Genomic DNA, 144179 nt, shown 5'->3' on the forward strand with positions numbered 1-144179 from the left:
TTTATGGCTGGGAACCCTGGGCTTATGAAATTAGCTTCTTATGCATAAACATAAAATGTGAGATATATGTAATTCCTACTTATGCAAAAAGTGAAAGCTTTTGTTTAATTGTTATACTTACAGTCGTAAATACGTATTTGCTAAATTAAATACTTTACTGTGCCTCTCTCAAGCATGCTGGCTAGAGTTGCTTCAGACTTCAAAATGAAAATACATGTTATTTTACATTCTTAGAGTGTTCCAGTAAAATTTAATATAAATCTGGACAGTTATTCTCTAGCTCTAATACAATCATCACTGAAAAAGCCAAATAGTCTCAAGTCCTCACTATTGCAAGAAAGGGAAACAACTAATGAGAAATTCTGACACTGTGGGTTCTGGGAGATGTGTTGAGCAATCCAAGAGAGAACAATACAGCTGTCTGCGCACTGAGATTGCCAAGAACGTGTGCCTCTGATTTCACCTGACCTTAACTGGCTGTAAGAGCCACCCGTGTCCATAGGTCACTCTGAGTCTTGGAGGACTTACTCATTCAAGAACAACCTCAGACCTGAGTTCAGTCTGTGCATTTGTGTTGTTCCTAAATCTTCCCAGTTCTGGGAACCATAGGCAGAAATAAGCCAAATATTAGTCAGGAAGACAGAGGTTTGCCCCTGTCAAAGAGAAACTACGGCGCTGTGCAGCAGTGTGGGAGCATGTGAATGGCCACTGACTCAGAGCAAGATTCAAGAAACAGGGGCTAAATTCCCCTTGGCCTCCATCAAATGCTTTCCTCAAAACATCAGTGACTGATGGAGGTCCAGGGTTAAGCAATTTACTCTGTGCCTAGAGCAGTATAAGCACTTTGTGGAAATGAGCTAGCACATCCTGCCATTCAGAATGGTTCTTCATGGAGGCAGAATGCTTCTTCATATCCCTTCATCCACAATTAACCCAAAGGTTAGATAGATCTTCCAGTGTTAACGGCAGATAGGAGCCCCTAGCATGGATCAATACACACTGAACTAAACGCTAAGCAAACAAGAAATATGGTCCTTTCCCCACTGCAAGTCAGAGTAATACCAGTGCAAGGAAAATAATGAAAAACTGGAAATGGCCAGGTAAAATCACTTATTCACATAATTGATCTTTCTCAGAAACCTCAGAGACTACAGCCGAGAAGTACCTGTATATTCAGGTCCATGACCCTCTCCCAGTCTTTGGTATTCTGCAGACTAGAAGCTTTGTGTGCAAAGGAGGTGAGCAAGAAGAGCTGTCCAGCTGGTGTACTGCCCCATCCATAGGGACAGCAGAGCTTCTTTTCATCTCCATATAAAGAACTTGAAGCACTTGCTGTGACAGTTAAAGAATATGCTATAAAAAACAGTTCCTGTACGGGAAAGGCAGAACAGACATGATATAGGTTATTACTGAGCATCCACACCAGAACTGGAACCCTGTGAAAAACATTGTGTTCGCTGTTATGAAAGTCATTCACTGTGGAAATTACATGGGATAATTTCCCTCAACACTCAGGAAAAAGGAACTGAATATTCAGTATGTCACCTGAGCTTATGGAAAATTCTAAGTATGAATACGAAGAATGCAGTATTTTCTAAAATGTTTCAGAAAAGGCTTGTGCCAGTGTTCATGTGCCCAGTAATACCTTAAGGTCAGCTGTATAAGCAGTTACCCAGGGCAAAAAGACATTTGTAATTCTATCAAAAATCCGGGTGAGTCACCGTGAATTCCCTAGATGTTTCTTCATTGCTAGGTCAGTCACACCGTTCTACCCAGCAATTTGCTGAGTCAGAGCCACTTGTTCTAAAACTGGAAATGTCAGTGGATGGCATGCTGACTTGAAGCTACAGGCAATTACATGCCATCCAAGTGGCCACTACCCCGCTGAGCACTGGTGTAGCAACAAGAACATTAGACATTCAGGGAGTGCAAAGTTAGTGCCCTCCTCTCGTTGGCAAGATTGCGCTGTGTCTCTGGGAGGTCCCTGCGATCTCCAGATAAAAGCTTATGCTTGTTGCATCCTTTCAACAACTTATGACTAAGCTACCTATAAAGGAGGCATAACGAAGGTTAATCTCAGATTATAATTATACATGCAATTTATGCATTTCTATCCTGCCTCCAAATCTGTTGGTACACATCCACTAGGGAGGCAGTCCTTGTAGGTGTGTCTGCTTGCAGAAATCAGGTATGAGAGGAAAAAATACCACCAGATTTATGAGAGGAGCCAACAGCTGTACTGGCCATCACTGATGGCTCTCTTTCCTCCCATGCATGCAGTGCACCCTCACAAAACACTGGACAAAGTACCAGAGAAGCAGCTGAGTCTATGCATAAAAATGTTCCTGTACTTAAATACTCTGCTGAATCAGAGCCTTGAGAAACTTCCCCAGACTCCTCCTACCTGTCTCCCAAATGCATCTGTTTACTTTCAGGGATGCAGATGTAATAGAAGCCATATCTGTTTTACTCCACAGTGCCACAGGTACCTTAGTGCCTTAGGCTTAGTAATGCTAAAGGTCTACTATGTACAACTCTGTAACCTTTACCTAAGCCACTGAGGCAGCATTTCCAGAGTCTCTGTGACAGTGTTTTTTCCATAACGTTCTCTTATTGTTGCCCTCATGGCCTCGCTCTTGCAAATCCTGATAGAGTTGTTATGGTGGGTTCTCATGTAAAAGTACCACAGTTACCACTGGCATGAGGATCACTCCTCTCCTGCCCCTTCCTTGTGTCCCATTTTGTAGATTTTAGTTTTTATTGGAGAAAGCCAAAACAGTGCACAACAAAGTAGATGATAGCCATTTAAATACTTTTTAAAATATTATCCAATAAATTATATGCACAGAAGCTTAACAATCAATGCAGAACCCTTGCACCTAACTAGTGAACTCAAATCAGCACTAATAGCATCACAACCAAGAATAATCAATAGAGAGGTTGTGAGGGTCCCAGTGAAAAATATATAGCACTTAGGGGAAAAGCATGGCCAAGAGTCATCAAAATCATCATCTTCATCATCCACACCTGCTGCACTGGAGAGGGGCCCCAGAGGAGGATGCTCCTCTGGGAGCCTGTCACCGCTTTTCCCAGCTGGACGCTGGGGACAGTTTCTCCTTTTGCTTTATTTTCACCCCAAAATAACTTTCACCAGCAAAGCTATCAACTGTGGACCTTGCTCATAAACCTTTGTGATGTGAACCTGCCTTAACGCCCTTTGCGCAACAGGGTCACCTCTGCTATGGAGTTTCAAACAGAGGCAAGTAACAGCTGAAAGGCAGGTTGAGGTGCTCCAAGCCCTTTCTCTGTGCCAGTCACCTATGTTCAACTGACACCAGAGCCCAGAAACAAGGAGATAAAAAGAGTCAAATCAAGCAAGTATTTCACCTGGGTACGTGCTCCACAACAGTGAACACAATGCAGCAGATCAACTTGCTTAACGGACCAAAGCCTAAGGCTCAAAACTGGGCTGAAATCACAGTGAGTAGTCTTCCAGTGTGGAGGCAGTATCAGAAATACGGGGAAGTTTTTAAGGTAATAACAATATTTCTGGCTATCACAGAAGCAATCCTCTATATACACTGTAAAAGGTCATTACTACATCCTACCTACTCTTTTTTTTCTTTCTTTCTTTTTTTTTTTTTGGTCAAATGCTCCTTTAAAATAATTCAGATGTAAATGAATGGGACACGGTTGACCTAAATCCTGGCAATGTCTTCTTGCCAGGCAAGAATTGCCACTTCACTGATTTTGCAGTTCTGCTCTCCCAGGGAGAAAGACGGCTGCTTCTTCTGCTACTCCAGGACAAGCTAAAGCAAAGGTCACGTAAAGCTGGCTGTTTCGTTAAGAAGTCACAGAGGAATTAGCTATCCACAAAAATCTGAAAATTCTGAAAGCTATCTTTCAGAAAAAGATGAACTGAAAAATAGAGGAGGGAATAGGATTTTCACTTGAAAGTCTCTGCTTAACTTATGACTTCCCAAAGTGGTCAGTAAAATGTGTGGAGAATATCAGCTTTATTTTGGATTTTCTATGCAGCCTCTTTGGGGAAAAGAGTATAGACACTTGCTGCAGATAAATGACGTGCTTTACTTTAGATGCTTGTAAAGGAGAGGCGGTTTTAGATTAGATTTCTACAAAATCCCTCTCTGTGGGAAATGCCATATTGTAATGTCCCGTTCCCTGCCCCCTGTAGCATTTCATAAATCCTTCTCTGCAGGAAACTGTTTGTTTCAGCTGTCATGTTGCAAAACCTCTCAACTGCTATAAAATTTAACTCGATCGTGATATACCCAGCCAAAACTATTTCTTTCAATAGAACATGTTTTCTTACCCTCATAGTTATAAATTAAATTTATAAATGTCACATTCTACCAGTAAGAGAAATAACATTAGAATTACAATTGTATTATGCAAATCATTGTGTCATTTTGTTTCCCAAAGGGATAGAAACCCAACTCTGATACCATCATATAGAAGGCAGTCTTACAGAAAAAGCACTCCCCAGACTGTTCATAGTGCCTTATATTGGTTATCAATATATTAAAACTTGCTGATGAACATATTGCTACACAAAAATATTCAGGTATATGTCTACTATAACTAATACTGGAAAATAAGCATCCATGACTTCAAATAGGCCACTGTTTTTCAAAATAGAGGATACACATAAAACTACTTGCACAAGCACAGTTAGCCAGTTTTCTAGAAATTATACTTATGCGAGGTAAATATTTGTTTATTTTCTAAGATAAAGGTAACGAAATAAAATACTGTTTGACAACCTTGGAATTTTCTTTGTAACCCATTGCCTAAACTGCAGTTCACATTTAAGGCCTCATTCCTTTGCATGAATACCAAATATATCAGAAAGGAAGTGAATGGCTACATATCTATATCTAATGATCCCTCTCCTCCCCTTCTCAGCCTCCAGTATAACCTATTCCTGTAAGCCTAACTATTAGGTGAAGAATGTTCCACTTCGAAGTTGACTTAGGTCATGGACACACAGAGGAGGAGTCTGGAGGCGCTGGCTTTGCTGCCGAAAGGAGAGAAGAACAATGCACCATTGATGATACCCACAGAACGATGCACCATTGATGATACCCACCTCCCTTCAGGCTGTGACCTCTGCCCTCAGCTTGCTCATTTTACATCATTCCCAAGTTCACCTGTTCCTGGGTAAGCTGTTCTCTTCCTGGCCCGCCTGGTCATTTGCATTTGGCAGCTCCCGAGACCAGTGACCTGGATACTTCAGTCCAGAAGTTCCTCGTCTTAGAGTTGCTTCATTCACTCCAGTCACAGCTTTAAACAAAACTTGTCCACAACAGAGATGTTTGTGTCCACAAACCGCAGAGGCAGCTGTACTGCAAGGTACCCCATGCTGCTTGCCACGCCGTTTTTGGGGTTGTTGGCAAAAAGTCCTTCTTGAGGTTTCAGTCTCGAAGGAATAACACTTCCTTTGTATCTGAGTTAGGATTCCCACCCCTCGCCCCATGCCACCCCAGCCAATCTTCAGGAAAGAGACAACTGAAGCTGTGTTTTTGTGCAGGGGACATTGACTGTTTATGGGCAGGATAGGCACCATCAGCTCCTCCCCATGTATGCAACAGTTGTCATTTGGCCCCCGTTTTGAACTGGGCTAGCTTCAAACCAGTGACCTAGCAGTGAACCGTATGTGGTTTTTTTCTTGAAATGACAACTCGATACTTTCACCAGATGAACGGTACCTGCCTGAATGCTCCCTGCCATTGAAAATGCCTGGATGTAAGCGACTTTTTAAAAAGTCTTTTTCACTCCTGTTGCATAGTCTGAAATCACACTCATCAAGCTTTTCACTGTCCCAACTTCGTCCCATAAATCAAAGTGAAGGGACATGAAAGATATTCATCTCACAAGTAATGCTCCGAATTGGGCTATGATCCTTGCTTATGCAGAGGTGATGGATTATTGTGCTTTTGATTAAACTATGGTTCAAGAGAGACAGAGTTATTACAAGTTACACTTCCTTTAATGGTATTGAAAGTGCAAAATATGACTCCAGGCTATCCCGAGGGCTGTGAATCTCATTTGAAAACAAACTGGTCATTAAAAATAAAAATAAAAAAAAATCAAATTTAACATCCTGTCAGCTAATAGACATACCAATGCATCTTTCGTAACAATGTTCCTCTCATTTAAAAATGCATGGGCGGATAGCTGAGAAAATCCTCTGTGAGAATTTGGCTTTCTAAAACATGTTAAGGAAGTAATATCCTTTTGGTATATTTTAACTTCTTTTTCTTTGTTTTTCCCCAGTCTATACAATTCACATTCATTTAAAAGAGATATCTTTTATACAACTACAGTTTGCATAAAAGTAAAGTCCAGAATGTAGTCCGTGGTGCATTTTCACCTGTGTTTTCAGGTTCCATAACCTGTCTTTAGGACTCTCTCCTGAATTCAGCAAACTCAAAGGACTTCTCTATGGTATCTCTAGTTATAATTTACCTCAGAACATAAATTGTTTTTGTCTCGGGAGTGGAGAACAGTTTATTTCCCATCTTGATTCTTAGCACATTGACTTAATTTGCTGAGGCAAATCAGCCAAGTGTAAAATCAAATTATTTAAGGAAGATTATAGGATAATAAGGTAGTCAGCATTATTACACTAATCATTGTAATGTGCAGAATATTGCATACTCTACCTTTTATTACAGAAAATATGACCATGTGCTAGTAAGTAAACTGACTAGAATTTTCCAGTGGCAGAAATATACTGGTCATACATTTCTCTTTCTTAAGGAAGTCTCCCTTCTAAGCCTCATACAGAGAAGGAAAGTTCTAACATGGGATTGCATCAAAAGGCATTGATTTACAGGACAAAGCTTAAGTGACTCTCTCTCATGAGTCATTCAGAGCCCAGTAGAAATAAACACAAGTCAATGAAGTGTTTCTCATTGGTTTTTTTGTATGCCTTAGATCGTTCATTATCTGTAGATCCCAATAAGTCTAGAGTCTGATCTTGGAGTAACCTTTCAAAGCATCAGTAAGTCATCATCATCACAATGAAGTCAAATGTTAATTTTTGAAACTTTGCTCCAGTGGAATATTCAGACTGAGGTCATTTATAGTATAAAATAGAATTTTCTTAACTGATATCAGTCGCATATGACAGTAAACCACTAAGGAATGAGTGAGGACAATATTATAGAAACAAGATTAGCTACATAAATCATGGAGCTGCATTGGGTCTCTCTGTGGGATTGTCTCACTTCAAAGACCAACTATAAAAACGTCATGAAAAAAGAATTAATAAAATTAAATATATGTGAGGGTTCAAAAAAACAACCCTTACCCAGGTTGACCTTGTTCAGTTGAATGCATGCAAGATAACCCTGCATGAGAGTTAGACGTTCTGTTCTCGCACAGATTTATTGCTTTGCCACTGATCGATGTGGCATTTTCAATATTTCTGTCTTAAAAGGAGGCAAAGAAGCACACAAAAATGCAAAAATTGCCACTGACCATGTCAATACAAAAGCTCCCATTCCAGCCATTGGTTCCCCTAGAGATATCAAGTGATGTCTCTTTTTATGGCTTGCAGAAATGTTTCAGGATATACACATTCACTTGGTTTCAGTTAGGAGATTTCAGTACGAAGGAACTTTCAGATAGATTTGAAAGTTGTGTAAAGTTACTTTATCTTACAGAGCCCTCACAAAGGGTCAGTTTTCAGCCAGGGATGCATTTGTTAGTGGAATTAGCCAGACTGAACTGTTCACCTTCCTACCTGCTCCTTTTCTTGTACTAAACAGAAAACTTCTGCGTACACATGACATCCTTCTATTTTTAGCTAATTGATTCCTGTGTTCATACAGATATGCCCACACTGATGTGCTGTCCATCTTTTTACTATCTATCACTGGCTTAATTTTCAACAGAAAAGTGAAGCAAATGCTAGAATTTTTTTTGCAGTATGTGTTAAGGCTTCAGGACATGCTATTGAATAACTATGTTTTAGTTAGTGGTGCTTTTAAAAAGTAAGATTCTTTACTGTTTCTGATACTTCTTTAAATATTATATTTCAGTTAGGAAGCCCACATTCCATAGCATAGCACTGAATTTCATTGTATTTATTCTGTACTATAATATAAACAGAAATAACATCAGTATTATCAGACAAATCTCATCAACTTCAGTGGGACCTAGACACACAATTAAGACTTTCCTAAAAGGGATAGAATTACTTGTGCAAAAATACTTTGTTCGTTTGTGCTCATGATTTACCTACCTGACCTCCAGATGGAAAGATCTATACCCACTATTTTATCCTAGTATCCTGACCTACATTGTCTCCTCCTTTTGGAAAATTTTGAGAACCTGAGGAACATTTAACCTTGATAAGATTAAAAACAAAATGGAGAATATCTGAGGCAATCCTCTTTATTTTTATCCCTTATTGAAAATAATTTATAAATATAAATATATTACATATGCACAGACACACACATATTAATTTTATACATGCATGTATTTTCTATGTGTAGTTTGCATATATGTATAAATATGTACATACACCCATTTTCCAAGCCCTTAAATCTGACCCATCTGCATACCTGGAGTTTTCTTTCACATATTTACGTGCCTTCATTGGTGAGCAATTTCACTCTTTTTCCTCCAACTACTGAAAGAAAAGTCTCTGCTGCAGTAGATAGAACAATACCTTCAACATCACGCCCCTTTGATTTCAGAGTACTGGCCTCCTCTGCCTTTTCTGAGCCATGTGCAAAACATATGAGAAGGCTGTGCTCCAAGTTTCCTTGTCTTCTGTAGAAAATACATCAACAAATCAGGGCTTGATGCATTGTAACAGCAACATAAAGGCTATTTAAGCCTATCAGAAGCAACAAACCTGCCACATAGTACAGAGCAAGTGCGAGATCAGAGATGGTTAGAGCCAACGCCTATATTTAATAACATGCTATGATTCATTGGGCTACAGATGAAATAAAGTACATTGCTTGGACAGTCAGTAAGCAGAGTCAGGCAAATCACTGCAGAAAGCTAATTCCTAAATAGAATTTTAAGTAATCACTGCTTATCATTTTGCCAGCCACAGACTAATATCTTTGGGGCTTGTCTGGAACAAACAAAGAAATCAATCAACAGCTATCCATTACAAATTATTTGCTTTTTATTTGTAAATAAAATTTGTGTAGATGATTCACGAGTCACAGAAAAGCAGTAAATATCATGAAATTAGGTGCTATCCCTGCCACATGCCAGATCTGACCAAATAACAGACTCGCTCTTTCTTGTCTTCTTATGCTTCCTCTTATACTTTTAAGGTTATACCCTCAAGGTTTGACCTCTGGACAAACATAAACCAAGCCAGTAGGGAGACCCTGCTAACAGGAAGCTTGAATCCTTCAAGATACGGATCAATTCAATCTCTTTCTAAGTCAATAAATAGGTTACCTTTGATTTTAGAAAGAATTAGATCAGTCCAAGAAGTCACAATCCCCATCCAAGCACTCCTCCTCCTTTACACTCAAGTCTTACAGCAGTTAAACCCTATCTTTCCTCACCAATCATCCAAGCACACTCCCAAGTTTTGATACCTCTTATTGAATCATTCAGTGATTCATTTTTCAAAGTCTTTCTTTCAGTCAGCAGGAAACATAATTTTGGTTCACAAAAAATCCAAGAGAGATTACATTACACGTGTTTTAGTGACTCTGATATGGAAGGGAGATGCCTAACTGAAAATTCTTTGCAGAAGGAAAAAATAATTTAAAAAATCTCCAGTAATATACACTAAAAACACCTCTTTCGTAATAAATAATGCAACATAACATTACTATGCTCCCAACTGTGTAATTCATTGAACTGGAAAAAAAAAGACCATGAATGTTACCCAGAAGTATGCTTCAGATGTACACAACTGTTTCTACTGAAACTCCTGCTTAGTCCAACACCAGGAACTATACTGGTAGAGGGAAACTAAAGGAGTGTATATAAAAAGGGCATCCCTCCTGAAACAAGAAACAGCATCATCCCACTGAGACTATTGCAATACTACCTATATTGGGAAACAATGCACTACATCAACTAAAATTAGATCCTCTGGTTTTTTGAGTATAACCTAAACACTTAGAGGATTTTTGTACTTGATTTTTAGCTAAATCATAGTGCTAGGAAATAAAAAAGAAATCACTTGAAATTGCTAACGCCATCACTGGCAGATAGAGGTTTTGGGTCATTCCTCTTGCATAACATTAAATATCCTTTTGTGGAAAAAAAAATATTGCCCCTAAAAGCAAGGTAGGCAGGCTGCTATCATCAGTATTTCTCCATATACTGCACATCTGGTCCTTGTACACTGCTAAAGCACCAAACTACTGACATTGAACTTTAGATCAAAGTGTGGATGCTGGCATGGAGAACTGTTGCCTCAGAGATTACATACATCAAAAGATATCACAATGTTTCAGAAAGCCTTACTGATCATACAGGATCGCATGTATTTTATACTGAACCAGGAATAGTTTACCCATCAAAAGGCAAACCAAAAGTCATTACTACTTTTATAAAGCAAAACAAACAAACAAGCTTCCCTTTTTCTCCTCCATAATGAATCAGAAAAACATCTGTTAGCATCACAGCATGTACCCATGTCTCAGCCTGCAAAAAACTAAATCTTTTAGTGTAATGATGGAGCCATGACACACACAAGCAGGTCCAGTGAGCTGTGGCAAAATAAGCAGCTTACAGCAAAACATAAAGGGCCAATTCAGAAGTGTGTCAGAGAGGCTGTTCCCCTTCTCTCACAGATAGGCAACTGTGTGCCCCGACTGAGGAATAAAGCTCTGCAGTACTAAGAGGAAACAAAAGTACTCTAAAAGAATAGCAAAAGAACAAACAGAGGAAAAACAGTTAGCTGTACACAAGCATAATGACAACCACACTGATATTTTGGTAAATGTGCATTTCAGATTTCAGCATTGCATTTTGTATCATTACTGCCTCCAAAAAGACATCATTCAAGCATTTGAACAGAAGTATTGCAGAAGACAGGCATGAAAAAAATGCATTTCATCCTTCCATTTGCCTATACTGTCCATGGAGTTTTCTCCAAAGAGTTTGTTTGTTTGTCTTCAAAATTACTTACCATTTCAGCCTCTGACCCGGTCAGATAATATAGTCAAACAATAGTGTTAACTGCTATTTGGAAACACCAGAATACCACATATGTGGAACTGGCAATCTACCTTCTAATGTCATGAGCTAGCATTAGTACATCTTGTGGTCTTTCAGGATAGTGACAGCATACCTTGTGCCAATAAAGGATTTCAGTGCAATTTTTGCAGGAGTAGATGTGCTTTGCACGCATGTTTTGTCCAAATTTCTTCTCTGAAAATTATTTTTCTTTAGTCTTTCTAGAGGTTTCAGTCTTTGCTCTAAAACCTTCTGTAGCCCAACAAGTGCACCCCTCAGAAGAAGAAGAAACTTCAATTTATGGGTAGAAGTAGTGCCTTTTTCTAATGTTCTATCTTCCTTCTACATCAAAGATGCAACACAAAGGCAAAATGTTTCTACTGTAACCAAGATGGTCCCATCTGATGCTCAAAGACAAACACCCGCAATTCTTTAACAAGCCATTACCACAAGGTTATTACCATCATTGTTTAATTTAATCCCCATGAGAATGTGGAAAGAACTTGGTAATATTCTTGTTCATTCTATCTATTTTATTCTCCTCTTACAAGCAGCACACAGAAAGGTGTGGAAAGATGGATTTCTATTCTAGCCTGACTAAGCAGAATGGGAGAAGAAAAGGTACAATTATTTAAAAATGAGATGTTTTGAAAGTTCATTTAAAAATCGAGGTAATTTCCTAAAGATATAAGAGTCTGAAAGGGTTATCACCATCCCTCGAATAAAGGAAGCAATGGAGCAAGAATTTGCTGGGGTTTTTCTGAAATTAAATTTGTTTTGTCAAAAAAAAAACCTGAAAAATATCCATTTTGGTGCAAGCCAAATACATTTTTCACTAATTTTCTTAGTATGGCCATTGTGCCAAAAAAGTTGTTATTCCCCCAACTCTAGCCATCCTGCTTCTAAAAATAGCCTTTTTAGAGACCAACAAAGTAACATTGCTGATAGTTTGAAAATGATCCCTAAATTTAAAAAATGTATTATAATCAAAGTGATTCTCTAAAACCCTGTACAAAAGGCCAGTCTAAAGTATCCTCATTTATGAGTATTTAGAAGCCTTCAGAGAACTTCATGGTATCCTAGTAGCTCATTCCAGAGATGTTGCCATCTGAAGCCCTGGTCTGTTTAAGCCACATACACAGTTGAAGTTGGATGACTCAGCATTAAGACTGGATTACTATCTTTATTAACAATTTGGAAGATGTGTTAAACTGCCTGTTAATTTAACCCACAGAACTGGAATGTATTTCATATGCTGGGAAATGTAAATGAATAACACAAAGCCATCCTTTCAAGTCTCAGGCACTGGCACTGCTACCTCTTGTTTCTCTCCAGCAATAACATAGGCTGCTCCCTCCTCCTCAGGCTGCCTTCTTGAATCATGCAATGTGCAAAGCACCAAAGCCCATTCCCATCCTGTGGCCAAACGTGTACCATATATCAGGATTGCAGTGTCACAACAGAATCATTCAAAATGACTGTGATGGACTATTACAGAGAAAAACAGCAACAAAATAAAAAAAATAGCAATTAGCAAAAATTAGCAAAACACAGGAAAGGGTGTAATGATGTCAATCTGAAATCAGTGGGAAATGACTGCTTAGAAAGCAGCTGATGCTTAGAAAGTGTTGATGCAGGAATGCGACCTGTAGTAAATAAATGACAATAGCGAGAGGCAAGAGATGCAAGTTCACTTTTCAGCTTAGCTACAGACTTTACAGCTTTGGATAACTCACATAGACTGATATTTTTGAATTGTATGTCCATACTTACTCATTAAATTTCACAGCTCCGAAGTTAATACTTCTGCATGTCTAATATTCACCGCATTTTGACACCTCAAATACACATTTAGAAATCTAAAGTTTAAGCAATTTCACTGGAAAAGGAGTGTCTCAGCTTTCATGCTGAATATCATGTAGTAGAGGCTAAAAGATCTGTTATGTTGGCTGAAAACTGATGGATTAATGATGATAATGATGGCAATGATGACAAAAAGATAAAAATGTTAAAAGGAAATAATGTACCAAAATGTCAGTATTATAGCAAGCATCACACTGAGACCCTGAAGAAAGATCATTCTATTTGACGTAGCATTAATGTGGCCATTAGAATGGTAATTTAAATTGTGTTTGCAGTACAATATTTTCTGCTGAGAATATTTGAAAGTGGAAAAAATACACCAACAGATGCAATATTTGTTTAAATGAACAACTTCCTTCTAGTTTCATCTAGAAAGAAACAAAAAAGATGTACATACATGCATGCATACACAAATTCACATGCAAACACAAAATGAAGGGTGAACACTTAGTACCCTAGAATCGCCTACATGTAATTTATGAGTGGTCTGTAGGACCTAGGCTGTATCCTCATGCTATCCTACCACACTCTAGCATAGCAGAACATGCCTAATAGAAAATGATATCATTGAGGTAACATATAAAACAAGCTTATTTCCTCATTTCACCATCCTCTATGGTGCACTTTGCAGTCTCACTTGGGTTGTTCAGGAGGTGCCTTATCCACATCCAGTACATACACAGCAAGGATTGTGCAGGCTTCATGGCTGTTGTGACAGTGGATCTTTAGGGCAACATAAAAAAATAGCATAAGCATAGCAACAGTTTTGCCAATAAACTTCAGACTAATTTTTTATGCCAGTTCTTATCTAAAGAGCTATTTCAGGTTTTCATGTGTCATTTCAACTTACTGCTGATGTCTGAAGTTTAAACAGCCTTGATGACTATAGCGAAGATCACAAACTGAAATATACCTTCACCAGGAGTAACTGGATAGAAGATGCCAAATAATGTAATGCTACAACTGAATATCATTTATTTGTTTAGTGCTTGGATATGTTATATGGAAAGAAAGAGTGTACATAAAAAATAAGACTTCTCCCTTACTGACAGATCAATATGCTCCAGTTTCTTCTACTTCACTGTTACTTCTATAATTACATTTATTGTGCCTATTTCCCCATGCCCACTTGCCTCCTTACATAATGCTAGATACTGTACTAATAGAATTACAGGCAGCTGCAGCCCAAATCTAAATAGATAAGAGTCAGGGAGTGGGGGCAGGTGTAGAATTCAGTGTGATGAAAACAAATGTTATGCTTGATAAGATCAGTGTATTACCTAAGACAGCGTGAGCAAAACAGGAGCTGGATGAATGGGATAGCCCAAGTATACTCCAAAGCCGATGTGAATAGACTGCAGAGAAAAGAAGGGTTGGAATAAAGTGGCAGTCCACACAAAGCAGAGAAAGTGCAGCCTGAACTGTTGTTTTCTCAATATCTTTTCACAGCTGGTTTCTTCACAGCTCCTTCTGCTCACTAGAGTCTCTAGCAGCCCTGTCCCTGCAGAAATTTCTGCCCACAAAGTTCATTATGGGAGAATTTCTAGGGACTACAAATACCAAATCATACATCATAATAAATGCCTTTTCACTCACTAGGCCAGGAGCACAACTCCTCAGATATTTTCTGATTTTGGACCTAAAGTTTCATAGCATCACCCATGCCCTTCCTCAGGCATCCTGCATTGGTAGTGAAAATACATATACTACAAATCAAAACAGATAACAGGCAGGTTTGAAATGCTGACTAGATAATTGCTAGAAGAAAGATTTAGAAGTAACAGGTTTTCTGCCTACTTTGCATTCATAGTCAGGGAACTAGACATTTGGTTCCTTCTGCCTGCTTCTACCAGAATTTCTCATAAAAGGGGTATTGGAAATCACAGAGATGCTCTGTTCTGACAATTTGCATTTGTAAAAGGACACTGTAATAGGTGTACTGCCATCTGTCTTTTAGAGAAACTCCGAAGACACCTCCAAATTACAGTGGAGGCTGAAACCAGCCTCTTGCAGTGTCAGCAATCATGAACACAAAGGAGAAACTAAAAGTTATCATGTCCAACCTCTTCTTTGGTTATTCCAAGCAAATACCAATTAGGTAGAGCTGACCTTAACAGGTTGTTAAGAAGATACTAAGAAACTCATACACTAGAAGTCAAAGTATCTTCTCTTTTTCATGTAAAGAAATGCTATGGAGAAGTTTCTCTGATCTCCAAGCAATTACGCACAAATACTGCTATCTGGAAAAAAAAAAAAAAAAAAAAAAAAAAAAAAAAGTAATTGATTCATTTCTGGTTTGAAAAGGCGGATACTGGGTAATGCTGACATCCTGGCAGATAACAGAGATACTGTGTGTGCAGGAAACAACATTAAGAAGATAGTGAAGCTATCTTTTCCAAATGCAGCAGGGTTTTTGAATGGGAGCCTGGATGTTTTGAGAAACTTTTATTTCTACTGCCATTAATGTAACAATTGATTTTTAAAAATCAAGAATGTTGACATCAATAGAGCGGTACAGATTTGCACCAGCAAGAAATCCAGTCCTTTCTTTCCCAGACTCTCTGAGTTACATAGGATCTAAGGCAGAATTTGCCTAAACATCTACCTTTTCTGCAATATGCTGCTAACACACATTCAGAATTGCTCCAACGAGTACTGAACTTCTTCCCTGCACCTGTATTTATTGCCACAGCAACATACACCCTTTGAGCCCACGCACCTGTTGAAATCTTTCATTCTTTCCTCTTTTTAAATCCATCAATTTGTGCTTTGCCTTCCTGGCTACTTTTTCCAAACAGCTCCTCTTCAGCCTGCATCCACTTCAAGTCTCCCTTCTGATGCTTTTTGCAGCTTCTCCAGTATGAACTCAAATTTCTTTTTCATATCACTACTCCTCCCATATTTACTTGTCAGACAGGTATATTGCAGAGTGCAGCTAATGTACCTACAGCTTCCTTTTGCTTCCATTTCTGCTTTGAAAACAATTCTAGAAGGTCATGCAGATATTTTATCCTCCCTCTGAACCTGGATTCCAACATCCCCACTCCCAGAAAAACTTAGAGATCCCATACACTGACTCAACACTTATTCATAGGCAACAGTTTTCCCTCTTCCCAACAGCACTTAGGAGTCTAGCGCCTGAAAGAAACATGCTACAGTTATTCCATCTAGACAAATTTTTAACAGGCCTTTCCAAATGTTAGCAAACATTGACTGGGATATAAGCATCAGTGGAGAGTTTGGGTCTCTGCCCAATGCCCTTTATTAGAAGACCTACATCATCTTAACATTTATGTGTAAATCGTATGCATCTGCCTCTCCATCCTTCACAACTCTTCCTCTTTATCCTCCCATGCTAGCAGCTAGTGATCATCCTTTACCTAGGTCCTTCTGGCACATGGACTCTAGGAACATGGGAGAAGCTCTGGTGCTACACAGCAGCCAGAGCTTGTGCCTTTAATGTGAACCTACTCAGAGGGCACATACTGTTCACATTATCCACAACATAGACCACCACACATGACAGTCACTGCTGCAGATGTGCCCATGCCTGTATATGTGTCTTGTCTGACTTCCTTTCACTCTCTAAAGATGGCACCCTATAAAGTTATCATATAATTTCCCTAAGCTTTTCTAGATGAGGTGTAACTTCCAATACAAGGTAATTTCTCTTGCTATTAGAACAAGCAAATTGTTTCTTTTGTACAGCAGATATTTTCTTGGTTGCGTATAGCATCTCTAGGTCCTCTTAGAATTCTTTGCCTTACCTGGTGCATCCTATAAAAATGAGCTAGCCTGTTGTGTCTAAAGCTTGCAATTTCCACCAGAGGAATTCCTCTATATTCTTGATTTCAAAAGCTTGCAGAGATTCTGGTGTTTTAAGGGCAAGTAGGCACACTAGTGGCTTAAAGAACCTCAGTAGAAATTTGTCTTCACTTTTAGAGGACTAAATGCTTTTGAAGATCTGGATGGGGTCATTGTGTTCACAAAAGCAGCGTAACAGGCAGGGTAAGAAGAGGCCTGTCCGGTGCATGTACAGCAGCAAGCATTTCACAAGCACAGTAACTGAACACAGCAAACTGTGTTACTCATGCTTATTATGGACCAAGACATACTCTATGTGCCACAGCTGTCCTCCTGACTCATGTTTTCCAGATACTCTTTGGAGCACTGGGATTTCTTTCTCTTTGCATATGTCTCTAAAAAGTTCTCTGTCGTATTCGTAGATGTGCATACTATACACAAAACATCCTCAGTTTAGTGGAGAGAATATCTGTAGTGTAGAAACACATTCATTTTGCCTATTTTAAGAATTCCAAGTTTGTTACTCATATAATTTTAATTTCCTGTTGTAAATCAGATTAAGCAATGCTGTCTAGAGAAAAGAAGATCGAATAGAAAGCCACCACAAAATTGCTTATAAAATTGTCTGTTCTAGAATGTGAGCTATATATCAGAATAAGAAAAATGTTAGTTTTGAATTTGCTTGTTTGCTTTTATTCTTCAGTTTCGGTTTTATTCTTTCTCCTAGAAGATGTTATGCATGTTAATGGTTTCAAACAGACTGCAGTAAAAATGTTATGAGCATCTGTACAGCAAATGTCACTGAGTGGGCACCCTTCATTAAAGACCAGACTGCATCCCTTAGGAAACCAATCAAGAGCATAAAGGAAGCTTCAGAAATCAAGATTCTGAGTTGTTGCAAAAAAAAAGTCATCATCATTGCAGTCATGGTGAGCTATTGAAATAAAAACACACATTCATCATGAAATCAGAATTTTGTAATCTCAGTTCAGAAAAAGATTTTTCCCTGAGATCAAATGGTTTACTACTTCGGAGGTAAAAATGGAATCGATGAAGAAGAGTGAGTGGAACACCTGGGCTGACCACCCACCCAGTGCTTATCTACTGGAAAATTTGTGATAATTAAGTTCAGGGATAAAAAGAGACTGATTCGCCATCCCTGCCACTGAAAGTCTGGAAAAAAACATTAAGTCAAAGAGAAAGAGAGATCATGATCCTTTTGTTTAGAGGTTAGGATACTCTCTATTACAATCATTGCTCACTAGATTCAATGCATAAACAGGCAATTACCTCAAAGTAGTTGACATGCTCAGTTTATCTCATAGCTTATCTCCCAGTAAAGTATTCATTTTTCACTATTCTGAATTGGTTGTGTTTACCAAGTTTTAAAATACCTTATTTGGATTTTCCTATCAAATTCTGTCTTTTTTAGCCAGCCAAAGCCATCTTTGGTATAGTTACATTTATTGATGGCCAATTGATTTGCTACTCCCCTTATGTCAAACATCTGTTCCATTAAAAGATTTTTTGTGTGTTATGTTTTACTAATGACACTTCTAGGGAGTAGCTGTCAAAACAACTTCATCAGTTTAAATAATTAAGGACTTGAGCAAAGGCAATGCTATTGCATTTCTCCTCACTTATGGGGATCACCCATAACATAGCTGATTGCCAATAAAAAGTGGTAGTTCAGATCTCAATTCAGAGTCCTGTTCTTGAAATGCAAATAAAATGTAAAAATGTGTTAAACTCAGATAGAACAGAGGGAATCTAGCAGCTCCATAGCAACCTTTTTCCTAGGTCCTGTGCAGGGAAGGAGGGCCTGCTTAATGTGAGTCTATCCCCAGGATCAAACTAGTCTTTAGCTGGCTGAAGGAGCTGAAAATCTGCCTGAGATACTTTCCTTATTTTCCAAAAGCAGCAGTTCTAGATGTGCAGTTGGAAGTGACCATGGTCACTTATATTTTTTATTCAACATCTATACTCTGTGTTATATAGGTGGTTAAATTAATTGACATCATGGTCAGTTTTTGTGTTATAATTGAAAACTCTATGCTATATAATAAAGTAGCTTAGAGAAGACAGTTACTAATTTCCTAAAAAGGACAACTAATGGCATAAGATCAAGTCAAAGAGAGGCTGGCATATAGTGGGAATTGTTCTAATTATACTAACAGCAAGTAATCAGGAAATCAAAAAAGAAAGATGTACAGAAGCAAATATTCATTTGCTATCAAGTAAATCTGTTGCACTTACCTCTGTGGAACATAAAATAATTTCCTGAAGAACTACCAACTTTAATTTGAGACTACTACTATTCTCAATATTATCTGAAGTATATTCATGGAACAGTATGGCTTTTTAATTCTTGATTAATTCCTTTTTTATGTACTGATAAAGACCCCATACTTCTTTCACTCCTGCCAAAAGACAATTTTGTTAACTTTTAATTATATGTTAACTTATTATTTATAGTAGCTCTATATCTTTACCAGTTCTGTATAAAGCCAGAAAAAGCTGTAACAGATTTAAACCTGAAATGTAACAATAGATACAAAGTGGGCCATCTCCATCTGTCTGTCTTACTCTTCCAATTCAATCAGTGACAGATATATATGATTAGTTTCACTTTATAGCTCATAATGGTCCAGGATTGGGCAAATATAGCCATTTCCAGACATGGTTATAAAGAAAATATTCAATGAGTTCTGGTCCTGTGAGGACACCTAGTGAGCAATTTCATACAGAAAGAAAATACTAACTTCCTACAACACATACTAACATAACCATTTTCATCAAATCTTTTATTGCAGCAAGAGACTATTATTGCTGCTTGTATTACAGCAGCTTCTAAAGCCAGATACCAGTTGCAACATGCTCTAGATCCTCTCTATGTTTTTTTTGCAAGAAAAAGAAAAAAGAGAAATACATGTCCCAAAAGCTTACAGTCTAAGGGAAAATTAGCTTGCTCACTCTCTCACAACTACTTATACAGTCTCCAGGAATATAATTTCCTCACTCTGTGCTAAAAATTTATCTTGATAGTATTCCTGTGACTAGCATGGCACCATGACAGTAGGCTTCTCTTGAAACAGGAGCCTTCTGGAGGGGCTCCTAGAGTTGGCTAAGCGATTCTGCTTTCCAAAGACTGCCTTTCCATGCTCTCCTACACCAGGTGCAGGAAGCTGGCTGCCAGCCAGGTGCACCTGGCACTGGGAGCACAGAAGAACGGAGGCCATTGACCAGCAGAGCAAACGTGAGATGTAGGCCTAAGGAAGGAGGGAGGAGCAGGTCACATGAGTTTCACGCAAAGTGCACAAGACTTGACAAGTCTGTATTTATAGAGGGGGAAAAAGAATACACTGATGCCCAGAGCTTAATCTAGCAACCATCTGAATTCAGTTAACAATGCATGTTGTAAAGACAAGCTTTTGCTTCCTTGTTTTCTCTTTTTTTTCTGAGCAGTGATTCTGCAGGTCACAGCCATAGTGTAATTTGCTCATCATATTAAACGTGATTTCAATCACTGCTCTATTTATTAGACTGAAAAACAGAGACAGAAAACAACTGTCAAACTTTGAAAAGTTTTGATAAATCACTCTGATGTTTCATTGTCTCTCGCTAAAATATACATAAAGCTTTGTATCAGAAGAACAACTACATCCGTAAATCAACAAATAATCAATCATAAAGTAGCTTAGCTACAGAATATACCATAACAATTTAACAAAATTTAAGAAGGAAAACCACATTTTGAAAAAAGTCTGCTACATTGAGCCTACTTGCAGCAGCTGAGAACTTAAAAGATTTGGAAAAATACCGCATTCAGCTTCTGTAGACAAAATTTCTTATTGTACAATACACATTTTCATTGAATTGTATTTACAGCTGTACTTCCCTAATGTTCTTTTTGTTCTCCACCTGGACTGTGACCATATCGTTGAAATGCTGCCTATGAGAGGACACCTGAGACTCTTCTGAATTAGTAACACCCCAAAGACTCTTTATGGCAGAAGTATTAAGTGATAGGGCCTCCAATTTCCATCTAATTAGTGCACTAGCTGGTTTCCCCAAATCCTCACTAATATTTTAGAAGTTGCCAGATAATGCAACAAGCTTCATGAAAAAGAGAAATTAGCTTGAGAAAGAATTTTTGCCATATCTCATGGCCTGAGCACAGGGAGTCCAAAATACCTGAAAATCCTGTGAAAGCAAGAGCACAAATAGATAAATGCTTTGCCAAATGCTGTGAGATGGGTTAAGGTTTTGTAAGTCTGCCCTTCTTTGAATCATCCAGAGACATTTACACTTTCAAGAAACTAGTAGTCTATTAAGTGGCCACTATCTGCCATTACACTGAAAATCACCTTCTTATAATAGTGAAACTATCAGAGAACAGAGGAATTAATTTTATGCACTTGAAAAAGTTAATCAGGTTTTGCTGAAAAACATGTTTCCTAATATTTTATGAAAGCAATTCATAGAATAAACTATGACGTGTATATGCAAATAAGCAGGCTTTAAATATGGGTATAGAAATTCTGAAAGCATACATTATTTTTTTCCTAGCATCTAGGAATTGAGTATTAAATATTCCCACACACTTCCTTACCAAAATGATTGTTGGAAAACATTTTGAGAAGCTTCAGAAAAAGGGACTTGATGTTGATTTGATTTATGCAATTATGTTAAACGTCTGAATGACAATTGCCATGGTATGTTATTTGATGAGTTATTTTGCAACTAGCAACCTAAAATAAGCTTCTTATCTGGTATTGCTTCTACTCCAAGTCTTTTTAAGATTATCTGCAAACATTCATGGTTACTTGAAGAAACTAACAGTTGGGAAAGGAGAACATTTATGAAAATTGCTGCACACGTACTTTGGGCATGAACTTTCATGCCAGTAGTCATGATCAGTTAGATCACCCAGAAATGGTAAACCAATTACTAGTGTAGAACTATAATTAAATGAAAAGCAAACATTAAAAAGAGTGGCAGAGACAAAATTAAGACACACAGTTCCCATATCAACTTCAACATTCAGTGTCTCCTCTCAGTTTATTAAAGGAAGTAAAATCCCCACTGACCACCAACAAAGCATCCTTGACTCTCACGAAGTCTATTAGCATCTAAAAGAAACCTGACGGATTCAAATTCAAACCTGATCAACTATCTAAGTTAAAAGCTACTCACTTTCATCAAAATCAATATTTCCTAAATGGTTTTGAAAAACTCACCCTTGACAATCATTATATAGAACGCATAAAAAACATAGAGCTGTACATAAAAATGGTAGTACCTGCTTTTGTTCTAAGAGAAATGTTAAAAGATGACTTCTCATATATGAGAATATCATTTTTAAAACTGCTAATTAATTGAAATATTTTACATAACATCACCTGTGTCAAAGTTAGTATATTTTAAATTTACCAGAACAATAAATATGCAAATCAAATTATCTGAATAATGAGGGAGTGCTTTTTGTCCGAATAATCGAACTATCCTTACTGAGTTGGCCGATGTGGCTCAGACTATCTCATTTTCCTTATTGTTTCTGATTTTATTGCATGGCTACACATCTCCATCCAGACCAAGCCAAGCTGGATTAAACCATTACTGCCTTCAGTAACACAGCTCCTCAGCTTTGTTTGAAAAGGGGACATGATGAGCCATCCTTAAGCTGTCCAAGTCAGATTGGTTTGGCTGAAATGGCTATGTCTAAGTGGCAGAGGAAGTGCTCCCACCATCTACCTTCACTAGCAAATCTGTGAGAGCTTCCAATGCAGCTCAGCATGGTGAGGAGGGATGGTAGCCCCATTAGCACTCTCCTAAGTAAATCCACATCTGGTTATAGGAAAATATTTATATTCACTCTCTGTCTGTGTCAGTTTATGAAGCTGCGCACAACAACCATACACACCTTAATACCAACCACTGGAAGTGAAAGCATAAAGTACCCTTCTCACCTTGGTTATTTCCAAAAGCTGAATACATTATCTCCTCATTCAAAATTGTACTAAATTCTGTTGTAAAAAATATGGGATGCAAACAATAACCTTCAATGATACCTTCAATGCTACCTACAATATGCAATAACATTGGTCTCCTTTGTAATCGTCATTTATGAATGTAACGATCTTAGGCTTTCACTAGTTTCGTTAATTTTAATGAAAAAAATCTTGCATTCAAGAAACCAGAGCTACAGAAAAGCCTCAAATTTTTCATTGCCAATGGACTTTATCAAATTTTAATACTTCTTTTGGCCGAAATAAGGCAGGCAAAATTCAATTACCAGGGAAAATAACTGTGCTAGATTTTGAGGCAGCTTTATTTGCTCATGTTCATAAATAAAAGTAAATATTTTCATCAACATAAAAATCTAATATGTTTATCACAATGCAATTAGTTTGTTTTGATACCCCATAGATATTTCTCCCCATGAAGTAAAATTCTTACTGTTTTATTTGTTCTTGTCACTAGGTCTCTTCTCAGATAATTAAGAATATTTTTCTACTCACTACAGTTAATTTTCTTCATTAGCTCAGAGTTTGAGTTCATGCCTGAGTCTGAAGAGAACCATCTGGACCACAAGCCTGAAAATGAGGCATGAGGATAGGAGCAGAAAAAAGAAAGAACTTTCTCAAACTTCAGACTGGGCTTTGCTTTAATATTTTTCCTTCACCATAGCTATGTCCCGATGCAGAAAAACAAAGTGCCCACAAAAAAACAGAAATGGTAAAATCATCTACTCCTAAAAATTACTAATAGAATCCAGATATAACTCAAGGAACTGCCAAAAACACACTCAGGATACAGAGTCAAGAAAAACAAAACATTCTTTGGGAATATGGCATAAAAAAATCATAAGTTTGAGTAAAATTTTCAAAAGAGACTAGTCCCACGGTTGAGGGGAGAACTGGACTTTTTGTTTTTACAGAAAATTAAATGAGTTTAAAAGCTTGCTACAGTTCAGAAAATAAACAGAAAATTTAACCCCACCCATCAGAACTAATAATCCAAATGAAATTTCATTTTTAGTAGACTAACATTTGCTTTTAAACAAATCAAAATATTATGTACCCATTTAGATTCCTTTAAATTTTTTCAATAAAGTTATTTCAATAAAATATTTCAATAAAATATTACATATGAAAACAGAAAAGAATTGTTTCAAAGCAAAGTCAAAGCATCCTGTTTTACAAATATCAGAACAGAATGCAATTGAAATGTTTTATTTTGTTAGGCTTTTTTCCTGAACAAGAGCTCACTGAAATGGGCATGCTTCCACAAAATGTCTTGCTTTTAGCAAAAACAATATTTTTGATAGAAAAACCTTCTGTCAGAAAATTCCTGATTAACACTAATCATATTGTCTTTCAATGAAAGTCAAATTAGTAATTATCTACATAACAGATTTTCAGATTTATGTAGGCATCTAAACATGCAGATAGTCCCCAACTGGGATATTTTAAAGTACATACATTACTTTTGAAAATGAGAATTAGCCTTCTAATCCATTCAGGTACTTTTGAGAATTTAATTAAATCTACTTTTATTATCACATTTTGAACTATCCTTGTTTCCCTCTCTCTCAGAGAATATGCAGCAAATTCTCATTTTAAGCTCACCAGTTTAATTTTTTAATTATATTTTGTCTGAAGAAAAATTGTTTTGGGAAATCCTGGCAACTGTGTCCCAGAACAGAAGGCAGGAAAGCTTCACCATTCATGCTGGACTGCATTTTATCATTCCTACTTGACAACATCAGTTGCTGGACTAATGGATCATTAGGGAATGACTGGGATATCAGCACAGTTGGCTTTGCAATACTCTTGGCTTCCTTGTTTGTTCTAAACAAGTAATCCATCTGTTGTTATTTCCAGAAGTTAGAGGAGGAACTAATAACCAGCCTTTGTGAGCTGCAGTTGCCATGAACCCCCTGGCTGGACTCAGCTGGCTGCTCTGCAAGTCATCCTTACTTCCGGCCATTGACAGAAATTACTGCCAGTGTTTCTAGAATAGCCAGCTCTGCTCATCTATCTAGGTTGCTATGTAGCTTCCCTTTCTGCAATATTTCAGATCACCTCAATAATTTTGAATGCAGTAAGCATATGTTATTCTACACAAAACCATTGCTACAGCATAATGAATAGCAGAAAATTTGGCACAGAATAAAAAAGCTGAGGGAAGAGAGAGTGTGTATGCATGTAAGTATTGTAAGCTCCAGGAAGGAATAGCCACCTGCATCTGGACAGGCCTGTATGTCTGAGTTCATGAGTCAGCCATGTCATTCATACCACTCTAACATTGTCTTCCTCTTCTAGATTCTGCTAGTGTGCTTAGCCCCAGCATTCAGTCTTGGAAATCTTGTTCCAGTCTAATCAGTACACCTATTAACACCTGCACTGGCCAACATAACCCAGCATTTCTGCATACAGCCCACGCAATCTCACTAAGGCAGGTTATCACCTCTTCAAGATGACATGCTGCTGGTGTCCTTCCATTTGCATTCACTTGCCTTTCCCAAAATGAGAGCTCTATGGTCACCAGCAATTGAAAAAAGTCACAAGTTGACTCTGTGCCTCCCTTTTATTTGGCGCAGAATCTTTGAATCACCCTGTGAAGCATGCCATGACAGAAGTGCTTCAGTTTACAGAGCTGATGGGCTAAAAGCACAGAGGCCAGGAATGGGCAGATGTGCTCCCATCATACACTCTGAAATGATCCACAGAAAAGAGCTGCTTAGAGAAGCAGTAAGGACATAGGATTTCAAGCACCTAAACAGTGCCGAACTGCAGTACCATTACGGAGGCAACTACATGGGTAGGTCCTGGCAATGTGGATGCTCACACTCCCAAATCCCAAACAGCAGCAGCAAAGACAGAAAAAAAAGTTGGCAGTTTGTCAGACAAAGGTGGTTAGGCATAATTTGTTTGTTAAAATCAACCAACTGTCAATACCACAGTAACTACAAGAAGCAAGTAAGTGGTGAAGTGTCACCTGGGATCTCTGCAGGGAGAGAGTGTGTCCCATGACTTGCTGCAAGCACCTCCAGCCCTATCTCAGGGCACCAACTACACCAGGACTGGCAGTCCTTGTAGGCCTTTGGAAGATAGTTACCTAATGTCCTGTACATCTGCACAAAACGAAAACCTCTCCTCATCACAAACATAGCTGTTAGATTCCCTTCCAGCCCTTTCACACAAACTTCTTCCAAGAACCCCACACTGAGAAAGGGAGAGTAACAGCTGAAAAATGCTGGCTACCTAAGTGCAGCACAGTCACACCCAGTTTGCTTGGAGTGATAAATTTCATGCAGTATTTAAACTCCACAAAAACAATTCTCTGTCCCCTGCCCATTTCTTATACACATGCTGTTTTATTTTTTATGTATGTATTAGAAATTTTTCATCTAAATTTTAAAAACAGACAAGCTCTTTTCAGTGTCCCCAATACAGAAATAAGCACTATGTTACTTAATGAGATTAGGCAAGTCAGTAAATTTACAGTATTTCTAGAGAACAAAAAGTATGTTCTCCCCATGAGCTCATGAAAACAACCAGAAGAAAAGCTCAGAAGCTATCAGGTAATGCCATTAGTATAAAAAGATGCTAATGGTTCTTGTACTAATTAGCTACCTATTGATACTACCTTAAAACATTCGTTCCATTTGATACACAGCTTAGTATACAAAGAGCTAGTCTTCAATGATTCAGGTTTCCTTTCTTTATTTCATGGCTTTTGAATAGTTCTAATCACAGTTCAAGTACTATTTGGAAAGCCTTGAGATAAATAATTTTTACTTTTGTCCACATAACTGCTTATTTAAAGACTGTTATGCATTTGTCATTAAATCACAAAGCTAGTGGTCAATAATTGCATGGGCCACAAGCTTTTCAGATCCATCAGCACATAAACTAGGGCCAAACGCAAAGTTTAAAAAGCACAAATTGTGTCTTATTTGTACTTTTTCATCTCTGTCCTGATGGAGACTGGCTATTAAGATTATTCAGAGTAGTGATGACACCTCCTATAGCCGTAGTTAATATCACACTTCTCTTTAATCACTGGTTGCCACAGTTCTGTGAAACTGGGACACTGGGAAAGCCGTGGAAGAATGCATTCTGAGATTCCTTTTGTAAATAAGAAATTATAATTTATCTCACAATGAGCAATCCAATTAATAGCAGCAATGTTCAATACATGGAGCTGATTTTAGAAGAATTTCTCATCAGCTTTCTGAGGAAAAAAATCCATTACTAAATCTGGCAAAATGCAACCAAATGAGCTATATTAAAACCATCTGCTGTGTTCTATATGGATTTAAAAAGAAACAGCATCAACCTGAAAGACAGACTTTTGAAAACCTTATCATTTATTGCACCAATGTTTTATCCAGTCAGGGTAAAGGAAGATCCCTGAAAAAAGGGTCAATGACCAGAGACAGGGATGAGGGATGCACAGAACGGCTCTCTAGTCTTCATAGCTACCTGACATTTGGGGGGGTTGGGGGGGATGGAGAGCTGGAAATAACAGAACTGTGCTCTGCTATGCCCCGGGACATGTTTTTCCTCCCTTTATTCCAGACATTTCTGTTCAGTAGTGGTGGAGGCAACACCTAGCTAATGCAGGAGATACACCTCCTGTGCATGGAGGGCTCCTCTATAACATGCAGGTCTATTTGGAGAAGTCACCCTCAAGTAAAAGAGCATATGAGTTCCTAGTGTATTTTCTATTTCATAAACAGCACATGTGAGAGACCACTAAATGAACATACTGCCCAATAAAAAAACTTACAAACAACTTAATGCAAAGCTATTTCTATGCTGTAAATTCACATTACAGGAATTGGAAATAAGCTCTATGCCACAGTGTATCATTGTCAGTCAGGTCAGAAATATCTGATAAAAAAAATGTCTTTTCCAATGGCAGGTCAATTACACCATCCTGGTTCCCATAATCACCGGGCAAAAGTGAAGGCAAGGGAATATTTGTTACTTTTCTGTGGCCTGTAGGGTTGACCCAAAATTTAGTTAATTTTTTTTCACTGAATGCAATGAATTCTGAATCAGGCTTTTAATGGTCTTTCCATACATGTGTGCATCTTATTACAAAGCAAGACTGCAATGAGACTGCAAGTCAGTTAAGGCTGTCGCCCAGCAGAATAACTAAGCAGCTCTAAAAATGCCTGATAACTGCTTTCCTTTTATTAGATTTCACAAAGACTTATTCTGGAAGATCACAACCTCTAGTTGCTGCTTAAGGCTTTTCACTTTTTACCTCAAAGAAAAAGCACTAAGCCTTTTCTACTTTCTGCAAACAAGGCATTGTTTCCATTTTGAGAAAGGGACAAAAAAGGGCAGGCAGGGAGAAACTGTCTCATGAAGCAAGGTGTGGCCCCTGTTCTGGCTTTTCTGTTTGAATTCCAAAAGAGAGAGATCATAAGCAATTTCCCTTTGCAACAAAAAGAATTTACTGACCTTTTGCAGTGAATAAAAAGGAACATGCTGCAAAATAAAAGCATGGGGAGCAGTTAAAAGGTTTCACAGTTCACCTTCCCTTTCTGAATGCCTCATTTTGTAGAAAAATACCTCAAAACCAGAAGAAAAATCAAGACAGAAAAGGAGCTGTTATTCAAGGCTTGTGCTGCTTATTATTTGTATTACTGTGTGCATATAGTGCGTGTGTGTGTACATGCATGCGTTGTTATAGATACATATAATCTAAGGGCTTGTGAGACATGATAATCTCAGTTATTGTTTCAATACCAAAGAATTGTATGTAGTTTATCAAAAAGGACATTAGAAGAATATTTTCAATTAAACAAGAAACATTAGAAACATCAATATACAGTAATACCTCCTCGGAATAGTTATTAGAACCAGCAACTGCTGTTCATAACTGTAACTGATCTGTTATCAAGCAGTAAAGCTGTTCCACTTAAGATTCCAGACTGCCATCTGCTGGTGGCCTTACTTAAATTCACACTTCGTAAGGGACTGGTAAACAAGGCTACTTAAAACATTGCCTTTATTGACAGTGTTTTTCAGAGCACATTTTTCATGCACATTTATTCCTGTATACTTTTTTCCTGATACTCTAAGAAACGACTCAGGCTGCATCTATATTGCATTTCAAGGTTTGGTCCATGCTCAGCTCAAATCCAGCATCAGTCCATGTCCACACAAGCACTAGCTCAAGCACTCGCCTTGTGCATGGGTTGGGGTGGAATGGAGGACATAACAGACAACTTGAGCTAATACTCTTTTTACCCAGGAGTATACTTAGCTTCAGCATAGCTCACCACACAGCATACTGTACCAGCCTAGATCATCCAGTATTCCTTCCACCCGCCCTTGTGGCAATGGTATACAGCCAAAGCTACAAAAAACAGTTGGTCAGCGTCCTATACTAAAAACCACCTTATGTCAAACAGATTGGAGTCATAGGCAACCTTTGCTCAGAATGTCTACGCAGCTCTAAGGGGGCTTTATACCTACTCTACTTCCTACTTCTCACAATGCAGTCATACAAAATTCAGGGAGTGAGCACACTGGGTTTGAGGTTGAGTTGGAACCTGGTTTTGACCTAGCCTTCTAAAATGCAGTTTAGGTGTAGCATAAGCATAAATACTGTGAAAAAATAATCACACACATTTCTTATGAAATTAGAAGCACATTACTAACAGTTTTCATATTCCTTGCCACTAGGCTGTATAGTGGTTTTTTTTTAATTTGCTGAAAAATACAAATCTGCTATCATTTGACCCAGTCTTCAAAGAAAAACACAAGTTTCTGAGATATGTTTCTTGGGGGGGGGGGGGGGGATGTGTTCTTTGAGATAAATGTAATACAGAAATTAAGGTTTTATTCACCTTCCTGTTTACTCTAAAAGAAGATTCACTTCTGTGTGCCCACCTGAAAGGCAAGACTAGAACCTGAAAGCTCTTTTCTAAAACCAGTCTTCTACAAATCCCACAGCAGCAGCTATAAGACTATACTCCTCTATGTAGTATAGCTGTCAGTCTTCCCTCACCTAAACACACCAAGCCAGCAGTGCCTTATAGTTTATTACACTCTCTGAGGCCCAAGGAAAGTTATTGAAAATACTAAAAGGTCAGATCAAAAATAGACTACTTACATTCATTACATTTTGACAAAGTGGTTTCCCAAATCATCTTTAATGCTCTCAGGTTTTCTTCTAAAACGTAGTGTAGTGCCTATAAAGTTCATTTTCTACTACAGTAATGCATAGTTTGGTTTACTTTTACATGTTTTTCAATTTTATCAGTATGGCAATCTTGTCAATCTGGTATCTCATCCACACAGTCTTCAGTGCCAGCAACCAATTCATTTTGTGAATTGACTGCTGTTCTATTGTAAGTGGCTAGTTGGGAAAGGAATTGTAATTTTTCTCAGGCTTCCTACCTCAAAGCCCTTCTTCTCATTAGAAAACAACTCCATCCATACAAACTATCCAAAACTAAGAAGAGCAACTGACACCGGGGTTCAGCCAAGAACACAGCGACTTTTTTATTTGCTTTTGTTCTATTTACTGTTATGGAAGTTTTTGATTTGCCACTTTAATGTTAATTTTCTTTATTATGGTCTTTCTCAGTAAGCTGCAAGCAGGTATGTACACCTTGTTCATGCTAACTTGAAGGTGAACCTAAATATTTTTCACCAAGAATTTTAAAAGATCATTTTAAAATGAGCTTTTATCTACTTATTTTACAAAGACAGAGATCTTGGAGGCACTGGAAAACCAGCCAATATTTGTCATTTACAGATTATGAAAAAACAAGATGCAGAATTTGAACTTCTTCATTTTCCGCTCACAGCCTACCAAGCCACTGATTCCCACATTCCCTCCTGCGATTACGTTATTAAACTGGAAATACACTACCATTATTGAAATTTTTTTCTGACTTGAGTTATAAAATATGTTAGATTTAGTCTGATCAGAAACTAAGGCCTGATCAGTAACTCCAGACAAAGGTCCACTACAAAGCAAATGAAAAACAAAACTACTTCCCTAAACTTATAAATAAAATAGTTTCTCCCTTTATTTTAAAAAATACCACTTCATTTAACTTTTCAATGGAGGTAGTGAAAGGTCTGCCTTAGCACTCTTTTTGTGGTGCATTCCATCCAAAAAGAACTAAATTTTAAAATATTGAAAGAGAATGTTTCAATGCTTCAGCTGATACATGTATATATGTAACTTACTATTCTGTGAGAGATTACTCATAACTTCCTATTCACTTATTGGGAGCCAGATGAAAACATTTTCTTGGTCCTTGTTTTTATGGCTTCCTACCAAGTCATCTAAGGTCATTCTCTACTAAACAAACAACTTTACTTACTTTCCTGTAATACATCTATTATCAGTATTTTAAGGTGGAAGAAGGAGGAGTAAAAGGAGGAATAAAACAGGTGACTCACTCCTTTAGAGATAATAGAGCTACGTTCACATGATAAAGAACTGTTTCAGTTATAACATCAAACTCATTACCCAATTTGATTATAACAGTTAAATATTACTATGAAATTGCATTACTATAGATGGAATCAATCTTGAGGAAACTTTTTTTTTTTAATCTGTAAATCTTGCTTGACTGGCATTCATAAAATAGAATTGAGATACCTTTGTTTCTCTGCCCTCCTTTCTCAATAAACAGCTGAGCTATATTTTTTCCAAGGACCACTTACCATCACAGTTACTGTATTTCTAAAGCCATATTTAATTTCCTTGAAACAGTGTTTGTTACTTGGAACAATTACTAATTTTAAAATATATGACGTAAATTGAAGATTAAAACTCATACAGATTTGTCATTCTGCATATGGAAAGACATAAAAGGGGAAGACTGACATCACAGGTGATTAGTAAACTAGATCTTGATGGGGAACAAGTAGTGCAATCTTTAAGAATAAATAAAGAATTACACTAACAAATGTGATATGAAATGCGAGATGTGCTGTTGCTTACATATTTTGCCTTTCTTGATGTAAAAAGACTATGTTCAGCAATGGTTTCCACACTAGAACACAGCTGAGGCTTCTTAGTAGGTCTGTCTTTTAGCTACTGTCTATCAAATAGATTTTTTTAGTAAGAGAGAATGAAAAGAAGGGAGATACAGATAAAATGAAGCTCAGATCAATAGTTTTTAAATACAGAAAGAACTAATACTATCACATAGCAAGGGACAAGAGCTTCTCTTAAATTGAGTTTGTGAAGCAAAATTTCTTTGATAATTCACAGTATGAAAATTTACTGGACCTACTAGTAGCAATGAAAGTAACTTCAGAGTAACCTGTCCGATTCCAGGTTGGGCAAAGTTCAGAATACCAAACATCCATCACAGTCCCTCCCAACAGGGAAGTTCAAGCGCTATCATTCAGCCTGAAAAATACAAATGCAATTTATTGGTTGAACATTGATTCTTAGAGTCACTAATGACTCTATCAATCTAATTTTTAAAAGAATTGCTGTTCCACAAAATATTTCCACTGCCTTTTAAAAACCTTTAGAAAATACAAATTTTCCTCTAGGAAATTTAAAAGAAAGAGCTGAAGAAAAAAAAAAAGGAGCCAATATTCTATTTTCCCAAGAAAGCCGTAAGTTTTGATGATGCAACTTGAAATTTTCATGTTCTATTGTGCAGGCAGCTTCTCCATCCAATTCCCATTTTGCTTTAAAAAGCATCTAACACAATCCCTGAATTGCTAATGAGAGTGATGGTAAATGATGAAACTGGAAATAGAATGGGTCACCACACATTTCCTCGCATTGTGTAATAGCCAAAAAGCTCTAAAACCAATCCTCCATTCAGCCAGCCATAGAATTAATAAATATGCCGGTTTTAAGGATTAGGAAAAATAAATCTACACTATCCAGAATAAAAAAATTACAACAAGCAGAAGAGACAAGACAAAAGACCATATTATTTATATCAAGTCACTGCACCAACGGTGAGTCGTAACTGACTGTATTTGGGCTAGTTTTTAAATGTAAAGATAAAAACTTAAGTGTTCATTTCTGCCTGACATTCAAGAGAAGTTAAACTAAAGAAAACCTACTGTGAACAGTTCAGGAAAAGGATCCACTGGAAAGGTTTGACCTCTCCTAATTCTGATTTAACTCTGATGATGCACTATACATGATGAGGGTATCACTAGCTCACAACCCATCAGCAAGTAATTCATAAGGAGTTCAAAGAAAGGAAAAGGCCATAGAATCATGCATAATTTAGCAATTTCATCAATAAGCAATTCTTCAGATAATATAAAACAGCACTGAAAGAGGAATGTGGGGAAGCAGAAAGGGAACAAAAATACCATATTTGTGCATGACACTGACACCATCCTCAAGCAAACTTAGAATGTGTGTATATACAGGAAATTAGTAAATAACTCTCCAAATTGCATCAACAAAGGTAATCATGCATGGAAATATAGATATATCTATACTTCTACTTTGTCCATTAAAGTCAATCAACTTGGTTGTGTCATGATGCTCTAAATTGAGGAAAACAAAGAAGGAAATGGAACAAGAGGGGAATAACAGTAAACAATTATAACGTCATCCTTGGGATTCACAAACTTAGTTTTAGTAGTAGAACGGTCAACATGAAAGACACAAAAGTAAAACCTCTGAAGAGTAAAACTCATTACAGGAAGGTGTGCAATTACAAGGCTTTAATCAGACCTGACATAGTTATTCTCATGCTTTAATTCTGTAATAATCACAAAGAATTTCTCTCTATTGTGTATTGCGGTCTACCAGGATTTCTCCTACTGCAGTGTTGAAGTGTGGTAAAACTAAAACTTGTAAAGGCTATTGCTAGCAATATATTATCACAAGTTACTGGAGAACAGAAAAGCAGAAATCGCTTTTTGATCTTGCCATGGTCACACATTCTAATTTGGTTTTAAGAAAAACTGTCATGCCAAATAGACTCCTAGTAAGAAATGCTTTGATGTATACTACTAGAAAAGAAATATTAATATGTAACATGCTACAACCTCTATAAATATTTTAATTTAGTTTTTATATTTATAAATACTCATTTTTAAACATCAGAGATACTAATCATGAATGAACAACAATTACATAGGGAGTATTTTTGGAACAGCTATTTCTAACTTTTATAGATCTTGACTATGATGTATCTATTCCAGTCAATCATATTATGACAGATCCTCTAAGTGCAAAACTTCATCATGCTAGATATTATTAAACAGAAAGTTAAGAGGAGAATCAAGGAGAGTATGGATGGAGTCAAATGCCTTACTGAGTTATCTGCTCCTTAGCTATGATATTCTGAATTTCCAGTAATTTTTTCATTCCACATATCATAAGGTGACAGGCATAGTAACTTTTACAATGTAATGGGATATTACAAATGCAAAAATTTAGATACCAGAACAAAGCTAAAATTCCAGTCACTATCTGTCACATTCACTACACATACATTGTGCAGGCCTCCAAGAAAAGGTATTATACAGAAACAGTGTATAGCAATGTGTTACGCAGTTGGAGGAAAAAAAATGCAATTCTTTGAGACAAAGCAATGACAACATTTTTTACTTTCTTCTCAATAGCACATAAATGAAAAAATCACTTATAACTGTCAAAGAGTACAAAAAAGGTTAGTCATAAAATTAAAGGGATCTATAAGATTCTTAGATAATAATTTCATATGAATTAGATTATTTACTTCTCATTCTATTGCAAATTATCTTCTGCTGTCTAGGGATTATTCCACATATAGATTATGCAGTTACAGCCACAGATCAGTGTGTTAGCTTTATTGTCCTGAAGGTCCCCCTCACTTTTTCCTTTTTCCCCTTTCAAGAGGAAAACTGATAACATTTTACATCTAAGCCTAAACAGAGGTTACATTTTAAATTCCTGTATCACTGGAATTGGGTACAGAAGTGCCACTTATACCCCTAAAAATCTTCCCATCTTCTAAAACCACAGGACTTGTCCCATTCTGGATGAGAACTTAAGATTCCTTTCTCTTTTTTCTGAGACAAAAAGACATCTATTTTGCTTCGTCCTTATGCTATCCTACCATACCATGTGAGGACATGGCTCAAGACAAGATAACAACTGTACGTTACAACTAGAGCTATGCCACAGTTGGTGGTTTTAATTTAATACACAGATAGAGACTAAAAAAAAAAAAATCAGTTTTGGTCACACAGATTCATATTCTAATCTCCAGGTTTAGAGGAGTAATCATGATAAAGTCAGCTGAAACTTGTTCCTCAAGTTCATTCTTATAGCTTAGAACACAAAACTGTGATCTATCATTTATACATTTTCACCTGTCCCAGCAAACTGACAAAGTGTAATGTATTTAAGCAGAAGCAAACAACTTCATCTTTTTACTCACAAACCAAAGCATGTGCTTCTCAAATCTCAATGGCTGGAGTAGTTCTCACACACTGCAACAAATATACCTTGAACAGTGGTTTTGCTCTATGATATGAGTGGGAGGGAATAGCAAATCTTGTGAAAACGTGTAGGAGGAGGATCAGGAAGAAAGTGAGACCTGGTTGGCATTTGGCAGCCATCTTAGAATTGTTACTTCTCAGATGGTCCAGGTGATACATACCTATCAATCACCATCACTCTAAGCATTTGTATTTGGGGAGATTTAGTCTTTCTCCTCCTTTTATAACCAGTATGGTTGAGGCCTTTTGCTTATAAATTCCTCTCACCTCTCCTTCATTTTCCACATGACACAATCAATTTTCTCTTGGCCTCAACAAATAAAGAATGATCTACCACTCATAAAAATTAAATGCAGCATTCTGTTCTTAAATAACTCTGGTCAGTTTTGCACTGAATCAGGTGCATTTAGGAAAATAAAATGCATATCAAATATGTGAGAATAAAGATAGATTAGTTATTCTTGCATGGAAGAAAATCTTTTTAACTGCGAATCTGAGAAATCTGTAAATAGAAGCCACATGGTATTAGAACTGACATCTTTTCACATGGAATTAATCTGTTCTTGAATGCTGACTGCTTGTTTGTAGTCATCTATAGCTTCCTTTCTGAAACCCAGTTTACCACGAATATCAGCTCTAAATTTATACATCAAGGCGTCATTGGGCTGAATTGATAATGCTGTAAAAAATAAGAAATAGAGATTTAGGCATTTTTTACATTATTATATGATGATAAAGATAAGCATGTACCAGAAGAAAGCTCATGTCAATGCCCAAAATCTTTTCCAAACATGCTTTCACAAGAGAAAACAGAAACTGAACTAATTAATTTTACATCAAGAAGTAGGCAACTTTGTTAAAATATTTATACTCAGATTTTTTTCCCTTTTTGATGCCATTTATGAACCCCACTTCAATTTTGCCCCAACAGCAGAAACTACACTTTCCTTGAAAACAGGAGCAAAATCTAAGAGGAGAAAACTATAACTATCAACTTCTGGGACATGGCAAGGAATCCTTGGAAGGTAGTTGCTGAAAAACTTAATCTGCTGTTTTAAAATTCTGCTTTAGAGGAGATTTGCTGACAATCAGTCAGCTCCCTGGTCTAGTCATTTTTTGAGATTTGACAGTAAAAATATGAGTCATGAAAGCCACAAAGTAAAAACATAATTTTGACAAACTTCACTGTGAAAGTAAACCGATTAACTTCTCAAAAAATTTCTGGAAAGGTCATTACATGTACAGTCAAGTGTTAAATAGTCAATATCAAAGTCACATTCGTATATTTGGTTTTATAAAGTTCATACAAACTACACATAGCTTTAGTAACTGTTGTCTTTGTATCCAGAGTTGCCAAATCTGGTGTTAATAGCAATGCAAGTAGTAGTAATGGGAGGAACATAGCTCAGTTGATTTGAACAAGAGGTTTGTATTTTACTAAGACCAGGATAAAATTTTAGTTCAGCTCCTGTTCTCTATGAACCATGTCTATTCCCAATATAAAAATATCACCTACATCATGTGAAAGTGTGAAAGTCAGCATTCGAAAGATTTGATTCATGTTGATGTGCTTTGTAAGAGTATACTCAAAACAACTCTAGCTTACGGAAGCCAAATACTGTTTCAAAACTTGTTCCACAAAGAACACATTCATAAAATCCCAAATTGGTCTACGAAACAAGCTACCCGTATGCCCTTTCCCAGGCACCTTGAATTTTTCAACACATACACAAGTTCCCCAGACTTTTTAAGTATAGTGTTTTCCACAACTTCTTGGTACAATTCATTTAAAAGCAGGTCTGTTCAGCTGCTATGATACACATTATATAAAATGCTTTATCTTCTATCCTGCATATTCTTATTAGTTTTGAGAATGGAAAAAAGTAACAGTATATTTACTTTAACTGCCTCTTTTTAATAACATCATAATATCTTCTCAAAGTAACTAGAAAATATACTAACAAAAATAAACACCTATTTTCTGAACTATGAAATAAAGCCAAGTAATTTGTTATCATAATTGTTAGTATGCTATCAAATGTAATCATGCCTGGTAAATAAAGATTACCTGTTGAAATGTCTTTCTCAGCTAGCTCATATTGCTTTAATCCATTATAGAAATGTGCCCTGTTAAAATACACTGCTGCAGAGAATGGACAGAGGCAAACTGCCTTCTCAAAGTCTTCTTTTGCTTCTTTAATATTTTTTAAAAAGGTATTGGTAATAGCACGATTCATAACAGCAGATTCGTTTCTTGGGTCAAGTTGTAATGCCTTGGAATAATAGCAATAGGCCTACAAAATACATGAATTGAAGGTAAAATACACTGTTAAAATTTGAGGAAATGATTTCTGTACAAATTATAAATTCTGGTTTGTTTTTTAAAACTGTTTATGCTCGTAAGTCTTTACTTGTTCTGCTTAATGTTCTTTGTGCTTAGAAGAGAGAGGCACAGCACCAGCATGTCTACCCACATATACGGCAATTTACTATCACCACCCAGACAGACTTCTGAAAAAAGGAGGAGAATATCTGCTTATGCTGAATTGTAATTATACCGCAGAAGAAATGACCTATGCACTAAAGTCAATTTGAATTAAGCTAGAATATGAATTTATAATGCAACACCTATTCTTGAACATCTTCATAATCAGACAGCCTCTGGGAGCAGAGTAAGGAATCAGAGAAGCAGAAGAAAGAGGAAGACCAGTCATGGAAGAACAATACTAGACACAGAAGAAAAAGAAATTGCATGATCACAGGAGAAGCCATATGCAGGTCACTGACCTTGGACTCCTTAGGGATTCCTGATCCAAGTCTAACTGACACTTAAGAGCAACAAGGAGTCTGACTCAGAGAAACATACCAGAACATTAAATTGTTTTCTTACATATATCTATTTCTTTTGCTGTATGAAGTACAAATTATCTACATTTAGAATCTTTTGCCAAGCCTGTACATAATGAACACCTCAATACACGAACTGCAAGCTGAAGTACTTACAGATGCAAATCTGGGAGAGAATTAATTTGAGTAGATGAAATGTGCTGAGGCATCAGCACTGGTCCTGGGTTTCCACAGCTGCTGGACCACAAAGTCCAATCAAATAAAAGAGTAATACTGAGCCTATGCCCAGGAAGTGTGACAGGAAGACCAAAGGGCAAATCAGTCCTGGGGCCTCCTCAGACAGAGAGAAATAAATGGTCCTTGCCTTCAAGCAATTTTCAAAGTTTTTCTGCAACAGGAATTTCAGTATCCAACTCTTCTGCATTTGAAGAAAAAGCCAACTTCCTGATTTAAGCCTATCAGCAGGAGATTCTTTTCATTCTCTTCTCATGGTGCTATAGCGAATCTGGGGAAGTTATTTAATCTCTATTTGCCATACTTCACAGGGCAACTATGAGACTTAGGTTGGTTGGTTTTACTGAAAAACCAGGAGAATTTAGGTACCTGCATTATTTACAGATTTTTTAAATGTTTATCATAGCTGTCATGAATTTCAGTTCACTCATATCAATAATAAAATGTCTGGTATTAGCACAATTATTTGTTAATAATTGCTACAGATTAATTCATCTCCTGTTAGAGGACAAAAACTATAAAATTCAATGAAAGAAAAGCTCAAGTTAAATATATTTATAAGTAGCTTGGTACCGATGGTATTTATACAAGCGTCAAGGAAAACAGTTCTGAAGATAGTATTGAGAGCCTTACCTGTGAAAACTGTCGATTATGGAAGTAGATATTTCCTGCATTGAAATAGGCTAAGGCATAGTCAGGGTCAACAGAAATTGCATGTTGATAGTCCCTCATAGCACAGGATAGGTATCCCATAAACTGATTGATAACACCCCGATTTGTTAGCAGCAGAGCAGTGGTAGTGAGCTGAAAAACAATAGACACGTGCTTATTTAGGGAAAGTGCGCGCTTTCACAGTAACTTTGTTTCTCAAACATACAGTCATTAAAAATGCAATTGCACCTTCTAATACAATTTGTCAACTATTCATATACAGTATGGGCTGGCTTTATAACAACAGGTTCATTTTAGTAAAATCACTTTAAGCTAACATTTACCTTTAATGCAGCATTCGTATCTTGAAATGCAGCAAAAGTTTCACCCATCTGAAGACAGACCGAAGCTCGTCCATCATATGCAGCATGGCATTTTGGATCAATGCCAATAGCAATTGTAAACTGATTCCAAGCTTTTTGAAACTTTCCAAGGGCCTAAAATGAATTGCAGGATGTTCACAATAATAAGTATATGAAATGCCCAACAGCATACTAGGGGCCCCACTTAAAATACACAGCAGAAAATGTACGGATGTTTATATTTACAAATGCACTTAACAAAAATACAGGGAAAAAAATGCATTCAAATACCTTGTTAATTGTGCAATACCCATCCTCCTTGCAAATGTATATCTTCCACAACTGCTTTAGCTGCAAGTTTTACATCTTCTCTAGCATAGAATCATAGAATAGTTGAGGTTGGAAGGGAACTCTGGAGATCATGTAGTACAACCTTAGTGCTCAAAACAGGATCACCTAGAGCAGCCTGCCCAGGACTGTGTCCAGTCGCATTTATAATATCTCCAAGTATGGAGACTCCACAAACTCTCTAAGCAAGCTCTTCCAGCATTCAATCACCCTCACAGTAAAAAAATTCTTTCTGATGCTTACATGGAATTTCTTGTATTTCAGATTGTGCCCATTGCCTCTTGCCCTGTCGCTGGATACCACTGAGAAGAGTCTGGCTCAGTCTTCTTTACTCCCTCCCATCAAATATTTACATACATTGACAAGATCCCCCCAAGCCTTCTCTACTCCAGGTCAAATAGTCCCAGCTCTTTCTACTTCTCCTCGTATGACAGATGATCCAAGCCCTTAGTCATCTTTGCGGCCCTTCGCCAGACTCTCTAGCATGTCTATGTCTCGCTTGTACTGGGGAGCCCAGGACTGGACACAGCGCTCCAGATATGGTCTCACCAGTGCTGAGTAGAGGGGAAGGATCGCCTCCCTCGACCTGCTGGCAACGCTTGTCCTAGTGCAGCCCAGTAAGCTGCTGGCCTCCTTTGCTGCAAGGGCACATTGCTGGCTCACGTCCAGCTTGTTGTCCACCAGCACCCCCAGGTCCTTCTCTGCAAGCCTGCTCTCCAGCCAGCCTGCCCTTAGCCTGTACTGCTGCATGGGATCATTCCTCCCCAGGGGCGGGACTTCACACTTCTCTTTGTTGAACTTCATGAGGTTCCTAACTTCCCATTTTGCCAGCCTGTCAGGGGACCTCTGAATGGTGGCACAACTGTCTGGTGTATCACCCACTCCTCCCAACTTTGTATCATTTGCTGAGTCATTGCACCCAGGTCATTAACGAAGATGTTAAACAGTACTGAACCCACTATCAACCCCTGAAGTACTTCACTAGTGGCTGGCCTACAGCTGGACTTCACACCACTATCATGACCCTTTGAGCCCAGCCAGTTTGCAATCCACCTCACTGTCTACTTATCTAACCTGTACTTTATCAGCTCATCTATGAGGATTTTATGAGAGACAGTGTTGAAGGCTTTGCCAAATTTGAGATAAACAACATCCACTGTTCTCCTCTCATCCACCAAGCTAGTCATCTCATCATAGAAGGCTCTCATGTTGGTTAAAAATGATTTCACCTTCATAAATCCATGCTGACTACTACCAATCATTTTCTTGTCCTTCATGTGTTTGAAAACGGTTTCCAGAATTATTTGCTCTATCACCTACCCAGAGATTAAGGGAAGGCTGTCCGGCTTGTAGTCCCCCAGATCATCCTTTCTGAAGATAGGAGTAACACTTGCTTTCTTACAGTCCTCAGGAACCTCTCCTGCTGCTATGCAAAAGGTAAGTACCTTCCCTGTACCTTCAAATGGGACTTTGGCATACTACACTTCATGAGGGATGTTGCACCATCAAAAAAGTGATAAATTCTGGGTGAGCAGGGCCCTTGGGACCACAGGCAAAATATAAACACTTTACTTAATTTATGGATTGATTAAGTTAAGGGGGAAGGCTAAACATCTAGTTCCCTGCACTAAGATACTTCTTCACATGTGCTTACATTTAAGCTCCAAAGGCACAATCAGGCTAAAGAAAAGGCATCAAGTAAGTTTTAGGCACCTCAGAAATTAAGCACGATACCAGCTTTCTGGGCTGCCCGCTGTACCCAAGATGTGTAATTCCTACCTATATCCTGTTATTAACCAAGGTAGTCACGTAGGTTTTTCTATTACTTAGTACTTCATAAAGCACTGCAAAAGCGTTAGTTAGAATTCAAGTGCAATAGCAAAGCTGTAAAAGGAAATCTGCATGAAACCTATCCAAGATGACCCAACACAGGTTACTAACATTAGTCCATTACTGGCAAAAATTAATTCACAATATTCACAATTTAAGACATTTCAGACAAGCAGGTATAATAAAGCACAGTAGGAAAATCATAGAAATTAGACATGGAGGAAAAAAAAAACTGTCAAGTCATATCACATACCCCTCTGCTAATGCAGGACTCATCATTTTTGAATGTAGTTAAGTAGTTTTCAGAGATCATTATACATATGCCCTTTCCCAAGGGATTTTAACAGATTTGTTAGCATTCTGTTTTGTAAGATTTTTTTTTTTTTTAGATTTGTCAATATTTTGACCACTTTTTATTTCAATAAATTGCTCATATGCACAAAAAAACACAGTATTCAGTTGATCAGAGCACCATATATGTGAATCAAATGAGTGTAAGGTTACTTGATATGTCATTATTCAAGAGCAAATCTCCAACAAGACTGGGCACAAATGTGAAACGAGAATAATGGTCTACTCATTTATTTAAAAAGAAAGGAGACCCTGAAAAGAATCTATGATCTACATTAAGTATATGGATTATTTTATCCTATTCATCCCTTAGATGTTTTGTATTGTATAACTATATACATACAAAATTATTATTATTTTCTTTGATTATGCATATTACTGACAATGAGTTTTGGTGTTACCTGTAAGTTGTATCCTAAGCAAATTCTGGCTTTCACACACTTTGGATTCAGGTGAAGCGCTTTCAAGAAGTCTTTCTGTGCTTGTTTATGATCAGCCTCATGTCCGTTTTCCATGTATGAATTTCCTCTTCCAACATAGGCATCCACAGACATAGGATCTAGTTTGAGAACCTGGTTAAATGATCTCACAGCTTCTTCAAACTCATTAAGTCTAAAAATAGAGATATTAATGACTATTAGCTCTGTTAACCTTTTTACCAATTTTATAAACAAGATTCTCAATTTATGAATGTTCAGCAAATACCACCACATAATTACCTCAGAATTCTTGCTTAATCCTTACTGAGGGACAAAACCTTTTCTTTCCCTTAGTTTAGCTTTCTATATGTGCTCCCTGATGCTTACTAGATCCGTGAAGGCAGTTAGCCTAAGATCTTGCAAACTCCAGTTTGAAATCCTTGGCCCAATGAAGAAAACAGCAAGCCTCATTACCTTTTGCTGGGCCAAGATTTAACTTTTTCAACATTTATACTCAGCAGATTCTAATGTAGACTTTATCCAAGTCATTCATGCTGTCCAAATGTCAAGACCACACATGCTTTTTTGTTAGTCTGTTCAGACACAGCTGTTTCAGCCATAAATAATTTACTTATAATATAAGCCTTCTCTCTGGTTTTTCCTCATACCAGCTCTTGAGCATATCCAAACTACAAAAACCTTGCAGGGTAAAAACAGCTGATATTCAGGCATAGACCACTCTCATCTAAGAGTAGGCCAACTGTAAATTGTGTCCTTAGATAAAGACACAAAACTTAACACATTTAGGATATACCAGCAAGGAATAAGAAGCATTAAACAAGTTAAATGCCAATGAATGCTAGTAGATATCTTCACACATAAAGCAAAAATTTTAATATGTCGAAGCACAAAGTCATTTAACCAAGAAGATACTGAAAGATAAGATGGTGTTTGAATATAAGCTAAATATCCAGATTCCACCTGGAGCACAGCTTGCTTTCTTTATCAAAGGGAGAAAGATTAAATAGATTTGGCTAACATATAACTTCAAGGGTTATTAACCAAAAGCTTTTTTCAAGCACAGCACTTGTCGCCAAAACAAATTAGGACATCATGCCAACCATGTAGATGGGTAGCCATTAACTTAAAAGGTTGTGGGATGAATCACAAATGCATCTTAAAATGGGCTGTAGCTGAGCTGTATGGTTACCAGTGACCCCTTTTGACAATTGAGAATCATTTAGACAGGAGCACCAAAACCATATGCCCTGTTCTCAAAAACAGGACTCAGCATTACCATGTCAGTTCTGCACCATACAGACACTGTGAGACAGAGCCAGGGCCAGCTTTGCCCTAACAAGAGGCATTCTAACACAAGAATTTTGATGCTAAAGTCCTGAATGCGTCCATCCCCACACTGCCTCAGCAGCAAGAGGGTTCTGCAGTGATACATGACAGAGAAACTCTAGAATAAAATAGATAAAACTAAACTAACTGGCACATAGCGATTAAAATTTCCTTTATATCATAATTACTATTTCGCAAGATGATCATCTATGGACTCCAGCTGTCACTATGATAAGTAGACTAAAATATTGATGCACTTAATTCTTCCAAATTGTATCTATTTTAATGATTTAACAGATTTACTTTTATCTTTCAAAATAAATTTCATTTTGATGAAACTATACTCCAGAATGTCAAAATAAAAAACTGATGCAAGGAAAACCACTGAGGCTTTTGCTTTGTTTTAAAGCACAAAGTGCAGATCTAATCAGAAACTGTATCCTAACTAATTCTGAACAAACTAACACAACTTTATATTACTTCCAATCCCCTTCAAGGTAGAGATTTATGTCTCTGCTTACCTCCCATAATTCTTTGTTCTTCAGTCCTTCTCTTAGATCTATTTTATTGCCCTATTTCCTTCTGATTCTGCCATGAACTTTGTTGCTGGATAAGAGAAGCTCCAAGAAGCGGATTTTAATTTTAAGTTGTTAGACTTGAAAAATACATAATTTATTCTTTTTTCCATTCCTCTTAGCCAATCACCCTTCTTCCAGTTCTCAGTGTGTTTAATATCCAGTTCTCAGTGTGCTAAACTGGAACATCAAGTTCAGCAATTGCTCCCTATCCCTACTCTGCATCAAACAAAATTACCTATCTTACCTGTGATAGCAGATTCCAATAGCTTGGAAGATCTGGCTATCAAATGGATTATGCAGTGTTGCTACTTTGAAGTCCTGAAAAGAACAGACATTAAAACAAATTTGTACTGTTTCACTTCACCTAAAATTATGGTTTTAGCAAAACAACTTTATATTTTTATATGAAAAGGGAGATGACTTTCAGGAGAACAGGAAATGTATTAAATTAACTGTTTTCCTACTTAATGTCCAAAATTTTGATAGAATAAACTCTTTCAAATTATGTGAGATCATAGTATTTCCCAGGAAACTAGAGGCATCATTTCTAGAAACAAAACTTTCCAGAAAGATATTTTTTGTTAAATAAATAAATAAATAACCACCTTACCTATGTGGTTATTTTTAAATATACATATTGAACACATATTTAACTATGTGCAATTTCAATAAAACTGTTCCAGTAATAGAATTATCTAGTTACTTTCATGATAGAGTTTTTTTTATAAATCACTGTTCATAAAATCAAGACTTATAAATCAAGACTTTTAACTTTTCCCTTTACTAATATTCAGAACATTTGTAAAAATGTATGCAATTTTGATATATGTGGTTCAACTGAAAAAAGTGTACAGGTGCTTTTAAAATCAGACAGAAACATTTCAGTTATGAATAAGGAAGCACTTTAGGTCTCTGCATGGGAAAGCAATCAGTATGTAGCAGGAGCAGTTTAGGTGATGCATCCACTGAATTACAGCTACAAAATCAATTTTTGCTTATTCAAATTAGTATTGTAAAATAATAGGTCTGCCTCTGAAAAACTACTGAGACATGCTGCTCCAATCCACCAAAGCCTTTCAAAGAATTCCCAACAAAGCTAAGAGGATTCTCCGTATGTGCAATTTGAACTATACGCTCTGCTCTGTATATAGAGCAGAGCAAAAGCAGATCAAAGTTCCAAAGACCAGGTTTGGTTTACTTTAACCAAAGCTTAGCACCTGACAGGTTACCCCACACTTCACAGAACCAACCAAGACAGGCACCTCCATTTAGCAATTCAGTTCTTTCATAGACTAACTCATAGTTTTTCTTCTTTCTTTCAGTGCACCCAACTCATACTGGAATATACTCAACTCAATTGGCATAAATCCGTGCTTAAACAATTATATCCTGATTCAACAAGCACTATACAAATATACAGACAAACTTCTTGCAATAACTTATTGACAAAACTGATTGGTACACAAGGCATTCTCACGCATATTTATAATCCCTGCTTCTCTCCTTAAATTAGCTATAATGTTTTTGTGTCTGTTGTTCAACTACCATTTTGTAAATTTGTCTTCTCTACAGTCCATTCAAAGAACTTTTTGCTGATTCTGCTGGTTCTGCCCCATTAGCACAATTCCCCAGTCTCCTTTTACTGCCCCTATGCATCAGCTTGCATCAGCTCAGTCTCTTATCTGGACTATTCTGATCAATTGCATCTTGAAGTACAAGAGAGATGAATAAAGCAATAGCTCTATTTCATTTATTTCTATGCAAGGTCTATCAGCTGCAAAGGGCTTTTGTCATCTATTTCCAATGGAATGTTTCTGGGTCACTGGAATGGGATTCATATTTATTTTTCAATCTATATTTGGAAATAAGAAGTATTACTCTATATTTAGACCACCTATGCTGAAATTCTTGGTATCATATAACAAAGATATCAAAGTTTAAAGTTATTAGCCTCACAATGGAGGCAACAAATGCCTCCATTTTTCTCAGCTATACTAAGAAAAAACACCCTACTTTAAAGGGAAGAAAAATTCAAACTTTTTTAAAAGTTTAAATTACTTAAGTTTCAAAAATAAGAAAAAACATATGTTTGAAAGAGTGACATTTAGCACTGTTAGGTTTCAAGCCTGCTATTGCTATACCAGATGGAGTCCCAGTCACCTACAAAAGAGTCACCTACGTTGCAAGCCAGTTTCAGGATCACATACATTTTTTTTTACGTTTAAGAAAATTAACTCAGGGTTTTACCCTTCCTTCCCTTTCAACAAAAATGACATTTATACAGGCTTTTGCTATGAGTTCATATGCATTTGGACTCAACATAAATGACTTCAAGACTAAAAAAGAAGAAAAATCAGATTCTTGCTTATTAAATTTTGTACAACTCGCATGCTTAACTCTAGCCATATAAAATTGTTGTAAAACAAGTAAAACTGCAGTTTATTTGCACTCTTCGCTGCCAGAGCACCACTGGGTATTAAGCAAATGAGAACTGCGCACAGACTAATTCAGAAGAAAACAGAAACCAGCAGATTGGTCTTCATATCAGCAATGGATTATAATTGACAGAAAAAAATCCAAGTTTTCAGTAAACAAAGGATACTGTACCTCACATGCATTAGCATAATCACCAAGTTCCACGTAGAGCAGTCCACGATTAATTAACACTTTAAAAACTATTTCCTTACTCAGTTCAAGCAGAAGAAGAATTCCATAATCTTTCAAAGCCTACAAAAACATAATATCTATTTTAAGCAATAACTTGTTCAGGGAGATGCGATGATACTTTAGGATTTAAAACACAAACTTTCAAATTCCTACAAATCATATGCCTATGCACTGGCTTCAGTTTGACTATGACAATGTTTCAATGTTTGCAGATTGAACTTAACTGTATTTGGAGCCCTTTATGATTACTTATATACCCACTTCCAGAGTACAGTAGCAAAGAAAATACAAATATAATAAATATTGACATAATTAAAACTTTTTTGTAGTTACATACATTTCAGAGTTAAAAACAAAATTTAATTTCTCCTACAGCTAAATGTTATGCCCACATTTTTATTTAAAACTGTTTTTTAATGATTGTAAATCCATTAATCAGGATTTAACATCAAAGTAAAGAACTTTTTAAATTAAACATTGTTAATATAATATTACTGAAAAAATCTAAGAACTAGCTGTATTAATTAGGTTTTGGTCAAATGTAGACTGGAAAAGCCTCAGTTCACAAATTTATCAAAACTGAACAATATTCCAACAACACTTGCTCTGAAGAAGTTGTAGTCTTTTTTCTTTTTCACTTGAAGATTGAACTCACACAGTACAATAAGGACAACTGGACAGTTTAGGGCTAACATCACAAAAGGGCTTTTGACACCAGTATTCCATATACTAGCCATTTTGGGGAAGTCCTAATCCTTGCCACTTTTAAAACTAGAATCAGCTTTACAGAAAACAATCCAGTTTTTGCTAAATCTGGTAGATTTCTTGTGTCAATAATATACTACACCTTTTCTGGTACTTCCCTCATACTTATACTAGATGATTGCTTTGCCATTCAGAGGTCCCCTGACAGGCTGGCAAAATGGGAAGTTAGGAACCTCATGAAGTTCAACAAAGAGAAGTGTGAAGTCCCGCCCCTGGGGAGGAATGATCCCATGCAGCAGTACAGGCTAAGGGCAGGCTGGCTGGAGAGCAGGCTTGCAGAGAAGGACCTGGGGGTGCTGGTGGACAACAAGCTGGACGTGAGCCAGCAATGTGCCCTTGCAGCAAAGGAGGCCAGCAGCTTACTGGGCTGCACTAGGACAAGCGTTGCCAGCAGGTCTCGAGAGGCGATCCTTCCCCTCTACTCAGCACTGGTGAGACCATATCTGGAGCGCTGTGTCCAGTCCTGGGCTCCCCAGTACAAGCGAGACATAGACATGCTAGAGAGTCTGGCGAAGGGCCGCAAAGATGACTAAGGGCTTGGATCATCTGTCATACGAGGAGAAGTAGAAAGAGCTGGGACTATTTGACCTGGAGTAGAGAAGGCTTGGGGGGATCTTGTCAATGTAAGTAAATATTTGATGGGAGGAAGTAAAGAAGACTGAGCCAGACTCTTCTCAGTGGTATCCAGTGACAGGACTTGGACTGGCTTTTCTGAAGAGTGATTAAGAATGACTTATAGTACCTTATCCATGAAGGAACTATCAGTTTCATATCTTAAGGTTTTACTTTTGTTTACTGTAATCTCCTATTTTTTTCTTTATCTATCTGCATCATTCTTGCTCAATTAACCACAAGGCCCTTGCCCAAGCTGAACTCATATACTTGAGAATTAGTCTGACCTCTGAAAACAGACTTGATGAAAAAGATAGCTCAGCATGTTCTCCTTCACAGCCCAAAGCTGTGTTGTGCCTGTGTGTTCTCTTGTGCCTTTGACATACAATAAAGATAAGAAGCAAAAATATTTAGGGGCAGTTGACTGGAAAGTCAACAGAAGCTGAAATATGTGAATGAGGGTTTTATGTACATCAAATCACGATTTTGATATTGACAGTCTTCTCCTGGATCTAGTCCTTAGATTTTTCAAGGGATATTAAAGTGTAATTAATATGACTGTAAAGACAAAAAAAACCAATTCTTGAAAACAATTTCCTGAAGATCTCAATCATTCAGGAAGAGATTGCAAGAGATCAGCAATTCTGATTAATTGTCAATAATGGCTATTATGAATTATTGAGTGATCATGTGATATTGAAAAAGTGAATACCATACCTTTCTGAAATCCTTTATTTGATGATAACAGACTGCTCTGTTATAATATGCCAAAACGCAGGATTTGTTGAGGTCAATAGTCTTGGAAAGATCTTCAATTGCAACTTTATATGTCTGCACATGCAAAAACACTTTGTATAAATTATAATTCACAATTCACAGCATTACATATTCTTACTTAAATAATAGCCTATTGTAAAATTTGATTTCATAGTTTCATATTTTTGTTTATTCATCAGCACTGGAAAGCATCCTACTATTTCATGACATTCACTGTGGACTAGTTACTACAGTCCTTCTCAGTGGGAACACTTCCGTAGAAGCTCTATTTGGGCAAACCAAACATTCTTAGCATTTGCTTACATCATATTCATTTAATGCAATACATAATCAATCCTTAATTTTACTAGCACAAACAGAAAGTGGCTGCAAAGGGGAAGTAATCAAGTTAGGGTTCAATTAAATCAAAATGTTAATCAAGTAGAATTTCTTCCTTCCATCAGCAACACTAGTTTCCAAAGCTTTCACCACGGTTCAGGAATGAAGTGGTAACTAGGATAGATTATCAAAGGTTCTAAGGGAGCTACAGACCCCTTCTTCTATCACCAGCACAGCCTGCATCTGCAGAGTCTTGGCATATGTTCCATGCCACCCTCTCGATCCCAGATGAATCCAACTTTAATAACTTGTGTGTTACATTCAAATGTACAACAGTAACAGACATTCCCACCTTATTGTGATACTTCAAAGTTCCTCGGTAAAAATAAGCTCTCACACTGTTAGGATGAATTTTGATAGCCTCATTGCAATTCAGAATTGCCTTAGAGTATCTGCCTTTACTTCCATAGTAAACAGCACGACTCATATACGCCTGTAGAAATGGAGACAGAATGATGATGTGGTATAATGCTAAAAAAGCTGGGGGGGGGGGGGTTTAAGACAGGCATTAAATAAAAGTAAGGAATGACAAGTTTCATAAAAAACATACTTCTTATGAACCATATTCATATGAGAAAAAAGAAAAGTAGGATGTAGGATGTCTATATTATAATAATGCAAAGCAGCAAGAAAATTGAAACAAAAAAGTGTGTTTGAGTAAATAAGCCAAAAATTGAATGCAGGAAAAGTCTTTAGATTTGAAGAAAAAAAAATACAAAGAAAGGCTGTTAAGCAGACAGACACATTCTAAACAAAAAGCCCAAGTGATGTGCAAACTATTCCTTCAAGGAAATCTTTGAAGCTGCTTTGAAGCAAAAACGGAGTTTGTTACAGGAAGATGGAAAAGATGCTCTGATATTCTTACATCTGACATTCTGAGAAAAAGATGATGAGAAATAAATAGAGTGCTGGCTGGCAGATTATACAGCAGTATATCCATAAACGCAGAATATGTCATTCTTTGAACTCATCCTAAAGTGCCTTACAGAAACAAGCTACCAGGAGTCTTTATGCTACCTGGAAATGTGACGGACAAAGTGCAAGTGTTCGATTGAAATCTTGAATACACTTAGCTTGTCCAAGTTGCATTCTACACAGCCCTCGCTGATAGAAAGCATCAGGATAACTTGAATGTAGTCTGATGGCCATACGAAAAGCATCACAGGCCTAAAAGGATGACATATCATTTGGATTAAACATGATCCGTTTGTATGTAGTTTAAACCATAAGCAGTTGGTTAACTGACTGATTTGTACAAGTAATCCTGACCAATTTATGCAGTTGGAACGCAACATACATCTGCATTGCTTTTTACTGTTTTCATCCGTTTACTGCTACTAACAATTTTGTAATGTTTAATGCCCTATATAACACAATCATAACAACAGTGTGGTATAAGCTAACCCATTTAATAACTTGTACAGCGAGACTACAAAGGTTTAACCAAGCACATGGTCTTCTGTCTGTAAAGAGCTGAAATAGTGAAGTTATTTATTACAATTGACAATGAACTAATATGGCTAACCTGCAACTCCTTTAAAATCCATCTAGATAGTTTTTCCCTCTACATTGCACATTATCTTACAAAGTCATGGTCCTTTCTGGGATCTACAGCTGTAATACCAGACCTATACTGACACAGAAAGTCACCTTTTGTGATTGTCATGTGTCACCACATTAGACATTTAAGATATTTCTGACAGCCTTCTTCCAAAAGAATATCAATTATGACTGTCAGGCTTAGAGGCAGACAAGGCAAGAAATGGTTCTCCTGGTTTATGAAACTCTGATATTTCAAATGTTTCTAGTTTCAACCTTGAGCCTTTTAGCAAATCAACAACTGAAACATATTTACTAAAATACTGAAATAGAAACATTGGCATGAATCCACACTGGGCATTATGCAAAGCTCACTGATAGGCTTTCAATATGCCTTTCAAGAAAGAAGTCTCCAATATAGTTAAAAGTATTTATTTTAGTAAAACTAGGTAAATGTATTTTTCTTAGGTAATATAGTTTATTTTTTTTTAAAGTATCATACATGAGATGAAGGCCAAATGGAACCAATTAGGGGTGTTTTGAACAACAGCAATATAGAAAATGATTATGCAATCAGTGCCATAACTAAGACAATATTCCAGGAATCCTCTTGTCCAAGTTTAGTGCCAATTCAGTAAACCATTCATACTCCTCCATGAATACAGTTTTTTGTCTATAGCATCTGTGAAAACATTGATACACAGGTAAGAAATTCATGTTGTTTCTATGCCATCAGAATGGCAACAAATCATAACATTAGCACTGGAAAAATGATTCACAAACTTGCAAGACAGTCTGCTGTCACATCATGAGCAAAAAAATTTGTTAAAGACAGTAGAGGCTGCTTAAAATATTAAAATGTTTTACTCAGTTTTCATAGCTGTTGTTTACAGACAGTAAATTCAAAGACTAATATAATCTATATAACTGATACTAACCTGCAATAAACTTACTTGCTCCATATAACACAGGCCTGTAAGATAGTACATTTCTGCAGCCTCAAATGTAGTAGGTAGGGTTTTTGCTGAGGTGATCAGGAGCTTTATAGCTTGTTTAAAACTTTGCACAGCATCCTGCAATACAAAGAATATTCATAGTGGTAAAGCATTTGACTGAAAGTCTGCAAGACTTACTAGTTGTCCTTAATTCTTTTTAAAGGCTTTCTTAGTCTTTTGAACATTAACATAAAAATGACTAGTCCGGTGCTCCCTTGTTGTTGCTGGAGGTAGTCACACTCTTGATCACTGAATGCTTCATACAAACAACAGATGAGAAAAAAAACAAAGAAAAAATTTTGAGCTTCATTTATGTATTGCAAAGAAGCTAACGTACGCAATATAGAAACAACATAATATTCATTTATACAGTCATTTAGAGAAATAAATAAATATAACTACTCATTAATGAATTTTACTTATAATTTATTTCCTCTTCTCAGGAAGAGGAGGTACACCTTTTGGTGATGGTTGGAGATAATGCAGTATTTGCTGCTAGTTTCTTTATGTAAAGACAAACTATTTATTCCATACACAACTTGCAGAAATTTACTGCCCATTAAGAAACATTGAAAAGATCAATCCTGCACAGGCACTAAAGCAATTTAACTTAAGTTAGTAGCCTCTCAAAATCTTAGCATGCCTCACAGATCTGGGGAAGAATTTATGAATATGTAATAATGATTTGGTTTAAAAGAGAGTTAAGGAAAACAACCAGGAAATTAAGACTAGATCAAGATAAGCCTTTCCTCTAACCGTTAAGGATTATAAAGGGACAATGACACTGACAGAGACCTCTGAGCCAATTTCCTTTTGGACCAGAAACTGGCTTTGTCCAAAGGTTGAAAGTTTAAATATCAAGAAGAGTAAAAGAATTATAGTGTTTTTTCTTAAATGAGTCTGTCAAGAAAAAAGAAGTATTTGTTCAAAAAAGTCAGCCTGGAATCCCAGTGCCCACACGGGTATCTGCAAATACTACACCTGCCTAAGTTGTCAAGACAGCAGAAGTTTTAAATGGTATGGGTCTGTATTTCCTGCTATTTTAAAACCTTTCCCTCTCTTCCTACTGTTAAAAAAGATATTTTAAGAAACAAAGAACTGTAGATGTCTGAACACGTTCACATATGATTCTAATGGCACAGATGATTTCAAGGTACTATAGCCTGAAGTCTGACAATTTTCCCATACTGGAAGAATTCTGAAATTCCTTTCCAGGGGAGGTAACAGTGCAAGTCTTCACATCTGGGAGAAGCACTCCGAGAAATCAAGAAAGGACTCTAATACGCATTCTCTTAACCACAGTAGTTGAAATGGGTTGGACTGAAGGATATTAATGACTGCCATCTTAAATGCCACCTGGTATTCTTCTTTCAAGGACAGCAGAACCAATCAAGGTCCATTATGGTTTGAGACAAATAAAACACTCAAGCCTAACAAAAAAGCTGAATGACCCAAGATGTTTTATCTGGTAAAAAAAAAAAAAAAAAAAAAAACAGGAGTATGATTTTTTTTTTTAAGTGTATGCCTGATAATCATTTAAAAAGAAGTTGCAAACATAAGGTTAAGAGAAAAAAGAAAGACAGTGCATGTTGAACACAGAGCTCAATAGATAGGTAGACTAAAGGCTTTCTGAAACTAGCTCTTGCCTGTTCCTATTATGTTTAGAGAAACAGGGCTCTGCACATTTTGTATAAACAAATAGGACTGCACCAAAAGCAATGGCTAACTGCAGGAGGCAGAGGAGTCACATTATTGGTTAAATCCTATGACAGAAGAACATTAACAAAGTCGAGAAACTGTCTATAACTGTACACTATCTATTCAGTTTACACGCACAAATTAAACTTTTGTACTGCATTTTATTAGACAAAAAATGGTAGACACACTTCTGTGTTATTTTATTTCAAAAGAAGCAGAATTTGGATATATAATTGACCACAACCTACACAACTGTATCATTTAATAGATCATCTTAAATGTTTTAACATTAAAATTGCCTAATTATGCTGAACTATTAGCGATGCATGAATATGGTCCTGAAGTTTTACTTGCCTCTTATAATTTGAACAGGTACTGGGAAGTTTAATTTATATAACAATACATCTCATAATATACCACAAGAATACAGAAACAAAAACACTGTCTAGCTTGGCACATATATTATGCAAACATTTCTAACCTTAGTTTTCTTGGCTTTCATTTGTATTTTTCCTAGGAGAACAAACATTGAAGGCTCAGGCTGAATTGCAATAACTTCACATAAGTACTCTATGGCTTTATTGTGATTTTGACAAAATGACTGAATGAGTGCTCGCTGAACAGGCTGAGACTTGAGGGATCCTGGAAAAAAAACATCATGAAAAGTAGTTATCTCTCTTCCTTCAATCTATACATTGTCCAATAAAAATGACTTTAAAGGATACACAGACTTCAAAATGCTATTAAAATATTTGAGGGTCAAAACTTGTTTGCTTTAGCAGCCATAAAAATATTAACTAATACCATATAAAAGTCTGAAAATGAATAGTCAATTATCAGCAAGTGTAGTTCAGTTGCTAAACATCTACAAATTTATACCTTTCTTTCCCCACCTCTAACAAGACTTTCCTCTGTGGAAGTATCACCATGTGCTTACTTTGTTTTTATATCCTTATACTCTGCGTATTCACTGTTGGTTGCTACCAGAGACAGGAAGTTTGTCTGATACAGTGTGCCCCTTTATGCCTAGCACATAACAAGAACAACTATACTGCAATATTTTAACTGTTCAAATGCATTGAGAAGATTCAGTCATAAATCTATTTGATATTCTGTAAGAAAAGATCACATGTAAAAACAAAATAGAATCCTTACTCAATATTTCTTTAATGTTAGAAATCAGGTGGAAGTAAAAAATGACAAGCACACAAAAGATACAGGAAAATATTGAAGTCACATGTGATACTACTGGTAATAATGCTCACCAATATTATTTTTAAGGCTTTAGACACACAAACAAAATACACTAGACAATAAGTATCCATATTTTAGATGATTCATAACTAGCCTTGAGATTAATTTTTTAAACAATTCCTTGCTTACAGATTGTTACCATGGTTCACAAATCCCTAGGCAAATTGACATTACCTTCATCCATTTCTGCAGCTTGGTGAATACATAAACTTGCTAGCTCATATTTCTTCATTTCCATTAAATACTGTCCCCTATAATGAAATATTTGTTGGATGCAATTAGTAAAGCTATCTCCAAGTATTTTTTTCAAAGTGCAAATACTAGAGTAATTAAAATCTATAATTTTCCTTCTTTAGTATAAAAACAAAATATAATGTCCTCCACTAAAAACAGCCAGTTTTTCCTCTTTGTTTCCATATCTTTCCAAATAAATAAATATCTTTCCAAATTTTTTAAACTTCTCTCTAACATCATAATACCAAGAAATTATACGTTTCCATCTCTTACAAAAGTTGTAAAAATACATTTTTTCTGGATTCCACGTAGCAATCCTTACTATTTCAAGAATTGTGACAATAACCTTAATAAAGCTGCTTCCGAAATCCACCACAGACTGAAAGCTGATAGATACAGTCTTATTTCAAAGACCAGCAGAGTTTTTGGCCTCTTCAGATATAACCATCAGTAGAACAGGTTCTGCTAGCCAAACAACAGTCTTGGAGGCAGCTGATCAAACCCACTCTTAAAAGTGTGAAAATACAGTGTTACTGACTGGAACCTAATAAATAATGCTTTTAATACACTTAAGGAATTATATCCAAGAATTTCCTCTTCAGTTGTACTAGCATGTCAGGATAGGAAACAGCTTTACATAGCACTTTTAAACTTGGTAAAGTTGAGTACTTCCCACTGGATTGAGAATGGGGGAAAAGGGAAAGAAGTTCAAGTCTAAATAGGCCTGCACTCAATCCTTCATATTTTTTGTCTTATGTGGATTGTGCTGACAAATCAGTGAAAAATCCATTCACTCGGGGAAAGCATTTAAAATTATGAATTTTTTAAAAGTTCAGATTTGCAATACTGGCATTGCATCTATTTACTTGCTTTTTCCCAGAGTCCATATGCACCTTAATGAGCAGAACCCTCTATATAAAAAACAAGGTCGCTCCCTCAAAGTCATAGATTACAACATCATACAGATATGAAGTTCTTCAGGTTTGAAAATGCTATGAAAATAATGCATTTTTTGTACTCAAACACACTCGGAGCAAATTTGAAAGGATACAAGGGCATCTACCAACAAGATTCCTAATCAGAAATTTTTAAAAAGTGAGATACCCCTGAAGTCCTCAATCAATTGCTTCAATCACTTTCCTACCTTAATATGCATAGTTGTGATTTATTTGGGTAAAGATGAATGGCTCGATTTATATCCTTCACAGCATTTGGTAAATTATGAATCTGTAATTAATAAAGTAAAAACAGCAACTTAATTGGTAATATGAATGCAGTTTAATGAAAATTAATGTTTCTGTAACCGTGTTTCTGCAGGATGTAATGCACAGGCGACACCAACTCATTAGTCACATATGCCCTCTGCACAGCAGCTCAGAATTGTTCTTGCTGAAAGGCCCAATACATGCATCCTACACATTTCCATATGCTGTGCAAAACCAAAAACCAGACAGTTCCTTTATTGTTCCAAAATCCAAATAAGAAGATTCTGAACTACTGGGAAGGAGATTAGGTTATGAAATCCGCATGTACATGTATCCTGATGAATCTTGGTTGCTGCAATGAACTTAACCATTTATTTTTCAAGTGTCTGTGCATTTGGTCCCAGGCACTATCCTTCAGATGCTGAGGCAATGGGAGGTCGTTACAAGGAAGGTTCCAAGGACCAATACATCCACCTGGAGTAACTGCTCTTGAAACTGTCATCAAAGAATAGTAACAATGGAATGCATGCACTGAGCTTTATTTAGCTGCTTTATTTATTTCTGTTATCTGAACTCTGTTAATAAAACTACAAAAGCAATCTGAGTGTTGGTAGATGACCTCCAACACAAGCTATCAGGCTTATTAAAGACAGAATCAAAAAAGAATATAATCAATCAATCTGGATGGACTCTGAGCTAAAAATCACTTCCTTTAGATGTGCTATGGAAAAAAATAAATAGTCTAAATAAACAGTCTAAGCAATCTCTCCAAACATTTTGGAGACAAAGTAAGCACTGTGAGATGCAACAGTTGTTTCAGTTCTGCCAATGACAATCTCAGAAATTGTCACACTCCATTCTTTGCACTCCTGAGAGGATCTCAAGTAATTGCTAACAGAATCTATTCTGAAATCCCACACAGAAGTGGAAAACATTCAGTTTCACAAGAAATTAAAATATTGCAAATTTTTTCTTTCCCATTTGTAGTGGAACGAATTTAAGTTTCCTGAAAAATAAGAACTCTGAAGAAAATTGTTTAAAAAAGTTGTAATTTCAAAAGGATTCTATATTTCAAAAATACATATTATTACAGCACAGATTAGATGTGCACTGATCTAAAAAGATAAAATTTTAAAGAACTGAAATATGTTATATCATTGCATCAATTACAGTGATGAGGACTACTTGAAGTATATAAGCATGTTCTAACATCTTTGTATCACTAAGGCATAAGTAAGTGTTAAAATGCTCACACAACCGTAAATATAAATAAAGCAACATTGAATGGCAAACAAAGGCAAAAAGAATGTCTTACCTTATGATATGCTTGGGCTCTACAAACATAGGCTCGAACATTGAGGGGATCAGTTTCAATGGCCTTAGTAAACTGCCGAATAGCTTCATAGTATTGATCCAGATGTAATAGCAGTATCAGACCAATGTTTAGGTAAGCAAAGATGACAGACCTAAAAATAGATTTTTCACCCTTTTGTTAATGATATCACATGAAATGTCATTGTATTTACCATGACATATACAAGCTTCATCAACTTTTCTGCCATTTACAGCATATCTGTTTTATAAAGCTAGACTCTGAATTGCATGTAGTTCATGCAATAACCACAAAACACATTACTGATTACCAATCAAATTCTCCCAAATACAAATGTAGGCATATATACACAATGAATGACATTATCAGTATTAAACCACCTCCTTCAGACAAACACTCATTAGAGCAGCTTCAACATTACAGGCTTTGGTCAGCTTGCTACCTTTGACTGCACACTAGAGGCTCTCTAATCACCAAAAACAGCACTCCAAATGTGACTTGTGAGGAAATGGTGACAAATTTGTCATGGAAGCTGGACTAGGAATAGCCCTAGTTGGTAATTTTGTAAGAAAAGACAGTCATACCAAGAAATGCTGAATTCTTCAACAGTAAAAAAAAAAATTATTTTACAAGACTCTGACAAAACATAGGCATTTTCCATCTAGCCTGCTACTCCTTTTTTGGCCATTTCATTTGGCTGGCTGCTTTCTGGGTTTCTAGAATCTGCAGTCTCCTGTGCAGCCCTCTCATGCAGACTCTTTCTAGGCAAAGTTCTAAGCTTCCTCTTCCAGAACCAACAAAGAGGAAGAGCTGAGGGGATTTAGGCTTGCCGAAGGCCTAAAGATTGGACAGGGAAGCCTTGGCTCAAGACAGGATTCTTGAGGTTGCCCAAGGCTGGAAAAGAACTCGGCACCATTAGAGAACAGGTAACTAACAGAGCTAACTGGTATGTGAGCTTTGTTGCACATTGCAAGACTGTTTGCATGGCAGGGCTGCTACAGATATAATCTGTTTCTTCTTTTTGTTTGTTTTCTATTTTTAAGCAGTAGGAAGAAATACAATTCACAAGAACCACGTCAGCTTCAGTCACCAACTGTCAAAGATCATAAGCAATAATTTTTATTTCAGAGACGCTATCTATTGGCCTTTGCTAAACAAAATATTGTGGCATTTTATTTTGAAATAACATTTGGCTTTCTTTTTACCTGCATTGCAGAAAATTTCCCTCCCAAAAGACTAATAAAATTATGCAGGCATGAATGATCAACTGTAATTAGGACTTCAATTTCATCTTTTGTCTTCCAAAACTTAATAATTTATTTGTCATGTTGCCATGTAAGACAAAATAAAGTTAAATTTTAAAATAAATTAACAATTATTTTTATTATATTCACACTAAAGCAAATGAGGCAAAAGATACTAAAATAAGACATTATTGTTTATGTCTGCACTAATTCTAGTTTTGATTCTACTTCCCTTTATTAGTGCTTTTATGCTCCCAGCTAATCAGAATATAAGCAAAGTATATTAAAATTCAAGTCTAATCACCTGTCCAGTGACAGGACACTTTCAAAGTCACAGATTGCAAGTGACCACTGACACTGTTCTGAATAAATGATCCCACGATGAAGAAAAGAACAAAAATTTTCCTGAGTGTCATTGATGAGCACTGTGGGAGAATAATAAAAATCAATTGTTCAGATATTCATATATATTTCTGTTACTCTATATAGCTTATCCTCACACTACTTTTTAATCTAACTTTCTTAGAGTTTTCTAAAATATCATAGATACAATGTTTTAACATTTGTGTTATGATCTAACGTGGCATGAAATGCCTTCAAGAACATAATTATACTTTCCAGTTATCTCCACTCAAAATGCTAAAGTCAAGCAGGAAAGCTTCAGGAAGCAAAGGTGAAAATAACTGGAAGGGTACCAACAGCAGCAAGAGCCAATATCTAATAGCAACCTTAACAGAAATCAAAACAAGCAAGTTATTATAAGTGCTAAGTGACTACAGTCCATTTCAATATTTACAGCGGGAAATAATTGCAATATCTGTGATATCAGAATGTAGTAATTACTGGTGAATGGTCATTTCTCTTTTTAACGATAAACACACAGCATTGAAAGAAACAAATAATACCAGAAACACTGAAGTCCTGCACAGCTCTTTTTGGATCAATGTGTCGTAGTATGCAACCTCTATAGAAGAATGCTAACCAACAGAAAGGGTCTAGATGAAGTGCTGCTGTTAAGTCTTCTATTGCATTTCTATACTGCTGCTGTTTAGCATATGCTCTTCCTCGATACAGCCTAGTTAAAAAAAAAAAAAAAAAAAAAAGAAGAAGAAGTTTCTCTTTAAATATAATTTCCCTTACAAAAATATTCCTGCAGAAGGAAGTCATAGACTATTATCTATAATATCAATAGGTTGAGTCGATTTAGCAGTTCTTCCATTTTGTCCTGCAACCTTAAAATTATTTATGAAAAAGTGTTGAAGAACAGAATAAACATTCAATTTTATTTCTGAAGTTAATAAAGCAAGCCAGAAGGAACAAAGTCCTGAGACCAATACCATACAGGCAGATCCCTGCATTTGCATAAATCCTTTCTAAAGCTGATGGAGCTCCATATAGTAGATCACTAAATCAGCTTTGAGCATCAGAGTGGAACTCAGTGGGACTCCCTCCAAGTTGCACTGTCTATTGGTGCAGGAGATTGTTTATGGCAAATACCAGATTTTGTCAAATCTGATTTAAAGAAAAGAAATAAAACTCTCCTCATTACTATAAAACTTCCTGAAAACATCCATTCTGTTCTTCAATATTTCTTTCAAACAGATGAGTTTACAGAATCAAATCCCATTATTTTATGCTATCCTTCCCTGAAATTCAAGACAGTAGCAACATATTTAAACAAGATAAATCACAAGCTCAGGTGGAAAAGTGTGAATAGACAGCAATGGGTAGAAAACTATTTAATCAATGCAAAACATAAAACTTACATTTTTGTATTGCTGAAGATAGTTTTCACTGTTATCCAAAGGGCCTTAATGCCACATCCCACTTCTACACAGAATTGTCATGTAAAACATATACTATTCCTTTTTAAATGTAACACAGTAAAATCAGTTCTTCAAGAATTATATCATGTGCCTAACTCTACACAAACACAGGGCAATGACACTATTCACAGAGCCCACGCATGCACAGTTGAGCCTCAATGAATAGGTGGATTTCAGGAAGCTAACTAGAGCTTCATGATGCTCCAAGATATTATGTCCTTGTCAGAGTTCTGAGACACATTACTAAATTTTATTAGTAGTGCAGCAACCTTATGTCAGAAGAATTTATGTCAGACATTTGCATGACTCCGAGGTTCATCACGATGAAGGGGATGGACTGGCAGATAACAGATACCCATGAGGGATTCCTTCACTAGCCATTTCTATTCAGTTTGGGTAAGATTCAGCTCCAGATTAAGACATCTAAAGTATCTATTTGCAGATGTCTACAACATATGTTAGGTGTCTGACTTTCCATTACAGATGATGAAGATTGAGTCAGCATAACCCAAGGAGATGAGAGCAATTCAGTTCATCCAAAAGTACACACTTACTGGCTGCTCAGGTGAATAGAGCTTCAGGCTTTATGGAAAAGCCCAGATACATACTCAGTCTATCTAGTGGCTACTATCAACTACATCGCCCATGACTATACTAGCAGCTCAGAAACCTACATCCCAAGGAGACAGCATGCTGACACAAATTCAGGTATCATAATCTGGTACTGAATCTCCACTTTCATTTTTACTTTATATTCATGAATCCAGCTTAGAGTACAGAAAGAATGTAAATCTTTGCAGGAATGGTTTTAAAAACAAGGCAGATTTACTATCATATGAGTTTTTCTCAGTCTGTATAAGTTGAACCCCAAATCACTATTCTAACTGAAAAATGAAGATACTTCCCATCCACATAATCAAATTTTTCACAGAAAACATTAATTCAGCAAAATGCTAAAACTAGAAGTGTCAAGGCGACCAATGGGAATTAGGCATAGAACTATGTAATCCTGAAGGACATTCTTCACTTTGAGCGAGTATTTAAATCCAGCTCTTCCGAGCGAAGCACATATGCATGTGCTTAAGTCCAGCTGACTCTATATTTGCATAACTCCAGTGGGATCTGAGCACATGGTTCTGTGCTTAGCTAAATCAAGGTCTAGGGACTAATCCAAAGTCATTAAAGCAATACAAAGATTCCCCAATGAATATGATGGCCTAGAAGTCTTATCCTATTTCTATTAGACATCTCTTTGGAAATGCAGCTGCTTTATTATTGTTTAATACATATTCAATCTTCTACATATTAATATTATTTTAATAATCCACTTAAAATTCAAATACTTCTGTCAAGCTACACATTCTACCTTGCCTGAGCGTTGGTAGGGTCTTCCTTGATGACAGCGGTAAAATCCTGAATAGCTGTAGTCAAAACTGAATGGTCAAAGAAATGTATTCCATGTTTCATAAGTGCATCTGTTCTTTTTGAGTTATACTGAAAACACTATAATGAGAAAACAAAAACCATGATGTTATTCATTATTATTTCTGATGATTAAAAATCTTCTCCAACAAGCATAAAAAACATTCTTTCCTTCTCAGATTTCCTTTTTTATTCTCTTGTCCTTTAATTTCTTTTGTCATTTCCATTAACTGTAAAAGTGAAACACAAAACCAGTGATGCAAGCTTACAATTGCCTCGTAATTTGTACACACTTAGTAATTTGCTAAATTACCTTACAGGAGTAACAGAAATTACATATTTACTTCCACAGCACTGATTTTTTTTTTAATCATTTATTGAAAGGATAGCCGTTCTCCAAACTACTTGCCAGATATATCCAAATGCAGTTAAATTTATTAAAGTTACTACATTAAGTTACACAAATTACTACATTATTGTAATAATACAAAAACATGAGCTTACTTTGGCATAATCATCCATGGCCAATAATAAGTTATCTTCCTCAAGATACAACTCAGCTCTCCTGAAATAAATATCATCATCTGTAGGGCTGCATTGTATTGCTGAACTATAGTTGATGATTGCCAGTGTGTAATCCCCCAGTTTTTGGTAAATTTCAGCCTTTGACAGGTATGCGTCTGAAACAGCCCCACAAAAATATAAAAGGCATTATTTAGCAGCCAAGACAATAAGTCATCTCCTTACATGGAAATTAATACAATTAATAGAAATAGAACAGTAAGTTATGCAAAAGATCAGGAAGCCCTGTTTTACTCTGAGCAAAGGCCTCAAAAGCTTGGAGTTACAGCTCTGTGCTCAGACCTCGAGCCCATACAGCTGTAACTGATAGCTCCTGTAGGATTCAAAGGCACTAAGAATCTTTGCCCTCTGCAGAATCCTAGATACTCCCAGACATTTTAGGCTGTGAATAATAGGACAGAAATGGACAATCAAGCTATTTAGTATAGGCCTGTTGACCACAGATCAATATAAACAAGAGATATAGTTTAAATGGGCCCACAAAATAGTTACCTCATACATAGCACCAACCACAAAATATTTCCCAACCTCTTTTAACAAACTTCTAATTAAGCAAAATTACAGTAAAAAAACCCAAAGTCAAACTATAATATAGCACAGAAACAGAATAGCAGAGGTCACAGGCATCAGTAATCTTTTAAGTCCCAACTTTAGCAAATAATATAAAATTTCCGGATGATCAACAGGAGTGGGACATTCCCACATTCTGTAGCAGGCCACACTCAGTACAGAATATGACAAAACAGAGAAGTACCAATGGACCCTGACAATTTGGTGAAGGAGTAAAACAGTTCTTCCTGACCCCTGATCAAGAAAGCCTGACCCCAAATCCATCTAAACCAAAGCACAAGCAGGACATGCCAGAGTACTTGAACAAAAGAATGAAAAATTCTCCCTGGTCCTTGCAGGTAGTTAGCAGGAGCCCTGAGGCACTGGATTAACATGTAACAGATGTAGTGGAAGCAACTGCAACAGAATCTCCTTTCCCTCCCCTTCAGGATACTAATGGATCTGACACCCAAGAACTCCTACTATAAACATAAATTCTTATCTTCAGGAACTCTCTGGTGTAAAATTCCTTTCACATTATCAAGCTCCGTTTTAGGTTCCTTGGCTCCACAACCCAATTCAGAAAAACACTCCAGAGCTACACTGCTGAAATAACAAGAAGCCATCTTGTAATTTCCAGCCTACATTTATTCATGAGAAATATATAATGATTTGATCTTCTGGAGATGTCACCCTTTAATCTAAATATTTTTTCCTCTTCATGACATATTCCTGCCAATGTGACCTTTTACAAAAACATTCATCTGTTACAGTATCGGCTGATTCTCTATAACCATTTAAAGTACAGATTGAGATTATACAATAAATGAACTGTGTTCAAAAGAGTAATATAGCAGCTTTATAACTTAATATATTGCTTAGCTATCCTTTGGATGTTCTGCACAGAGAAAAGGTTTCAGTAAAATAGTATCAGCTCTGAGTTATTTAAAGAATCATTAAAAAAAGGTAAGGTCAGAAGGAACCTCTCCAGGTCACATAGTCCAACCTTCTGCTCAGAGCAGAGCCAACTTTAAAGTTAGGTCGAGTTGATTAGTTGTCCAGTTTGAAAATCTCCAAGAAACATCTGCTCCAGTGCTTAACCATTCTTATTGTGAAGTATTTTTTCCTCATATCCAATTAAAATTTCCTTGATTGCAACTTGTGACCGTTGCCTCCTGTTCTTTTGCTGTGCAGCTCTCAGAAAAATCCGGCTCTGCCTTTGCTACTACCACCCATTACGTAGTCGAAGACAGATTTCTCTCTTAGCCTTACTTTCTCCAGGCTAAACAATTCATCTTCCTCAGCCTTTCCTTATGTGTTACATGCTTCTGGCCCCCGAGCATCTTAATGGCCTTCTAGTGGACTTTCTCCAGTTTGTCTCTCTTGTACTGGGGGTCCAAAACTGGACACATAATAGTGCAGCATCACGAGCACCAAGTAGCAGGGAATCACTTTCCTTGACCTGTTGGCCATGCTTTCGCTAACGCATCCAGTGTATAGTTAGCCTCCCTTGCCACAAGGGCACACTGGTGACTCACGTTCAACTTGCCCACGAGGCTCTCAAGATCCGTTCCTGCAGAGCTGCTACCTAGCTGCCAGTCCCCAGTCTGCAGCAGTCATCCATGAAACTTCTGCCAACTGTCCTTTAGAAGCTGGGGACCAAATTATATTCTTTTCCTTGGTCTGCCAACTAGATAGTATCTTTCCCTTTTAAGCTCCTTCTCAGTTTAAAAGGTATGGTAGAGCAGGGCTGACAATCTACTTAATATCACGCTGTCCCCATTACAGGATTGCTTATCAGCTTTCTACATTAAATTAATGGATACGATCGCCACCAAGCTTTTTTTTCCTTGCATTTTTTTTAAACACACTAAAATTAAATACCTATTGTTGTCTCAGAACCCCAAGTTCTGTCCTAAACCTTTGAAGATTCACCTCTGCTCTACAATCTTGCTATAATACAGATAAACCTACTGATGCAAGGTTAAATATGTGCAAAAATATTTGCAGAACTGAGACCGAAGGCAACTAGAGAAAAAGCACTGCAAAAAACAAACTGCTTAAAAAGTTTGGTTACGCTTTAACAGATACTTGCCTGCTCTATTTTTGCTCCATTTACTTATGAAATTCAGGTCATCCAAAGCAGCAGAAATTCTTTCTTGAAAGAGGTAAATCAAATGTCTATGCCAGTAAGCATTAAGTAGTAGTGGTTCTAAGCTTATAGCCTATAACAAAATATGAGAAGTAAATAATTATTATTTAAATTGCAGAAGGAACTTTTAAGAAGTGCTCAAAACAGCACATCGGAAATGAGAAACTCATTTTTGCATAGATATTTTGTTGTTGCTGTTTCCAGAAAAGACCTAGACCGGCAAACTTCTATTAAACCTAAGCACCTGACAAGTTTGACTGATGCCATTTATTTAAAGGCCTCATGTGCTTACACATATGCAGAACCAAAGTCTATGCTACCAGTATATTCAGTGTAAAATAAGAATGAGCCTGGGATATTATCATGTTTATTTCTTTAAAGTAGTTATCTGAATTAATTCTAGGAGATCAAAATTATCTCTAGGAGAATCTCAGGGAATAAATGTTTAAAAACAATCCTGTCAATTGCTCTCCTATCTGAAAGTAAGAAACAATTAACATGTACCCTGTTTGAAAGAGGAATCATATTTTCAAACCATGCTGTTATGATTCTTTTAGAAAGTATTTAATATTCCCTAACAGAAAATACTTGACTGAGATATTATCATTCAAATAATGTATTTCACATATATTAATTATGCATACAATAGACGCTTATCAGTCATATGGAAATAAATATAGAAACTGATACATATTTGAGACTAGTCTGCTACAACAGTAATTCTCAAATTTTGGTCTGTAAACCATTTGTAGGATCCATAAAATACACAGCGAATGGTGTTCATATATGTTACTGGAGAGAAAAACCAATAATGTTTTCACTATGATATGCAACAGCTTTGAAAAGAAATGTTGAGATCTGATCTTGGTCCATTGGTCCAAAAAGTTTGGAAGCACTGCATTAGTGTCTGGAATTTTTAGCCTTTCAGGTACTTGACAATCCATTTCTAAAGTTCTAGGTGAACAAAAAGATGCGAGAGAAACAGATCACTGAGTTGCTATGAATATGGCCAATTTTCTGGTTAGATAGTTTATGCAATTTGGAAGGTAACATGTAAAGATTACAGGTGCATAAAATAGGTACCTATGTCGCTTTATAAATAAAAAAATACACATTTATTTCCAAGAGAAATATTAACAGAAATAGTCTTATAAAAGGAGATTTCATCATAGGGCAATACCCATTTTGGGAAAGGCAAACTCTAGAAATGGAATAAAATCTGAAACATGGATCCAACTGCAGGACACATCGTGAACTGCCTTAAAATTTAGCGTGGCTTGAGACTGTATTACCTGAAAGAAATAGCGTAACCAATATGAAGGCAAATCAGAATCAGATGTAGCTATATTGAATGTCATTGCTTCATTCCTCTGTATGTTTCCAAGTATTCCAACTGATTTATTAAGCTTTTCCTTTCAGCAAAATAAATGCTATTTACTTTATTTAAAGGTGCTTTTTGTAAAGAATGTTTTCAGCAAGACTGACAGCTGGTTGGCATTCTACTCCCCAAGAGCAATATCAACAAAAAAGGACCAGTTCAGTGTCACATTATCAGGCATCGCAGTCCAAGGATCACGAAACCCAAAGCAGCTGGTGAGGACTGCTCCCCCAAAACAGCAAAGGCTGTGTTAAGAGCTGATAACTGGAGATGCTGGCTAAGAAAATAAGGACATCTTTTGCTGCATGAGGTTATATATAGCATGAAATATTTTGGAGTGCCAATCTGATTATGTCTGTCTTTAATATGGCCGTCTGTTAAATGCCAATGAAAATACCAGTCCCAAAGTACAACACGACTTCTCTGCACCAGCTTCACAAATATATAGAATTGTACCATTGTACAGAAGAAAAACTTGGCATTAAACTTACTTTTTCCAAGTCATCCATAGCTGACTTTAACTTGCCTAACTTTCTTTGTATTGCTCCACGCCTACAATAGTGAAAAGCCAAAGGTTGCTCTTCCTTTTCTATTAGCACTGTCAGTTGTCTTACTTCTTCTTCTAAATCTCCAACACTAACTGTTGCATCTTCAAGCAGAACAGGCTGCATTGAATCAACTAGTTCTCTTTGTAGATCGGCTTCTTGCAAGTCCACCTTCTTAGTTCCTTTGAGTAATTTAATATCCTTCTCCTCAAAATCAGTCCTACTAGGAGGGAAAGTTTCATCAAACCAACAGTTCCATATTCCACTGACCCATTTGCGAGCAGAAGTTTCTTTTGGAATTCCACCCCTCACTTTTGCAAACTTTTCAAAATCTAACAAACAAGGGATACTGTGACTACGAAATTGTCTGACTGCTGAAGATACCTTGATACTGAATTTGTCATGAATAGGGAGTCTTCCCAGGGACATAGACCTGAGGGAAGAAACATATTAAAATTAATTAAAGGTTCTCAGATATATTAACAATACCAAATTACAATCTGCCAAGCAACAACTACTCAAATAACTATTATTTACTATCTCGTTAACAATAATTTTCTAACTTATCAGCCATTTATGAAAAAAATTACAGAAACCAGCAGAACTGTGCTGAGTGATTCACGTTTCCATTCAGCACTTACTTGCAGCTGCATGCTTACCTCCTCCGAAAGCTTCTAACTTAGGTTTACAAGGACAAGGCTAAACCTAAGAAGGGACCATATTTCAGAGTGGACAATTACCAACATGGCTAAATACATAGATGATAAAGCCTTGATAGATAAATACATAGATGATAGATCCTACTGAGGAGGATCTATCATCTTATGAGAAGGCTGTGAAAACACAAACACAAAAAGCACCACCCAAATTGTAAGGTGAAAAAACATTTGAGTTTACAAGGACATTTCCAAAATGATAATCTGGGAAAACTCACAGCTTCTGAGATGAGAAACTTCACAAATGTTCTATATCAACCTCTGCTTTGAGACCTCAAAACCAAAGAAACAGAGGTTTCTAAACAGAAACACTTAATCTTTATCACAAACAACACTGTTCTCGCTAACACAGAAGAGAATACTAAAAGGGAATACAGAGATAATATTTTATACATAGCTATGCTTTTGTAAATGGGATCCAACTGAGGAAAAAAAGGGAAATTAAAGAAAAAATGAAGCAAGCCCTTACATGAATAACATGTAAAACAGCACAAAGATGAAACCCCCTTGGTCTTAGCAAATCTGATATGAAAGCTTCAGTCAACATAGAACATATTGTACCCCTGTCTAAAAGATGACTTTGGAAAAATGCCACCAGTTCCATTAGTCACAGCTAACTATACCAGTATGTCATACCACAATTAGTGTAATTACCTATGGAAAGGCGCCTAAAAGAAAAAAAAAATGCAAAAAGCTGAAATAAAACTGGACCTGAGCATCGTTATAAGTACCATGTGAACATATAACATATTACTACGAACATAGACAGCATTTGTTTTTCTGCAGCTCATACTTCAAGCACAAGTATTTAATACCCCTATGCCAAAAAAATGGCAAGAATATTAATGTTTTCTTATGCTTTTCTAATATCTGGTTACCTTCTAAGGCCATGTCTTCTTTGTATCCCACATCCTAAGTACATAAATAGTACGTATTCACTGGCAAAATATTTAGTGTGATACATAGAAATAAAAAAGGTAAAAGGCCACTTGCTTGATATAATCTATGCAGTTCATGGTACAAAGGAGGTTAGTCCAGCCTAGCATTTAAGTTTCCTAAATACTGAGAATTTCTCCCTTGTTTTTCACACAAAGAAGTTTGAACATTTTAATGATTCATTTAGATAAATCTTTTTCTGTTGTTGCATGAAACAACACTGTTACTGTTTAAAGTGCAATATGTACTAAATATCAAAAAAACTCTGAAAGGTATGTATTTTTTCTTTGCATTAAAAAACAAATACTGTCCTAAATAACTAAACTATTATTATTAAATTTCAAAGTAATACTTAATATTCAAAAAGATAAAATACAGAATTAAATAATATGGCCACAAATTAAAATATATTCTTTAAAAAGACAAAACACATTAATTTAAGAAAACCTTTTAAGAATCTTTGGGGGTTGACTTAATTTCTTAATCACAGCTTCTAATTTTCTAGGGTCTATTATCTTCTTTGATTTCTTTGTTTTTTTTCTTCTTGGGAAAACAGGGTATTTAATCCCAGCCTTCTGAGATCTCTCAGCAAGAAAAATGTCATTCTCACTATCCTCTTGTCTAGCTGAAGCAGGTGTTTTTTCCACCGGTGTGTCTGTCTGCATTGATTGCGGATCACCACAGATTTGATTCAATAGATGCTTAGTAGGGGAGCTTTTCCCAGCCTCTGTCTCAACTCTTGGCTCAGCTATCTGTTGCTTCATAAACTTCAACTCTTTCATGCTCGTTTTGAAATTAGCTGACATCTTTAACATAGTTTCATCTTTGAAAGCTGTCATCTCTGGAGCAGAGACTGACCTTCCAATCAAACTTATCTGTTAGAAAAAAGGAAACTTAAATTATTTGTATGCCCATTTGAAATAAGATGTACATATTACATTTGCTGAGTTTTAATGGACTGGATTTTGTTTCTTGCCATGGCGACTACACAGCTGAAAAGAACTTAGTAGTATATAATTGGGGAAGGGGTCGGGGGGGGAAGAGAACTGCATACCTCAGGATATGTGTCAAAACAAACGGACCTACAACATTAATTCAATATTATCTGAAGCTGGCAAAAGGGCTAAAATTAATCTTCTCTAAAAAGTATCACAAGAAATGTGAACTAGAAACCCCCAGGCTTTATAGGAAAGTTAAATTTTAAAAACAAAAATGTATGCCCATGGTAGTGCTGTTTACAGAAAGATGAACTGAGATACATTTATGAAGTCAGAAGAAAAATGGAAGGACTCTGCAAAATGCTTGGAATTACAGTTGTGTTGTATGGAAGCAGAACTAAAATCTGAATGGAAATACGCACCCGTGTACTTTGTGCTCCTATCCCCGAATCACCTGACAAAATCAAGAACTGCAGAATAATTGTTATCCTCTGGTGTTTAATTGTAATTCATTATCAAGCAAGCATTATTTGTACTAACATATTCTCAGTCTTCTCTAGTGCTTCTCAGTCTTTTCATTTATTCTGACTTGTCTAACTTGCACTGTAATACTAAGGATGACACATCCTCAAAGAAATTAAAAAGCAATTTCATGTACACTGCCTGAAATTTACAGAGAAAAGTACTCACTAACCTGAAGAAAAGAAAGCACCAAACAATTTTGAGTCAGACTCAAGCAAGCACTTTTTCAAAGCTTGGTTATAGACATTTGCTAAGAATTACATCATTTACATATTTATTGGAAAGATACTGTATCAGCCTTCAGCTTCTTTTAATAATAGTTTAAAGAACACCATTTCACTTAATACATTTCATACTTTATTTGTAATAATGCATTATACCTTGTGACATTTTGAAAAGATAAAAAAATAACAATGCCACAGTGTGTGCCCCTTTTCTTTAGGAAAATTATCATTAAAAAAAAATCTAAGCTTCATACTGACTTACTAAAAAGAAGAAACTCGGGCCACATGATCAGTGTAAAACTATTATCTATCGTATAGATTAGAAAATAATTTGATTGTAAATTGCATAAATATTGAATTGCTATTTGGCTAATTCCTTTAATGAACTATGCGCCGTTTAGCTAAAGGATTGTTAGTTGAATTCAACAAGACTACTTCTATTTGAACACAAAACTCTGATATTTTAACACCAAGCATCAAAAGTTAGTTCAAATTGCAAATAACAGCATAAAGCTTCAACTGCTGCCATGCTTCATGTCTGTCTTTAAAACACCACGGTCACAACATTTTAAGGAGGTTGTTACAAACTATGTAAAAGTTTTAAATAAATACTTACTACTCAAACTCATATTCAAAATCAAATTCCTTAATAAAATATTACCTTTATAGTGTTATCACTTGCATAAGTGTAAAGTTTGCATAATTTATTGCTGCTTTATGTATTTTGTGAAATATCTAACGTTACTTCAATAGCCATAAAAGTGCATGGCACTTTAGATTGGAAACTAGACAGTGTTGATGTTCTGATATGTCTGAAATCCAAGAAGCTGATACTGCAAGTCTTTAAGTAAGTTGTTCCACTTTTTTCAGATTAGCTGGATGAGTATGGACAGCTGACATAAATAAGGCCTATATCCAAACACCTGTAAAGTTAATGAGGGGTTCTCAGTACAGATCTGTGCTCTCCTATTTTGAAATTGAGAGATTCAATATAGCCAATCCACTTGAAAGAGATCTTTGAGAATCTTATTTTTGCATTTAATAAGAAAATACTAAGTTTAATTCAACTCAGTGTAAGAATTTCTTCTATAAAATCATAGTTCGGGAAAAAATACATGTAGATATAAAACAATACCTCTAATTTCTCACTGTCGGAAAAATCTGGCAAAGAATGACATCTTCTCAGAATAGTTTTTGTCTATAGATAAAACAAGAAGTGAAAATAAGCCTGAATTAGTCTGAGTCTAATATGATAGAACTTTCAGATAAACTCTGCTTTTAAAAGCTGGGATTACCAGAAATAAAGACAATCTCCAAAGAAATCTGAATTTTCCCCCAAATGCCCCTGCCTTTGTCTGAGTGGAGTAAGGAGTGCCTCTATCTATGTTTCTGGATGTCTTAAGCCCATTTCCATTGCCAGATGTCCAAAAATCCCAGATACATCCAATGTACTCATACAGATTAACCCTGCAGAGCAAGGGCAGTCAGTTGGACACTTCCAGGAGTGCACATATTCTATACATGTGGTGCACAGATGCTCTGTGCATGCACAGTAAGTTCAACAACCTCAGAACACACTGTGAATATGCCATACTGTTGATCACCTAGACTGAATTTACTGGTTGTAAGGAGATGTCTTTTCAGTCAATATGTATTAGGCACAACAATTCCTAAATGTGCCAGACTCACTAAGCACTGAGTCACAATACTTATACGCACATTTTTTTTTTCTTGGGAACCTCAGACAATAATATGGCTACATCAGCACAACAGTAATTTTCAATAAGAGTATTACTTCTGCCTGAGAAACTGTATGTGCAACAACTATTACAACAGACATCAATGTGTTAACAGGTCTACTTATACCATAATCATTACTGTTTGAACGAAGTCAACAATTTTCTACTGTAATAAAAGCTCAAAAAAAATCCAAAAAAGTGTTGTCCCTAACAGAAATGTTCCCAAGATGTCTGCAAGTAAATGAGGACATACATTTTTTTATATATATATATATATATATATATATACAAAAAATATATATTTGATGCATAATTACAACCTTCATTATTTTCAATTATTGTACCTAATGGCCCAGTTTTCCTGTAGACAAGTGGCTACCAGCAGTCTTCATCTCTGCTACACAATTCCAAAACAGTTTATAGTTATATTTTCTAACACAGCCATAATCTCTTTGTGCCTGAAGTCAATCATGATAAAAAATTCCAAATAATTTTTATCTTTACATAAAATAATTTGTTTTAAGTTGCTGCTTCCTGGCTGCAAAAGGATGTAGGAGACACACAAAGTTGACCACAGAACATCTCTTTTTTGATATGTTGAATGAGGTTCTCAGTATTTCTAGCCAACTCCTACAGGAAGTGTTCACACTATCAAGTGTTCCTTTACCATCATCAAATTTATCGCTTTGCTCTGCTCCCACGCCATCTACAAGTCACATTTTCTTGAATGATAGATCCTCAGATATCCATAGCCTCTCATTTCAAGGACAAAGGCAAATATATCTTGCCCAGCATGGCTCACCTTCAAATAGGAAACATGTTATCCAATAGATCTTAACTGCCCTAATAGTCCCAAATTGTAAATGAAGCCCTAAATTACAACAGTGTTAAACGGGGCCTTTGTTCATTAAACTGTATCTGGGAGCTCAGCTGCAGTAACACTATGCTAGTCTCAGTTTGCCCAATTATGGATACAAATGCGTCCACTTCTGCATTAGTCTTCCTCAGCTCCAACTGAGGTCACAGTAGCACGTGCAATTCCAAGGTTTCATCTGTGTTTTAGCTACAGAAATACTCAGTTGTACCTCAAACTCTCTAGTAAAGAAATATTTTCAGCTTCCTTCTCATGGGATCTGGGTTTCTACCCACTTCCACCTTTCAAACCCATTTGCTAGAAACAGCTAGCCCTGTGTAAACACATTTAACTAAACAGCATCATTTGCCACTTCCATGTTCTCAGTGGAGCTTATGGCCCTCATTCCTATATTGCTTCCAAGAACTAGATCAAAGGTGTCTGAGATAGTCATCATTCTGTAACTGGAAAGACCCACGCTATAGCTGAGAGCCACGCTTCAACCTGCCACTGACAAATCACCTGCATGGAATCCCTTTGCCTATTCTTTAATATTACATTCTGAGAAACTCTATATAAAAATTCCACATATTGGGAAACACCTATCTTCCCCTGTTCTGCTTCCTGACTCTCACAGCTTTTTAGATGGTTTGGCAGAGTGGAATATCCAGTAAGCCAACCTGTTGAGATATGTCATGTTCCCAAAAACTCATGTCACAAACCTTCCTCCCCACATAATGCTACCATATTTAAAAATGAGGAGTCTTTAAAATATGCAATGACTCTTTCTATACATATATTTTCCTAAATCTAAGGGATTTCAATACATGGCTAACATCAGTAGAAGTTCCAACATCCTAAATTAAGTAGTCTCAGGTTTAAAAAGGTTTAACATTTCTATTCAGAAATGAAGCAAATTTAAATACTGAATTTCATTTCCTTAAAAAAAAAAAAACCTATCACAAAATTGTTTCTAGAAGTCAATGACATAGAAACATTTTCTGTATTACATATAGATCTTAAAACTAAGAATTGTTTTGTTAATCTTAATTTTTATAGTGTTATATTTTTTAAAAAGTACTGTAATACAACACCAGTTCATAATTGTAGAAATCATGATCGCCTTCCTCAGGTTCTAACTCTTCATCTTCCTGAAGATCAGTGAAGTCTTCAAATACAACACCTTCAATAACATTGCTCTGAAATATTAATATATTTGCATATTTGAATATGTGCAACACTATTATTTTAGCCTGCTATAGAAAACATAGGAACGGATTAATAAGTAAAGCCTATATTTGGGCTAAAGATTTATGATGATCAAGTCCAGTATCGCAGAAGCCACATATCCTAGGCTTCTGATGGACAGACACTGGGGCATGTTCTTTAATGTGATCAAGATTTACATGGTGCATGAGAGGCAAGGACATGAGGGAACAGATTATTGCTACCTGATTCTCTAAATTTTCCCCTGTAGACTTGGTAACTTCTGCCAGCTGGCAGTAGTCCACATAGCAACACCAACACAGCTCAGTGCAGACATAGTAAGGCTAGGAGATAGCAGTAGCAGAACCATGTCAGGTTACTCTTGCTGTCAGTTCATCCACGCAGAAGAAAAAGTCTTCTTTATCTCTTGCACAGGGGAGTGAAGTTGTCATGAAATACTAGTTTCTCTGTAACCTTTACTACGTGAAGGTGCAGAGTGCTACTAATATGTGCACCATACAGTAGGTATGCCCTTTTATGTGAACAACTCATCTCTTCCAATAATGTGATCACAATGGAGATTCAAAACATTTCAAAACTCAAAAAAGGCATTTTTCTAGAACAGAATTTGTTAAATATAAGAATTATTTTATCCCATTTTAATAGAAATCACTGTCAGCACAGCTGAGGAAAAACGTTATATAAAAGTAGCTCTCTACATAAAGACACAAAGGGGGAAAGAAGTTATTGACTCCAATTAATTAAAATATGACAAGTAAGCATTAAGCAAGATAACATAATAGGAAATGGTAATTAAGAATACTTACTACTAGAAACTTAATTTCCATTTCTACAAAAATAAAACTACAACAATACTATTCAAAACATTATTACAAATTGTACAATGACTTAGCAACTGTGCTTATAATTTGCAGAAATGTTAACAAAACAGCAGGACATAACACAACTGTTAGAGTTAACAAACATGTTAGAGAAAGATATGTATTTCTGCAGAAGACAGGAACACTAAAAATACATTTAAAATATTTACCTCATATGTAGGAAATAAAATTTCCTTCATGGAAGAAATTGGAGCAGAGAACTTTGGTGGAGCTGGAGCCCAAAACATTTTTAAAGCTTCTGGATAAATGCAAACCTTCAAAACCAATACAATGCAGTTACCAACTAACAACAATCCAATTTATAAATGTCTGTATTAAATCTGAACATAAATATTACATGATAAAATGCCAGTTTTTACTAAATATGACTTTGTCAAAAAAAAACATGTGCAATGAAATCTTGTGAGGTATAGGGCTTCTCAGCCTGTATCAACTATCCAGCTTGCTCTTTTAGTGTTTTTATTTGTTAGCATTTTAGCATTTATTATTGTTTTAGAGAAAGAAATAAGAACTGAGGTGTGATGTTTCAGAACATAAAAAACTAAATTCTCCATCAATAGAAATGTCCATTTAGGACAATAATACCTTTTTATATCACATATTGTCAAATGCTGAAAAAAATCAGTAGATCTTTATTTCATACATGTTTCATACAACCAAAAAAAAAATAAAAAACTTTTTCGGATTTTGTGTCACACATTTATTAAAAATATTTCTTACTTTCTCTCCTAGCAGTTCCAGTTGTGGCTTTTTAAGACAGTACTCAGCTATTTTTTGCCATTCTGTTAGATTTTTTGATGCATGAGGAGGAAGGACATGAATCCCATCCTTCTGGAATTGCTTTGAAATAGGAATGCCTTCATAACAAACTCTGCAGCAACAGAAAAGATGAATAAATTACTCAGATGTCAGGTGTTAAAAGCACAAAAATAGTTTTCTATTATTTAAAGATAAAATTAAATAAAATTTGAATCAAATTGAAAGTCAATAATGAGTAAAATGTACAAAATATATAGTTTTTTCCTTAGGAGGGAAGAACTCAAGATAGGAATGACTTAACACACACCAAAAACCTGGTGCCAAACTTGTAATTCTTGTAGTCACATTCCAAATAATTTCGAGAAGCCTTTCATGATCAGATCCATGGTGTATATTGCATGAAGTCACACGAAAAATGCAACACTAAGGTCTAAATCAGCAAGAAAAGTATTACAGAGGTAACTTCAAGCATGGCAAATACATCATTTAAGTTCTTATGATCAGCTATATACTTAAATGCCAGGGAACTGGTTTCAGTACAAATGTCTGGCTGCTTTTCAATAAGATCTTTCACAATTACATTGGGGATTGGATTCTGATTCTTTTTTGTTTGCTCATTTTTATAAACTTACCTATTGCAAACATCATGCGAAAGGAATATTTCACTTTCTAAAGTTGTAGTATGAAGTAATTATACATCCTAATTTCCCATCTACAATTGTTTCAATTTCAAAAATAGTGAGCACATTTTTACACAACACAGTGTAACTCATAAATACATGTGTGTGTGTATACACAGATTTGAAGACTATTACTACTACTAAACTGGTAAAACTATTTTAGAAAATAGTAGCAACAAGTATTCTGGGTCTATTAAGATTCATCATCTTTACAGCTATTTTGCAGGATTTATGCACAAAGTGATAATGGATATTTTTACTTTACAGAGAATAGAAATTATGTTTATATTTTTGTCCTTGTTTATTTTATAATACAACAATTACTTAAGCTCTCACTTATATATAGCCTTTACTGTACCAGCAATTACAAGCACAGAATGTAATAAATGGATAAATATGTACTATATGTACAAAAGTATGAAAAAAACCACTCAGTTTTCTATATTCAGGTATCCATATATGTATGTAAACTAAAATACACTTTACATCGAACACCTGAGTTTTCTCAACACATCGGCATATGCCAACAGTGACATCTACTGGCGTTATTCAGGTTTGGGGTAGTTTTTCTGAAAACACTAAATTAATAATGAAGTTTCTTTGTGCCTTCATGAAACTATGGTGTATGAGTTCTATTACTAGTAATTTCCCTGTCACATGAATATCTGCTATAGTGGACTGGATTCTCATTTATACTAAGTGCAGTGTATTTCCATTTCAAGACCTGTTTAAACTATCACAGTGGTGTATAAAGGGTGGAGTGGTCTCAGCATAATTGAGAACAAGCCATTCTATTTAGCAAACAAAATGCCTTCCAAATTAAAGTGTGACTGAATTTTAAAGAGGAATCTTTAAAAAATAGCACTAGGCCAAAGGAATAGTTCTTACACAGGAAGACAGGTCATAGTTCTGGGAGTAGTTCTTGAACTACTCTCTGGAATGTTCAAGTGGAGGTTTTGACAAAAGACCTATTACTTGTAGGGAAGAAAAACAAGAACTGAAAACCTAACTTTTGGTAAGTGGCCTTTCTAGTTTTTCCTTTACGTCTAACTATTTGGTGGTTCTGACCTTCAAGGTGGGAGTCTGCATAAAAGGAATGTCAAGTCATACAAGATATTAAAAGGTAGAAAACAATCAGTTGAAAGATACTTTAGCATTTGGTGTAAGAAGTGACTTAAGTGACCAATGTAAAAAGGAATGCCCCTCTTTTAGAGCACTTTTGTCACAAACAGTTTTTAATTCGAAGAGTCTATACTAAGGAATAAAATGCAAGTTAATGTGAAGCACCATTCAGACTTTTCATTTCTGGAAGAGAGAAATAAAACAAAGGAAAGCTCCAAGCAATAATAATATTGATCTAATATTCTGACCTATTGATCTATTCTGTTTTCATCTGTTGGCAAAAAACTGTAAACTTGGAATGTCTTAGGGACATGCAGGTATTCCTGCTAAAAGGAATCTTATGAAACAGCATGAAGCTACAAACCCTGTTAAAATTATTGCAGGATACTTGTCAGGAGAAGTTTTGCCTTTCCAATTAATATCTTCAGAAAAATATATTCTGCTTGTACTTGTCTTTATAACTGAAAAAGCAACCTTTTTAAAATTCAGATAACTGATGCCTGCAAAATATACCAAGATAAAACAGGAGAGCAAAAACAAGGAACCTTAGTTCAACCCCAGGAAAGAGATACTTGCAAAGTGTGCATTTTGACAACCTGATGTTCCCTGCTCTGCTACATGTTTTTTTGCAGACCTGCAAAGTTATCTACAGGTTTAAAAAAAAAAATGTATTTTTCATAGTGAAGACAAGACTTTAAAGCAAAATAATTATTGCTTTCTTGAGCTTATTGACTATGATGTCCTACAATTGTAGGCTTGGACTTTGTTATAACCAAACAAGTCTTTCACAGAAGAACTCAGAACTAGTACTGAAAACCTAGAGAAAATAGATCTATTGCTATTTAAATAGCAAAGTCATTTGAATTTTACTATCCACTATACAAATACCATGCTCAACCCTACTTAGATTATTTGCAGTTGTGAAATTAGCCAAATGCAGGGAACTGATCAGTAATGAAATGTGGACAGCTACATTCTTAAAGACACCTAAACTAGTGTCAGATAAATTATACCTGTGACCTTCAAGGCTCACACAGACAACCCATTTTTAAAAATTAAAAGCCGATGAGTGTAGATGGTGCCACTAGATGGCAGTGCTTCAAAGAATTTAGTTTTCTAGACTTCGAGGATTAAATAAATTCAGCAAGGAATTTTAGCATATGCATCCTTCTTAACTTTCTTCATCTGTGGGGAGAACAACTGTCCATTGAAACTTTTCTTCCCAAAATCTCTACTGATTATTACACAACGCTCAGATTCTTCCTCCACTTCCTTAACCTGTTGGCTACGTCTTGAAAACCAAACCATTTTCTTCTGGAAATCCTGTCCTCCCATAGCTTCATCTCTCCTAGTTCTACTCCCATCTAACTGCTTCAACTTGCTGCATGTCTCAAGGGATTCTATATTCCGCTCATATCTCTTCTTCCTCTACTCCGTATTTCTAGTAATGTTGTAGTCAAAAACCATATACGGGTACCCTCTCCAAGATTATGAATCAGAGTGCAACTCACTAATCTGTTCTGCACAAACAAAAATGTCAACTTCTCTTCCTCTTGGGATGTCTAGTTGCCAGTGCTAACTCAGCAAGACTGAAACATAAGGATCTTATGAGTCTTTCCCTTTTCAACCTTCATAGCGTCTTCTCTTCTCTTTCTTCATCACTGTGGCATCTCATCATGCACTCAGACTCAGAACCTGGGTATCATTCACCACATTCCAACATTAGAGGCTTTTCCTAATCTCTCTACAAGCTGAAAGTCTGGTATCTCATTTTGTATCTTAGTTGCTGCAGCACTTCTTTCTTAGACTAGTACTAAGACTAGTAGTACAACTGCTCTGCTCACATGCATTCAAAGTGCTATTGCAAAGATCATAGTTCCTTGCTTTGAACATGTCATCCCATTCTTTGAAATAACAGAAAAAGAGAAGCTAATTCAAATATAAGCTGCTCCTCTGCTTTCCCAACCTTTCTCTTTCCTGTCATCTCTAGATCAGTAGAGAGATGTCACCTATCATTTTTGAGTGACTTCTGACTCCATCACTAACTTCCTAGGTATTCTTTTTTCCATTTTAAACATCTTTGCCTTTCCTCACGCTGCCTCTCACATTTGAGAAAAACATAATACAGATCATTCTCTCTCAAAATTTCCTTAAAACCTCTTCTGCTGTGACCTACAAAATATTTAATCGCTGCATCACTGGTATGCCAAAATCCCTGCTCACAATCTGATCAGTGTCCTTATTCTCATTACACCCTTATACTCTGCCTGTGTCTGTCCAACAGACAGAAAACATTGCAGAACAAAAACCAAATGTTCAAATAGGGCAGTGAGGGATATTCATATGTACCCAAATTCCTGACAGATGCAGAAGCTCACACTGACCAAAAGGAAAGATCAGGGCCTAACCCTGCACCCTGAAATAATACCATGCTTGATGGGTAGGCTTGATTGTATCAAAGGAAATCAAGGACAAGAAACTTTCGTACAGGAATTTTATGGATTCACAGATTTTAAGGTCAAAGAAAAGCATGCTGATCACCCAACCTGATCTTCGAAATAATACTGATAATACAATTTCACCAGTGTTTCTGCATCAAGTTCAGTATCTCTGGTTGACACTCAGGATATACCCCAGAAATACATCCAGTCTTGATCTATGGGCTGCAAGCAATAATTCATCCATGAGTAAGCTATTCCAGAAGTTGCTATATATCCAAATCTTCCACCTACTCTCAATTTGTCCAGACCAAAATTTCAACTACTGGGTTTGTGATGCTTTTGTCTAGCAAATCCTCTTCAATCAGAAACAATACTATGCAGGTAACAAATTCAAGCCATCTCTTATATCTCTTGTATAAAAACAACATAAGGACCTTTTTCAATGTCTTAATAAAGAGCAGGTATTCAAGAAAAGGAGGGATCACGTACAGCAGTCCACACTTCTGTTTGCTCCCCTACCATGGTATTTGGAACACATTAAGCATCTAGACTCCTCACACTTAGTGAGGACAACACTCAATTCCTACAAACCTGCATATGGAGGAAGAATCACAGATTTAACCTGCAGGAAATCTGCTGCTTCTCTCTGGAGCTTAGATTTTTCAGGGGCTGCTAGCAGAAACTTCCTTCCATTTCAAATCCAGAACATGAAAGTAGATGCATCCATTCTTTCAAGGAAGGGCAATGTGAACTATTTTTCTTTTGTAAGGCAGCCAGAGAAAAAAGCAAAGAGTGTCAATTTCCACCTATTTATGATAATGCACTACTTAAAAGCACAGAGACAGGAAAAGAGAATCTGTTGCCTACTGGAGGATTCAAATCTCAGTCACCATTAGATTATTTGACCATTCTGGGTACAGGAAATTGTGCTGTTGAGCAGAAAAGAATGCAAAAGTCATGCAGCCAAGAGAGAGAACAAGTGGTGGCATGACTCTGTATCTCACTTGTTAGAGCACTTGCCTGGAACAGAAGAGCCCTGTATAATATTTCTACTTCCAAATTTTTTTCTGTTATAGCTAATATTTTACCTTCTTTATTTTAAGCTAAACAGTTCAGAAAGTATTGCACAGTCATCTTCAGTCAGTTATCTATCAAGCCTATGAAGCTCCTTGCAGAATACAATCTCCTCTCCTACAAAGCATGACCCCTATTCCCTATTCTTATTCTTATGACCTTGCATTTGGCTGCACTAAAATGCATGTTTTTCAAGTGAGCCCAATTTAACAAGCTATTCAAATTGCCCTGTAAAACAAACTATCTTTATCCGTATTTATCACTCTACCATTCTTCAGGTCACCTACAAATTTTATGAGCAATTATTTTACATTTCTGGGGCTGGTGATATACAGAAACTATAAGTAGCAAACTGCCAGTCTGAAAAAACATCAGGAAAAACTTGAAAACATTAGGGCTCCAATTCTAAAATTCTTGACCTTACTATAAAAAATATTAAGGCAAAAAAAAGAAAAAAGCAAAACACAGACTCAAATAATAACCAAGGAAAAATAAATTATTCTTCATATTCATTGCCTAGCTTTATTTCACACTATTTTAGTGCAAAATATGTGCAAAAAAACAAAAAGACAAAAATTTAGAAATTTGTAACAGTCAAATATAAAAATCAGTAATGTAATAATATAAGTGAGTAGGCAGATTCCAAAACCCATTAACATATCCTTACTGCTACTTACAAAACAAATTTGCTGACAGATCATCTTGTTTGATATGCTGCACTGACATTTTTATTGGGTTTTTTTTCCTTCAAAAATAATTTAACTAACATTCATTTTGTTCTAATCCAGCTCCTCATACATTAAAGACACAGGAGCCTACACTTGTCCCATGGGCACCCTTTCCACATGCAAAGAATATAGCTGACTACAGGGAATCTATCTGAGGCCCAAATTCTGTATGTGCTTAACTCTGTGCATGTGTTGAATTCAACAGAACTACACTCGAATACTTAAAGTTACGCTTGTTCCTAAGCGCTTGTAGAATGAGGATTGATGCAAATTGTCTCTGTGATAAAGGGCTAGCGGATTTGGACTTTAAACCTTTTACTCTTGCAGAATTTGACATTCACAGAAAACCTACTCTATTTGTTCAGCATTTGTGATTTCAATGGGACTTCTCACGTGAGCAGAATGAAGTATAAACATTCATAGATTTATAACCTAAACCATGACATATCTTTTAAAATATATCTACAAAGTGTGATTTATTTTAAAAATAAACAACAGATTTTACATTCTGAACAAAATACAAGCCTTCTAGCCTTAAGGCTAGTACTAATTATTTTAAAACATATCTGCCAAAGTAAGGCAAAATCTTTTCAGTATTTTTCTTTGCCACTCATATTAAACTACTAAGAAATAACTTTTCTGGTGATTCAGTATTTAACAACTAATTCTTTAACTTACAAAAATCAAAAAGCTGAAAAGAAGTAAGTTCATACCTTTTCCTTTCAGCTTGCTCTTTCAAATAAATATATTTTGAACAGGTTGGTTCTTCCTCTTTATTGTCCAGATCCTCTGCTGTAAATAAGACATTGTGACCTCTTCTGTCTAAAGTATGATAGATTCTAGAAGCCAATCGTAAATCAGGAGGCAACATAAAACTAGGAAAAGCAGTACATAGACGATGAATGTCTGGATAATGTTGACATCTAGAAAGGAGAAAAAGAAACAACCTTAACATCCATACTCTATAAGTATGTAATTTATCTTATACTACATTATGACAGATATCAGACCAAAGGACATAAATTTCCAATATAAATACTTGGCATAAATTGTTTTATAATTTCTATTACAGAGAGAGTTTTGTTCTTTTTGTTTTTGTTTTCCAAAAGACAGAGCAAAATCTAAAAATTTGGTAGTAATTTTAAAGTAAAGAGTAACTGCAGAAGTCAAAATTTTACTTTCCTAACTTAAGAGCATTCACTTGATGCACTAAACATTTAACCCAAGTACATAATGTAGGTTTATGGCTTAAGCCGGGTATGTGAACAAATGTTATGTTAAGATGTTACATGTACATTCATCTGCAAATTCTCTCCCATAACCAAGTACCTTGTAAATACTCTTAAAACTCTGAATTGGGTTTATGACATGCTATTACTTGAACTTTTTTTTAACTTTTCAATTAGACTGTTGATTTTAGAGGAAACAAAGTGTCTTTAGCTATCTTTGAAAAGTTAGTAACTAAAAAATTCTACCATTTAACCCTCCAATCTAATTTGCACTGAAGGTGATGAAAGTCTATTGACTTCAATAGGCCATGGATCAAGTTCTAAAAACAGTCTCCAGCTACTGTATGAACTCTACAAAGTTAATAAATGTCTAACGTGCAGACAGTTACAATGTGAAGAGCAGCATATGGAAAGTGTCTGAGATGCAAAAATTCAGTAATGGCTCCCCAAATATATCCCATTTTTAATTAAAGTTCAAAAGTGCCTTCATATTTTGAGAAAAAATCCCAGATGAAAATGATTAAAATTCCACTTTGAAATTACACTGAATAGTTTTCAGGTTTAACTATTTTTCTAAGGTTCTCCAGAAACAATGACACTTTCAAGTAAACGAAGTTTGTTTGTTTTACGGAGGACTATGCCTTGTATCATAAAGACATATTATAAAGGGGAAATCAGCAAGAACTACAATGAAATAAGGGAAAATACAAAATTAATTTACTATGTGATACATACTCACGTTACAAAAATAACATTTTATATTTGCTTACTTTTATGGAAAACTAACAACAGCAAAAATTTGACATGCAAGGAAAAAAAAACAAGAAAAACACTAATATAACAGATATTCCACTCATGCTTAAGCAATTATCCTATAAAATAGACATGAGGGTTTTTTTAAGATACATTTTTCTCCAGAAAATTTGAGATTCTCTTTTCCCTTCTCGGGAATATTATGAAAAACAGATTTCTCATTGAGAAGGAAAGTGAACTACCTCACGTTATTCTAATTAGAAAGTTTAGATTTCTCTAAATATATACTTTTGAAATGCTGGAGATGGAATTAAAATTCTATATAGATTCTCATCATTTTATAGTTAGTTAGTTACATTAATATATCTTACTATATCTCAGTTATATTAACATACCTTAAGTCTCTAAATTTATAGGCACATGACTATCCAATATGAATAAGAATGTCAATTAAAGAGTCCATATTATTTTAATTAAAACTGTTTGAAAAGTTTTTTTCTTAAGCCATACAACTTAATATACGGAAAAGAGCTTAATTAGTTTGAGCTTCAACAAGAACCAATTTGACCAGATCTTAAGTCCAAAGTCTGCTGAAATTAGCGGCAGTTTTGCCTGAATAAGGAGAACAAGAACAAGCTTAGGAAATAAAATGTATAAGTTCTAAAAATGAAATGTCCATTTTGAAAAGCAACTCACTGGCATAGCACACAAGACTGACTAGGAATTAAGGCATACTTGCAGCCACCCCATGTAATGCAATGGATAATTTTTAGGAACTGATTTCATACATTTTGCAGCATAAATAGAAATAAACAACTTATTTTATGTGAGAAATCAGAGATCGCTATTTTAATAAGTAGATCACATTTAATTTAAAATTAGAAAGAATATTTTATACAGCTTTTTTAAATGGAGAAAGAATATGCAATCTTCATAAATGTATATGGTGTCTTATCTCATGATACTGCAACTCATTTCACTCTCTCTGCAATGCAATTACAATGTAATTAAAAAATAAAAGTAGATGGCAAACAGTTTTGTAAATCGGAACTTATATCAGTTGGAGTGATTTCTATAAACAAAGGCAGACAAGATGATTTAAAACCTACCCGAGCACTTTTTCTCCACACTTTTATTCATTTAAAATAAATTACAAAAACAGTTTAAATGTAACTTCAATTGCATTATTTTCTTACTGCTCTTGTATAGGAGTTTATCGTTTCATTGAATGAAGAAACTGAATGTTTTATCAATGTAAACTAAAATATTTAGGGCATGCTGCAGGTAAAGGTGAATGTTTTTACAGCACACATTCTCCTAAAACAGACTATTTATCATTCTTTGAAAAAGGGGACATGAAAAAACAATACTATGTGTGTGGCCTACATTACCCTCACTTAATGCACTAAATACAGGTTTTTTAGAAAATCATGCAGTTTCTGCACTGTTGATAATCTGACAGTAACTATTTATTGAAGGTAAAATACTCATTGTCTGTTGTCAGTATTTGTTTTAATATATAATCTGGCTAACCAAATGATCTTTAAGCAATGCAGATAAGCAATGGCATGCAAAGGGTCACTTAAATGCCAATTTGACTGTTTCATAAACTTAAGCATTCTTTTCCCATGACTATTCTCAGCTACTTAATTGAAAGTATTATCCATTTACAAACTTTAGGCCTGCCATAAAAAGGCTCTCTTCTGTATCCAATAGACCTTTCAGGACCCTAAGAACAACAAAAGCTAATAATTAAAGCTTCTCTTTTTTTTTTAACCTCAATAAAGGGAGAAGTGAAGAAGCAACTTACGGTACATCTAAACAAAGCTAGCCATAAAGATCTTATTAGCACAGAAGACCATAAAACTGAAGAGTCTCACTTGACATGGGATGGACAGGATCAGTTAAATTAGAGCACAGTCTGTATTACTTTTCTGATCTGCACTGCTGCTACAGAATGACAGATGCCACCTATGACAAGAGCAAGGGAATAAGCAGTTGTCCTTAAATTGCAGCTCTTCAAGTAAAATCTCCTGAATTTCAGATAAGCACTGACTGTAATACAAATTCAAGTTAATGAATTTTTAATACATCTTCTCTATTTAAAGATGATGGCTTACAGCTGGCATTGCTTATATTAAATTTGTGGTATTTTCCATTGTTTGTTTTTAATTATTTTGATTAGATTACGCTTGGAATTGTATGGACAAATTCAAACCCCCCAAAAGCAACTTCAGTTTCTGCTGCAGTCAAGAAGTTTCATCTGCATACAGCAGGACTGAATAAGCTCCAGATTTTAAAAACTGTAAATCAGAAGTATTTCAAAGAGACAAACATCAAGCTAAAACTAGAGATACCAAAATAAAGTTGACAGTTCAGATCAAAACATGCTTAAAATTGTAAGTGTTCAGATCCAGAGTTTTAAGGGTGGCCTTATTTCTACTTCAAACATGTCCATCATGCTGAATTTACAACATTTACAACTTAATGTTTAATATTATTTTCATAATAACGAAATAAGATTTAAAAAACTACTTGACATTTGAAGTCTGAGTGGGCAGCAAAGGTGAAGACTGTTGTAAATGGTGTTCCTTTTGTAGCTGTCTCTGAACTTTCACTATTGCTTTTCCTTCCACCTGCAGCATGTCTGAGGATGGAGTCTAAAAAGTACATGAACAAAGGATAAAAAACAGTGTTAGATAGCTTATATGGATATTTTCACATCTACTCTGGAGTAGGACAAAGAGCGATGGCAAACAAGCAAATCTGACCCATCAGAGAACACAATCCAGCTAAACTAGAGTAGTTCAGAACCACTGCCCCAACACAGATCATTGCCTGCAGCAATTCAGGATAGAAGATGCACAGTAAAGTGTGATAAAGCAAGATATCCAATGTGCCCTCCCTAAATTTCATTTCTGAACAGTATAAAACAGACTTCATACAAACTTTTAACAGACTAGAAATATCACCTGTAAGGATGTTGTTTCAGCTTTCTGAGGTTTCTGTTTACTTTCTGCATCCTCCAAAGTTGCAAGGAATGAAACACTTGTTTCAGAAAAGAAAGGAACACTTAAAAAAGACAATCGAGCTTCAGATTCCTGAATTTGCGAATCTTGGGAAAGCTGATGTATCACTTCTGAAAACCAATAAGGAATTTCAAGAGATTCTTCTTTCTAAGGAAAAGAAAGAAAGAAAGGGAAAGAAAACAGTTAAAGAAGTTTGGTAGCCATGGTATTAACATTGCTGAGATAAGCATTCTAAAATATGTTAAACAGAGAATAATCAAAAGAGCATCAAAATTATAATGTTACTATTCAAAACTATTAAATTTAAAAGTGCATGAATGTAAAATTTTATTGTATTTTATGCGAGTTCAAAACAGAAAGTTAAAACTTTTCAAGATACATATAGTTTAAAGGATGGCGCTTTCAGAAAAAGTTTCTTCAAGGCTGAGTTTATTCAATATAGGAAGTTCAGCAGCAATAGAGATGTAGGGAATTTCTACTGCTTCCGTGTACAGCTGCTCATTCCTATTCATTAGAGCACCACCTGCTCAGTTGTGCCAAAAAACGTTTTTCACACTGCAAACCAGGTCAGATAACTGATCCATGTTGAAAAATCTAGCCAAAAAAAGAGGGGGAGTGGGCAGGAGCGAGAGACCAACCCAGATCTCCAATTCACTTTGTAGAGTGCTTCCACATAGAAATTTTGTCAGGATGCAGCTCACTGTAGTCCAGGGGCAAGAGCAAATGGCAGGAAAAAGGAACTTCTTCAGTTAATATTGCTGCCAGAGTGTCTGTGTCATAAAACCCAGCCTCAGAATCTATATACTTATGATTTTTTTTTCCATATTGCTTCCTGTAATCTGTTAAACATCTTCCTAAAACAGAGTAGCAGTGCCACCAATAAAGATTTTTCTGAACCGCTGTTAAAGGCTTGCATACATAACACAGCAAAGTAGGTTCAAGGAAATAAATCAGTATAGTCCTGGTGTAACAATGAAAAACAGAAACAGAAAATGAGTTTTAAAGTGTTTTGTCTTGAAAAACTTTTCTCTCTCAAAATTAAAACTAAGCTCTCTTTTTTGCCCAGCCCTTCCTGATAGGCCCTGGTTATAACTCAGTCAGCTAGGCTTACAGAAGTATATATGAACCCAAAGAATTCAACTGTAGAGGCCAAATGCCTTTCTAATTAGGATTTTTCAGGCACATACCTGGTTAAACTAATCACAAAAGCACAAAATTTTACTCTTTGTCCACTCACATACTTTATTTAGCCCAGAATAAAAATGGGCATACTGTCCATGCTTACTGATAGCAACAATATTCAAGTTCTTCAAAGAAATCACTGCATGAAAAAATTATGGTAAAGTTTATCATTCATAAACAAGAATATAAAACACCAAGTAAAAGATAACTGAGAGATATAGAAGACATTTAAATAAATAATTACCTTCTGAAAAGGCTTACTTAAAATTAGAGTGTTTTAATCTATTATTTCATTTCTTCAATTGTCTGAAAGCACCACCACTGATTATATTAGCACTCACGTGAAATATCTGACTTCTGTCATCTGAATTTCTTCATATTTACTAGAGAAACTGGAATTTGATCAAAATCTTACAAAGAGAATGGTCTAACAAAATAAGGAATGTAGAAAATTTGAGAAATACTACCTAGAAGCACACCTGCTTATAAATGAATCATGATGCTTGGTGCTTTTGAATGTCAGGTAAATGTTTCTGTCATGATCTCTTGTCCAATTTGAAGGAAAAAAAAAGCCTTAGTGTACACATTCTCTTCAACAGCTTTTGGAATGCCCAGATACTCAAGTACTTTGAAATATGCCATGTAAATTATATCAGAAGTAACAGAAAATCCTCAACATTTGTCTTGATATATCAGACATCAATGTGACTAATGAAAAGCTGCAGAACAAAGAGTACTGTAGCTGCGATTTTAAAGTCAAGAGCCAAAGTTCTGTGATCTCATATTTTCTGTGAAATAGACAAGTAACATGTAAAATTACAACAACTAAAGAAAAAATCTGTATTTTTTCAGTCCTATTGCTTTGTGTATAACCAAATTCCCAAGTTCATCTGCACAATCAATCAATTTATCTTGAAATTGTGTGGGCCCTGCAACCCACTAAGCAAAGAAAAATTATTTCAAAAAATAAGATGTCATAAAAACCTGCTATTGAATAGTTTTCTATACAAATACTAAAATACATTAAATTGTTCTTACTCCTTATATAAATTGTTCTGCTAATGATAGGCTAGAGTACTTAGTTAATACATATGGGTTCTGAAACACAGCTGAATTAATTTTTCTTTCTGTAATATTTCTGTAATATTGTCTGCATTATTATTTCTGCATGTAATAGAGAAGGCATACACTTTCAAATTAAGTTATTTAAATTGCTTAGTACTTCCATTAAGTAAGACCAAACTTATTTTACCTTTTCAGGTGCCAATCTTGCAAACCACTTTCTGTTCAATGAACAGATCAATGAACACACACTGATGGGTGTTGTTACAACTATCTCTACTGTTACTGTATTACAGAAGCGGCATGCTGCCCAAAATAACACTGTCTCAAAAACATAATCATAGTACCATAGGCCTGCTGAATTAAATGTGAAAGTGTTCCACTGGCAAAAAGTGTATAATTCAGAAGTGATAAATAGTTTGACCGTTTTAGAGTGCTATAGAGACTACCAACAGTGAGACTGTACTGTGTACTGTTTACACATCAGTTAGCATATTCATTTTAGTAACCAATAGACCAATAGATGTAAAGGCACCATCACAGAGCATACTCTTAAAACTACCTACAGAAAAGATCATTATTAATATTCATTACATAGAGCATTATAGTCAAATACAGATGGCACATAAGATTTCAACTACTCAAAGGAAAGATACTAAAAGATTTAAAACATTTCTTTTCTGACATATAGACAGAAAAATATTGTATATTCAGTATTCTTTTTCTAATTTAGCAGATTTTTAAGTCTCATAATTTCATTTTCACCCAACTCAATGGAAGAAAGCTAGGGAATCCACCTAGTAGAAATAACCAACGCAGGTAGTGACTCATGCAACAACTTCGGGGAGAACAGGCTGAAGGCAGGAGTACCACCATCTCTCCACCTCCCAATCTGTGCACCTCCTCCCTGGTCCTGAGGTGTAAAAACAAGGGAGACTGCCTTGTGGCTCCCATGCTGAAACTAACATCACATGTAATGGCAGCAGGTTTGGGTTATCACAGGAGTTGCTAGGCAATCCAAATCCTTGGCTGTAGAAGAATGCCAGCCAACTGGAACTGTTTAGGCCATTACCACCAGGTCACCTCAGACTCTACTGCATGTTCACTTTAGTGCCATCACAGAATGCAGCCTTAGGACTAATGCAGAGTTGATGTTGTCCCCCTGCAAATCACTCTCCGAGCTCCACTGCTCCTTAGCTCTTCAGAGTAAGCTGTATGCATCTTGGGTTTTGACTTGGTCTCATTTTGACCTGACATTGACTGGCCCTTGAAATCACCTACTCTCCAGCAATACTGCCATCAATACTTCCACATCTTTTTTTTTTAATCCTTTTTTCATTTTGTTCCTTTTATCAGCTTCTTTTCAAAACCCACATCTGTCTTTCCACGTAACTTATCCAGCCTTGTGTTCATCTCATTTATTTACACTTAGGCCAAGACCACGTGGTACTTCTACACATATAACTGCCTAATAGAAATATATCTAATTTTTGGTTGTCCTTCACATAATATTGTAACAAATAGTATTACTCCATTTTGCATTGAGCATATGATACCCTTAAAGGCACAGTAATCATTCATGTTAAGGTGCAGAGGGAACCAAATAAAGGTTTTATTTTAGTATTTGTTGATACCCTTGAGATACCAGAACCCTAGAAACTGACAACATGCAGGAAAAGACATTACTTGGCCTTAGTAACAAATTTGTCATCGGTAGTACTGTCTCTATAAACTTGTACATGCTCTCTGTTAAAAAAAAACCTAAGCTTAATAGAGTCAATATCCCAATGATGGTTTTTGTAATGTGTAAAATACTGCAAAGCCAAAAAAGGATATTGAGTATTGTGCCATTTTGCAGGAAGGCATCCAGTTGTTAAATGTAGATGGGAGTTTATTTATGTTGTTTCACTTGTAATCTTATTTCCAATCTCATAATTAGAAGCCTAACCCAACATCTGACCGAATGAACCTTAATTCGTTTTTTCCTCTAAGCTTAAGCTGCAGGACCAGTATGGAGACCTGTTTTATAGGAGAGTCTTCTTTTAAAGGGCAGGTGGCAAGAAAAGAGCTTGCAGCTCTCTGTATACTCTAAAACATCAAAACCTTTAAGCATGGGAAAACTACTGCTATCTCACAATGGCACTGAACCTGCTGACCTGTTTCACTTGCTTAGTATCTGTTGACAGGTCTTTAGGCTGCGATTCATTTTCTGCCGCTTGAGATTCTCCTTGAATTACTGGTATCTTTTTAGGGAAAGAAAAAGTCCATTGAAGAGGTGAAAGCACAATATTTTGTCAAAAAAAACCCTTTTGTGCTACCTGACAAATTATTCAGTATATTTATTGATATGAAATTACTCGTTCACTGCCAACATGCATTTTATGAAGCAGCTAGAACACTGCAACAATTTTATCTTAAGCCAAACATTTTCTCAACAACCAAATGGATTTACAAAAACAAACACAGTAATAGCCAAAGGACCTAAAATAATGTTTATAGAGATTTCTTATAAAAAATCTGGTCTATTTCTTCTACAAAGTACACTTCCAAAACTTAAGAAGAAACACACATCAGAAACGTATATCAAGAGATATATGATCCTTTAAAGCGAATAAATTATTAGCACCTCTAAATACTGAGCAACCCCCAAACATATCTAAGTTTAAATCTTTAAACTTTAAAAACAGTTTGAATGCAAGGCATAGCATGATTGGCACTAGTAGGTAAGAATATAGATGAACTTCTCTTGACTCCAAGACTCTAATCCTCCTATTACTTAATTGAAGTGGAATTCAGCATAGCCAGTAGTTGGAGAAAACCTCAGAAGAAAAGGAATGACAAAAAGAAAAATGGAGGAAAGAAAGAAAGAAAAGCATACTTATGATTAATGAAGTACTAAAATGTTTTGAAGCACAATTTCATTTCCTTCACAGTTTTATCAGTTTAAAATATGAACTACCTATCTTAACAACACTGCAAGCAAATAGAAGCACAATTAACTTATTATATTTTAACGATCCTAGATAATACAGAATGTTACCAGGCTTGGTTGGTGAAAACTTGGCAGCACGCCTTTGCTAGCTTGAGATTCAGTTTTCTCTTCCTGATGTTTGACTGGTGCCTGCTTCACAAGCAAGAGAAGAAAATCAGTGTTAAACAAGAATGCAAAAAGAACTACTTATTCACACTACCTTCAGAACAAAACACCATCAAAACAATATATATTCATGGATTAAAGATTGTGGTCTTCACTAAATAATTAGTTTGAAAGCAGCTAGTACATTCATAGACAAATGATCTTAGGCTCATATTTTGCAAACATTTACACACGTGCTTAACTCGTCACTATAAATAACTTCTCCATGGAACTGCTTATAGTTAAGCTAAAAAGCAGACTGCAATTTTCTGTTATTCATTTTCTCTACAGAAGAAAAATAATAATTGCTCCACTAGCAGAAAAGCTACTACAAAATTTAGAGTTGTTTTCAGCTCCATGGAGTACTATTACCTCTGGTCAAAGAACACAGCTCATCATGTCCCCTTTTGGTTCCAGTATAACTATACAAAAACAGAAAGGAAAAATCAAAACCCAACAACAACCCCCAAAACAGATGATAGTTTTAAGGACAGGATGCTTTCTGAGCATACTGTATACTGTATGTTAGTATACGAGTAGGTAACTCGGCACACACATACTTTACCCTTTGTGCCATATACTGGTTTGTGGAATAAAGTTTTCAAGATAACAGTACCAAACAGAAGTATTACATTTAAACTAGATTTCATTTCAGAATACAGTTCTTACAAGACTGCTACAAAAATTTTAAATATTTCTGGGAAAAACATTTCACAAGTAAATGCAAGAACTCATTAAAGATATCAATTGAGTATATGCTAGAAACAGTTCATCACTTCCTGGAAAAAAACCACCTTTGCTGGCACTGCAAGCGTTCATTTGCCCTTTCACTGTAAGAATCTTCAGTACAGTAGCATCTGTCTTCTATTGAATGTATTGTGCACCTAATAATCTAAAAATATCTATTTTCTTAATGCCTAGGATTTTTTGTATGTCATACTAAATTTAACGTACCAAGTAAAAAGCATAACCTGATCTGTAACATTGCTTTTCTTGCATATTACAAAACAAAAAGGAAGCAGAAAAGGAGTGGTGAAGCCAAGAAAAAGTGATAGGTGTGTATACTACCCCAAATACATAAGCTAAAAAGCAATAAAAAGCTGTGGTCTTGCAGGAGGTTGCGTACACTGGTGTTTTGTTTTTAACCAAAGCCTTAATAATTCATCTACATTTGGCAGTAGAGAGAGTAAGAAAAAAAGCTCATATGACATATTCTTTTAATCACTGCAACAGCAAGGATAAATATAGGAACGTAGTAACACCTCAGCCTTAAAGGAACAGAGTTGACACTATCTTCTCAAACTATAACAAATAATCTTTCTCTTCTTTGCAGCATGTGCACATTTTCAAACATGGTAAATACCATAGCCTGTTAATTATTAGAGACTATCATCAGTATGTGTTTTAACACTCAGAATTTAGCCAAGTGTAATTCTTGCCCCATGCAGTTTATTAACCGATTCAGAGAATCGAAGAGAAATTTTCACAAATCCTTTTTTTCAGTCACACTGGATCAACTTCATCTCTAAATCATGACAGAATCTGTAAATCATAATTTTATATGTTAAATTCTTTGTTCTGTGAAAAACAGACTTATATGAACAAATGATACCTCCATTTTGTTTAAGACATCTGTACATGTTATGCGATTGCTTTCCTTTGCTGGGTGCGGCATTTTCTCTTTTGTCCGCTCCCCATGGGAGAATTGCAGGCACAATGCCACTGTGTTATTTTAATAAAATTATGTGTACTGTGTATATATGTACTATGGGCTGTGTGTTTATATTAGCAAAAGCAAGGCCAAAGAGATGCGATCTGACTTCTGGAAAGAAAAGCATTGAGAACTGTAGTATCTCTTAAGTCCTGTGGGAATCTGTTCTCGAGTGTTCTGCTGATTCTTGAGGAAGCTGTTCCCTGCACCAACACTATCTGTTCCCTGCACCAACACTATCTTAACCTTATGATGGAAAATTCTCTTGTGCTTTAAAAACAGCTTTCTTAGCCATAGCCTTACTTCTGCAAGCTTGGAGAATTATTTAGGTACCAAGCACCTTGAAGTGACAGAAGATGCGGCATATTACTTCATGAGAAATCATTTTAATATTTTAAATCATTTTGATGTCAGTGGTTGTGTGTTTGTTGCTGAAAATATTCACTGAGAGCCTTCACGTATAGAAAATTAAGATTTAAAGTTATTTGTTAGTAATTACCCCTAAATTTATCTCTCACTCAAAATATTTTAATCTAGTATTTCTTCAAATCCTCATTTAACAGTTACATGTTATTACAATAAACAATTTTCCTATCTGTTTTGATGATAAAAATCTCTGTCACCGGTCACAAAAGCCAGTGTCACAAAAGCCCTGATGAATGACAGAAAGAAGTCAGTTCAGACGTGTGAACATACAAATTATTTAAAACATTTCTTTTTCATGGTAAACTTAAACAAATTATTTATATACATGCATAGATAATGTCTATAAATTACCCTGCACCCCTTTGACAAATCTCCAGGCTCTGGGATATTACAATCCAGGTGATAAAAATCAATTCATTCTCATACTATAACAGCACCTCACTAACCTAATCAGGATTAGTGTCCCATTTCATTAGACTTTGGGGTAAAAAGACAGTCCTTGCCCCATACAGCCTGCAGTGCTTTCAAGATAAGGGGCAATAAGTGGGCCTAATGATCGTAAGGAACTGGGGTACTGGAAACTAATTGTTGATAAAATGTAGCAAACTCCACAACTGGATTATTTTTAATTAGTTACTTACATTAATAACTTTGCAGAAATAAAAGGTTAATTTTCAGAAGTCTCCACGCATAGCCGACCTACCCAGCATCTCTCACTAGGCAATTTCTTGTAAAGTCATGAAAACAGTACACCTTTTGAAAAAATCTGGAGCAATACGAGTTAACTGTTTCAGAGAGAATTTTTCACGTATCCAGGAGTGGTGGTGTCCGCTCCTGAAGACCGAGTGGCTCCCTTCAGCAAGTGGCAGGAGAATGCCACACTTTTCTATGCCATGATAAATCTTACTGAGCATAATCAATAATGTGTACTTCCTGAATTAATAATGTAATAGCAAACTCATAATAAAAAGCATCATGGTCTTGATCTAGCTACTTTTTAATAGATGCACAAGCATGCCTGCGAGAAGTACATTCCATGAGTCAACTGTAAGCGGAAAATCGGAAAACTAATAAGAAGAATTAGGGTTTTCCCACTTAAAGAGATCTATTAGAAAAAAAATTGAAGTCTCCTGTTCATTTCCATGAAACTTAGAATACACCTTAGAGCACTTCAAAGGGAAAAAAATGGAATGTTTTCAATAAGCCTCTTAAAAAATACTGTTTACCAGAAAGTAACATATGATCTGTTACATATTTTAAATCTCAGCTGAAATATAAAGAAGATATATAGCAATTACTAACTAAAAAAGATTACACTTATGAGCAAACACAAACAAGTCCACCTTTTCTTCCATTTTAACAAAAATTAGCCTTCATCCAATGACTTCTAAGAAAGTGTTAAAGCAATACAGAGGAAAATCTCCTTGAGCCCTCACGCTTGAGATTAGCTGACAAGAGCTAGATATATTTTTAAAAATGAAACTATATTTTATGTTGGCTTGCTGCTAGCATGGAGCACTGCATAGTTCTTGCTTAATAGTAGCATTCAAATTTGATGCTATTTTTCCAAACCAAAAATGTTCTTTTAGGTACAACCCTCACAATCTCATCTGAGCTACCAGAAAACTGATCTGCTGAAAACAATAAACTAACTAAAGATGATGAGCTGCAGGCTGTTTAAAACTGAACATCATGAAAATGCATTTCCGCAATGAATATAAACTCACTCCTATGGGTAATAAAGCCAACAGAATGAGTCCAAGCACTGAAAGTGATATTACAATTATGATAAAAATTCTACTTTTCAACAGAAAACATGGTGGGAATCAATATTCGTAACTGATTTCCCTCAGAGTTACCAAAGGAAACATGGCTAAGTACTAATGCCCCAATGAGCTGGCATACCATTCCCAGATAACACTCTTTTTAATGCTGTGACAAAAACAGTGCTCAGCCCCACAGCAATATCATAAGCTGTCATAATGCTAACCAGTCATTAATTCAAAATCAAGGATAAGAAAAAGAGAATAGAATAAAATATTTATTTTAAAGAAAGGAAAGTCACATTTCATTCTAAGAGCTTGTTTTCATTTTGGGAGTTCTATTCTTTTCCTACCTATGTCTATCTCATTTAAAACAATACATTTCTTACTTCATTAGAGAAAGCAAGTCTTGAAGCTCAGTATAAAGTAAATAAACCATGCATAATAATAAAGAATGGCTAGATTGTTCATCCTATTTGAAAGGTCACTTAAGTTCACACGACACCTGCTGCAAACGCCTTTGATTAAAAAAATGTGATCAGCAAGAGTGTGATTGATTCTCACTAATGTCTGTATCTACAAAAACATTAAACAACAGACAACTGGACCAGAAAGTCATCATCACATTCAGATTTTTGCTTTACTTTGAACCCAACTAACGTAAGTTTTAGAGGTATAGAATAAAACTACTTCAGAGGTCAAATTTTCAAAGCTGAGCCCAGTAGTTTCCACTACAAAGAATCATTTCTCTACACTTCAATTTAAGAACAACAGGACTTGCTAGAGGCCAAAATTTTGAAAATCTCACCTAGAACATAAGATGTGTTTATAGAAGACTAAAAGAAGCCAAGCAACACAGCACAAATTACCAGTTGGGTAAGTTGAATGAGAAACAGTTCTCCAGGGTTGGGATCTTCTTCAGTGCACTTTCCCTTCCACCAAGGTATTTTTTTGGAACCAAATGGCAAATTTCAATCAGGCTTGACAGAAAGGTAGCAGTCTCAAATTGTTACGTTCCTGTATCTTCACAAAAATAGGAGTCAAGCAATGAAGAGGGATCATGTCAATGCTGCCACACTGAGGAAAGGCTTCCGTGAGTTCAATCTCAGTTACATACCAGAGAATATACAGGGGTGGGAGACGCTATGAATGCCTCAACCACAAGAACAGCTCTCCTGCGACAGAAGAAAATGAAATCTGAAGATATAAACCTACTGGAAATCAAGTTCCAGACTATTGCTGCTCATGTAACTAGTCATTTAAAGTAGTTCAATCCATGATAATTTTTTCTCGTAATTTTTGTATTAATCAAAACACAGTCAACCTCATTTTAAGAGAATGAAAGTGCTAAACTTAGATTCTTTGTGAGATACTCTATGATCATAAAAGATAATATTTTGATAGGAAACAATGTTCACTGTTGTTTCCTAAAACACAGGCACACACGCTTTTCATCAGTCTTGCACACTTCCTTGCAGAGACAGTGGGTGCTCAAAAGAGTAAGCAGTTCAGCGTTCATGGGTCTGTTCATTCCATGGCATCTCTAACAGCAAATTCTGGTGCGGATACCAAGTGTGGTAGTATTTCTCATGACACGAACTTCAGCCCTCTTGGAAATGGAATAAAACTATCAATCTTGCTCAGAGAGGAAAAACAGACACTTCATAATAAGTTATTAGTCTAGTTACGAACTGAATCAGCAACCCTCCGGTGAAAATCTAGGACACTCTTCTGTAACACCAACCTGATACCTGGTCTTATTGATATGTCCTGCTGTAATTAATTGAAAGGACTCTCTTACAGCAGCTTACACAGTTTACTCACCTGTGACAATACCCAATTTCTCTTACGGAGACTTCACAAAGGCAAACAATAACAACTAAAAGAAGCAATACTTTATATTCCATATTAATGCACTTCTTCAGCTGTCAGACTGAAATATGTCATCTTAAAACAGGGAAAAAAATTAACCAGGGAATAAAAAAAAAAAGATGTATTAAACTATAAGTAGGAGAATATAACTAATATCCAAAAAAGAAATTATGTTTTAAATCATTTTCATATTGGTTCATTTTCATTTTTAAGGGACATCAAAAAAACTGCAGAAGAAACAGTGAAGGACATTCTATGATATATTCCTGTCTTTATCCATTTGTTTTGTCTGGCTTCTGTGTTATAACACATTGTAGGAGTTGGAAAAAAAAATATACAACTCTTATAAAAGTAACATTTACCCAACAGAAAAATATTGCTCTTGTTCTGGTTCACCTACTTCCATTTTTATGTTGTAGTTCTGGCCAAGAACACTCTCCAGGAGTTCTTTGATCGTCTGGTTTGAAGGAGAAGGAGAAGTAGACTGCAGGGAAGCAATTATTTCATCAATAGACCTTGCAACCACTTTCACAGGCGATGCTGGTGTGGAAGTAGGCTCTTCAGGTTTGCTCTGCTGGAAGTTCTTCTCGTATATTTTTGAAGCGTCTGGTCTGGTCACATCTCTAGCCTCTTCCAACTGTTCTTGAGCAGACCTCACACTTGGCTGCTTGCTTCTTTTCCTGAACATTCTGCCTGATTCATTGTCTAAATCTTGCTGATTTGCTTTTGAAATTACTCTACTTCTCTTCTTACAGTCTGCCTTGGTTAATTTTTCCTTTCTTGAAATATTTGTATTTGAATTAGAATCTGTAAAGCTAAGTTCATCACTAACTTTAATCACAGTTTCTGTTTCTTCAATTCTACCTCTTTTTAAATTCTGTGGACTCATCTTTGGTATATGCACTCTATCCTCTACTTTACTAACAGCTTTTGTCTTTTGTAATGCTGTGGGGCAATTATTAATTAATGGTCCTGTACGAAAATTAGATCTGCAAGAACTCAGCTTTTGAGGTGGTGCTGGGTGATTAACCATAATTATTTTTTTAGTGGTACCTGCTAACGAAGCTATTACTGGCAGTTTTACAGTTGTGCTTTCATGACTACAGCTGCCATTTTCTCTGTTGACTTTTTCAGAGCAACTTCTCTGATTTTTATCAGCACTAGCCTCTTCCACAGACTTATTTTTTTGAGTCATCATGCTAAAATCAGAAGTTTTTTTCATGTCTCTTACTTCAGAAGATATCCTTACTTTCTGTGAACCTCAGAACACCCAATGAATTAAATAGGAATATTTTTATTTATATTCATGACAGGCTTATGTGGACTCTTTGACCTCATGAGACGATAATGTTTTTAACTGATATGATTGATCTGGTGTTATATCTTCCAATAAGGTCTGTGTGGCCACGTTTCTAGGTGCAGTAAGTATAGCTCGCTTGATTTTCAGACTGTCCCACTGAGATTCCCTGCATACCGCCTCATCTTCCTTAACGATATTCAGCTCTTCTAGGTAACTCAGTCCAACATGCTTGTGTTTTCTAGCAATTTTCTCCGACTGTACATACCCTGTAAATTAAAACACAAATAGGGTTTTGTATTACCAACACAGAACCCAACCTTGTAAAGACTGCTTCATTTTGGTAACGACCCCAAGGATTTCAACAAGACTGGCCAGAGTGTGTATAATAAAGCACCAGCAATAGTAACCGGCACTTTATGTAAGGCAGCTACCCAAACATTTCTGTCTTCGGGAGCATAAACTGGAATTCGGACAAAAACTCCTACGGGGGGTGGGGGGGATAAAACTCAGTCTTTCCCGAAGTACTTACACAGGCTCCCTCCCACAGAAACCAGCCACCCCGGGGCCCTGCGGCGCACTTCTCCCTCAAGCAGGCCCGGCCCTGCCTCCCCCGGCAAAAGCACCCGCCAGCAGCAAACCTGCAGCCGCCCCCAAACCCCACTTCGGCGGCCACCGGCCCCAGGCCGCGCAGGGGGGCGCCTCGCCCCCCTACCCCCCCCCGCCGGCGGGCTCGGACGAGGACGAGCCCGGCCACGGGAGGAGCCGCCTCCGGCCGCCGCCCCCTACCCGGGCCGCGCGGCGCAGCCCGGCGGGAGGGGCACGGACGCGCTCCGCAACCTAGCAACGAGGCCCCGCTCCCGGCGGCGCAGGTGGGGCCGCGGGCCGCCGCCGCGGGCAGCGCTCTCTGCAGGCAGGGAGGGCCGCCGTTGCCGCCATGGCCGCCCGAGCGCGTCCCTGCGGCCGGGAGCCCGACGGGGCCGAAAACAAACAGCGCCTTTGCCTAGGCGTGCCCGCGGCCGCGGGAGCTCGAGGCGCTGGCGGCGGGGCCGGCGGCCGGGCGCTGGCGGCCGCGGCAGGTCCTCGGGGCTCTGCCACACGCGAGGCGGCCGGTGGCCCTGGCTGCGCGGCTGCCTCGGTGCCAGCACCATCCCGCAGCCAGGCGGTGTGGGCCTGGGGCTTGAAATGCGGTAGTGGAGGTGTCACCTGCACGCAGCAGCTGCCCTGCCTCAGGCTCAGCGGGTGACGTGGCCTTGCCAGGAACTGGTGAAGACACAGTAAAACTGGACAGGCTCCAGCGCTAACAGAAACCCAGTTTCACCACCACTGCTGAGCGGCTGTGCCCAGGGTCCATCAGCCAGCGGTGGTGCAATCCAGTCAACAGTGGACTTAGCCCCTGCTAATTGCAGGGGACTCTCACAGCAAACACTAACATGGGCTCCAAACTATGAGCACCCAGCTGTCCCTCCTTGCCCTGCCTACACCAGCTGGGCTGCCTCCGTCGGGAATTCCCAGTGCGGCTGCGCGGCTTTCCCTCGGTGCCGAACTGCGTCGGCATAAGCAACGTGAGGGAGCTCACTCTCCCTTTAGGAGAGAGGATCTGAAGTCTTTTACACCTGATACATTGGTGGGAATTTATTCCTTTGAGTAATCTCATATCTGAAGATCCACAAGTTTCAGAGTCGTCCAGAGATGAGTGTTAAGAGAAATGGTCAGGCTGGACCATGGATATCTAAAGGCCACAATTTGGGAGGAGGTCATTTGCACCATGTTAGCCTCATTTCTGTGTATGGAGAACATTGTTCTGCTGTTGGTCACTACCTTTTTAAAGTTTTGCCCAGAAAACTGAAAGTAAAAAATGGCATTGATGGGATTTTGTGCATCATGCAATGCAGCCGTTTCTTAATAATTACATATATATTTTTCCTAACTGTCAAACCTGAAGACTGAGCTTGGAGATGAAAGCCAAACTCAGCTATCTTTGACTCATGTATCATTATCAAGAAAGTTTCTGTCATTGGGCTTTAATTTAAATTGTAAGGATTGCTTGCAACAGGGTAGACTTCATCTCAGACTCCATAAACCAACTGGCTTTGCAGCATTAACATGAGCAAAAGTCTGAAGCTAGTTCTCTGCGTGGAATTCTGCGTCCTTCAGTTTTACTAGCCTGTCCTTCAAAGAGCAGACATGTTAACTATATTTGATAACTGTCTGCTGAAAGTTACATTTTAACAGTGGCTCTTTTCACATATGAAGTGTGAAGTGGAGGTGGACCAAGAAAACATGCAACCACTTCAGTGTCCAACAAATATAGGGATGAAGACAGAACTGCCAAAAATCATCAAACTTTAGGAAAGAAATACAAAAAATGAACACAACAATTATAAGAAAATAAAAAAATTCAAAGTGGCTCTGTCAATAGGGTTGTAACTAGAAATATGGCACAAACCTGGAAGGACACATAGACTGGGTTCTCAAGAAGGCTGGTAGTCTAGAACACAGCGGCAAAGCAAAACATCTTAGATCAGTCAGTGAGAATAAATGTCATTTTCTGCATCAAAAGTTGAATCGAAACTCAGAGCACTAGCAATTTTCCAGGAATCTCTGTGCTGCAAAAAATCACTTAATTATTTTTGTTATCCACTTATGTCTTTTGTGGTGAATTAAAATGATTTTTTTTTTCATTTTGGGCCCCCAAACAGCTGTGTGATACCAAAGAACTGTTGTGACTAACTACCTCTATTGGATTCGAATTAGTCACTTAACTGATTGAAAGGCTCCACTGTTCTAAGAGGCAAGTGCCTTCTGTTGTCCTATTTCCCTTTGTAGCTTTCAGACACATTTTCTACCTGCTTGTATTCCTGGAGTTCAAGGGGGTAGCCAGTGTACTTCTTGCAAAGGGTGCTCATAGATAGCCCACTTTTAGCTTGTTAATGTAACTAAGGGCTTGTTAAAGATGAAAAACTCATTAGCCTGTCACATTATATCCTAATATAACAGCAGATATTTTTCTTCTATTGCTAGCAAGCTAACTGATTAAAGCTCTGTAATGCAACCTAGGAAGCCTGTGTATTTGCTGTATAATTTGTGTCTCCCTTTTTTCTTCCCTTCCAAAAAGATCTGTTTCAAACTACTTAAACAGTAAGTAATGTCTCAACAATTTAGTTTACCTAGAACAGCACTGATCAGTTCCAGAAGAGAAGGGGCTGGCTGGGATGTCAACATGTTACCATCCATACAGTGCATTGTTGTTTTCTCCCTTGTGTTTCAGTTATATTGAGGCTCTCCCTACTGTAGATCGCCACCACTAAGAGAAAAAGTAGAAAGTATGAGTCGCGACCCTGCCTCATCCCCTCTTCTAAGCTATGGTTTTCATGTCAGGGTTTTAGGGCAATAGCAAAAGGTTCTATCTACACAAAGTCAACTGCATTACTAAAGCCCAACCTAAATTAAGATCTAGCTGTCTGCCAGCTAAGCTTGGTTGAAAGCATCCAAAATAAGACTGGGTCTGGGGAGGATCCCTGTATAGAGAACATATAAAAGTTAAAAAAAAGAGGAAGCTTAAAATGTTGAAAGATAAAAATCTGCAAGGAGCAGAGAAATGTAAACCAAGCTATAAAGGCGCAAGCAATGTTACAGCCAGCTTATAACTCTGCATGTGGAATGACAATCGCAGTTAGGCCTACTGTGAGCAGATCAGCAACAACACAGACTGTTTGCTCTGAGACATTAATTGTGAGTTCATCAGCTCTAGGTATTTCCTCTTGCTTTCATTTCTAAGAGCATGGGGGGTTTTCCATCTGTTTAAAGGGCTGGCATTCTTCCACTGCTGTTTGCTAGGCTGGGATTTTCCTTCAGTGCAAGTCAAGCAAAATGATTGCTGAAAGGACTCCACGAGGGAAAACATATGTTCATGAATATAAGACAGCAAGTAAGACTGACTGGCTTAGAGCTGAAAGAAACATCTTTACAAATTTAGGAATGATAACACATATAATATTCCATACCTTCTGACTCCGAGCTGAAGAGAAGGCATCTTACCCAAATTAACCAAGTACTTTGAGCTGATCCACAGAATTGGTGGAGGAATAGTGGAAGTGACTGATTCGGGGAATGAGGAAGAGAAACCGCAAAATAAATGACTGGATTACCAGCCAGGCAGAAGAACAAGGATAAGATGGAGGAAGAAGTCAAGAGCATTAGTAGCAGTATTGAGCTGTGCCTTGGTAATACTAGTGAGCGTGTCAGTAGGATCAAGTATTGTGCTGTCCGGGTGGCAGCAAATGATTACTGATTCATTTTGGAGGGAAAGAAGAAAAATGGCTGTAAAACATAGAGCTGAAATGGTAATTACAGAAGGTGAGTTTCACCTGAGTCAGAGGTGAGAGGTGAAAGAAATGGTAAATAGTTGGTAATCTTCCTCCTCCCTCTCAAATACAGATTTAACTTGGGGAAAGGCAGAGGAATTTGCCAACAGGACTGACTCCACTTTCCACCTCATGTCATGTGCAGCACACAGCTTCTAAGTCTGATTGCAGCCACACAGCTGCACAATCTGTTTTTATCTCCCACTGTGCTACTGCATAGCCTTCTCCCCAAATTCTTTGAGAGCAACACTGCATTCATCCCTTCTTGTACTTCAGAGATCCTTGCATGAAAAGTCTCCAACATACAGGAATACAGGGAAAGCTTTTACCTTTTCCCCAAGTATTAGCATGTGCCCATTTGTTAATCATCACAGCGATGCTTGAAGCCTAGAGGTGTATTTTTATTAACAGAAAGTATTTAGTTAAATAGGTTAACCCTCATCTCTGTAGCTTGCAAAGTCCAAAATTTAATCAGTAGTTGAATCCTTATAGCCAGAAAATGGATCCAGATTTGGAAAACCTTGTGCAAATTTAGTCCCTGGGTACACTTTATTATTTTTCTTAATTAGGCCTCATGAGATCACTAAGCTTTCTAATATCACATAAATTGTATCATCTAGGTTATTAGTTTATTACTGTTACAGGGAAGGTTTTATTCTTTTTAAGAGGAAAAGTGGTTGTTAAAAGATTGTTCAGTTGATTGCAGAAAGTCTGAAAACACAGCTTTTTTTCTCCTAGACTGGTTGTGGTTCACACTATGGAGGAAGTCCTGCCATGGGTGCACATCATTGCCATGTCCCAAGTTCATGCTGGAATAAGAATTAGATGCACGTGGTCCTCCACATGCTTTGGAAGGAAACTGGAGCGTACAGTCAGGAGGAGTTACAGTGCTCTCTGATAGCTACCTTGATCCAAGCAATTACAAGCCAGGTCATGATGGAATATGTACACCCTGGCATGGGTTGTCCAGCAGTGCCAGAAAGAGTCCTTGGAAAGCTAAACAGCAATCAGTTAAAGGAAAATAAAGTTAAGAGCATAGCCACTTTGCTAGTTTGCCTGTGACTTGCAATTGGATCCTCACTAGATGTAAAGCCCAGCTTTGGCATCATTTCCCAGCTGCCCATGGAATCTTTTTCAGCTGAAAAAGTCTAAAACCCCAACAGCCCTGCTGGGGGATACTGATCTGTCTCTTTCAGTGTACTACAGCCAAAGTACAAGTCTAGTGTACCTCAAAACAGCAGTAAACTTCCTCAATACCATTCACCAATGCAACAGTTCTAGTAAGGATACCAGCACATTTACATGTACAGTTTCACCAGGCTGTCTCAGTAACATTATCCCATTTTATAGACCAGGAAATTGAACACAAATCGTTTGAATTACTTTCCTAAGGCCTCAAGCAGAATCGGTGGTTGACTCATAACTGAATCCATAACTGTTACTATAATGTACAAACAGAAATTCAGAAGTATGAATGCTCAGACTACAGGCTACTGTTTGCTCTCTAAGAGCATCAGCATGTTTGTTTTAATATTTTTGGCACACACACACACACACACACATATATATATATATATATATAAAATGGCCACAAACACTCAGAAAAAAAGATCAATTAATTAGTGATTTTGTTATAAACTAAAATGCTGAGCAGTGAATTATGGCCCCTGGTCATGTAGGACACAAACTTTTCTGCCAGTTACACTGTGGGGATGGTAATCTATAGCAGAAGAGCGAGGTAAACACCTGGGGGGCAATAGTCTCTTAAATCAGTCAGGATAATTATTGAAAAACTTTTTTTAGGGCTTGATCCAACTCAGACAAAGCAAATACTGTTTTTTTTTTCAATGATCAACCTGTATGGAATCCATTGTGCAGCAATAGAAAGGTTTTGCAGAATTAGTACTATAAATCATACATTCGATCACCTTGTGAGTGCTGTAAGCATTGTCTTCTAATCTCTGTATCATATCTTTGATCCATAACAAATATGCTCACCCAGCCTCTGCTAATCTCTATTGTGATGCGAGATATCCATATTTGCCTGTACTATACCAGCAGAAATAGTTAAAATTTTCTTTTTGCTGTGATTTTGAGTTTTGCTTTATTTGAGTGCCAAATTAAAACACTTTATTAAACAATGTCATTTCCTTTATAATTCAAAATAAAAGTAGGTAAAGAATTGGAAACAAGATGGAGCCCTTTCATTTTCAGACATATTTGTAATGAGAAAATGTGGTAATTTTGAGTGGTCGTGAATCCCAAATATATTTTTGGCATGGGGTAACTGTAATATTTCAGGTATGTGCCATGTTGTTACATAGCCTAAGAGAAATCATATGTTACCTCTACAAGCCCATCACATATAGCCTGTATTATCAGCACCAGGTCAGAGACAGTCCTGGCTTTGAAAAAAGCTGTAAGCAATAAACAAAGAAAACATAGTTAAACAGCTGCCAAAGTCTTTGCTGGGCTCACCTCTTTCCTTGCTTTCATTTTAAAATTCAGTCTTATTATCTCTACTCTCTACCATCTCTCAGTTAATACAACAGGTTTTCCAGTCAGCTATTTCAGTCCAACTTTTCTGTTCTCTTAGAACAACAACTTGACTGTGGATATATAGATATATATGCATGTGTTTGTAGATCTCTCAGTTTCACAGCTGAAAACTCAGTGTTTTGGGACATAGGAACCCCATTTACTCTTAGAAAAATCTTTGCATTTGGTCTGTTTCTTTAGCAAAAAGGAAATGTCCTGCAAGGAGTGAGGAGAGGCACCTGCTGAGGCTGAAATTCCTGTGAGGTCTAAGGGAAACGTTAAGAAGTATTTCAGGATTTCTGGCAGAGGATGAGTGGTGAAGGGAATATTTCTTGATACTAATCCTGTGAAAAGGAAAGGAGTTGTTTGATCCACCAGCTAATAGGAAAGCCACCTGCTCCAGCTATGAAATTGTTGGGATGGAAGAGAGGATCTCTCTCTTTTAGAGGAGCTGGTGAGGTGTTGGATTCCCTTCTGATAACCCCATCACTCACCACCTAAAAAGGAGTAAAACTGAAACTACATGCACGTTAGACATACTTAGGTAGCTGCCTTGCTGGTTGGGGTGATAAATTAAATCAGCCTGGCCTTAATTCTTCCTTGTCTGGCCAACTAGTTGCACAGAGAAAAATTGATCCCACATGAAGGTGGAAAGGAAGGCACATGGTGTGCTAAGTGACCTTCCTGATGTCATTTCCTAAAATTTGCTCAGCAGGGAGATTCACCCATGCAATGATTGGAGCATTAGAAGAAACCCAGGCCAACTGCTGGGAGAACCAGCCACTCTCCATAATGCTGAACAGCTGTTGCTGCTGAGGAGTTCAGGATATTGCTCCATCTTTTGTGCAAGAGTGAGCAGGACAGTTCTAAAATGCTGCTGAATACAGCCTGTCCTCTACTTTCCAATAGACACTAGTTGACTATCCTATTTGATAGGACTTGTTTATGATTTTGGTGATATCAGGATACTCACCTTGTCACATTTCAATGCAAGGCTATGGGACATGTTCTATAGGGCCTTCAGATATCCTGTTGTGGGGCAAATATCATGTTTCCTATGCACCAGTTATTATATGTCCCCTGATGAAGTAGATGGCCAAAGTGCTTCTGTGTGTATGGGATCGTGCTACCCCACATCCTGCAATTGCTGGGCATCCCTTTTGATACAACTCAAGAAAATGCTCAATTAATACAGCCTGAATTCATTTGTGCTCTAGGAATTGCAAGATGGTTAAAGCTGTGGCATTGTTCCCTAGGGAGGACTTTAAACAACCAGACTTAATTTCGTACATTTGATTCTTCAAAGCTGAAGCCAGCCAAGGAGAGTCATTTATGATAGAAATTGCTCTCTTCCATGCTCTCCTATAAAACTGCTGAAGAGATAGACAGAGAAATGAATAATTCTCAGCAGGCAATAGAGAACAGGGCAAACAGTTTGAAAATATAGTGCAATGCAGTGAGAATACTGAGCATTTCTCCACAGTCTCCATCAGTCAAAACCTATATTGCCAAACCTAGTCCACCTTTTTGCACAGGAAGACCAGTTTGCAGAAGAGCTGGAATATTATATTGATGTGAATATTTCAAGTGATTGGTCAGCTCTCCACTTCTTGACCTGTATAGTGATAATTGGTTTGCATCAGTAAAACAGCTGTTCTCACAGAGAACTTGCTGCATTTCAGAGAAGCAAAGCTCGTAGAGGGTAGAAACACTTTTTGTTCGACTAACAGATATTACTGGAATAAGAGGACAAACTGTGGTCCATGAAGTCACTTGGTCAGCTTTAACAAAGAAGTGATTTGAGGATTCCTGAAAAAGTCCCTCTCTTGCCAAGCTTTTGTTTCTTGTACCAGTTTATATAGGTTAACTGCACTGACTTAATTCATTTTGTCACTTCCATGCATACTGAAAAAATCTGCATATGTTCAGAATGACCATATTTGTGGTTTGGGTAAGATTTCATGGAGTGGGTGCCCTACAGAAGTGTACATATTTATCTATATGAATAACAGAATTTGCATCTCATCTGATACTTTCTTCCATGCCATCTTACTACAGTTACTTTGAAACAAAGCAAAACAAACTTTAAAACAAAACTTTCAAACAATGAGTAATAGTATCGGAGCTGGCATACAGGATGAAGTAAACCACAGAAGCGCTTCCAATTGTGTTTCTGTAAAACATAACATAAATAATGTACCCAGTGATTGAAATAAACACTTGCGTTGCTGCTATTGTACCAAATGAGAAACCTCATATGCATTTTTGAGTCATTGTTACCTATTTTAATGTTTCCCCAACCACACACTGCAGTGTGGGCATCCTGCCAACTAGAGTTCTGCAGACAGCTTATACACAGCTAGCCATATTCACAAAGAATAAAGTAATTGTATACATTGCATTTATCTAGTTCAGAACTATTTTGTTTACTAAAGAAAAACTAAACAAACAAAAATCTGAGGCTTCCTTACTCGCATCGCTGCAACAACGGGGTATTAACTTATTAGCAGTTTTTCATTTCTATTATTTGTGCTTCTTTCTCCTTTAGCTGGTCTAATACATGAGTATTGGGACTGGGCGGGGGGGGAGTATTATTTCTTTTTAGGTCAAAAAGTCGCTCAGTACCTGTATGCTGAATGACACCTAGAAAAATGCAATGAAAACGAAGTAAAAATGAAGTGAAATTAAGTGAAAAATAAAATAAAATAAAATAAAATAAAATAAAATAATCCGGCAGTGCAAGGTCGCTACTGCAACGAGTGGTGTCCCCGGGGCCTCGCACGTGTGCCCACGAAAGCCGCAGCGCGAGCGAGCCGCCGGGCCGCCCCGAGGGGCGCCGCAGCCGGGACACGCGCGGGAGCGCGGCGCGGCGCCCCGAGGGCGCGGCCCTGGCACGGCCGGGCCTGCGGAGGGGCGGCCCCGCCGCTGCCCTCCCGCCGGAGCAGGGCGGCACCTGCGGACGCTCCCGCGGGGGGCAAGGGAGAGGGACGGAAGGGGCGGAAGAAATGCGGCCGGGAAACAACCCCCTGGGAGGCAGGATTGCGCCCCTCCAGCCTTGCCCGCCACGGAAGGGGCAGCGGGAGAGCACGTCTGGGCCGCCCAGGCGCAATCCAGAGCAAGGCCGGGGGGAAGGAGGGAGATGCAGAATGAAAAGAGGGCGTCCCCGTCCTCCTCGGGCTGCTCGGGGGAAGGGGGGCGCTTGGTTGTCACGGTCGGAGATAAGTAAAGTTCACGCGGAAAAGTCTCCAGAGCAACTGCTGGCCCCATTAAGTGTCCTCACCTGTCTCGGCACTGATCCCCGGCGAGAGGAAAGTAAACGCGACCTTATCGCATCTCACCTGCTCGTGAACTCCGGGGCTGGGGGCTCGGGAGCTCCCGCCCCGCCGCGGGGGCGGGGAGGGCCGCGCCCGGCAGCGGCATCCCGGCGGCTGGCGGGCGGCGCCGCGGGCTCCGTGCTGCCCGGGGGCTGCGGACCCCGCCGGCCCTCGCTGCTCGTCGAGGGCTCGGGGGCGCGGGGCCGCCGCGGCTCCGCGCGTGTCGGGAGGGAAACAAGCCTCCGGCTGCGCCGCCGCCCCGGCGCCCGTGGCGGAGCGAGGGGGCCCGTCCTCGGCACGCACCGGAGCCGGCGCCGCGGGCCCTCGGGCTCCCTCCGTCCAAGGGGCCCCGCTACCTCCTGCTCCGGGCGCCGAGAGGGTTCCCACACGATTACTGTTTGCTCGCTTGGATGGGGGAGGATTTTTGGGGGGAAACAGGCGGAACAGGGCTTTCCTACTGCCAAGAGAGAGGTATCGGTAGGGAGAGGGAGAAGGACGAGGTGGGCGAGACCGAGGGGTCCCACGGCGTCGGAGGCGGCCGCTGCGCAGCTCCCCCCTCGGGCCGGGCCCGCCTGGAAAGCCGGTTCTGGCGACCCCCGGCAAGGGGCAGGTCTGCCCTGAAGCACAGGGGGAAAAACGCTGTGCAGGGAGGAGCAAGGAAGGTGTCCTGATGCGGAGATAGCCTCCCAGCGCCTTCCCAGTTAGAGACCTGCCCCCGCACCGGCACTCCCCAGAGGTCCCGCCGAGGAGCGGATGGCATTTAAATAAAATCACGTCAGGTTCTTCGAATTAAACCAAACTAAACCAAACCACTGCCTCTGCCGAAGGAAAAGTAGCTTTTACACGGCAGGGATTCAAAATAGCTCTCCCCAACCCCCTTTTAAGGTTAAAATCAAAGCTCTGGCCGACTGCACAGGCCGCCCGCCCCACGCGTGGGACGGTAGGCGCGGGGCGGTGCTCCCGAGCGGCCTGGGCGGTGCTGCCGGGTCGCGGCAGCTCCCCGCGTGGGCGGCGGGAGGCCGCTTCCCACGGGCGAGACCTCGCGACCCGGCCCGGCCCCGCAGCAACGTGATTGCTGAAAGCGGCCGCTTGCTGAGTGTTTTTACACGGCGGGACAGAGCTGGTGACACGGCTCCCCTGGACGCCTCCCTCCCCGCTTCCGTTTTTTCGGTCAGTGCTTTTCCGTTCGCAGCGCGGACCGGCGGCTCCAGGAGCGGAGACCCTGCTCCCGTTCAGGCGAAGGAAAGCACAGCGCCCCGCAGCCGGCGCTCGCTCCGGCTCCGCAACCACCTCCCTCAGAATAAAGCAGTTGCACAGCTTGGTTATAAACTGGCTCCACTCTAAAGAGATTTGGAGAAAGGCTCTGTATACCTCGGGCCAGGGCTACCGTCCTAAAGCCCAGACAGCACATAGGCAGGTAAACCCGCTCGGAGAGCGCCTGCCGGCTGTCCTCCACCCTAGGAGCGTCCTGTCCTCCCCCCGCGGCTGATGTAAAAGGCACCGGCAAATTGCGCGGGACTCGCGGAGCGTCGCGCACAGGGCTGCGCAAGAGCCCCAAAGCGGGGCAAAGGGGACTGTGAGCTGCCCTCGTCCCCTGCGCCCCCGGACACGGCCGACGTGACCCACTCCTTCACACGAGGAGGGCTCTCAGCGAGCGGGCGGCGATGCGGCAGCCAGGGCTGGGGGAATTCCCAGCAGCGACGGCCTCCGCCTCGGGCTTCCTGGTCCCTGCAACGCGCCGACAGGCTCCCGCGGAGGGCTGGCTACAGCAGGAGCTGCCGGAGCTCCCACCTCCGGCTGCAGCGGCAGCAGCGCGCCCCGAGCCCGCGGCGGCGGCCGGACAACAGGAGGCGCTGCGGCTTCGCACAACCCCGGCCTCCGCCGCCTGGCACCGCCGGCGCGGCGCGGCACAGCCCGCCCGCGGCCCCCCCTGCAGCCCGGCGGCACCGGGAGCCGCTCCGCCCGGGCGCCGCGCCTGCCCCGCTCGGCGAAACGCGCCCGCGGGCTGCGCCGGCTCGCAGCGGCCCGTCGGTGCGCGCCTGCCCTCTCCGCGGCGGCGGTGCGAGCCCGGCGGCGTTGCGCCCGCGGGCTGTGCCCGGGAGGCGGCGCGGCGCCGCCCGAGGTCGCGCGGCGGGCAGGGGCGGCGGGCAGGGGCGGCCAGCGGGGCGGCCAGCGGGGCGGCTGCGGCCCGTCCCGGCGCGCCGGTGCGGCTCTGCCGCGGGGAGCTGTCTGAGCGGGGCTGAAGGGCTGAAATGGGCGAGCTGCTCCCGAGCGGGCTCTCGCGACGTCCCTGCCCCGGCCGCAGAGACTGCTTGCATTGCAGAGCGGGGGAGAGCGCACACCCCGAGACCGCGATTTTAGCGTCTCTTACATTTTCCGCTGGGTTTTGTTCCGATCTCCACTTGTGTAGTCTGGCCACCTGAAAAAGTACATTTCTAAGCCACTGCTTTTACCTTTTATATTTTATTATGTCCTCAACGACACAGTTGCATCCCTCGTTCTCGCCTGCCGATTCCAGAGTTTTATTTGTTTCAAGGATTTGACTTAATTCTGTTGCCAGATTTAAAGAGGACGAGGAGGAAAGAACAAAGAAAGAGATGACAAAAAACTTTTTTAGAGGACAAGTTAAAACATATTTGTCGCGGCGGTGATAGTCTATATCTCATCAATTTAATCTCGGGTCTCTAAATACGAAACGTTTCAAAAATCACGTTTGTGACAGTGACGTTTCTGCAGATCATTCGAGGACAAATCAATGTGGAAGCAACTATGATCCTGGCGCACGATAAATATGTCAAACAGTAATTCAGACACAGCTATGTATTTTATTTTGTGTGGTATGAATGCAAACGTTTTTGAAAAGCAAAAGAAACTTTATTTCCCGTTTATATCCCCATTCCCCGGCAAGTTGTTTGGGTTTGAGGAGGGGGGGAGTTTGTTTGTCTGTTTTGTTTGGTGTGTCCTTGGTTTTGGGTTTTTGTTTGTTTGTTTGTTTTTTACAGCCAGGTCATAAAAGTTCTAGCAGCCGGGTAGGGGGAAAAAAAAAGAAAAAGAAAGGATAGCGCAGAGAAGCCTAAGAGGAGTCTGTGGTCTTGACATTAGGTCGAAGAGCCGGCCAGGGCAGGAATAGGAAAAGGGTAAATTAGAGCCCGTCTGCAAAGGCTGAGAGAGTCCCTCCATCCATATTATGAAGTGCTTTGACCCGCGTCAGTTTGTTTTATTGCTGTTGTACCTTTTCACCTTCCAGCCCGTTTAGATTCCTCCTCCCCTATTCCTTGCAAGAAGTCGGAGTAATGAGCCGTAAGTTACTAATGAGATATCCGCTACTTCTTACTACTGCTGCTCCTGGGTGTCTGGCTCCAAAGAAGCCTTCTGGGCCGAAGGCTTCCCACCGTAAAGATATAAAATGGTTCCAGTGACTCACCTGATGTTTGCCAAGTGGAGGTTAATATCAGTGGATCCGCATTCAAGTCTCTGTCCATATTTATTGGGTGGTTCTAACGTTACGTCTCAGCGCTGTGATTCACATGGTTTATAAACGTAAAACGCCAGAAAAGAAATATCATCATCATCATCACATACCTAGGCCGGCAGCCCAGTTTGAAGGACGAGATTTAGCCCATGTGGGACGCTGGGGAGCTGGGAGCCGAGCCTTTCCGCTCGCAGCCAAAGTCCGGTCCCCGGCCTGGAGCGCTGGGGGCAGAGGGGGCCGCGGCGGGCGCCGGGGGCCTGGATAGGTACCTGGCACAGTTATTAGCTTTGAAGTGTGTGGGGGTGGGGGGGGTGGGGGGGGGCATGCTGACTGCAGGACTCGGGACTTTGGAGCACGTCCCAGCCATCAAGTTAAAGGAGCATCTACTGGACTTTAGTAAATACAGCCCCTAATCTCAGGGGTTTAAGGCTGGATGGCCTTTTGCATTCTAGTCAAACAGAGGGGGCTGCCCTTCCCTCATCTATCTCATTTCATTTCCACCGATCCCTCCTAGCATTTGTCCCGTCCGTCTGAAAGGGTGGGTTCCTCCCCCCTTTCCTGCGCTCTTCCCCTCTCCCACCTCTGTCTCTCCTTCTTTCCCCACAAGCTTAAACCAATTACACTGCTTTGCAAATAAAGTGCCGCCCCGGGGGGAGTTGCAGGCGAGGGGAACTGCCTTGTTTGCAGGTGCATCTCCGGCTTTGTAGGTGCGAACGCCTTTGTGCAGCGGACAAATGGGGAGAGGAGGAGGAGGAGGTGGGTACTTCTGCGACGTAAGATCCACATCAGCTCAACTCCACTCACATCCCAGCCGGCACTTCCTCACTTTCTCAGCTGTCTCGCCCCACACCGCTCCCTGCCTCCTTTTTGGCTTGTTATAGGCGAGAATACAGCACCCCCTTCCCCTCCTAAGAGCTGGCTTCCTGCTAGATCGGGCTTTCGGGCTCCTTTCCTGCTGCCCGGCGCTCGCTTGCAAGGGGGCTGGATGGTTACACCGGGCAGGTTGGCTCCATAATGTTAGGGACTGTGAAAATGGAAGGGCATGAAACCAGCGACTGGAACAGCTACTACGCCGACACCCAGGAGGTGAGTAAATCCCCGGGTCTGGCTCCTCTGCTGCCCCTCGGCAAGGGGGAGGGGGTCGGGGGAGGGCCGGAGATCTGGGGGGGGCAGCGATCGGGGGAAGCAGTTCGCACTCCAGATCCTGCCAGTGCAAACGTGCCTCCCCCCCCCCCCCCTCCAGCGCCCGGAGCTGGCCGGGCTTCCCCGAGGAAACCCACGCGGCTTCCAAGAGCCCCGGCGGGCGCTTCAGGAGCCCCGGGGCGGCGGCGAGCCTGCGGGGGCTGCCCGGAGCCGGGGGCAGCCCCGGGGCGCTTCTAAAAGGCGAAACCTGCGCTTTCGGCGCGCACAAAAGCGCCCCGCAAACTCCCGGCGCGGGGCGGGACTGGCGGCGCCCGGCCGCTGCCGGCGTGTGGGGCGAGCGGCCCCGCCGCCCCCGCCGCCCCTCTGCGCGCCGCCGCCGGGGCCTCACCTGGGCGAGAAGAGAGCGAGCGAAAAAGCCGTTTGTCCGGACTTCGCAGGACGGCGGGGCGGCGGCGTGCGCTGCTGCCGCGGGCCGGCGGGCGGCGCTGCGCGGAGCGGCCCCGGCCCGGCCGCCCCCTCCCCGCCGCCGCGGCACCCCCGGAGCCGGTTCCGGCCGCCGCATGTGTTTACAGTACCGGGCACGGGAACGGAGAGAAATGGCCCAAACGCCGACAAATACGGCGCAGGAGAGGGCCAGAGAAGCGCCCCCCGCCCTGGGCGGCGGGGCAGACCTCGGCCGGGCGGGGTGCGGGATTTGCGCGGTGCCCATGCGGCTCTGAAACCGGGGTCCCGGGGGCAAGTCAGCGCTTAGCAGCACCGCCAGCAGCGCGGAGGATTCGGGCACGAGGAAGCAGCCGTTTGGAGGAAGTGTGCCTGCACGCCGGGCGTGTAGGTGTGCGCACTCGGGCATTGCATCAGCACAGGCGGCCGCGCGGCTCCGCGGCCCCGCGCCTCGGCCCCGCTCCGCGCTCAGGCGCAGCCCCCCAGGGCCGCGCGGGCGCAAGCAGATGCCTGTCACCCCACCGGCATCTCATTTAATAGCGGAAAGTCGGCTAAGGGCAAATAAGGGTCAGATAAATTATATGTCGTTTCCACACTCATTTATCCTGGCTATACTCGTTATCTCTGAACGTAAAGTTAAGCGATCCTCTCAACTGCTCTTTTTTAGTTTCAATCTTTTCTCGTCCCCCACTATTTAATTTAAAACATGGCGCGGATGGTGTGTGGGAAATCCACCCCCGTTCTACGATCTCAAACGATTATTATTAAATTAAAATCGTATTTATAAGGCCGTAGAATTTGTAGTAAATACTACCAAATATTACAGTGGCTTTTTAACCGTCGCTAAACATCCTTTCCTTAGCTGTTTTGCCTTTGTTCGAGGTAAATTGGGAATCCATCTGCGACGTGTTTTCCCCTCCTATTAAATCAGATGCCGTACTGGGAAGCACGCTTTCAGGCTCTCTGGTTCTGGATTTTGTAACAGCTCTGTTAGCAGTAAGGGTGCTACAATTTATGCACGTTAGGTGATAATGGAAAATCAAGGGCAGGGAAAGTTTCGGCTTTTCGTACTTTGGGAAAAGTTTTTCTAACTTTAAATGAAAGATTGACCTGATAGAAAATGCGTAGAAGTGGGAAGCTTTCCGCAGATGAAATGCGCGGGCGTGAGCTGTTCCATCTTTTGTGACAAGACACTATCGTATCTTGTGCAAGAAAAGAAATTGAAATCCACGGCGGGGAGGGGAGATGTGTGATATTATTGCTGAGAAACTTCAGGCAGATGAATTTCGTCTTGGCATGGAGAGCGTATGTCCGTAATTTCCAATATTCCGATGAGTTTTAATATTTAGCTAGCAAGGTGGGACACGAAATGAGCAAAGCCGCCGGAATACCCAAGAAGAAAACCTCCTCCCGGGGCCGACGAAGCCCGCAGCCGGGGTCTGCAGCGGCGCGGAGCTGCGTCGGCGGGGCCGGTTGTCCTTGGCACCCCGGCGATCCTGCCGCAGCCGCGGAAGCCCTGAGCCCGCCGGGGAGCCGGGAGCTTGCTCCGGTCCGAGCAAACTCTCGGTATACTGATATTTATAAATACGTATAAATATAAATTAGCCTTTTCATCCCGCTAGCGGCCCTCCCGTGTGGATTTTGGGAAGCGCTTTCGCGGGTGCCGAAGCAGCCAAAGGTGTCCCCGGGGGAGAAGCTTGCCAGGCGCGTTAGCCGGGACGGGCAGGGTCGGCTCTTCCTGCAGCGCTGGCCCCAGCGGAGGGCAGCATCCGGCCCTCGCCGGTAGCTCGGAGCCGCGGGGGCCCGGCCGGCCCCTGCCCCGGGCGTCCCGCCTGCCACCCTCTCTCCTAAACTCCTCTCTCTGTCTCGCTGCCCTAGGCCTATTCCTCGGTGCCCGTGAGCAACATGAACTCCGGGCTGGGCTCCATGAACACCATGAACACCTACATGACCATGAACACCATGACGACGAGCGGCAACATGACCTCCAGCTCCTTCAACATGTCCTACGCCAACACGGGGCTGGGGGCCGGGCTGAGCCCCGGCGCCGTGGCCGGCATGCCGGCGGGCTCCGCCGGCCCCGTGAACGGCATGCCGGCCGGGGTGGCCGCCATGGGCACGGCGCTCAGCCCCGGCGGCATCAACGCCATGTCGGCCCAGCCGGCCCCCATGAACGGGCTCAGCCCCTACGGCGGCATGAACCCCTGCATGAGCCCCATGGCCTACACGCAGTCCAACCTCGGCAGGACGCGGGACGCCAAGACCTTCAAGCGGAGCTACCCCCACGCCAAGCCGCCCTACTCCTACATCTCCCTCATCACCATGGCCATCCAGCAGGCGCCCAGCAAGATGCTGACGCTGAGCGAGATCTACCAGTGGATCATGGACCTCTTCCCCTACTACCGGCAGAACCAGCAGCGCTGGCAGAACAGCATCCGCCACTCGCTCTCCTTCAACGACTGCTTCGTCAAGGTGGCCCGCTCGCCCGACAAGCCCGGCAAGGGCTCCTACTGGACCCTGCACCCCGACTCCGGCAACATGTTCGAAAACGGCTGCTACCTCCGCCGGCAAAAGCGGTTCAAGTGCGAGAAGCCGGCGAACAGCAAAACCCCTCAGGAGGGCAGGAAGGACCAGGCCGGGGCCTCCAGTTCCAGCTCTAATTCCCCCCTGCACAGAGGCCACAACAAACCGGCTCAGCTGGACACGGCGACCTCCCTCTCCAGCTCCAACCCGTCCACCAGCCCCCAGTCTATGGACCACAGCGGATCGAGCACGGAGCTAAAGACCTCGGCCTCGGCCGCCTCCTCCACCATCAGTTCCGTCCCCGCCCTGGCCTCCGTCCCGCACCCCCCTCACTCCCTAGCCCACGAACCCCAGCTCCACCTCAAAGGGGACCCCCACTACTCCTTCAACCACCCCTTTTCCATCAACAACCTCATGTCCTCCTCGGAACAGCAGCACAAGCTGGACTTCAAAGCCTACGAGCAGGCGCTGCAATATTCCTCCTACGGGGCCAGCCTCCCCGGCGGGCTGCCCCTGGGCAGCGCCTCCGTGGCGGCCCGCGGCAGCATCGAGCCCTCGGCCCTGGAGCCCTCCTACTACCAAGGTGTGTATTCCAGACCCGTGCTCAACACCTCGTAGCCCCCGGCCGCCGCCGGCGAGCCCCGCGCCCCCGCCCCTGCCCGGCCGCCCTCCCCGCCGGCCCCCCGCGCCCCTCTGCCCCGGCCGCCGCAGCCCCCGGGGTTCGCACGCTGCGTGCAAAGGACTGTTACTTTATAAGCGTCTCGCAACGCGTTGTGTATTGTTGTTATCCCGCACCACCTCCCGCAAAGCCGGCCGCCTGTACGTGCCCCTGCCTCCCGACCCCCTCCCCGAGATCCCTGTAGCCTTTGCAGGATGTTATTAAAAAGAAGAAAAAATTGTTAAGCTTGTAAACTACTTGTTTGTGCTTTCACCCTCGCCCCCCGCCCTCCTCTCCCTTTCTGTGCTCTATAATCTCATGTAAGTTTACAGGTATGTGGCAATACTTTAACAATACGGAGATGAAGAAGTGAGTAGACGTTTAAGGCTTTTTTTTAATTAAAAAGGCTTTGAAGGACAATACTGCTGTGACGTAGCAAAACACTAAGAGAATCTCTAAGCAACAAGAGGACTATTTACTTTCTAGGATCATCCTTTTGATACTTGCAAAATAAAACTTCGGCTAGTACAACCCGCATACACCCAGATGCTGCGGGCCGGATCCTGCACTCCCGAGGGGACCAACTGGAGCTTTGGAGTGCAGGATGCGACCCTTATTTTTTCCAAGCGTTACCTCTCTTAGGATGTAATATAAAGTTACAAGAGGTCACAGCCAGTTGGGTATTTTTTTCCTTCCCATCTGTTACTGAAGATTCCCATTCATCAGGAACTCTCTTCAACATGTGGATGACATGCTTATTTAATTTCAGTGTCTTTTCATCGTATACCACCTAGAACTGTATATGTATAACAAGGTTCTTTTCCTCTTCCCCCGGAAAACACTGACTATTGATCCAACTTCAGGAAAAGAGGGGAGCTCTTTCACTCTCTCCTTTTCCGACTTAATAAATTCCACACCCAAAATTTCTCGTGGCCGTTTAATTATCGCCATTGTTAGCTTGTTTCATCCAGTGTTAATGCACTTTCCACAGTTTTACACGGTGTTAGCATAGCCAGACGGGTTTTATTATTATTCCTGTTCGCTGTCTCAATGTTCTTAATTTATTGCATGGTTTATATTTTTTCTTTCTTTACAGCTGGAAATTGCTTTAAATGACAGCAAAAAGAATTACGCGTGAATTTAAGAAATTTTGTTAATTTTATAAATGTGATTGTAATTGAAAAAATATTTTGATTTAAAACGATAACTGAGAATTTAAGACGTGAAGTATGTTTTTGATCATTTGCAGTTAAGGAATTTAAATAAATCAAATGTTAACAATGAAGGATTTCTGCCGTTTTCTTTCAAAAAAAATTCTTTTTTGTGCCGTTGAAGGAAAACGCTGGCATGTGCAGTAGATCAAACGCAGCACCGAAGGGCGGGTGCGAGGAGGAATGACCCACACGCAGGGCTTGCGCGGAGGGCCGCGGCGGCTTGCGGCGGGCGGGCAGGGCAGGCGCAGAGCCTGCAGCGGCGCCTGCGGACGTTTTCCCTCCGTTTACGGGATGTGTATATATATATATATATGTATATATATATATATATGCTCTAACAGCGGCGGCGGCGGCGCATTTGTCTTTTGAATGCAGCGTGCAGGGGAAAACGTGCCGCCCGAGGGCTGTGCGACCTGCTCGGTGCTTTGCGGTCGGGCGTCAGAAGCGCCCTTGCCCTGCGCGCTGCGGACAGGGCCGGAGCCGCCGTTTTCCGCGGCCGCGGCGCGGCCCCGCCCGACGGGGCGACCCCGAGGGGAGCGCTGCGGCGCTGCGCTGCCTGGCCGCGGGCGCGGTGAGCGCCGCGCAGCCCCTGCGCCGCCTGCCCCGTGCGCCCGGCTCGCGGGGACGCCGGTGACAGCGGCGGCCGCGCCGGCGAGCGCTGATCGGCAGCAAGCGGCAGCGCCGGGGGGGTTAGCAGACTTCCCCGTGGTCAGCCCCCTTCGTGCGAGACCGCCGGATAAAAGAGCTGTGTAATTCTCATAATTATCACATAATTGCCCCCTGACGGGTTTGGGACAGCGGCGACTAACTATATGTAAGGGCCGAAGAAAAAAAAGAAGAGGAGGGGAAAACACAGGCCGGCGTCCCAGAAATCTCACAGCCAGCCAAATTCCTCGACCACCGCTACCCGGCGAAAAGGGGAAGAAAAACGTCCCGGAGCCCCTCCGCCTCGGGCTTCGCAGGTGCCGCCGGAGCTGCCGCGGGGAGCCAGGCGGCGAGGGGCAGGAGCGCCGACACGGCCCCCGCCGTGAGCCGGAGCCGGCCGCGGCGCCGGCTGCGCGTGTGCGGAGCGGCAGGCGGGCGAGGCGGGGGCCCTGCCCGGGGCTGCCGCCTCCGCGCCCGCGCCCGCGGGGACGCGCGTTTGCGCGCGGGAGCGGGCCGAGCCGCGCGGCCTGGCTGCGCAGCCCCTTCGCCCGCCAGGGTCTTTGGTCTGCCCAAGGCCAGCAAACCCCCCGGAGCCGGGAGCAGCTCCGGGTTGCTCGGCACCGAGTCCGGGCGGGTGGATCCTATTTAAAGACCCCTTCTTCTGCCAGAGGCAGCTTCGTGCGAACCAGGACAGGATGGAGCCCGCTTCGAGCAGGACTTCGCTTGTCTTCCGCGGACTAGTCTGCAGAGAATATGCCTCTGCAGAGCGGAGACATTGATTTAATGCCTTGGGCTTGCACACAGAAAATATCAATCGACCGGCAGCGATAAGGCAGCAGGTTTCGCATATCAGCTGAGGAGCACAGACCGTGTGTAATGGAAATATGCGAGGCGGGGGTAATTAAAGGGTTTAAGCGGACCGACGCGGCTCCAAACCTTTCGTAGATAAAGAGCGGAGCCTGTCACGGATACAGCTTGTGCCCCATCACCACCCGCCATCAAGATTATGTTCTTTCCCTTTCTTGTAGGCAAATGGTGGCTTCCGTGGCCAAACGATGCACTCACGGAAAAGAGATCTGGTTCACTAAAACCCGAAGGTCCCTCACGCAGCGAACGCAGCTTTCGGTGCTTAGTTTGACTCGAATGTCAGCAGAGGGGAGGAAAGTGCCCTCTTCTCTGGCCCACTGCTAGCAGCGGTGCTGGTGCTTTAATCCTTGCCCCAGCAGTAGCGGAAAAAATAAACTGAAAGTAGGATCGCAGGGGAGAGTGACCCCCCCCCGCCCCCCGGTAACGTGCAGAGGGGAGCTCACGAGCAGCTTTCTCCAGGCGGATGGGCCGTGCCGCCAGGATGGACGCGCCGGGCCGGGCCGGGCCGGGCCGGGAGAGGAGGGGGCCAGGGCCGGGCCCATGTCGGAGGTGGCGCCCGGGCCCCGCGCCCGGACGGAGCCGGGCAGCGGCGAGGGGGCCCGGCCGGCCGCTCCGCCCGCCGCCGCGGTTTGCAGGGCAGCTTCGCCTTCTGCTGCGCGGCGGCCACCTCCGGCCGCCACGTGCGCGGCAGCGGCAGCGGCAGCGGCAGCGGCAGCGGCAGCGGCAGCGGCAGCGGCAGCGGCAGCGGCTCGTTCAGCGTCGCTAACCGCGAGCGGGAGCAGCCCGGGCGGCTGGGGGCCTCCGCCGGGCCCCGGGCGGCGCCTCGCGGCCGGCGCCGCTTCCGCGGGGCGCAGCGGCCGCAGCACCGCGCCCGCGCCCGCACGGCCCCGTCCTCCGCCCGCGGCAGCGGCGGCACCGGCCCCTGGCCACTAGCACCTCCTAAGAGCACTTTCTCTCCTGAGGTCGGCAGAGTCGATGCGATAAAACCGGTTCCATTTACCCAAATTAAGAGGGGAAATTAAATAACAACCGCCCCCCTCGGGCTGTTTTCCGGGTCCGAATGGACAAGATGGACATCCACAGTAGCAAAACGACAGAAGAGAGAATATTTATTGCAAGGAATTTATTTAAAAGATGAAGAAAAAAGATTTCTGTCTTTTCTTCTCCATGAAATATAGTAGTGTAAATAAAATATAAGTAAATCCTAGAAGAACGGTGCAAAAAAACACTTCAGCCTTTGGCTTCGCTTCAAATATTGTTTTGAAATGTTGAGGAGAGGTTGAATACTTGAACGGTTACTGGTCCGTCAACACAAATCCGAAATAAATGAATACCCTCGCTGTAGCTCCAACTAGCCTTTAAAAGAGCAATTGACTTTGTTTTAATTTTACAGCGATATTGTAGATAAAACACTTAATTGCGATAACAATGCACGTAGTAACATTTCTTTTCAGCTATGATAAGACGGGATCTAGGCATATATCTGTGTGTATAGTCGTTTAGTCACTCTGAAAAAATATTTCATTTTAAAAGCAGAGACTTGATAAATATGCACTTTTGGTGTGCATTCAGGTCGATCATTAGAATTCGTGAAGAAATAAATTATCCTCATATAAACGCGGAATGGAAAGTTCTCTCGGGAGGCATATAGGTAAATATATTGTATATATTAACGTATATATAATTAATGTGTATTTTTTCCACGGGAGACAAGTGGAAATATATGCAACAGACAATGACCAGGAGAAAATCATATCACAATAGTATGCAGAGAGGGACTAGGATAGGGAATGTACATGTAAGTCTTCGCAAAACTCCCACGCTGCAATATTGTATTAGGAAATATTGGATAGTGGTTAATAGCTAAAATAAAAATGCAATTAGTCTGATTATTGAAATGCCAACTGCGGCATTGTAAAAGGGTCATTTTTCCCCTTAATGCAAACCCAGGCTTCTCAGTCTACTAGCAAATGCAGAATGATAACTAATAAAAATAGAAAGAACATTTTCTGCAATTTGCAGGGTCGAAAGGTCCTTCTCAGCTGCAGAGCAATTTGAGGGAAGAGAAGATTGGAAAATGGAAGGAGATAAGAAGAAAACCTGCCTTTGTTCTCTGTGGTTATTTTCTACTAATTATTCTGCCCATTGTGACAAAGTAGCAGTTAAGGACAGATTAGTGTAAATAACCTCGCATTTCACTCCCAAACACTGCAACTTGCTGGCCCAAACCGTGCCATGGTGTTTGTGTTTCTCCCCTTCACCTCAAACAGAAACTTATTGAGATTTCAGATCTTTGAACTTTGGACGGATCAAACCGCCAGCCCTCACCTTTGTCTCCAGTCATTAGGATTTAAAACATATGTAGTCTCACGACAGGATCCATTTGGCTCTAAGAAAAAATTGCAACCTCCTCGCTTCTTCCTATCCCCAAACTCCTATATTTAGCTTAATTCACTGAAACGACCACTCCTCGGAACGCCGTCTCCGCTCGGGAGCATTGGCCAAACGGGTTTTGCCAGGACGGGTTCTTCTAGGGAAAGCTCCTCGCCGTTTTTCCTCGTTATTTTGCCACTACTGCTTTGTTAGTAGCAATCCAGTTTTCCCACGAAAACTCCATATGTCTGCTCGTTATTCAAAGGGGGAGCCGCCAGCAGAAGGGGAATTGTTGTTGTTGTTGCTGCTGTCGTTATTATTATTGTTTTAAGTCTTTTCCCAGCCGGCAGGAGGAACGCGAGCTGAGCCCTGAGTACTGCCACGTCCGCGCTGCACCTGGCGCGCCGCGGAGGTCCCCGCGGCCCCGGAGGCGAGCCGCGGGCGGGGGACGCGGCCCCGACGGGCGCGGAGCGCGGCCCCGACGGCCCGGAGGCCCCTGCCGGCCCCGAGACTCCCCCGGCGGCCGCGGGACAGCCAGCGGCACTTGCGCACCTCTGGCCCGAGCCGCGGCTGCGGGGTCGCGACACCCATCCCGCCTTTGCTGGGCAACGGCCCCGGGGAGCGAGGGGCGGGAGTGCCCGGTGCGCTTGTTCGAGGTGGCAGCACTTCTGCCCGCAAAACCAGCCTGGTTCAGACCCCCCGAGGCAATGAAGGGGTGCCGAGCCCGCCGGCATCCCAGGGAGACACCATCCCCTGAGGTGGGCTAGGGCATCTCCGTCTCGTGGACGGGGGCCGCCTTCGCCAGGAGCCGTCAGACAGGGAGCGCTTGCTCGGGCGCTCTCGGCGGGCTGGAGCCCCTTGTCCGGCCTCCGGAGGCTCCAGCGGGGCCCCCGTCGGTGCGCGTCGCCCCTCCGCGCTCTCCCGCCGCAGGACGCGGCCGGGGCCGGCGCTGCCGCAGCCCGGCCAGCGCCGGGGCCGAGCCGCTTGCGCTAGGAACGGGGTCTAGTCCGCCTGCAGCAACCGTTTCTACGGCAAACATTGCCTTTGTGCCCTAGACACCTAAGTGCTCCCCAGCGAATCATCTACATTTGCAATCAACTGAGCAGTAGCTGAAATATATTTCCCTCTTTATGCCTTCTCTTCTCAGAGCCTGCCCGGCAGGTTGCTAACACACATTTCCCCCGGTTATGACCGGCGGAAAATGTAAACATGTCGGTAACTAGGAGGTGGGCCTCATTCTGCAAACCGGGATCTCTCCATAGTGACTCTCAGTAATGACCTCTTTAGCATAATAAAGCCCCGGGGGCGGAGAATCTTTGAACCGCGGGGCAGGAGATTGGAATAAGAGCATGTCTAAACTTATTCAAATGTATGCAACAAGTTTTCTAGTTCTAAGGTTATCTGATGTGACCAACAAACGTTTTCCCCGCTCCTTTTTCTTCGCCTGGTAGCTTTATCTAAGGAAGTATTTTACAACCTACAGGTATGTCACCGCGTTGTATGGAATGGAAAGGGAAAGAATAATGCAACAAAACCAAGCCCCTGGCTCCACATTTAGCAGAGAAAATAGAGAAAGACTCCGGTTTCGAAAGCGGGGATGCCCTGGCCTCCAAACAGCCATCGCAGCAGACCCAGCACCGCGCCGCAGCAGCGGGATCCGGCAGGACTGCCAGCAGCAGCGGGCGCCGGAGCCGCGCACCCCTTGGCCGGGGCCCAGCGCCGCTCGGCCCGCGGGCACCGAGCCCAGGGGCCGGCAGCATCTTCGCGAGGCTCCCTTAAAAACACCCGCGTCGGGGGCACCGGTGCCCGGAGAGGAAGGGAAAAAAAGAGCCGTTAGCCGGTGCACGGCACAGCCCTCCCCGCCCCAGCCCCCGGGCAATTGTTCCCTTGAGCCTCTATTAATGCGGGACATATGTTATCCACAGGCAGTAGGCAGCGGTAAGACTTTGCCATCTAACTTGTTGCTCAACTTACGAGGCGGTTCTCATCTTCTCATCAAAAGCCGCCGGTCTTTCTTCAGCCGTATGGACAAAAATGTGAGCAACAATGCCCGCCTCCCTTCACTTCAAAAGCCGCTATCGCGGAGGCTACCCAGAGAATTTTCTCCCTGCCTTTCATTCCCAGTTTGAAAAAAGGCACTACAGGGCCAAGGCGCTCCTAATACTCTTTGATGGGGATTGAATTCATTATCTCCAATAACACAATTGTGCTTGGCCAACGAAAAGAGCAAAGTAATACTCATCTAGAATTAGAGAGCGGGGCTCAGAAGAAAGGGAGCAGAAGGGTAAGGGGGGTGGGGGCATTTCAAAGGGAAAGGGGGGGGATGAGAAAACACCTATATCGAAAATCGGCTTGGAAGGAGGGGGTCCCCAGCAGTTTAAATTACAGAAGTGTATTAAGTGGTGCATTGTACGGATCAAGGCACGTTGGTGGTCTGACTGCGCATTCCTCCCTTTGCCGGCCGAGACGACACCGGCTAGGTTAGAGGCTCCGGGCTAGGTTAGAGGTTTCCCTCCTCGGGCTGGCCCGGGCCGGGGGAGGCCCGCCGCAGCTGCCCCGCCGCCCGGGACCTGCCGGGCTCTCCCCGGCCCAGGCCCGCGAGGCAGCGGGGCTGCAGGCGGCGCCCGGCCGGCCGGCGAGCGGGAGGCTCCCGGTGCGTGCCCGGGGGCAGCCGGGGCGCCTGTGGTCCCCGCCGCCCATCTCAGGGGGAAGGAGCAGCAGCCAGATGGGCTCTGTGAAACAGCCGCAAGCACCCCCCAGCAAAGCGAGCAGACACCCCTCCCACGCACCGCCACCGCCGTGGACCGTGGGGACGCTCAGAAGCGAGTCCTCGCAGGGAGCGGGGGGAGGTCTCAGCATCTCACCCCCCCACACACACCGTCCGCGGCAACGGGCGTGCAAACAAGCTCAGCCGAGTGTCAGCGCCTCCGGCGACGACAGGAACAGCCCGGGTCACCGTCGGATTCAGTTTTGTCGGTGGAGGGCAAAAGATGGGCGAAAGAATGAATGAAGGAGCGAATGAATGAATGAAGGAAGGAGCGAATGAATGAATAACACACACCTAAATAAATAAATAATCGAGCACAAAAATCAACCGATTGGAAAACCGCTGTGTTAATATGAGAGATTAAAATATTTGCCTGTTTGGCTTCCAGCGTAAATGTTTTCCATCGGATGTTATCCAAACAGGCTAATTTTCAAAGCCAAGCAAAATATGGCAGTGAGTGGTTAAAGGCACTGCGTGTGTGACGAGGGATTACGGGCCCTGCGCGGCTGGGGCGTGGGTGCGCGTTATACGCGCGGGCACAGGCACCCGCGGCCGCGGTGAGATGCGCTGAGGAGACGGACTTCCCTCCCCTTCGCCGTGTGTGTGCGCGCACCGGCGCGCCCGCCCGCGCTGCCGCGGAGTCCGCTTGCGCGCCCAGGCTCCGCAGCGGCCGCAGCCCGTGCCCAGGGCAGCCGCCGCCGGGGCGGGAGGCCGGGGCAGCTGGCGGGGCGGCGGCGGGCGCGGAGCGGAGCGGGCCGCTCGGGAGAGGCGCGGAGCCAACCCCAGGGCCGCACGGCGACCTCGGTGCCTCCGCCGGGCTCCCGGGGGGGATCGGTGGCGAAACCTGCCCTTTCTCCGGGAAAATCGATAGTGCAAAGGGCGGGGCGCTCTGCCCCGGCTCCGCGCGGCCCCGCGCAGCTCCGCGCAGCGCTCTGTAGCGCCCTCCCCCCCGCAGCGGAGCAGGGCCTGGGCTGCAGGAGAGGCGCTGAGGGCCGCGGCGCGGGGCCGGGGGCGCCTGGCCTCACTCTGCCAGCGGCAGCCGAGGCCGGGGTGATGCCAAAGAGCCGAGGGAGCACTGGCGTGGGGGCTGCGTTTAGGGTCAGGCCGAGCAGAAAGCTGCCCGTGAAGTGCCCCCCTCACTCGCACACGGCGGTCGTTGCGCGAGTGTGTGCGCGGGCGCGGTGGCCCCGCCGCGGGAAGGGACGGGGGGGACGGCGCGCTCCTGCCTGCGGGGCCGGGCGGCTGCGTGTGGGGGCACCTGGGCGACGCGGCGGGGAAGAAGGAGCAGCGAGGCTGAGCTCCCAATCGTCTGGCTTCGGAGTGGTTGTCAGACCGTGTAAACGGTGTCTTCAACACTATTTTTCCCGAGTGGGGGGGGTGTCTTTTAGGCACTGGCACTCGGATGGATACCTACACGGTCTGTCAGTGATGCAGAGGCCTCCGGAGGCTGCTCCGGGGCTCACCCGCTCCCCAAGAGCCAAATGCCGCTGCGGGGACCAGGAGTCCTCTCCGCCACCCCGCCACCCCTCCCGGCCTCTGGGACCCGGGAACCCTAAGGCGGAACGAGAAATACCATCGGTGGGTGTTGTGCCCGAAAAAGGGACACATTGGCCATATGGGAGAGAAAGAAGGAGAGAGATCATTTCTTCTAGCCCCCGTGAGGATTTCCTCATGTGCAATAACTCTGACCCCGTTGCCTTTCTGTTCACAAGGCAAAGCCAACCTTGACAGGACTGGTTTATGTGGATCCACACTCCTCCTTTTAAACACTCCCTGGGAAGGGTGCTCTCTCTCTTTCTTTTTTTTTTTCCAATGAGTGTGGACCGAGATTGCACTGACCTCAGCAGAGTCCGAGGTTCAAGGATTTCAGGATATTCCCCACTTTTTAAAGGGCCTTAGGAGGGTATTTTTATTTGGGAGGGGTGCCTTTGTTTGCTTAAGGAATTAAAAATTCTAAAAAAAAAAAAAAAAAAAAGGATGTCTCTGTTCCTTTGGAAAGCGGTAGCAAAATATTCTTGTCTTCTGCAGAAATAGGAGGGAACTTCACAGCCCTCCCGCTGACGTCTGTTTAGACCCAACATGTACGTTAGCGGGCTAACTAGGCATTTTACTGCGTTTGCAGTTTACCTCCCTGTGCGTGATGACTTCTCCAAAGTATACATTAAATGACCACACACTTAATGTCCAAGAATTACTTTTCACAAAGCAGCTTACCTTAACGATCAATGTGCCATTTATACTTTTACACAATAGACTTTAATTGTTACAAGGGAGCCCTTTGGTCTATGAGAAATAATTTGTTTTGTGCTGTAGCACAAACAGAGGATTAGGAGTTCAGGTAGGGAATAAGCAGCAGCAGCAACTTAATTCCTAGGCGACAAAGATCCTGCTCTCATGCCAAAGCTCTTTCTAGCAAAAGGCAGGGCATGGCACGATGGCACCACCTCCGGCCCCATGGGCCAGTCAGACATGAGTAACCCTGGATTTCTTTCCGTTTTAAATCTGCCCAGGTTTTCCCACCTTTTATCACTTCCAGGGCCAAGAGTTGCATATAATAATATTCAGTGCTAAGTAAAAAATAAACATAAGAGAGTCGCCAAATTAAACATAATTCAATTTTTAAAATATCAGGATTTAGCAAACAGAGACTGAAGGAAGCTCTGTGGATATAATTTTTACCAGCCCGTATTTCCAATGAAACCGATTGGATCTCAAAGCGTTATTTTCACTTGTATCGACCACGGATTTTTTTTCTTGCAGTCACTGGACCATGCCAAATTCGGGTAGGAGCCGCGAAGCGCGCCCGGGCCCAGCAGGGAGACCGCCGCGCTCTCCCGGCGGTGGGACGCGCTGCCGCGAGCTGGCGGCGCGTTGCCCGGGCCCGACGCTCGTCCTGCGCCTCGGGGCGGCCGGGCAGAGCACCCTTCACTGCCGCGCCTCGGCTGGTCGCACGCTGACATCCAGCCGGCCGCGGGGGAGGGTGTCGCCAAACACGGTGCACGGAGCCACCCGGACACTTCTCCTCCTTCGGAAACGCGACGACGAGCAGATCCCAGGCTCTGACCGCCAGCTTCAGCCTGCCCTGAAACTACCGCGGCGACGGCCTGTGGCACCGGGGTTAACCCCGGGGGTGGGGGTCGCGCCGGGCTGCCGCCCGCCGCCCCTGCCCCGCTTCTCCCCTCTCTGCCTTTGCTCTGGTGCTTTTCGGCACCAGTAAAGGGGAGGATTGCTTGCTCGCACCGTGCTCCCCTTGAAATAAATGCATAACCGAATAAAACCCAGGCACTTACGTGTTGGTGGAGCGGAAAGCGCGTGCACGTGAGAGCGTGACACCTCCGTGCGCGCGCGGCCCGCCTGGGAGCCCGGACGGGTGAGCGACGGCCAGGAGCTGTCGAGGTGAGCAGCGACGTCCTGGTGAGCGGAAGCAGCATCCGACGGCCTCCGCTTCCCGTGAAACCATCTTTTCTCGACTCCTGCTGTAAGGATGAAGCCAGCTGAGATCATTCCCCCGCTCGCCCCCAAGACCGCTAAGTTAGCCAAAAAGGCTGAGCAGGCATCTAGGGTTGCCGAGGAAGGGCTGCAGGAGCTCTGGCCTGCACATCCGTTCTGCTTTTCCATCCCCTGTGGTCTAGGTTAGCCAGAGGGGTTTCCTTCTGCCACTTGTAGGAATTTGGAAGAGACCGACATACTGGTGACTTTTTTCCTCCATTTGGACCTTCTCTCACACACACCCACACTCACACACATCACACCCACACCCACACCCACCACACCCCCCCAATCACCCCCCCCCACCACACACACACACACACACACACACACACACACACACACTCTCTCTCTCTCTCTCTCTCTCACACACACCCACACCCACACCCACACCCACACCCACGGACTCGAGGGCGAGAGCAGCACTGAGACAGGCCTGCAGGGAGGCACCTGCCCGGGCCTTTGCCACACTCAAGCAAAGGGAGGCTGGAGGTACCTCAGTGGCAGAAGGAGGGGGCCTTATGAGAAACTTTCAGGCTTTGATTATCAACCTTTCAAAACTGTCTTCTTACTCTGTGTTACAAAGCACGTGGTCTCCAAACCACGTGGAATTACTGGAATATAATAATAATAATAATAATAATAATAATAATAATAATAATAAAGTAGATAACATCTAATTAAATAATAACAATTCTGAATACCTCCAGGAGATGCACAGCACTTTACATGATGGAACTGCAAGAGCCACATACATATTTTTTAGCAGCTCTTTGGATTTTTAGAGCTTAGGAGAACTGTATGTGTTTTCGGCCTCATCTTGATGTTATGAAAATGTGTGTATTTTAGTTTTAGAACTTATCCAGGAATTTAAAAATAAAGAGGGTAGACGATATTTTTCACAGATTGTCTGACAGTGGAGGTTCTTCACAGAATAGTCCTGAACTCTTTTAGCAAGTACCTACTGATCTGAGAAACCAGAACATTTCCAGTTCGGTCTACCACATTGGCAGTTTTCACAATAACTTTGGTCTCGGGTAGCATGCAAGACGTTGCTATGTATTAGTATGTTTTCTAAGGCAAAAACGTAATTCCTATTGTGTGTATTGCCTCTGTTCTAGAAAGTCTGGAATAGAATAAAAGCTATATTGTGCATTAATTAGGAAAGACATCCATGGAAAGGAGTCACTCCTTTTCAAAATGTTTTAATTTCCGAAGAAAGGTAGTTGTAGCTAACCAGGTAGATTGCCTGTGACAGGGCAATTCAAGAACAAACAGTCAATACCTATTTTGGACAGAATACTTCCTAACAGCCAGGTCCTCCAGCCTGCAACAAACACACTGCACGTGTCGACGGGGTCATTAAGTGCAACAGTCCTGTTTCCACGCCAGTAGCCTTAGTAAGGAATAAAATAGAAGAGGGAAAACCAAAGAGAAAGCATCAATTGTCGTTATACTTAAAAAAAAGAGTCTTTTTCTCAGTTTTCGCCTGGAAGTATCAATAACTCCCTTCAATATTGAGCGGCAAACCACAGCCAAAACCCTATGAAAGTAGTCAGTATACAGGCACACGGAGACACAGAGCTCTTCAGTCTGCAGAAGGCACAGACTCGAGCTCTCCTCATCTGCAAGGACCTGTGCTCCATAAGCTTTGCGGTTTGGCACACTCAGCGCGCCTGAGCCAGTGTGAGCGTGGCAGGATACTTGGAAAATTAAAGATCTACATAAAAAAAAAAAAAGATGCTTTCCAGAATAACGCAGGTTTAATTAGAAAATCATCGCTCGGGTTACTAAACACAGGGCGCCTCAGAACGATCACAGGAGGAATTCAAGCACTTTTTAGGGTATTTTCCAGGGCGAAGGTGAACTGGCGGTGCCGGAGCGGAGCGCGGGGGGGGCTCGGCCCCGGCCCGCGCCCCGGCGGAGCCCTCGCAGCCCGGCCCCCGGCCCGCCGCTGTGAGCGGGCTGGCAGAGCGCGGTGTGCGCGGCGCCCTCCTCGGCCCGTCGGCTGCAACGCCAGCAGCGAGGTTTCGCCTCCTGCCGCTGCTCGGGGGAGCGCGGGGGGCGGCGGGGCCCCCCGGCCGTGCGGCCGCGGTGGTGCCGGGACAGGCACCCGCGCCGCGCCCCGCGCCCTTGGCAGTGCCGGACCGGCCCCTCCCGTCGCCGTCGCCGTCGCCGTCGCCGTCGCCGTCGCCGTCGCCGTCCCCCCCCGCCCGCAGGCACGCACCCATCCCCAGTGCGTGGGCGCCACCGACGGCAGAGGGTTACCGGCCCCGCAGGAGTGGGGGCGGGGAGCCCGATGCCGGGACTGGAGGAGGGGAGGGAGAGGGGCAAGAAGAGAGACCCTGCCGTGTGCACCGGGCAGGCGGGCGGCGGGGGGGTCCCAGGGGCGCCTCTCGGCTGCCAGCCCGCCCGCCGCGGGCTGTGCGGAGGGGAGCAGGATCTGGCCGCTCGGCGGCCTGTGGCTGTGCCGAAGTTCGCCCCGGCTCCTCAGAGCAGGACCTCGGCCCAGAGCCCCCGGGCTGCCGCCGCCCTGCCGCCCCGGCGGCCCAGCCCGCCCCGGTGCCCGGCTGCAGCCGCGCCCGGCCGGGGAGTCCCCGCGCCCCCGCCGCGGCCGCCGCTTTCGCTTCCCCTCGGAGCCGCTGTCGCTTCCAGCCCCCGGCGCCGCGCCGGGGCTGCGGCTCCCCGGCGGGTGGGTATCTGCCGCAAAACCGCCTCTACGCTCGTTTTCGCTGTTGTTTTGTTTTCTTTTGTTTTCTTTTTAAGCACGAGCAGTTCTATTGATCAGCGGTTTCATTTACAGACCGTAAAGGAACTCGTCTAAATTTGGCTTCCATATAAGCCAATGGTCGCCGTAATAACCGCGAAATCGAGCCACCTCCGCGCCGACGGGCATGCAGTGTGCGTGACCACGCTTGCCCCGTCCACGGCGGGTGTGAAATCCGAGCTCGCTTCGGGTTCAACTGAAACACCGAAATGATTCATGCTTGACCGTACGTCCTTGATATTTCTTATTCAGATTTTTCCTGCTTCCTCCCTGCCGTCTCCTGGTGCATTTTCGTTCCAAGGAGTCCTTCAAAACCTCGTGCAGTGTAACAGCAATGCTATATGCAGTATTTCCTTCAAGAGTTTTATTATTAGCCGGTCTAAAACAAAAACAAACAGCATTTCGCAAAACATCTTTTAAACGAAAAGCAGCCGATGGTTGTTTAAAAAGGGGAGGATACATGGCAAACTACTCGTGCGTTTAACGACATCCTCTCTTTCCTTGTAAGCTGCACGATATATCAGTCTTGATTTTAAACAGTCATCAATGAATGACTTCTGCCTTCAGTTCTAAGAAGTTTGCTCTCCAGATGACTGGCACCTCTCCTTGCTGGCACAGGGGTGGCACCACCCGCTGCCCTCTGCCAGGCGTCTGCCACATCTGCCTGCAGGCGGAGGGAGACGGCGCTTAGCGAAAAGGGCTGCAGGCAAAGCCAGAGCAGGACCGCTCTCACTCGAGACCCTGGGGAAGCAGGGAGAGGACCATGACTGCTAGAGCGTTAGAGAAATGGGAATGGGAACAGTGAGCAATGAGGGCATGGAGGAAATAGTCAGGATGTAGAAGGAAGGGGTATGAAGCAGAGGAAGTAAAAGCGGAGGGAGGTGGACCAAGTAGTTACAAGTCAGGAGAAAGTGAGAGATGTTGGCAAAGGGAGGTGACTGCAGGGAGCAGATGGCTGCCAGAAGATAGGGGACAGCATAAAGGTGGACCACGCCTGGGGCAGCTGTCTGCCTTTTCTAGGAAGCAAAAAGGAATAGGAAAGCCATAGACAAGCTGTTCCCCCCAGTCCAGAAGACAGGAGACATACAGTGGAAGTCCGCCTCTACATAGCAAACAAGGAAGCTTGCTTTTTTATGTGTGTGTCTAAGGCTGAATTTTGACCCCAAGCTGACGTCATACAAATCCAGGGTTGGCCACTTCCCTCTAAAGGCAAGAGAAATCCAAGGAATCCGGCTAAAAAAAAAAAAAAAAAAAGAGTTATTAATGTTTAAATACCTCCTGGTTTGGGGGGTGTAGGGAGAGGCTGACTCAGGGTTTTCAAAGACTGCTGTCACCTTTGCCAGTGGTCAGGAATAACAACGACTGTTTATTTACAGTACTCGCTGGGCCCTTTTTAAACCCTTGGAAGGACAGTCCCTGCTACTGCTCTGCACAGTCTAAGGACTAGGGAGATAGGATCGTGAGGGTGTTTCTTGCTATTATAATGTCACAGTGCCTCCAAGAAGTTCGTTTTAAAGCATGTAAGAGCATGTGGAGTGCACTACTGCACAAGTCCCAGAGCTATAGGCAACGGAGACGCAGGTTAGATAAGGGGCTGGTTGGGTGGAGCTGGTGAACAATGCACGAAAGTGCTTTTCTTTCACTGATCTTGGTTCAAATTAAGGTTAAATTCCAAGGGGAGTGTATTTTTTTTTTTCTCTCTCTCTCTCCAGGAAGAGATTTTAAAGGGCATCATTTTCATTTTCCAAAAAAAAAAAAAAAAATCACAAAAGAGAGATACATGTTAATACAAATGTAGCATTCCACAAACCAGGGCTAAGAGCTGATCATGTCAGTTTGAGCACCTACAACTTTCATCCAGCCAAAGCAAGTTAAGTCGTTTTAGCACCTGGCAGGAGCAGGATTGATCCTGCTGTCAAGAGATGGCTATAGCAAAAGCAGGACTTTATACAAGCCAGAGAGAGTCAATACAGAAAGAAAGCTGACATACAAGGGTGGAAGGGGGGGATTACGAAAATAATATATAGAATTTAAGTAATTTTTACTATAATGGCACAGTTCTTACTCTTTATGGCTTGGAAATCTGAAAGTAAATTAAATCTCATTGTGCATGTATATGACAGAGGAAAGTTGAATATGAAATTCAGAATTAAATCTACACAATTAGGTGCAGTATCTAAAGGAAAAAGTCAAGGCTTCCAGCTGGCCACTCTGAGACCTGCTTTTGTTGAAAAAAAAAAAAGTTGGATCAGCTTCTGCACAAAGCAAACTTCATAGAATTTGTTTTGCAACCAATCCATCACTAGTTTTCCACTTTAGAATCAATGTTCCAGGGCACTGTAAGAAAGTGCAATAGATTCTGTGTCATTCAAAAATCTGAAAGCAGAAATGCAGTCTCTACTGTGATAAGAGCTCCCGAAAGCACAGGGGCAAAGGTGGCACACATTTAATGCTGGCTTTTCTTTGGTATGACAAGAGCTCTTGAAAATCAAAGGGGAAATCTATGGTCTTGATCCTGTGAGATAGTAAGCGTTTGCTAGGGGGGAACTCTTGGCTTTCAAAGGAGTCAGGCTACGAGGAGTCCATAGGACCTCAGCCTACACACTGCTCTCTAACTAGAGCAGCTCAGAGTCATTTGTCAGCTGCGTGACTGCATCTGTCTTTTAAGAAATAGAAGACATCCAAATATGCTACATGCCAGAGCAAACTACCATTTATCCCTCAGTTATAAGGCCTCATTTGCCACATACACTGCGTGTACTACAGAAATGCAAAAAACAGCCTGCCTTTTCTGAGCTATTTTTCTCTCTTTCCCCATGAAAATAAAAGATTTTCCTGCATCAGTAAAATGAATGTCCTTGATACTGATCTTTGGTGGCCCTCTATTACTATAAGAAGGCTTCAACATGGACTTGGGAAGCAAGTGATTGCTTCATGTATCTTACAGGATTTTCCAGTTCAACATAGCTGTGCTAGGTGTACTTCAGCCAAAATGTTAACATCCCTAGGAATACTGTGGTTGACAATTCCTGCCACTTCACGTCACTCCACCTAAATGATAGTTCTTTTGAATGCTGCAGAGCACAGAACTCTTCACTGCACTGCTTAATTAAACAATAGTAATTTAGGGTCCTTCTATGCCATTGTTTCATGAATGCAGCCATTACTGATGGGCCTGAAAACTAAGTTACACCAGGTGACTGGATACCCCTCTACATGAGAGGGGAGCTGTTGTCAGCTATGGCAAAACCCAAGTGAATTCAGGGTACAGCCTCATATATTTTGTCTGCCAGGGACAGCAGGTTGTCAGCACTGGCATTTGGCACACTGCAGTTCTGTTCTTGTCATATCCTTGCATCTTTGAGCCCTTTTTTTGACCTCCTCCCTGTTGAACACGATCAGTGCAGTGTTTCTCAACCCCCTTTTCCATGGTCAGTGCAGTATCACTCTTCCTACTCACTGGCTGTCATCCCTTGCCGCCAGCTCTGCCCGCCTCTTGGAACGCTTCCCTGTCAGGCTCGTGCCAAGAACAGCCTCGCCCCCTGCCCATGAGCACAGCAATATTGCTGCCCATCAGATCTGTCCCCAGAATCACTTCTTTCCATTCACATTCCACTAACCTCCACCCAGCCACTATTCTTACTGGCCTAATCATCCTTTGACTTAGCTCAAATTACAGTGTAATTAAAATCACCATGGAACACAACTAAGCCAACAAGATTAACTACACAATCACTTAGCTTTTATGTAGCAGCCTTTCTAGACACCTACCTGGCTCCAGCTCTTTTGACTATTGGATAGTTACGACAGGGACCTATCTCTTTCTGTATCAGGGAAGATTCATGGACAAGTAACAACAATATAGGACACAGGCAACAGCATTAATGAAGCAGAGTTCATTAAAATGAACTTCCTAACTCTATTTCACTATCTTTCTTCCAGCTTACTCTTTCATTATTATTTCCTGACTCAAGTCATTTCCTGACTGGTCTCTTCCACATCCAGAAATCTTTAAGGGAAGAATGGACCACCAATACACCTCCTCTGCTGGGTTGTCTAGAACCCTCTGAAGGGTTTTCTTGCTGTTTCAGGCATTTCCTCCCCTGTCAAGTTTTACGTAGCATGCCTCCAAAGACTGTCAGTCTGAGTTTTTCAAGTATTAAGTGATGAGAGGGTAGGATACTGGTGTATCTCTTTTCTTGGTCAGGGTGTCCCATTTCATTTCATTTCATTTCATTTCATTTCATTTCATTTCATTTCATTTCATTTCATTTCCATAAGTTGTTTTCTTCTTTTAGATGCTAGCTTCTTTCCATTATCTCCTTCTGCCATACTTAATCTTCCTCTTTTCCCTCCATTCCCACATTCTTGGCTTTTCCTTTGTAATTCCTGTCTCCTTTTCCTTTTGCCGTCATCCGATCCTGTTCTTCATTTAGATCCTGCACAGCTTTCTTCTCTTCTTCTTTTTTTCCTCTTTATCTCCCTCCAATTTTCCTTTTAGCAAGGAAAATTATTTTGACTCCAGGCATAGTCTACTGTCTGAATTGCAGGCAGGTTCATTTAACAACATAGAGACAATTCAAGGTGACACATCTGAATCAAGAATGTAGGACACTTACAAAATGGGAGACTGCATCATGAAGCACATTGGCAGTGAGATGGACTTAGCAGACATACTGAACAACCCATGGAGCAGGAGATCCTGGGGTTATGCTGTGCCTTGGAGAACTAAGACGGTCCTTGGGATCAGGAAAGAACATAGTAAGAGCAGGGAGAGATCAGCTGCGTATAGAACGTGTTTGAGACCAGGAAAAGAGTATTGTGTCCTGCTCAAGCATCCATGCATCCAAAAAGTAGTATTCAAGAATGCTTTAGTGTCTGAACAATATCTAGCAGGTGATATCAGAATCTCACTCTCTTCAGTTTATCCAAGAGAAGATTAATGAAGATCTGTTCATAGTCTTCAGTTATCAGTATGGGGAAGGATTTGGGAGAGTAAATACATCTTTAAGTCATCAGGAAAAAGAAGTCTAATGAGACCTATTGGTCTGAAGATGAAAGGAAACAAAAAGAGACTAGAAATCCAGTTCAATAACAACAGTGGATTTTCCATGGTCCCTAGTCAAGATTTCATAATGCCCCACACAGCTGTAGTTCCACATGAAGGTCTGAGACCTGCTTTAGGAGTGGCCTCTCTCTCTCTAGCCCACCAAAGTAGTAATATTCTATTAGGGTGATGGAACTGATGCACATTTGATGGGTACCTGGCTTTTCTAGGGTGAGTGCATTAGAAAAGCAACAGTAAATAGAGGAGAAAGAGCCTGTCATATGTTTTTTATATGTCAAACTATTCTGTCAGGTAGGATTTCCCACCTTTAAAATAATCAATAGTTTTCAAAGACAAAGAAAACCTTTTCTTTGGAGTGACTATACTGCATGCACATGTTCTAATCACCATAAAATCATGATAGCTAGCTAGATACATGTGTTGCATATGAATCACTTAGATAGAAAAGTAGGTAGAATGAGAAACAAAGACATAATTTACAGGTATTGCTAGCAGAGGGGTGAAAGGAGGGAAAAGAACATGTCCATGATAGGTGGTGATGTATCTCCTACACATTCTGTGTCAAGACAGTAACACGTCATTGAGCCTGCCAGACCTTGGCTCTCTTTGTTACTAACGGATAGCAATAGTTACAGTACCTAGCTAGACACCTACAGCAGATGGTTTGCGAAGAGCCCTAAGAAGATAAGAAGTCAATAGCACTGGAAAAAAAAAAAAAGAAAAAAAGCTTGTAATGAGATAGTAGGTAGCAGGTGACCTGATAAAAAATGTTTGGCTACACAGGAAATGAGGGTGAAAGGGTGAAGTTCTGTATGAGACACCTTGTAACATGCACTATTAGTCACTTGCAGATCAAATCTCAATGACTGGAAAATTGAAAGGATAATGCCATTATTGAAAAACAGCATAGACAGTTACAACAGGCAGTTGTGGATTTGCTATATAGGAATGTTGAGAACAGTCCTGTGGGATTTCACAAAAACACACACTGATGAAAGCATATTTTCTTCAGGTGCAGGCAGTTCAGATTTGTAAGAGTCTTGCTCTAGTGGCTGCAAGAGCTCTTGGGAAATAAAGTTATCATGGGCAGACAAGCAAAATGTGGAGGAAGCAGGGCATTTAGCTGCTTGAAAAGCAATTGAGCTGAGTTTCTCCATTATGTGATCAAAGAAGAGCAAAACTGCGAAGCTTTCTGGCCTTCATTCCGAACTGTGTTATGGTGGTCATTGCTCTGTTCAAACGTTTGATGCTGTAGTTGTGCAGATAAGAGTCCTTTTCCCTCACCACAGATATTCCTCCACACCTGCAGCACAAACCTTAGTCAAGACTTTACCTAATAGTGTGAATTTGCACAACTCTCTCTTTTCTTCTCCTGCACTTCAAGCTATTAGGAGATGAGCAAGGTACAGTCCAACAGTACTATAAATGAGTGCAGTTAGTCCCACATGTAATGCCTTTGGGTCAGAATGTGGGAGCCACAGCCGAGCAGAGGGGACCTCCATCTGCAAAAGGCGAAACAGACCAGCTGCTCTAAATCCCGAGTAAATCCTGAGGCAGATTTCACTCAGGATGCATTGACATTTGTGTTCTGGTTCACAGTAGCGGTGCACTTTTGAAGCCACTCTTCCAGTTGGCTTCACTTTCTGTGCTTTGGTTCACATGCCAGAGCAGTCTTGATGCACTCAGATACCGCAAGGATGGTATGAAACTGGGAGAAGTGATCCCACCACAACTCGGCATTGCAGCCCAGGGGCCAGCATAGAGGTAGCCCAAAAGGCACACAAGCTGGTCAGGGGGTGCTCCACACCATCTGTTTTGCTCTAGGGATTTCCTTCTACTGCACTGTCTGACCTGCTAATCTAGACCTAGTCTCAGCTCTTCTAGCAGTTATCATTTGGGCACAGCCCTGATTCAGGCTCCTATGGTAGGTTACTTACTCTAGCAAGGATATGAAAAAACACTGAATGTAGTCAGATGGCCAGATTTTGTAAAGGCGTTAGGCAGAGATTTGATTGACCAGCATGGTTTCAGGCATGGACAGATGTTGGTTGCCGTAAATCAAAATAAGCAGGGGGAATGGTCTCAAAACTTGCTCTCAGTCCTCTATGGCCAGAGGCCAGCACTTTCCTGTCTGCTGGGACCACACAACCAGATCCCACCTTGAGACCCCAGCAGGATATGCAAAGTACTGTCACCCTCCACCCTCCATCCTTCCCGTTCTGCCTTGACCCCTCCTCCACCTGGCTCACCTGCACATACAGCATCACTCCTCATGGCCACAGCCTAAAGCTGGGCTGATCAGTGTTTATTTGGCTGGCTTTTATGGGGACCTGTTGAATTAAGGAAGCACTTACCTCAGTGTAGAAGAAGTCTGGGCCCAAGTAGTCCTGTGCTCTGAAGGGCCAAGTGAGCGTCTCTACCTTGGCAGTGTGCATGTGTGCACCAGGGGTGGATTCCTGCACACCTAGGAAAGGAAGGGTGAACTTGGGTCAACCAGTCAAAACAAAGTGCTCCTAGTGCTGAGTCTGTATGTTGCTGCTGAACCTCAGTTAGTGCATTCAGCGCAGCTGCCTGCACAGGAAGATATCGCTCTGGGGACAGCTGCTCCCAAAGACCACACTAACTCTTGTGAGCCCCATTCCTTATGACAGACCCCCGAAAAAGCCACTCACTTCACCAGTCTCACTGCTATGTCTTCAAATGCCCTGAAACTCCACAGATACCCTTCCCCTTTGCCTGCCTCCAGAGGAACCCCACTTTCCTCACTGCGAAGTTGAACTTTGTTGCTGCAGGGGTGGGAAAAAATAATATTCCTTAGGGTGACAAAAATCAATTTTGCTGACTGGGAAGTTGTAACCAGCTCCAGAGGCACTTCCGTGGCGCAGCAGCTGAGCATTGGTCTGTAACGCCTCAGATTTCAAGAAGACTATTATTTTGCTTAGAGTCTCTGAAATTCATTTTGTATATATAAAATTTGTTCTTACACATATGTTAATCTGATTTTATAACTTGACTTAAAGCAACTGCTGAGCAAATAAAGGCACATTAAAATATAATCACTACACGATAACTTTGCTATATATATGGCCCTTGCTTTTATTCATACAGTGGCAACTCACTATCTTGGACTAACCTGGCTAAGACAAAACCACTCTGACTGGCCAAGACCTGCAGTCTGTCTCTGATCAATTGGACAGAAGAAACAGACTTTGTAATCTAGAGGGTGGTAACCGCTAGAAATGCCATTGTGATAAAGAGGTGTGGCTGGCTAAAGGAGGTATTTCACCAGCACACCTCAGCCAGAACAGTACCTTTGCGTCTGGGTGTTATTGAACACCAGTAAAGGTGGTAAGAACCGCCTAGAAAATCCTTCATCCAGTATAGTCAGTTCTATTCAGGCCCAGTGTGAAGGGGCAACATAAAATCAAATGCACATGTAGGGATTTCTTTTGCCAATCTGGGGATAAATATCACTATTATTTGCTTTCCTTTTAAGTGTATGGTGAGATTTATTAATGAAAATCTTAGAAAGGATCAGATACTATTGATCATAATTCAATATTCACTATTTTGACATCATAACTTTTCATGTCATATTTTTACCAAAAAAAGCCTTGGTCATAGGAGAACTACTTCTGTTGCCGCATTTGTGAGTAGTAGAGGGGACACTGCCAACTGTACATATTGATTATAAAGTGACCAAACTAGATCAATGTTAATTAGCAGTGTTGTTTTATTTGAGATTTGGAACCAAGTTAGCTTACCCTATCAAACAAAAATTTAGTAAAACAAAATGAACACAATGAAATTTCAACCTGCCTTACAAATTTCCTAACCTTACACTAGCACATCGACTTTAACCTCAGTGGGACACCTGCATTCAAAGATTAGAACAACTGTATGTTGCTTTGACTTCCAAGAAGTTTTCAGGTCTTCTGTGTGTCTGCAAAGCAAAATATTTCTGTCATTCATCATAACTGCTTTTCTTCCTTTTCTATATTTGAAGCAGACAAAGCTTCCACGCTCATGTACTTTTGGTCTTCACACAATTCCTTTTTGCTGTTCTCTTGTTCAAAATTTAATTTGTGTCTTGCACTTCATCTATTATGCTGCTTTTGCAACAACAGAGCAGTCTTGATGTTCTGATTTGTACCTTCCTTGTCCAAAGGGAAGAAAAGAGTCCAAGTTAAAGCTATGATTTTCCAACATTTTTCTCAATTTGCTGACTGGATCACACATTGAAAGCTCATAACTCTCAGTCCAAAATGTATGATATGATATTTTATTTATCAGCCCTACTTTTTCAGACTGTCTGTGAGCCTAAGGTCCACAGCAGTGAGAACTTCCAATGGTAGAACTGGTCTGGCATACTGCAGTCATAGCTTGAAGTGCTCTATTTTCTGCATTTCCATCTTAAAACAAATTGATATAACAAATTCCATCATTGATCACATTCCAAATCCATACCTATTCTTGTGTCACCCTCTCTTGCTTAACTCCACTGCTCATGTTTAATAACTATCATCTCTAATGTTGCTGTTCTGCATGCATCACAGAACGCTAGAGATGAGAATGAAAATTTTTCCTATGCAAAATGAAAGAAACAAAGTTGATTATTTTATAGCGCATGTTAAGGCACCAAATATGGTGATCTTAGTAGCATGAGCATGTGTTGATGCAGACTTCCTACTGTTTGTTATTCCATTTCCAGTCTAGTATACTTCTACAGAGGCTGCATGTGAGTTGGTTAGCTGAGTATGTCCTCTGAATAACCTAAGCATCCAACTGAAAAAATTAGTTAACTTTTTGAAAAGGTGATTCTTATTGATATTTGAAGTCTTGCTCAGACACCAACTTAGATACCAGAAACCTCATTTCTCATAGACTGATTCTTGAAAACAGTTTATCTATTTGATTGCAAAGAACTTGTGAAATATTGGCACTACATCAGTGAATGTCAAATACCAATGAGCAAAGTCCTGAGGCTTCAGATCACAAATCAGAATAGTATCAAAGTAGTTTTTATTTTTACATCCTAATTTTTTGAAAAATTTCTTCAAGTTTGGCTCACAAATTAGTTCTGCTAATGCTTGTTTCATGAACAAATATACCAATTTGTTCTTTGAATCCTTTGGGAAAGCATTATATTTTTCAATTTTATGTGAAATACAGTGTGCACATTCATGGGTGGGTATGAATCATCGTGAGTTCACATAGCTTATACTGTGGATCTTCGTATTTTGTGCAGTGATATCATAACATTGCTTTAGCATGACTGGGAAGAAGCTGTGACCAGTTCTACCGGGTGTATTGATACTTTACCATATGACAATGGATCTGCTTCTGTTGCTTTCGTAAGCCATGAACTCCTGTGAACATGATACTTTTCGGACCTTTGGCCCAACGTAACCATGGAGGAGACATGCCAAACTCCTCCTGAAGGCAACTTCTCAGAAATTAGTATGACCCTTTGCAGTTGGTTCCTGACTGGGCAGTACACCAAAGCACATGCACTGAACTGGGGTTCTGGCAGGATTTAAACAAAATATAGTGGTTTCAATTTACACAGTCGTACCTTTTAAATTTCGGTACCAGTCTCAGGTTGAAACTTACCAGAAAATCAAAAGTGAAACAATTTTTTTTGTTGTTTTTAGAATTAAATATTAGACTAAATGTCCTTCTCCCCCACCCATTCTTCTGCCAAAGGAAGGAAAAAAAGAAAAGGAAAACAAAAACTTCAGGTGAAAGTTAGCTTTTCCTTTTCTTGAGCTATTCTGTTTCATCAGTTCAGTACATCTTCAGCCTGTTTTCTTTATTGTCTGGTCCTACATCCAACATCAGAGTTAGTACTTACACATCACAGTATACAGCATGACTAAGTGTAAAGCACCGCAGGATTCGGACACTATTCCTGTAGTTGATTAATTTTACAACCAAGTCTTGGCTTCCAACATGAACCATAAATTCTGAAGACACTTCTGGACTTGAGTTTCTTTTGTTTCAGGTGAATAGAGTTACCAGAGTAACCTAATTATTAAGTTAATGACAATATTTTACAATTATCTAAAAAACTCAACTTCTTTTGCAAAGACTACTTTAATAAAGGGATTATAAAATACAAAAGGGAAAGAGACAGGTAACCTGAGATGCAATTTTGGAATGCAAACTTTTAGTTCAAATGTGCAAGCTCAAACTTAACAAATGTTTAAAATATTTGAGTTTTTCAAACGATGCCAAAATAAACCATGTCTTTTCTAAAGACTACATATTTAGCTAGGCACTGGCAATGTAAATCTTTCAACCATTTCAAGTATTTGTTTAAAAGCTTCTCAGAACACGTGTGCTCCCAACAAAATTGAAGAATGAAATGTTTAGACCACTGAAGCTCAACAGCTGACTTATAATCAACCTAATACGAGAATAACACTGTGGTTTTTCGGACTTGTGAATACATTTTATTTACCAAAGCATGAGAAGAACAAATAGAGAAAGTCCAGTTCTTCAGACCTCATGTGAAATGGTAGAATGATAAGAGTCAGTACACGTAATGCTGCAATCATAGCAAGAACAGTATCAGAGAAACTGCCAGTCAGTGATTTAATGTGCCTCATAGTTTATTCTTGTACATGAGAAAAATCTTGTGGGGTACAAATCAAAAAAAGAAAACTAGCAGCTTTTATTTGGAATTATCCTAAATGAAGAAAATAAAGGCATAGAGAAACCTTGACATTTAGATAGCAAGTTCATTTGTGTATGTGGATTAAGGATGTTACAA

At 40.5% G+C, this 144179-nt stretch overlaps 2 protein-coding genes across 2 annotated transcripts; one reads left to right on the forward strand and one right to left on the reverse strand.

The window, feature by feature from the left end:
• Positions 1-33834: 33834 nt before the first annotated feature.
• TTC6 (tetratricopeptide repeat domain 6) lies at positions 33835-100104 on the reverse strand. Its single transcript, XM_064512097.1, has 31 exons — positions 98824-100104; positions 97707-97764; positions 91710-91796; positions 87253-87456; positions 86816-86940; positions 83012-83221; positions 76215-76365; positions 74481-74585; positions 71930-71992; positions 69558-69985; positions 67405-67891; positions 65479-65608; positions 62757-62932; positions 62197-62333; positions 59910-60079; positions 59309-59429; positions 57743-57893; positions 56367-56449; positions 55163-55239; positions 54216-54376; positions 51980-52114; positions 50520-50669; positions 49795-49935; positions 49065-49178; positions 46911-47030; positions 44548-44621; positions 42361-42571; positions 39413-39565; positions 39051-39221; positions 37405-37630; positions 33835-36015 (listed from the first exon to the last, which is right to left on the reverse strand). The coding sequence occupies exons 1-31, from the start codon at positions 99681-99683 to the stop codon at positions 35879-35881; spliced, it is 5616 nt and encodes a 1871-aa protein (XP_064368167.1). The 5' UTR covers positions 99684-100104; the 3' UTR covers positions 33835-35878.
• Positions 100105-114182: 14078 nt separating this feature from the next.
• On the forward strand, positions 114183-119499 carry FOXA1 (forkhead box A1). Its single transcript, XM_026120396.2, has 2 exons — positions 114183-114535; positions 116912-119499. The coding sequence occupies exons 1-2, from the start codon at positions 114464-114466 to the stop codon at positions 118172-118174; spliced, it is 1335 nt and encodes a 444-aa protein (XP_025976181.2). The 5' UTR covers positions 114183-114463; the 3' UTR covers positions 118175-119499.
• The last annotated feature ends 24680 nt before the right edge of the window (positions 119500-144179 follow it).

This window comes from Dromaius novaehollandiae, chromosome 5, assembly GCF_036370855.1.
Source record: "Dromaius novaehollandiae isolate bDroNov1 chromosome 5, bDroNov1.hap1, whole genome shotgun sequence".
NCBI classification, from domain to species: domain Eukaryota; kingdom Metazoa; phylum Chordata; class Aves; order Casuariiformes; family Dromaiidae; genus Dromaius; species Dromaius novaehollandiae.

Coding starts and splice junctions, on each gene's coding strand:
- TTC6 (XM_064512097.1), bottom strand. CDS start 99,683: ATGAAAAAAACTTCTGATTTTAGCATGATGACTCAAAAAAATAAGTCT. Junction 67,892..69,557: donor CCCCCAAAGATTCTTAAAAG/GTTTTCTTAAAT, acceptor TTCTTCCCTCAG/GTCTATGTCCCTGGGAAGAC. Junction 47,031..49,064: donor AAATAAAGGATTTCAGAAAG/GTATGGTATTCA, acceptor ATGTTTTTGTAG/GCTTTGAAAGATTATGGAAT.
- FOXA1 (XM_026120396.2), top strand. CDS start 114,464: ATGTTAGGGACTGTGAAAATGGAAGGGCATGAAACCAGCGACTGGAAC. Junction 114,536..116,911: donor ACTACGCCGACACCCAGGAG/GTGAGTAAATCC, acceptor TCGCTGCCCTAG/GCCTATTCCTCGGTGCCCGT.